This window comes from Xenopus tropicalis, chromosome 4 (genome assembly GCF_000004195.4).
Source record: "Xenopus tropicalis strain Nigerian chromosome 4, UCB_Xtro_10.0, whole genome shotgun sequence".
NCBI classification, from domain to species: Eukaryota; Metazoa; Chordata; class Amphibia; order Anura; family Pipidae; genus Xenopus; species Xenopus tropicalis.
Window position 1 is genome coordinate 37,748,761 of NC_030680.2, and position 144,179 is coordinate 37,892,939.

Sequence of the window (144,179 nt, forward strand, 5' to 3'; positions counted from 1 at the left end):
AAGACCCTCCAGTAATAATGGAAAATCATTCATTCCTGCATGTCCATACTGCATGTCCATACTGCATACACTAGGAATTGCCAACCTGTGGCTTAAAGACAACTCCCAGCATCCTTCACATCTATTTGTTGGTGGAGAGCCATTTATACCACCTTTTCCAGTCTGCAGGCTTGTTGGTGCAGTAAACATGGACAAAAGCGAAGTTAATGGGTGGGTGGGATTTTATGGAAAAAAAAAACAAGAGGTACTTAGGCAGAGGCTCTGTGCAGTATAAAATGGGCAGAGGGTAGGGTTGCCACCTGGCCGAAAAAAAATGATGCTTGATGCCAAAGTAATTAATAGGGAATATGCACAAAAATATGGAGGGCTGGTATTTTTTTCAGATAAGGTGGCAAAACTAGCAGAGGGTCAACTTTTTAACAAAGCCTTTGGCAACATAACAGGTACTGGCATATAGCTGTTGGCACTGGCAATTAAGCTGTTTTAACACTTAGCTCCTCTTTTAAGGTCCAAAATAATCCAACCAATTAGTAACTATCCTTTAACTTGCTACTACAAGTTAAAGCAGTGATGGATTGGTTGTTATGGGTAACTGCACTGAGGCAATTTAGTATCTCTGTTCATAAATAAGTCCTATGGTGTGCTGATAACATCCTACACAACATACCAAAAGGCCTTAATTATTCTTCTGTTGTGGTGGAAAGATGCATTTTCTTTAACTGCAGCTTTCAGAAAAATATCATACAACATTTTTTTATCACAGGAGTACAGTACAGACTGGTGTGCCGGTACCCAGGGCCTCTCACTGCAGTAACGTACATGGAGTACCGGTATCCACAGCTCTCACGTTATAAAATACTTTTTGTGTCAGGGCATTTCAATTCACAGTATAATGTGCCTGGAGTGCTAAACTCCACTGCTTCTCACTCACAATTTTAGGGTAATAGGCCATACACATTATAATTACACGACCATGGGTTGCAGGAAAGATTGTTCATTTTCTCTACTAATATTTAGAGCTGAACCGTCAGATATCAAAGGCTTTTGCCTTGGTGCGTGCATGGTCCCCTCTAATAATGTACACAGTGCAAGTAAAATAAATAATGTTTTTGGAGTGCTAATCCCACTGTCCTTGACAATACAATCAGTGTTCTTAGGATGCAAGTCCTGCTGTGTTCACCCTGTTATATGGAGAGGCCATTACCTATTTCTCTTACTATATAAGGTGCTGAAAATGTAAGTGTAATCGCTTACACTTTATAAGGCACTTTGAAAGCTATTACCTATTGCTCTCTTTGTATAATGAGCTTTGGATGCTTTTAACTATTGCTTTTATGGTAAAATGTGTTCTGGTCTTTTTTATTATGCTCACTATACAGTATTTAAATGCTATTACCTATTGTTCTCTCTATATAATGTGCTGTGAACAGCAACAGAATTACATCTAGTGCTGCCCTAGGTACAGCCCTGCCAGTTCTTATGCTTGTGTCCATCATCTAGGTGTGATACAACACCCCATCCCATCCCAACCCAGCAATACCTCCAGATTTAGAAAAAATTGTTTGTTGGGCAGATGGCACAACTGTGCCCGGGCCTGGCCATATTGTGAACATTACTCAAATTGCATAAGTTATGTACAAAGTTAAGTCAAAACATACACAATTTACATGTGCAAAAACTGCACTGCACTTATGTAACTTGCATATCAAGCTAAAGACAATGCAGAGATGCTTGGGGCAAACTCCATAGACCCCCTATGAATTAAACATTTTTAGGCAAATTCCACTGCCCCAATGAATTGATTCACTTATATTAACACTTTAATTATTTATTTTAACTATCTAGATGAACTGTTTATTATAGCGTAACATCTGCTATTTATATTGGGATCTATTTACTAAATTATATCTTCTACATTAAATTTCCAGCAGTGGAATGAATGATTATTGGAGCGGAGGCTTCAGTGGTGGCTAGTATTGTGCCGGAAAATAGCAAGTTGGTCTTTTTTTTTGTTCCCTGGCAAGAAGGAGCTCTAGAAGGCTTTAGTAGTAGCGGATATTGTTGGTAACCAGGAAAGGTTTCTCCTAAATAAGCCCATATTTTGTCACTGGACCAGATTTCAAAATGTCTTTTTATGAGTAAATGTGGGTGTGCTGGTGTGGTCTAACTCCATAAAACAGGGGAAACCCCTGCCACCACCAATCTCCACTGATGCCCTTTAAGGACACTGTTCCCTCTAAGCTGTGTGCTTGTGTGCATGTACACAAATTTTAAGACCAGCGCGCACAATAAATGGTGGTGTACACCATGTGTGTAAAAACACCCTTGTACTTATTCTAGTATACACACACACACCAGTTATCTTTAAAGTGCTGACATCGTTTTAAAAGAGTGTACAAAACTATTTTTTTTGCACACACAGCCAAGGAACATATACACTTCTGATTTAGGCCCTAAGTAAACAAAGAGTATGACTTTTGGTCAGTTTCATCCAGTCTTCTAAATAAGTCTTTGTTATATGCCTGAATTGTGAAAAAATATCTGCCACTTGTTTGCACAAAAATACTTAGACCCTCCAACGCCCCCATGAAAAAAACACCTATTTTTCTCCTAAATTACAGATTTTTGTCCCTAAACTGTAAAGTGGCCCCCTCATGGAACAAAAACCTAAAAAGATAAGTTAATTTCACCTGGCCCTAGTTTGAAAACCCTTTTCTTTTTTGGTCAAATTAGCAAGAGGCTCTGATAGCTGCAGATGGCTTCAGCAAACAGATAAATGTGTCATTTTCCCCCTCTTGGCACAAAGCGCAGCTCTAAGATGAATGAATAGTACTTTTGCATAAATATTGAGAGCAGAGGCTCTGGTGGTGGTTAAATAGGAATAGGAGACCAAATGCACAAATATTTTGGCTGGGAAGCATATCTCATTTATTCTGCCAGAAAAACCACACAACTTAACTTTTCAGGAGAGCGCTCCCTCCCTTCGTCAGGATTCGTGAATACCACTGGAACGTTGTGTGGATTTACTGGCAGAATGGGGTAAGGTCCTCAGCCAAAATCTTTGTCTCCACTTCCTATTCTACATGTGCTTTGGGATGTCACCGCATGTCTAAGGGACCAGGCACCACGGTACACCCTTGGACATGTTGTTTGTTGCCAGGCCAACATGTATGGTGAGGCCACAAAGGCCCAGGCCTAGGGCAGCATAAATTTAGGGGTGGCATGCCGCTCAGACACATGTAAATTTTGCTCGCATAAGAAGCGACATAAGAAGGGACACCAAGAAAACTTAAGCACATCCTGTCCCCAGTGATCCGTATGTAAGCTAAAAGAACGCGCACACATGCCATCTTGCGGAGAATGGAGGCAGCCTATGGGCGCCCACAACAGAAATCAGGCACAGTTTGTCTTTCTGGTGGTGGTGCCATTGCTGCAAAATAGAATTTTTTTTTTGCATTCCTCCTGGTACAAGTAGACACAAGCAAGAAACAAAAGACTCTATTGGGAAACTATTGGGAGCACAAGTTCCAGTTGTAGCTACTGGAGTTCGATTTTCGCCTACACTTATCAGGAAAAAACAAAGCGGGTCTTTTTAATCCCTGGCACAAATATGAGTTCTTTTGAGCAGAGAAAAAAAAAGAATTAGTAATGGGCACACTTTGAGATGTGGGGCTCTGGTGCCAGTGAGCATTGCTTGGAAGCACTGCGTAAAAAGACAAATGCTTTTTTTTTTCTCTGACAAACGCAGGAGCTGCAAACAGAGAAATATCATGACTGACACCCGGAACCGTCAGATAACCATATTGCTTGTATGATTGTTTAACGCTAGAGTACTCGGTCCTTCCTCTAGGCGGCGCAGTGCAATGTGAATCCGCCTGTAGTACTGTAGCTGTGACGTGCAGTCTCGCGAGATTACATTGCGGCGATATCTGTCAGGCACACAAGGAAGCGGGACGGACCTGCCGGCAGGGGGTTTAAACAGCGAAACGGGATTGCGCATTGGGTTAAGAAAATCGGGACCGACCCGCGGAAAACGGGACAGGTGGGCGCTATGTTTGAGGTGTCAGCTCTGGGAGACTGTAGGAAGATTTCTTAGTATTCTCAAAAGCACATACTGAGAAATGATTAGGGGCTCAATGGAGGTAGAAAAGAATCTGTTTAGGGAGTGAATCAGAAGTCCTATGTATGCGATTACTGAGCTGCAAGTGTTTCATAAACACTGGGCAATTCTGCACCTAGATAGTAACCTGCTAACTTTTTTTTAAACAAGGTTGAAGAGTAAGGGTGAAGGCACATGGAACTACTTAGTAGCAGCCACTTGTCACTGCTACTAAACGCCAGCAAATACCCTGCCATAGAAAATACCGAGAATTGCCTCTGCTAAAACACATGTAGAGACAGTTATCAGTAAATGATCAGCATTGTCTGTTTCTGTGGCCGTGACAAGTAGCTGCTACCAGCAGCTGGTGTGTTTTTCACCTTAAGGTGAAGACAAACGGGGCGGTTAGTCGCCGCAACTTTTAATTAAGACAGTTGCGACAACTAATAGTGGAGACTTGTATCCCATAGACCTTAATTGCTGTCGCAGCAACTAATCGCGTGCGCATTTTCGCAGCGCTGATTAGTTGCCACAACTTATCCAAAAGTCGCTGCAACTAATCTCCCTGTGTGCCCTAAAAGCTAAAATCTGGTTGCCAATGGGTTATTGCCTAGATGCTAATTAGCCCAGTGTTTTCAGAAGTAGATGATTTGGGCTGTCCTATGTGTATATAAGACAGTACTGGAAAATACTTTGAATTGAAAGTATATTTAGATTTTACTGTTCCAGTGTATGAGGTTGTCACAATGGCAGGTGCTGGGAATAGGGTGATTGATTATGTCTTGGAGTAGCCATTTAACTAATATTTCTTCCACTGCAGAAATTGCCAGCATGACTAATGAGCTAGATGTGTTTGTGGGTAACACCACACTAATAGACGAGGAAGTCTATCAACTCTGGCTGGATGGATATTCAGGTATAGTCTCAGTGTATTTTATTTTTTCTCCAAGGCACAGTCTTTTACTGTTTTATAAGGGATGAGGTCAGTGTCCCAGAGCGTGAAATAAATCTGCCAAGCCTATAATAACTTAGAAAGGGGCACAAATAGCTGTTTTTGTAGGTAAGACTATTGGAGGGCAGTGCAGTTAAGTATTCCCAAATATCGGCACTTGACAAGCTTATAAAGTGAAATATTTTGAGAAGGTAGAAAGCCATCTTGCTATAAAAGCGTCAAAATCCAAGAACAAACAGTAGTTATTTTTTTTTTTCATCATATTTGTGCGAGTTTTGAGAAATATGTAGAGTCTTACACTGTACAACAAGAGTTTAAGTAATCCCCTATGAGTGTTCTTGGTTGTTTTCTGAACCCTAACACTGTACAAATCTGCACAGCACAGTGACTGAGAGCCAACTCCAGTAATTGGCAGACGCCTATATCTGTGACTTCAATTTTGGAGAAGAAAAATATTAGGATAATGGGCACTGGACAAGTGTATTAATTGCCTCTGTCTGTGTGACTAATTGAATTTCAGTAAGTGATGCTGTTAACATTCGACTGAAAAGTGGAATTCTGGATCAGACTGGTGCAGGAGCTGATGTCTTGGAAAGTGACACAATGGATCATTACCGTACATTTCAAATGATTGAGAGGCTTCTTCATTATCCTCCAAAACTTGTGCAACAACTGCTTTTTCAGATACCTCCCTACAAACAAAGCATGTTAATTGAAAGGTAGGAAATTGAGAAAAATATTTTCCTCTATTTTGTTCTGTTACTCTACACAGTTGTTATCTATATGGTAAACATGTCTCTCATATAAACCATGTAATGTATATAACAATGTTTGCACACAATGGTTTATATACATATTTGTTATAATTGGTGATTTTACCCCAGGTTAATTTTATGAAAGCTAAAAAAAGTTCTTAACCTTTAGAACAGCTGTATCTAACCACAGAAAAATAACAAGAGTTTCAGAGATCAAAAAGATAAGTTGTGAGAAAAAATCCAGCTAAGTTCAATACAAGCGATACAGGCCAATGAATGCATTAAAGGGGCTGTGTACATATTTGTTTATTGTAAGCAAAGTTATTCGGACTTGGGTTAAAAATTCTGTTGCTGATCCTGACCGATCAGCGTTGTCTGACATAAATACTCATACAACCTTCTCGGGGCTAAAACTAAATTGGGCTAATATTTCATATTCCTGGTAGACCTAATACCACCAAAATCACCTGAGCAGATCCATGGCCTTGAGTGAGTAGACACTTTCAAATATCTGGGGTTTTAGACACATACAGACTTGAACAAATATACCAAGCTTAATATAAACCCAATTCTCAGGTACTTCAAAACCAGAATTGAAACTTGGGGACACCTCCCTCTGTTATTGACAGGGCACTAATCTATTTAAGATGGTGGTTATACCCAAGTTAACATATGTATTCAGACAAACTCAGGGTGTGACCCCTATTGTATTATTTAGCCACACAGCTGACAGTGGCGTGGAGATGGTCATCACCATCCCTGATCAATGCAGCTACACTTTTGGATGTTTAGGTATTGAGGTCTCTAGAAGAACTAAAAAATTTGCTAAACAGAGGTACAGCCCCTACTAAGAAAGCCACACCATTGATAAAAACTACAACTAGAGCGTGGAAAACTGCAATACAGCTTTATCCCAAACTACAGCATCACTGTTCTGTCTATACCCCATTATGGTCTAACCCTAACCTACAGCACTTAGCTAAAATTCCAGATACACAGGAGTGGGCAAAACATGGAATAAAATATATCTCTGATGTAATAGTGGAGGGTAAACTATTACCCTTGCGAGAATTAAAATAAATGTTTTCTCTCCCTAATAAAATGTTTTTTCGGTATCTACAGTTAAGACATGCAATAGCAGCTCAATTTTCCAAACAACTAATAAATACAACCCCAAGAAAAACCTCTCTCTCAATTTTATGCCAGTCTCATAAGTGCAACAGACACTCCCCTGAATAAATGATATAATAAATGACAGCAGAACCTCCCCCAACTGACATCAGATCAATGGGAGGATATACTGGAATCTTCTCAAGAGGGGGTCATAAATAAGTAGAAGGGATAGACTTATGCAATTAAAATACATCCTCCATACATATTTTTCTCCCCAAAGATTGGGTTAGATGAACTCATGTATAAGCCAAGAATGTCCTAGATGTCAACACTCACCTGCTGACTTTCTTTATATGGTGTGGACATGTTAAATGGTGCAACGGTTCTGGGGGAAGGTGGCTAGGAATATACAGGATAAGACAGATATAATTCTCTCACAAGACTAATTAGTTATACTTCTTAACCAGAAGAACAGTCGCTCAACAGAGCAAACAAAACTTGAATTCTTAATATTGAATTCCACTAAACTGGAAATCTACCAGGGGACCAGAAAAAGGAACATGGGAAGAGAAGATTAATAAAGCCATACCCCTATACAAGCTTACATATATGAGATGGGGCTGCCCCAAAAAATGTGATAAAGACTAGGAAGTATGGATGGACTCAGAATCACCTTGAAGTCTCATGACCCCCTAGTTATACCGATTTATGTCACTGAACACCCTCCCCTCCTAAAACTACCATGCATATATCTAGACCAACTGAGTTAATCATAATTACTAAATCATACTGTATAAACAAACTTCCACTGCTGACTTCTGTACAACTGATTATGCATAATAAAAGAATTATTAAAAATAAAAATGTACTCTGTAAAATGCTGATTTAAACCTCTGAACCTAGTACAACACTACACCTAGTAATTCTAATGCTGGACAAACCTGCACAAATTAGGTATTTCTGCTAAATATACCTGGTATGTTAAAGATTAACAGCCTTACTAAATTAAATATCCAAAAGTGCTTTAAGAATCTGACATTTTGTATACAATAAATAAGTATTTACTTAGTAAGTAATAAGTATGTTCTTAAAGGAAATAAGGCAGGGGTTTTAGCTGTATCATTGTGTTTCACGGTGGTGCCATATAGTGATTGTGCTGCCCTTGTCAAACATTTAGTAACATGTACTATTACAGGGCAATGCCGTGGTTCTTTTTATATTTTAATTTAAAAATGGAGTTTTAATAACTCAGTGCATATGTGTGCGTACATGTCATTATTTATTTTGGTCAGTTACTATAGACACACAGTTTGTAATCAACTAACCAAATCTGCCAGGCTTCTTGACATTCATTTTGCATGACAAAACCCCCATTGCCACCACTTATAAATGTTAAGTGAGCTAGAGCAGTATTTGTGCTGTATTTGGTGCTCATAGTAATTTTTTAATAACCCCCTTGGCTAAGAGGTACACAGACTGGCATGACATCATTTCAATATAATATGTCCTCAACATCTGATGTCAAATAATTTTCTCACTACATGGAAAGAATTGGACAGGCATGAATTTCTCATACGTCTTGCATTTCTTAGATATTATGCATTTGATGAGGCTTTTGTCAGAGAAGTCCTTGGTAAGAAACTCTCTAAAGGAACTAAGAAAGACCTTGAAGACATCAGTTCAAAGACTGGAGTAACCCTAAAAAGCTGCAGGAGGCAGGTAATAAGCCTTCAGGTGGTAATTGACTTTTAAGCCTTCTCTTTTTTTTGCATAATGTAGTGATACATTATGCAAAATAAGCCCATAATGTGTATTTAATTTGCAAAAGTATTGTGGCGTGCTGTAATATTCTTACAAAAAATGTTATGCACCATTACAGTTTGACAACTTCAAGCGAGTGTTTAAAGTGGTAGAGGAGATGAGAGGTGCTTTAGTGGAAAATATCCAGCAGAATTTCCTGTTATCAGATAAACTTGCAAGGTATGCATTGCATTAACTCTGCTTCCGTGATACATTTCTTTGATATAGATGGCACCTTTATGTGCCTGAAAATTTTCAGCACAGTTAACACTTAATATATATATATAGATATAACTCTTTTTAACTATTTTGATCTGTACAGTGTGTTGGGTATATTGATTTTGCAAACATCACTAAAAATATAGGTAATCTGCTTTGCTGTTACCTGTAATGTGCATGTTACAAATATGCCTCTTATTTACATCTCCTCTCATCTCATGTGTAGTTTTCTCTTGCAGGGATTATGCCGCTATAGTATTTTTTGCCAACAGTCGGTTTGAGACGGGGAAGAGAAAGCTCCAGTACTTGACATTCGAGGACTTTGCTACCTGTGCTGAACACCTCATTCAGAACTGGACACTTGGTGCAGTGGGTGTGTGTAGAAGAAATTACCTGTGTATATTTTGACAGTGCCTTGCAGAAGTATTCAGACCTTTTTCAGACTGTTTCATTTTATTGAATAATAAACCTTACACACACACACTTTATTTCTAAATTTTTTTTCTAAAAGTACTGAAAATCTAATTATTTCTTATTAAAAAAAAATATGTTGTTGGCAAAAGTATTCAGTCTAATCATTTAGAGGCACATTTTGCACCAATTATAGCTTTAATAGTCTAGTAGCATGTACTTGCTTTGCACATTGTTCAGCAGTGATTCGTACAATCTTCTAGCCATTCTACAAAAGTTTATCCCTTAGCACAGGGGTCCCCAAACTTTTATACCTGTGAGCAATATTCAAATGGAAAAAGTGTTAGGGAGCAACACAAGTATGAAAAAAGTTATGGGGTGCCAAATAAGAGCTATTATTGGCTTTTTGGCCCCTATGTGGACTGACAGCCTACAGGAGGCTCTGTTTGGCAGTACACCTGATTTTTATGCAACCAAAACCTGCCTCCAAGCCAGGAATTCAAAAATAAGCACCGTCTTTGAGGCCGCTGGAAGCAACATCCAAGGTGTTGGAGAGCAATATGTTGCTCGCGAGCCACTGGTTGGGGATCACTGCATGATCCCAAACAAAAGGCGAAAAGTGATTTTACACTATACCTTTAGTTTACTAATATATAATTTGGGCTTCTGCATGTTTTTATTTTCACCAAAATGTTTTATTTATCCATATGTTTTTCCTTCTTGTCATTCTGCCCTTATAATTGTGTTCCTCATGCTTGCAGATGTAGCAGATGACATGGATATGGATTTAGATAAAGAATTTCTCCAGGATTTAAAAGATCTGAAAATTCTGATAACAGACAAAGACCTTCTGGATCAGCATAAAAGGTGACAGTAAATGAAAAGCTGAGTGTCACCTTCACCCTGATGCAGATTAAGGAGCCTATTTACCAAGACTTGTGAAATTGTTATTTATGTGTATTTGGTAATTTATAGAGGTTTGTGTTTTTTTTATGCTGCCCCATATTTTATGCTGTTATTATACATCACTTCAGACCTTGCATAAGCCATTAGGCAATAAAATGGCGATGTGTTGATCATGATAAAAATGTCACTTGGAGAATGCTAGTGGGCCATATTTATTGTAGGGTGACATAAGTATTCATAACGAATTTTCAGACTGATTGCATGATTATGCTGGTATGAGTGAGGTAGGAATTGCTAGGACACTAACACAATTTGCAGCAAACTGAAATGAAAATTTTGACATATGCTCTCTTTCCTCCCTCAGTTTGGTGTGTACATCATTAAGAGGTAAAATTAGTGTCTTCCATGAAATGGACTCAAATTTTAAGGTAAGACAAATCATGTAATCATTGTCATATATATTTAAGTGTATATTTAAGCTCAGTTGTTGGGTTTAGGCTGTGTGTGTCCCAATTTTTTATTGCAGATTGGATACACATATATAAGGGCTGATGTATGTCTGCAAGTGCAGTTGAGGCCCCACAGTCATTTGGCGTAAAACCACGTTTACTAAAATTATTTGTGTCAATGCGCTCTTTGCACTTCCGTATAGCTGTGCTCTGTGCTACTCAATCCTTCCTGCCTTCTGTTTTAAATTGAGCGCTGCTGCACCTATTGACGCAAGGGAACCCTGGAGCTACTGCCACTTCAGACCAGGCCATAGCTCCAGGATTTCCTTGACACCCTGTGTTAATCACTGTAGTTGTTGTGCTGAATGAATTGGGCGCACACATCACTTTGCTGGGAGCACAGGAAATTATGCCAGGCAAACTTCAGAAATATTTGGCACAACTGCACCTGATTAGTGACAAAGAGCACTCCCAGTAGCATTAATTTTGGTAAATCAACTGCAATTGAAGTGGGCATAGCACATCAAGAGCACCGCCCATTTGCAACCACATTGATGCTGGAATTTTTTGATCACTGCACTTGCAGATGTGTGTGCCCTATAATATTGTTGATTCTTAAAATTCCTACATTTATAATATGTATGAAAATGCACTGTTTTATTCCTATCCTCTTACATTTCAGACACTCTCTCGTGCTCTTGTGAACATCGGCACAAGTCTAACCCATAATAAAGATGTACGGGATTTTTTTATTGACCTTGTAGAAAAGGTAGGTTCCTGTAAAATACTTTAACCGATATTTTTCTCCAAAGTGCTTTTAAAGATGTTTGCCCTTAGTGATTAGGACTAACTAATTTTTTCTTTCTCTCTGCCACTATCACTTTTAGTTTATAGAGCCCTGTAAAGCTGCTGGGTGGTCTTTCTCAGATGTCCAGCTTTTTCTTACACAGTACACAGCTTCAGCTCGTGCTCTGGATGCCTTCAAGTAAGTCCCTTCAACTTTTTGTATTATCTCTGGTTATGGTTGCCACCTCACACATTTAATACTAAATGCAAATAAAAGGCTCGATATTCATTGCTAATCTGCAATTAATTGAAGTGCATACTGCATGGCTGCACAACTGCATCCACTGCAGTTTGTAGCATGCAACTATATGAATTGCTAATTGACAATACAGATTACTTACTTGCATCGAGGTGAGATGCCATTTTGTCTTCACTAATTCTTTTCACCAGTCTGCGTTCATCCCTTTTTTGTTACAATCGCCTTTTTCTCCACTTATGTCTTTTCAACTAAGTATAAAAGGAATGGGTGATACTTTATTTTGGGACTCCATAATAATGTTCTTGTAAATGTACATAATAGTCTTACTGCAGAGATGGTATGTAGTACATGCATGTAAGGCAATCTATTGTGTGCTCACTATATAAATATTTTTACCACATCAATGTTTATATGTAATTAAATTCACTTGTGTAAGTACTTTGAGGCGCCTCAATAATTTCAAGGTGAGGCAGTCTGCATGAGTTGGATCTGACAAATAGAAAGTCTGCCTTCAGCAGTGATAGTGACATATTTTAGGACTTTAGAGTAATGTATCCATATCACTTTTAAAAGCTTTGTGAGGCAAGAGTTTGTGTTAAAACTAACTCCTGCCTCTTCCCCAGTCCTGTCACTTACCTGTGTTGGACCTGACACATCTTCAGCCTAAACTGTTGCTACAGTGATATTGGGCCTGGTCGTGGGGCTTCAGCAGGAGTTACTTAGTCTGTGGTTTGACACAGCCAAGAAACAGGGCTAGGCATATCAACAAGTTTGCTTTAACATATTAATTAGATGTCAGGAACCTTCCGTAAAGTGATACAGTGTACTGACCTTTTCCTGCAAAGAGTCAGTATCACTTTAACTCTGTAAGCTCCATCAGTGCTGCAGAGTAGATATAATATCGGTTTACTGGTAGTACTTGGCACTAGGTAAAGGCAGATGCTCTTCCATAGAGCCATATTATTAGGTCCAGCTCTTTCCCCCCCTTCCCTGAGAATCAGCATATGCACAATTCTGCTGTTCTGTCCTTGCGCTGATTGCTGAAGTAGAATGTACCCTCTCCTTAGTTCCTCCACTAGTTTTAGCATCAAGTATTAAAGCTGCTGCCCTTTGTACAGGCCCTTGACTTCCTGTACGGTAGATATGGCCCTGCTCTACTTTTAAGGTGAGTGCTACAGATATGGGGTTGAGTGTGTTTAATAAGTGACGTACATTTTTCTGCATAGAAAATGTCTATTGATGCATTAACCTAAATAAACAGAATTTTCATTAAAATACATATAATTATATATAAACACTGATTTGGTAAAATGTTAGTATATTTTTAGCACATAACCAAGGCCATTTAAGGATCCCTTACAAGTCTGGCTTTTCTTAGCAGTTTATTCAAGCGCAAATTGGGTCTTATGTTCAGATGTGTTTTTATATTAACCGACTTTATTTCTTACCTCTTAGGCAGCAGGCTCTTTGGGAAAGATACATGGGTACACTTCGGAGCTGTCTTCTAAAGATGTATCACAACTGATTACTATGGATTGCTTTTATCCCTGCACGATTGTACAATTCTGTAGTTCTTGAAGGACTGATTACTGTAAATAATAATAATATAGAGATATGTCAAGTATGCAAAGCAATATCTATAACAATTTATTTCTCCCTGTTTTATGGAATCTGTATACAAGTGTGTTTAACACACTATTACCTTACTTTGATTACATCTTATTTCTGTTATTTGATGTATGTATGTACATAACTATTTCTGTATGGCTTGTTTATATATAAATGAACAACCATGATGTTTTTTTTAATAAAATTATTTTTAAAAAAAAAAAATATCTCTTATAAAGGTTTTCAGATGGCTAATAAAACTGAATCTGTGCCTGTTGTTGCGCAAGTGTTTTAACAGATGTGTATTGAGTAATCCTTGGGGTGTCCAGTAAATACTGCTTGCTTATTGCACAGCACAGGATCAATAGATCATGAGAGAGATTTTTTTTCTGATGTATTTTTTTAGAGCAGTGTTCCCCCACCAATGAGCAATATGTTGCTTACCACCCCCTTTGATGTATCCTTAAAGAAGGTGCCATTTTTAAATTTCTGGCTTGGAGGCAAGTTTGGAAACACAGAGACACCGTTTTACTCCAAGCACTCTGCACTCCTGCAGGCCAGAAGTCATCCACACGGGGCTTCCAAATAGTCTCTCAGAGCCCTTATTTTACATCCTCGAGGAACTTTTTGCATACTTGGGTGGCTCACCAACACTTTACATCTGATTGTGGTTCACAAGTTAAAAAAAGGTTGGGTATCCCTGTTTTAGATTGTTTTTGTGCACAAAACTTTGGATCCTTTGTCCACAGATTTCAGTATTCCACAGGGTATGACCAAATGCAACAAAATAAATCCTGAGCGTTTTAAAAGGAGCTTCAATCTGCCCTTAGTTATCCCCAAAACTGTGCCTAACGATAAGACCAAATTGTGCTAATTGATGTAAAACAAGTCATCGGTGCATTTGTGGCAAAGGCCAAAATGTTTAGTGTACCAAGTGGTTTTCAAAGGTATTGAGCTGAATGCTACCATCGGTTTACCTCAAAATAACAATCCTCCTATCTTGCCAATTAGATTACATTGTTCCATAGTATAACAGAGTGACTCAGCAGTGCATGGTACCTAAGGGTGGTTTCAGTGGTTTTGAGCTTCAGCAAGCCATTTGTTTACTCCAAAATTCCTACCCATCTGACCAATCTGATTGTGCTGGTGTTTATTAGAGAACTACTCTGTGGGCATTGTAGCAAAAGACATAAGAACCAATGGGTTTTAAAAGGGTTACAAGTTATCTATTTACCCCAAAATACCCGGCTATATTCACCCAGGGGTTTTTAAAGGTCCTGAGCTTCAGGTTACTATCTTTTTACCCCCAAGTCACATATTTGCCAAATTTACCACTTAATCTGTTCAATTCCATAGTAACATAAGAATTATGCTGCAACACATTGTGCCAATGAAAACTGGTGCTTGGTGCAGAATGTGCATCCAAGTCCCCATACAGGCCCCCCTTCCTCTGGATTTGCACTATCCGGCCTGCAGACGTGTGTTTGCAAAGACTTATGCAGTGCTGCCCACGATAAGCCTTATAATGGCTCTGGCTGGCCCCAAGGGAGTGCAGGCCCAGGTGTGAACACCTAGTAGTTATGCCACTGCCAATAGAAAAGAACATTCATCTAAAAGGTTTTTAAAGTCTCTAAGCTTCAGTCTGGAATCCATTTACTCCAAAATCATACATCTGACCAAGAAACCCTTAGGGGCAGATTTATCAAAATGTGAATTTAGATTACATAAATACTCAACCACATTCAGTTCATTCCTATGACATTTATGAAGTTCATTCAGTAGGTTAAAGTTAGAACTCACCATTTGATAAATACACCTCTAAAAATCCAGTAGGAATAAATAGAATGTGGGTGAGTTTTAATGTATTTAGCTCTAAACTCATATTTTGATAAATTTGCCCCTTAGAGTCTGAAAATCTCACAGTGGGCTTATAATAGAGCCAAGATTGTAATTCTGTAATTCAAAGGAATGGTAGGTGGCAGTTCCACTTAATTTTTTGCATGTGATGAAAGTTTTTACAGGGCTCTTTACCCCCATCTGTTCACCCTTCTCTTTCTGTTACTTAGACAAACAGATTTTCACTTCTAACTAAGAATGCAATAATTGGTTTTATAGAGGTGGCAGCTGTTTCTTTTGATACGACCACCCACCAACATCCACTTTGTCACCTGCAGCTGCCAAACACACATCAGATGACCATTTGGCATACTTTGTTTATATTGCAATCCGCTTTAATGCATGTTTATTTGATCTTAATTCTGTTTTGATATGTTAGTGCCTGCCCAAATCACTAACCTAGCCTCTAACCTGACTTCTATGTTTATTTGACCTTAATTATGTTTTCTTGTCTAAGCTGTGCCTGCTGCTATATTGTATTAGTAAAGTATATTGTGTTTTCAATGTTGCAAATGGTGAGTAGTAAGGGAGACTGAATGTAAATTAAATTGTTTACAGAAAGGACCATTACAATATTTGGTCTGCAGTACTGTTGCTGGATTATAAAAGTGCACATCCTATATGTCTGCCTTCATCCTTGTGAAGATTGAGCCTTGTGAAATTTGTATGTAAGTGATTATTAACCATGTAATAATAATTTCTGCACCAGAAGTTTAGCCTGAATATACAGTGGCTTGCAAAAGTATTCGGCCCCCTTGAACTTTTCCACATTTTGTCACATTACAGCCACAAACATGAATCAATTTTATTGGAATTCCACGTGAAAGACCAATACAAAGTGGTGTACATGTGAGAAGTGGAACGAAAATCATACATGATTCCAAACATTTTTTACAAATAAATAACTGCAAAGTGGGGTGTGCGTAATTATTCAGCCCCCTGAGTCAATACTTTGTAGAACCACCTTTTGCTGCAATTCCAGCTGCCAGGCTTTTAGGGTATGTCTCTACCAGCTTTGCACATCTAGAGACTGAAATCCTTGCCCATTCTTCTTTGCAAAACAGCTCCAGCTCAGTCAGATTAGATGGACAGCGTTTGTCAACAGCAGTTTTCAGATCTTGCCACAGATTCTCGATTGGATTTAGATCTGGACTTTGACTGGGCCATTCTAACACATGGATATGTTTTGTTTTAAACCATTCCATTGTTGCCCTGGCTTTATGTTTAGGGTCGTTGTCCTGCTGGAAGGTGAACCTCCGCCCCAGTCTCAAGTCTTTTGCAGACTCCAAGAGGTTTTCTTCCAAGATTACCCTGTATTTGGCTCCATCCATCTTCCCATCAACTCTGACCAGCTTCCCTGTCCCTGCTGAAGAGAAGCACCCCCAGAGCATGATGCTGCCACCACCATATTTGACAGTGGGGATGGTGTGTTCAGAGTGATGTGCAGTGTTAGTTTTCCGCCACACATAGCGTTTTGCATTTTGGCCAAAAAGTTCCATTTTGTTCTCATCTGACCAGAGCACCTTCTTCCACATGTTTGCTGTGTCCCCCACATGGCTTGTGGCAAACTGCAAACGGGACTTCTTATGGTTTTCTGTTAACAATGGCTTTCTTCTTGCCACTCTTCCATAAAGGCCAACTTTGTGCAGTGCACGACTAATAGTTGCCCTATGGACAGATTCCCCCACCTGAGCTGTAGATCTCTGCAGCTCGTCCAGAGTCACCATGGGCCTCTTGGCTGCATTTCTGATCAGCGCTCTCCTTGTTCGGCCTGTGAGTTTAGGTGGACGGCCTTGTCTTGGTAGGTTTACAGTTGTGCCATACTCCTTCCATTTCTGAATGATCGCTTGAACAGTGCTCCGTGGGATGTTCAAGGCTTTGGAAATCTTTTTGTAGCCTAAGCCTGCTTTAAATTTCTCAATAACTTTATCCCTGACCTGTGTGTTCTTTGGACTTCATGGTGTTGTTGCTCCCAACCTCTGAGGCTGTCACAGAGCAGCTGTATTTGTACTGACATTAGATTACACACAGGTGCACTCTATTTAGTCATTAGCACTCATCAGGCAATGTCTATGGGCAACTGACTGCACTCAGACCAAAGGGGGCTGAATAATTACGCACACCCCACTTTGCAGTTATTTATTTGTAAAAAATGTTTGGAATCATGTATGATTTTCGTTCCACTTCTCACGTGTACACCACTTTGTATTGGTCTCTCACGTGGAATTCCAATAAAATTGATTCATGTTTTTGGCTGTAATGTGACAAAATGTGGAAAAGTTCAAGGGGGCCGAATACTTTTGCAAGCCACTGTAAATTAGTGCTAGAATTATAAATGAGACACAGTGGGTTTTTAAGAAAAATAACCTGTAACCACTGGCAATCTTGTTCTCTATCTACTTTTATGTACTGTATTTATATACAGTACATAAAAGTAGATAGAGAACAAGACTGCCAGTGGTTACAGGTTATCTTAAAAACCCACTGTGTCTCATTTATAATTCTAGCACTAATTTAGATTCAGGATAGTCATTTTTTTATAGTCCAAGTAGCTGGGATTTGTCTTAGGTACTACAAAATTTATGAAGATCTCACAGAGAAGTTGGTAAAACATTTTGCCATACAAGTTTCTTTATTTTTCTTTAAAGGACCTGTATTTTCCATTGCAGTTATAATTTGTGAAGCAATAAAATATCGGGTAACATAAAATTACATCTCAAGCTGGCCATGTATAGCCAGATTTTGTTGGACAGTTTGACCACTTTGCCTAGCAATCTGGTAGGCATAAATTGTATTAAAGAGTAATAGAGAGCTGATTGGACAAATACTTTGTGGGTTGGCGCCAAGTATACACTCCAGGCGTACTGTGACAAATACCAGAGGGGCTGCTGGAAGATACCAGACAGTCACTATTTATTGGGCCTGTAGGGGTTTTGGTGACCAGATGCAGAATAAATATTATGCATTTAAAACCTGCATCCACAGCAAATATGGTCCAAACCTAGAGGTCTTTTTCAGACTTTCACTTTAGGAAGTCATCATTTTGATCCCACACACTGGCCAATGAGCTGCCCTCTGCTCAAGAGTGTCAAGAGTGTCAGAACACAAAAGATCTGATTGGTTGCTATGGGCAACATCACCAGTGATGTTGGCTTACACACTTTAATAAATATGCCCCCCTCTGTACTAGTGATTCGGTCCCCCTTAGGACCTTATCCTACATGAAATATGTAAGTACAGTGGCGTAGCGAGGGGGGTGCCGAGGGTGCCATGGCCCCGGGCGGCGTATCAGAAGGGGCGGCGGCGGCTCCTTCTCTCTTACAGGCAACAGGCGCTTTTATAAGGTTGCGCCCGTGCGTATGACGTCACACGTCAGCGACGAGGCGCAACCTTATAGAAGCGCCTGTTGCCTGTAAGAGAGAAGGAGCCGCCGCCGATGGTCTGCTGGGGGTATGTACTATGGGGGAAATTGGGGGCACTGTGTGGGGGCTACTGTCTATGGGGAAATTGGGGCACTTTCCATGGGGGGGCCAGGTCTTTGTGGGGTATTGTGTATGGGGGCACTTCCTATTGGGGGCACTGTGTATGGGGCAATTGGGGCTCTGTGTATGAGGGCACTTTCTATTGGGGGGCAAGGTCTTTGGGGGGTATTGTCTATGGGGACACTGTGTATGGGGCAATTGGGGCACTGTGTATGGGGGCACTTCCTATTGGGGGCACTTTGTATGGGGCAATTGGGGGCACTGTTTATGGGGGCACTGTGTATGGGGGCACTTTCTATTGGGGGAACTGTGTATGGGGCAATTGGGGCACTGTGTATGGGGGCACTTTCTGTGGGGGGGGCAAGGTCTTTGGGGGGTACTGTCTATGGGGGAACTGTGTATGGGGAAATTGGGGCACTGTGTATGGGGGCACTTCCTATTAGGGGCACTGTCTAAGGGCAATTGGGGGCACTGTGTGGAGGGGGCTGTCTATGGGGACACTGTGTATGGGGCAATTGGAGGCACTGTCTATGGGGAAATTGGGGCACTTTCTATGGGCAATTGGAGGCAATGTGTGTGGGGGGCACTGTGTATGGGGCAATTGGGGGCACTGTGTATGGGGGTACTGTCTATGGGGCAGTTGTATGGGGGGACCGTGGCCAGAATAGCGTTAGGGGGGCCTGGCCAGCATAGTGTTAGGGGGCACTGTGGTAGGGTGACCCTAATACTTTTTATGTCTGTGTGTCCTGTACTGATGGGAGGGGCCCCGTGATTTCTGATGGCGGCCCTGCCACCATGGGCAGCCACGGACGCACAGCTGAATCCACTTTTGACAATTATGACATGCGCACCGCATTTCAAATTCAATAAAAAAAAAAAAAAAAATTTAATGCTGCTTTTTTTATTTTGTCTATTTTTTTTAAGAATAACTTAATAGAGGGGCAGCAAATTTCCGGTCGGCCCCAGGCGACGAAAGCCCACGCTACGCCACTGTGTAAGTATAGGGTATGCATGGGGGATGCAATCCCTGGAGTACCCCTGTCATTAGCCTGAGGTTGTTCTGTCAGGGGTGACATCCTACACCAAAAGAGTTGAACTGTTAATAAATTTCCTAGGCTCCATTGGAGGGTAAGTAATTTTTCCTAAGGGCTGTAAGAAGTAAGGTGTTCATGTTGTATCCTAGTGCCTTTGTCTTCTTCATAATATAATAAATATATTACACAGAAAGTTGGTCGATCTCTTGGAAAACCAAGAGCAGTATCGGACTGGCCCACCAGGATACCAGGAAAACTCCCGGGGGGCCCAGGTGTCAGTGGGCCCTCCAGTTCCTGACCATTTGGCCTGTTTCATGGTCATTCCTTATTTCTGAATAGAAAGAAAGAGGAGAAATAGATGGAAGAATAGATGCTAGCATGTACATAAAAGAGACTAGGAGAATAATAAGGTTGGGTGGAGAGGAAAAATAGTTTGGAAAGTGGGCCTAGGGTCTAAGGTTTTCTGGTGGGCCCCTGGGGTCCCAGTCCGACACTGACCAAGAGCCATAAAAATCTTTTGCTGGGCCATATCTGGTCTGTGGGTCTCCCATTAAATATCTATGGCCTAAGGCAGCAATGGGTAACATCCAAAATTTCAGGGGCCACCTTTTTTTTTTCTTTAAAATAATGCAGTAGTGCTAAAAGACACATCTAATAGCTTGTGGGTGCAGCCAGGCAGGAGAACATGGAATTAATTAGCTCAAACCAACATAGGGTTGCCACCTGTTGTCACCACCCCCCCGTCATTCAACCTGCCCCTGATGTCACTGTCCAGTCAGACAATAATGCAAAGGTGGCAACTCTAAGGGGTATATTTATAATACTGTGTAAAAAGTGAAGTGAAGCATTACCAGAGCAACCAATCAGCAATCAGATTCCAAACATTAGAAAAACAAAGCAAACCATCTTGCTTGGTTGTTATAAGCAACATCACTAGTAATGTTTTACTCCACTTTTTACACATTTATTTTACAATAAATGCACAAATACACACAAAAAAATACCATAACTATGTTTAAGGACTGTTTAGGAAATTTAAAAGCATGCCAATTTCTCGCCTATCTATTGTTGTATTGCATTTTGGCAACCAAAGCAAGGGTGCCAATCTGTGTGCCCTCCCACCACTTGCTGTAAGGCATGTTTAGTAGCAGACGTAGACCAGCTTACACAGGAAGGGAGAGGCAAGATCAAGAGTTGTTAATAAGACCTCATTAGATTTGGACAACAAATATGCAAAAATGCAATAAAAATGCATGATGTTGTTTACAAAAGGCAGAACTGTGCCCAAAAGGTAGCTTGTGGTCTACCAGTAGATCACTTTAAAGTTTCTGGTAGACCTCAAGGTGGAATACAGTGGGATGACATCCCGCCACTTTTCCCCCCCGAGCATACTGGAGCTTTTGAGTGCGGCTGCTCAAGCCATCCGTCTTTGTAGTTTCATCCCAGTATAGAAGATTGTCCCCACCGGGCCTCTGTATGTATTTGTTCCCACTTTATATATGTTTCTGTGTGCAGCCTACAAAGTGGGCCATGAAGAAGGGAAACTACTACAATCCTTTCACATTAAACTTGAAGTTGTCACTTGAATAATGTTATGTGGGCATTAAATGTGATTTTGGCACTGCAGTTATATATTGCAATGTGTATTTGTTACTTTTTATTGCTTATTGCGCCAAATGACAGACATCGCACTAATTTAACTGTGGGAGATCTCCAAGCAGAGGCCAGGTAGCAAGAGTAGATTACAGGGCACCCCTGCTTCCCATGCTCTGAACCCTGATAGGAAGGGGACCCCCAACAGAAAAGGAGGACTGTGTGTCCATTGTAAAGTTGTGCAGAGGCTTGGGGGTGACTGTATGAAGTGTAACAGAGGAGCCAGACCTTTGTGGTGTATATTATGGGGTAGGACTGATTAATAGGTAGGAGCTCATTTTTGGGTGAAAGGTATCATGTGAGTAGTAATGGGCTGCAGTACAGGGACTGGCTCCCCTGTGTGGGCAATGCAGTCTCTCTTGTGACAACAGTCACTGGGGGGTGTGAGGGGTGGGGTGTAAAGAGTGGGGGGAACAGCTGGACATGAAAGGGTTGTGTGTCTGTGTTTAAGTAAAACCAGGTGTGGAAGAATATTACTGGAAAATAGGGAGGGATTGGCAGGGGCTCAGGAATTCGAGAGAAAGAGAGAGAGGAGAGGATGCGAGAGTAGCGCTGGGAGGGAGCGCACAAGAGAGAGAGGAAGGTACCACGCAGGAAGCCTGGGGGAGTGCGGAGGGAGAGTGCGGCGGAGGAGCACTAGAGGGGAGTGGACTGTACATAGGCCGAAGGAAAGAGGCAAAAAGAAAACTTCGGAAAAGCGATACAAAGGGACCAAAAGAGCTTTGTCTTCTGTCCTGAGGGAAACATCGTAAGTAGCTGGTTCTTTCGTCTGGGAACTGGGTATCTGTGTCTCGCCACACTCAACTTTCTGTCTTTTTCTAAGTCAAAAGGGTTGAGGAGACCGCCTCTTTTTCTAAGTGACAGTCCATCGACCTGTGTCTGGATTAGCGCCAGTCTCTGTATGGGACTCTCTTTGCACTAAACATATCCAGGGCAAGTGAGCGGAACAGAGCCCGAATGAAAAAAGTCAGAACTTGTGGAAATATATTCGCCTAGAATTGGGAGAAAGGATTCAATTATGGGAATATAGTTCTGGCCTGTAAAGCAAACTGTATCAGTACAGTTTATTTATCTAGTTATCTCTATAGTAGCTATTATGTAACTTGCTTGTGGCTTTCTGTTTCTGTGTATTTTTCAGCATCTATCATCTATCTACCTTTCCATCATCTATGTATTTATCTATATTTTATCTATATTTATCTAAATATTTATCTTTATTATATATCATAATCATATCTAGCTGTGAATCTTCCTTTCTATCTGTTGCTTTTTACACTCTCCATTATCAATCAATAATTATCTATATGTCATATCTCTGTCTACATCTAGTTAGCTTGCAGATTTTATTGTGTTCATATTAATCTATGGTATCTATCTATCTATCATCTATCTATCATCTATCTATTATCTATCTATCTATCTATCTATCTATCTATCTATCTATCTATCTATCTATCTATCTATCATCTATCTATCTATCTATCTATCTATCTATCTATCTATCTATCTATCTATCTATCATCTATTGTCTGTCTGTCTGTCTGTCTCTATCTATCTATCTATCTATCTATCTATCATCTATCTATCTATCTATCTATCTATCTATCTATCGTCTGTCTGTCTGTCCCTATCTATCTATCTATCTATCTATCTATCTATCATCTATCTATCTATCTATCTATCATCTATTGTCTGTCTGTCCCTATCTATCTATTTATCTATCTATCATCTATCTATCTATCTATCTATCTATCTATCGTCTGTCTGTCTGTCCCTATCTATCTATCTATCTATCTATCTATCATCTATCTATCATCTATTGTCTGTCTGTCTGTCCCTATCTATCTATCATCTATCTATCATCTATCTATCATCGTCTGTCTGTCTGTCTGTCTGTCCCTATCTATCTATCTATCTGGCTGCAGTTTATACATATAGTTGCCCCTCAGGTTTTGAGAGGTGTGCTCTGTAGTAGCTTCAGTTTGTCCCCCTGTGATTATCTTTTGTGAGGCATGACACCAAACAGACACGCAAGCAAGTATATCATACCATATAGCAATAATTTCATTAGCCCATAAGGAGAAGCAAAAGGCAATAATGCTACATTATTTGTGATGAGCTAAATGTATTAGCAGATATGGATTTAAAGTGAAATTATTCATTTTGAAATTGACAAACATTTTCTCACAACTACTCTAGAAAGAGAAAAGTCGCTGCAAAAAAGTTGCAGTAAAAAAAACAGCCATTACTTTAAAGCATTTTTGTACATTTTCAATTTAGTGGATTTGTGGTTGTAACAAAGCACTGACTCTCCTAGTGGCAAATGTACAGGGACCCCTATATTTTTTCAAAATGATTAAATAAATTCTTATTGTCAAACGCAAATGAAGCCCACATTAAGGGCAAATGTCACAGACTGCAGAAGTGATGTTAGCTCAGCATGTCCTTGTGTTGAGTGACGGGTGAGTTACAAAAGGTGCGCATCTGTGCGTGCATGTTATGTGATTCCGTGTGGCTGTCGAGTTACTTGTGACACCTGGTGTGAGTGATGAGAGCAGAAGAGTGTGATTAAGAAATAATGAATGTTTCTTCCTTCACTGCAGATGCTGTTCCTCTCCTGTGTGTTATTCTTTCTCCTACTGGGTTCATCCAGAGAACAAGAAAGCGAGGAACCTAACAGCTACACGGTAACCTATTAGTGTTAAGGCAAAGGCGGTAGGCTTTTATTTGCAGACGCATGTAATTGTAGATCTGTGGCTGATGCCCACTGTAGCTCACATGCACCCTTGTGCTTGGGGAGTCATTTTGACAACATTTATATTGCATACACTTGTGACTGCTTTTGACATGACTGTTGATATGCAATGCAACTGAGTGTACATTTACTAAAAATTCACCCTAGAAAGAAAATGGTGGCATGTGGATGATTAGAGGATAATTGCAGAGCAATGAGGTGCATCTTGCCCCACAGAACAGAATGTGAGTGTGCCATCAAATGTAACAGAGTTGCAGCTGGAACACAAGATATGTTTAAAGGCTTGTAACTCCCTTAGGCTAATGCTACATGGGGCTTGATACTTGCGGATAAACACAGGCAAAGAATCAGCCCCTACACTGGCATCAGCATTTACCTGTGCCTGCAACTGGAGTCATTGCCTCAGCCTGGGTGCAGTGGCGTTCAGCCCCAGTATGCATACTCACACTTTTTGAGGCTGAAATCTGCTCTGAGTGCCTGCTTCTGGCCAAAGCAGTGGCTTCAGGAACAGGGAAAGGCTGATGCCAGCATAGGGGCTGATTCTCAACCTGCGTTTATTCGCAGGCTGAGAATTAGCTCTGTGTGGCATAAGCCATAGAAGTGAATGTAGAAACCTTTAATGCAACTAATCAGAGAGTGATCTCATTGTCATAAATCACTAAGACATCCTATTAAAAACACATATGCGCATTAAGCCATATATATGTGGGACATTCTTTTTCCTTTTGAAACAAGTGGTTCATCATGCATCTGATGAGCCAGATGAGAAAAAAAGGCATACTCAGTGGAGGAGGGTAAAAATGTTGTTTGGGGGCTTCCAATCAAATAAGTATTACTGGGGAAGCTTAGCCTTCCTAAATCGTCATTATTCTCCAGCTATGAGCATACCCTGAGCATATACATTTATACATATACATTTTATGAAGTATGACACAATCAGTTCTCTTTATCTCCGCATTGTAGGGGCATTTAGCTGTAATATAACAGTAATACCAAAACAGGGTGATGATTTTATGGCAATACGCTTAATTTTTTTCTGTTTTTGCCCTTTTTCCTTAATCTTCATTAAACGATTGATTTTTTCCCTTAGGAATGCACAGATGGTTATGAGTGGGATCGTGAGAGACAGCACTGCAGAGGTAACACTCATACTGTTCATGTGCACAGACTGGTATCAGGGGTCATTTAGATTGTTAACTCCATAGGCAGGGACATCCTTCCTACTGTGTCTCTTATCACATAACACTTAGGGGCCCATTTACTAAAGTTCATATTTTTTTCATTTTTTTGTGCTAAAATTTTTTGGGGGAAAAAAAACATTGAGGTCATAGGCGGAGGGTGACATTTTTGTTTGAGGAGGCTAAAGATGGGCCATACATAGACTGACCTAAAGCTAAGCCCTCCCAACTACCTCTTGCAGTTCCCACTGACTTCCGGGGATACTGTGCAAAAGTGCGGGTGGGAGGGCTTTTCTTTTTCTTTACCCTAAAATGCTTAGGATGTAAAAGTATCCATACGTGCACTTCTGTTAGGGGTTCTCCCTCCATTTGTGTTTGTGATCAGTTAACTTAAAGGGGTAGTTCACCTTTAAATTCACTTTTAATATAATGTGGACTGATATTCTGAGACAATTTGCAATTGATCATCTTTTATTTTTAATGGTTTTTCAGTTATTTAGCTTTGGTTCTTATTTACCCTAGCAACCAGGTAGTAGTTTAAACAAGAGATGGGAATATGAATAGTTAAGGGGCCTGCATGGAAAAATAAGTAATAAAAAATGACAATAATAATAAAAATAATTTTTGGCCCCCATTTGAAAGCTGGAAAGAGGCAGAAGAGAAAGGCAAATTATTCAAGAACTAAAAAAAAATTAAGGAAGACCAATTGCAAAGTTGCTAGGAATAGGCCATTCTATAACATGCTAAAAGTGAACCACCCCTTTAGATGTGTTTTAATTAGTTTTATAGAGAGAGAGGCAGTGGGTACTGACATCCCAGGCACATTATATACAGTGAGACACAGTCTGTATTTCCAAAACCAGCACATTATATCCAGTGAGATGCAGTGGGTACTGATGGCAGATACTCAGACCCTGGCACTATAACACTGGCACTGATACACAACATTGGCTCCACTGTAACTAGAAATGAACAAAACAATGACAAAAGTAAAAAAACAAAAAACAAAACAGTAAGTGCAAAAAACAACAACAACAAATATATAAAAGCACAATGAGCTTTTTCAGGGGGAAAGAGTTAACTTACCATCCATTTGTTAGGATAGGTGATAGGGATATTATAAATGTCAGGTCAGGCAAATAATTTAATTTCAACTACTGATTTAGCCTTTAGAACTGTATGGTACCTGTGTATATAGTACCTGCGGGAGTGGGATGAAATCTGCAGCAAAAGTTCAGAGTTGGTTCTTAGGTAAAATTTACAGTCTGCAGATTCTTCTTTTCAGTCTTCATTTCTGCACTGCTTTCAGTTTGTAATATCTCCCGAGCCCTGTCTGCATCTGTGCTTTGATTGGTCAATTTTACTGTCTGTCAAGAAAGCTGTGCTCTGATTGGAGAATCCACAAGAAGAAAGATCCAATTAGAGCACAGCAGAACCAGAGCTTGCAGGAACAGAAGATTTCCAGGACAGTGCAGAAATGGAGTGAGGTTTTTTTTTTGTTTTTTTTTTTAATGTGCCAAGCAGGTTTGGGGAGGCTTAGCATCCACTAGCCTTATGGAAAATCTGCCTATGGTTGAGGTCATGTAGAAGTCAATGGCAGTTGTCCTAGGTTTTTCTTTTTTTTTTCATTTGTAAACCTGTTTATTTGAGGTTTCCAAAACCTCTAAAACCAACGAAAATCATAATGCTGATAAATCTGTCTCTTAATATATATTTTTATATGTGTGTGCTTTTCTACATTGTAAGATTGTACTGCACTGGGTATCTACGTAGTGCTTTATAAATATATAAAATAATACATACATACATTTAGTGCATTTTGTATACTGAGTGTTGTCGATGTTGTAACATTTCCTGGCCATAATCTGAGTCATATTTGTGTGCAACCATCTCATTATGTCATTTCTCTCTGTAGACATCAATGAGTGTCAAACTATCCCTGATGCATGTAAGGGTGAGCTGAAATGCATTAATCATTATGGAGGTTATTTGTGCCTTCCCCCCTCTGCATCTGTGATAAGTGACTCTCACACTGACCATGGAACATCTGATTTTCAACCACCTGTGGATCATGGACTTGACCAGCGCCCCAACCCTTGCCCTAGTGGATACCAGCTTGACCCACATGGACAGGGCACCTGTGTGGGTGAGTTCGAAAAAACTTCATTTTATTTTTATGCAGTAATGCTATCGCAAACAATGCTATCGTAAGTGGGTGGGAGAATCCCAGGAACAAATGTAAAATTTGTATGTAAGTTCATGTGTTTACCTGGAGGGAAGATGTTTTTCACACAAATGTGATGCACTTAGGGAATGTGTGTTGCTTTTGTAAATGGCTAAAGTCTGTGCTGCTCTGTTTTTAGATTTTGATGAGTGTGAAAATGAGCGTCACGACTGCTTGCCAAGTCAGGAATGCGTTAATATGCTTGGTAGCTACCACTGCAAGTGTCCAGACGGCTACAGGAAGATTGGGAACGAGTGTGTAGGTGAGTTTAAAAACAAATAAGATAAACACCATCTGCTCTGTTCTAAAAAGATCAGTAACATCAAAATGTGATAATATGTAAAGGAGACATCCAGGACTTCCTCTAATAGGATATAGAGGATGGGGGAAGGGGTGATGGACTCTCTACTGGCAGGAGTCCGTAGGACAGGTATAACACTTACTCTGTCAGGCAGGGAAGGAGCAACTGAGCCCTTCTGGCAGACATGAAAACTTTACTTGTAAATAATGATAATAAAACAATAAAAAGATACTACAGTATCCAACATCCATTCCATTACTGTGCATAATTGGAATGTACATTTTTTTGTTAGCTAGCTGAGGCTGCCTATTTTAGCCTGGCAATAGATGACACTTGTCAACCCCAAAAACATTTGTTTGCCTAATAAAAGAAAACATAATTCTAAGCAACTTCAAAATTTATTAAAAATTATTAGTGAACTGAAAGTTATTTGTAAATGTAATTGCTGTAGAAAGCAGCATTTGCTGAACACTGGTTGTTACTTTTTAAACAATGTTGCAAGTACCAGGCTCCTCCAACAAGACAGGTCTGTAAAATCTGCTGCCTTTGTTGTTACATTGTTTCAAACGCCAGAGCCCCCAGGGCCGAGAAAAGAAAGGACAGGCAAATGCTGCTTTTAGTAGCAGTTATATATACACATAAAATACCATTACAAATATGTAATGAATGTAAATTGCAAAGTTTCTTACAATTAAGTTTTCTTTTAATAGACAAAACTTATTTTTGGGGTTGACATGTAGCAACAAAAAATTCCATTGATTTTTGTGAAAGAGGTAAATTATTAACCAGTGTTAATAAATTAGTACCAGTAAGTGTGCAGAGGATTCTTGTTTTAGACTGTTCCCATCTAAGCAATCTTAAAGTATTTAGGCCTTATTCATATGATAATAATCTAACAAATTAGTACCAGTAGTAGCCGACCAGCATTTAGCTTTGATAGTGTGGTACAGTTAAAAAAATGAGAGCAAATGTTTGTTTCAAATGAGACCAAGAGACCTCTTGCCTTCTGCTTCTCTTTTTCTCTCATATTATCTCTCCTAATTATTACCATCTCACCCTATAGACATAGATGAGTGCCGCTATCGATACTGCCAACATCGATGTGTTAACTACCCGGGTTCTTTTGCCTGTCAGTGTGAGCCTGGATTTCAGCTGGCAGCAAATAACCGCTCCTGTGTGGGTAAGTCATTTTTGGGTGTCCGTGCCCAGAAGTGTGTCACTGGCTCAGATTTACTACAGTGGTGGACACAGCTTAGTCCAACTCCTATTTTATGTTCCCTCTTCTGTCTACCCACTCGCTCATTTGCCACCCCAAATAAGTGAGTAGGTGGCAATATTTAATCTACAGCAGACCCCAGGGTCTGTGCCACCTTGCCCCACCCTCCGCAACAGCATTTGAGAATTTTGCTACAGCGTAGACATAAAATATATATCTTGAATACATATATATTGCAGTTGTTGAACTGATATGCTGGACAGTTTACTGCAGTTGTATATGAAAGTGATATTTTAATTTAATAGATGTAAAAAATAATTTACACATATTTATAAAATGCCAACATGTACCACAGTGCTGTACAATAAAACATCAAACATACAATTATGTACAACCAGTACAGGTATAGGACCCGTTATCCAGAATGCTCGGGACCAAGGGTATTCTGGTTCTGATTATTTATATCTTTGTTGGGATCAAATACTAGCTACTGTTTTATTACTACAGAGAAAAAGGAAATCAGTTTTAAAATTCTGAATTATTTGATTAAAATGGAGTCTATGGGAGACAGGCTTTCCGTAATTCAGAGCTTTCTGGATAACGGGTTTCTGGATAAGGGATCCCATACCTGTACTAGAGGTAAAGAGGGCACTGCTCATTTATCTTATAATCTAAAGAAAAATGATAACAATCTATTATTAAATAACCTGATACACCACTTATCTGTCTTCATCCCCACAGATGTTAATGAGTGCAACATGGGCACTCCATGCCAGCAAAGGTGTTATAATACCTATGGGACATTCCTGTGCCGGTGCAATCAGGGCTACGAACTGAGTCATGATGGATATACCTGCACTGGTAAGAACTCAATCTACACTACCTGGCATCAGTCAGAACATATAACAAGTTACAGTGTGAGAATTTTTTCCTTGACTTGTGTGCAGTACACCTAAAATGCAAAAAATGTAGCCATGACTGATCAAGGGAATCATTTCCATAATTTTGGTCTTTTCTGGTGAAATTCCCCATTTTCTTTCCTGTTTCCATTTAAGTATTAACTCTAATACCTTATTTTTATTTTCTAATTGAAGATTTTGGCTATAACAGACTTCAGTAAAATCTATTACTGTCGTTGGAAAATAATTTGTGCTTGGATCCATTTTACTAACACAAAAACATTTGCAGTCTCTCACACAAACACACTCCCATAATGCCTAGCCAGACACTCTCACTGTTCCTTTCCATCAGTTAGTAAAGTGGCTAAAAGAAAAAAAAAAATATATATATATACAGTTTATATATATATATGAATAGGTTTCATATTTCCAACTCTCATATTTACCAGTGGCAGCTCTGTAAGGCAGGCCACTTATGTTCTAAGGCTAATGCCAGACGGGGCTAATCTTGCCCTGTGGAAAAACACAGGCTGAGAATCAGGCCCTTCACTAGCCTCAGCTTTCTTCTTTGCCTGCACTAGGAACTACTGTGTCAACCCAAATGCAGGCACATGTGGCACAGATCTGCTCCAAATGTGTCTTAGGTTTCAGCTCTGATATCCACTGCGTGTGCTTGCACCCAGGCCATCAAAATGGTTCTGGCTGCAGGAGCAGGAAAAAAAGTAAACTGATAATAGCATAGGGGCTGAACATTTAGAACCTAATGTTCTAAAGTGATAAAAGTTGATACATTTCTTTTCACCATCAAAGAAACACTAGCAGTTGACACTGCTTTAAAATGTATAAATTTATTACACTAAAGCTGCCCATATGTTTGAGGATCTGCCTGCCCTACCCTGCCTGTGTGTGCCATACTCTGCCTGCCCTATGCTGCCTGTGTACACCATACTCTGCCTGCCCTATGCTGCCTGTGTGTGCCATACTTTGCCTGCCCTACCCTGCCTGTGTGTGCCATACTCTGTCTGCCCTACCATGCCTGTGTGTGCCATTCTCTGTCTGCCCGACCATGCCTGTGTGTGCCATACTCTGTCTGCCCTATGCTGCCTGTATGTATGGCACACACAGGCAGCATAGGGCAGGCAGAGTATGCACACACAGGCAGCATAGGGCAGGCAGAGTATGCACACACATGCAGCATAGGGCACGCAGAGTATGGCACACACAGGCAGGGTAGGGAAGGCAGAGTATGGCACACATGCAACATAGGGCAGGCAGAGTATGGCACACATGCAACATAGGGTAGGCAGAGTATGGAACACACAGGCAGGGTGTGTGTGCCATACTCTGTGATCCTCTTGCATATAGAGGACAGGGCCAGAATTGGCCATTTTTGTGCTGCTTATGAACCAGTCAGAAAGTCTGAGAGGACGCCTTGCTAGGTCAGGGAAGATGGGATAGCCCACCCTGCTGAAAACTATGCTGTATCAGTGCAGTTATCATGGATGGGGAGGGTTGACTGGGGGTGAGAAAGCCTAAAGTCTAATAAAATTTAGGCTGCACTACATTCAGTTTATCTGCTACTCTCTGCTGCTATAGCTGAAATGTGATATTTTACTGTTGCTGTGAAATCTTTTGATGTTTGTAATATGTATGTTGGACAGAGTCATTCTGTTAATATATCAGTGTAATACAATAAATCACTACTTTCTACTCTTCCCATTAGATATTGACGAGTGCAGTTATTCCAGTTACCTTTGCCAGTACCAGTGTGTGAATGAGCCCGGACGCTTCTCCTGTAGTTGCCCTGAAGGATACCAGCTTTTAGGCACCCGACTGTGCCAAGGTCAGACAATAAACTGCATTCAATGAGTAATAGCAGCACAAAACTACTTTTTGCATAAATATTTGCTTAATATGCTTAAACAAGGCTGTTCAGTTTTTTTGCTTCACAATAATCCAGTAAACCTGAAATTACTTCTTGTATTGCTACTGTACATAATGGAAGAGGGATGTGTGGCATATTTGTATCCTACTTGGTTTTGGGTTTTGTATCCTTTGGTATGGTAGTATCCCTTTAAGGATGACAGCACTAACAATAGGGATGCACCATATCCTGAATTGGGTTTGGGACTCGGCTGAATCCGAGCCTTTTTCAGCAGCATGTAGATTTGACTAAATCCATGATGAATGCAAATGAATCCAAACCCCTAAAATGGCGTGACTGTGGGTCACAAGATTTAGCAAAAACCCGTCCCCTTCCTTACACAAATTATGGTTTAGATTCCATTTGGGATTTGCTCACTTCCTTTATGAAATATTTAGAATTCAACTGAATGCCAAAAGAAAATGGATTTAGTTCATCCATAGTTAACAACAGCTAAAGTATATTTTGTTTTTGGGTGAAAGAGTGAATATTTCAGTTTGCCTGTATGTTAAACCCTAGCCCTATTGCTTTGTGATCCTTGCATCCTATGATGTAGAAGATATGTGCCCTACCCACCTACTTACCTAATGCTTTATGTATCGGCTCATTTGCAGTGGACAAATGGGGTCAGGTAACAAACAGGAGCTTTATGGATGGATCAGGGTCAGCAATTTATTATGTCATATACATGTGGCACCGCATTGCTTACATAATTCTGCAAGATGTTTTTTCAGCATTACTATGCCACCGGAAAGTCCATGTTCTGTTTTCAGTTACCAAAATACACTTAAAAAAAACAAACCCAGTACTTGAATAGGAGGGGAAGCGGCTATGACCCCAGTCTTCCCTCTCTCTATGCTTAATTATTTATCATAATATTATATTATTGGCACACTTTTGTTTGCAACAGGAGAGGGCTGTGATGTGACTGGATATACACAGAGATGTTGATTTGAATTCCTGTAAACTCATAGTGGGTTGCTATGTAAAACAATTACAGAAGTCTTGCACTTTTAGGGGCATATTTATTATAGTGTGTAAGCCAACATCCCCATCAATAAGATCTTTGCTTTTGTTTTCTAACTTGTAGGTGAACTCTAATTTCTGATCTGTTGCTATGGGCAACATCACTGCTGATGTTGTCTTACACGCTGTAATAAATATTGGATATCCTGTAGAACCTGTCCTCCATGTATGTAAACATGTTTGTAAACTAATTAAAATTATTTCCTTTTTCTTTGTAATAAAGTACCTTGTACTTGATCCTAACTAGGAAATAATCTTTATTGGTGGCAAAACAATTCTGTTGGGTTTATTTAACATTTAACTTATTTTTTTAGACTTAAGGTATGGAGATCCACAGTACAGAAACATCCTGTATCTGCAAAGCTCCAGGTCCCGAGCTTTCTGGGTAATAAGGTCCCATACCTGTATATACTGTATTAATATATCATTGTACAAAAGGAATGCATTGCATCCAAATTATCAGTTGAGGATTGGTGGGTGCCAGTTTAGATACATATGTATAAATATGTACAGTATATGTTTCAGTATATGTGGGCTTATAAACTAATACAAAACCAAAGACAGACATAGAAACAATCTTACTTTTACCACAACAAAAGGCTCAAAAAAATATACCTTTAATGGCTGAATGTAATTATGTTTGACTTTTCCTTTACTCTAGATATCAATGAGTGTGAACTTGGGACTCATAGCTGCTCAGAACAGCAGACCTGTGTCAACTTCCATGGGGGACACCAATGTGTGGAAAAGAATCGCTGCCAGGAGCCTTTTATCCAAGTGTCTGAAAAGTGGGTGTTGTGTGTAGCATACTAATTAGTCCTATGTCCATGACATTAATGAGAAGGGTCTAAAGATTAAACTGTAGTTAAAGGGCCATTATACATTCAGCATTTTCTTCCTTGGTACTGCAAAGGTGTTACTATCATTGGCAGGTCACTCTATAATTATTTTTATCTTGCTTTTTTTTCTTGGTACTGCAAAGGTGTTACTGTCATTGTCTTCACAACCTTCCTTATTAAATACAATAGCCCTACTGTATTGTTATGCCCTAGCCTTTTGGCACACAGCAATTGCAGCAGTCGCAATGCCCTTTCCTGTCTGAAGATACTTTCTATTGATTTGAATAAGAAACCTGCTGCCTATGGCTGTCAGGAAGGGGTCACCTAAAACAAGTGCTGCATAGAAAATCCTTGCCCTGCAGCACTAGTGTTTTTTGGGGTTTGGCTAGCTAAACATGATCCAGATGATGCCTAGGTTTATAATAGTCAGTACAGAGCGGTACCAAGCAGTATTCTGCAGGAAAATACTGATAAAGTAGAGAAAAGGTAAAAACTAAGTAAGCTTTATCAGAAAGGTCTATGTAAATACAGCCATAAGCACTTACAGAACTGCTGCTGGGTCCTTATTGAAAAGAAACACCACATTTCTTTTCCTTTCTCCATGTATACATGGTCTTCTGTGTCAGACTGCTCTCAGAAAATTCCTTTGGGGCAGGGCACGAATCTGCTCAGTTTGCTCCTCTCTCCCCCTCCCCTCTCCGCTGTGCAGTCTTAGTTTAGAGCTGTTCCCGAAGCAGTGTGCAGGCAGGGAAGTGAAGTCAGACCAAGCTAAAATGGCAGCTGCTATCTTGAAAAACAGAGGGAGCTTCTATTCTGCATTATTCTGCAGAATAAATATAGCTTTCTAGCTTGCACTATTGTGGCTAACCTATTGGCAATAAAATGCCAAAACTTCTTTATTTCTTCTTTAAAATCAAAATATATTCTATGATCATTTTTTGAAATATGACAAAATGCTGAATTTTAGAGAGAAGAGACAGTCACAGTCTAAAAATCCCAGTGTATATAATTGCAGCTTGTGTACAAGATCTGTTGATTGTTCCATGTACTTTGCTTGTATTTATTTTCCAGGACCTGAATCAAACCCTTCTCTATTTATCTAATAAAGTGTACCCTTTAGGGCACATGAAAAAGTTAGTTACCAGTTAACTCTGCACTTAGAATTCTTTTACTGAAGTCTTGAAAAAAAACCTTCCAATTTTCTGGTAGAATTAATTTACTGCAGAAGGACAGCAACTACAGCATGCAGAGTAGAAGAGACATATTCATACTAAATATCAATAAGTAACTCAGTTTCACTGTGCAAAAATGCAGAGCCTCTTAGAACATGATGTCCATATATTGTATGGAAATCTTCTTCCCCCCAGTGATTTAACTAGAAGTTTGCAGGTCCCATACCAAACATTTGTCCTGTTTCACAAACACAGTTAAACTGCACATTACTTCTGGCTCCCACAGCAGTTACAGGGACTGCGGCACCTAATGTTGCCACCGTGATACACAGCACATAAGTGAAAATATTTTGGAAGGAAGGCCCACCCTGTAGCCAGGGCACTGGCAGCAGAAATAAAAAGGGGCAAAGAGCACAATCAACACGCTTTTCTTCCCCCAGTTATGGGAGGCGGCCTTCCTGTCATTTGGAACTTTTTGCATAACTGGTTTCCAACCTGTATAAAAAATATCTGGCAATAGGTGCAGATTGCAGATACACTCACTATACCAGATGCCATCCTAACATTTCTTTCTGTCTTGCAGCCGCTGTATATGTCCTGGGACCAATCCCCTCTGCCATGATGAACCAGGCTCTGTGGTGTATAGATACATGAGCATCACATCAGACAGAAGCGTGCCCTCTGAAATATTCCAAATACAGGCAACCAGCGTGTACCCTGGGGCTTATAACACATTCCAGATCCGCTCAGGAAATGAGGAGGGAGAGTTCTTTATCAGGGTAGGTGCAAATTTCAAGAGTCAAAACCAGAGAACAGAATGAATAAAGAAATACTGCTCTCAGCCGAAAATACATTACAAATACATTTAAAACCACTGAAAATATTGAATGAAGTATACTGGAAAATTGCTTAGTATTATCTTTTATTATGCACAAAAACTGTTTTGGGGGCAATATCCACTTGAAATATTTCCATCCTCTTTAGTATTACTGAGTGGAAGTGTGAGGGGGGTTTGTATCCGATATTGGACAGTACATATTGTATCCTATACACATTAAAAAAGACTACAAAAAATACCCCATTTTCATGGTCAGAATTTCTCTCTAAGGTCCAGCGTTATTGATATTGAATGATATTTGCTGTCGCACACACTCCTGCATAGGGAGACACTGCCTTTTGGCTTATTCCAAGGGGGAAAGCCATTAAATTCAAAAGGCATTCATACACACCAAGTATGTTAAAACATGGAGAGGACAGTATAGAAATACTCATTGCACAGCAGGATCACATACAGATTAAAGCTGCAGTCATTTCAGTTCTTTTACTTGGACCTAGTAAAAACCTTTTCTTTTTGTTTATTGCAGCAAATCAACAACCTCACGGCTATGCTAGTCCTGGCCCGTCCTGTCATTGGCCCCAAAGAGTACGTACTGGATCTGGAAATGCTAACAAGCAACTCTCTGCTGAGTTACCGCTCCAGCTCTGTGCTCAGGCTCACCGTGTTCGTGGGAGCTCATTCCTTCTAGATCCATGTAAAATCACAACAGAATTACTATGTATAAACTGTGCCTTTTTTTTACTTATATGTATTTTTGTATACTTTATTTTATTTCAGAAAGAGATTATGCATGGTTTTAGTGTAAAGCTAAAATCCAGACATTCCTAGCAAAGAATATTCTGGCAATGCTTTTGCTTGAGGGGCTTAGCATTGTAGGTTAAATCTAAACCTAGCGACATCTTGCCGGCAATGGGATGACCATGCTGGATACAGAGTGTATTTAGCCCCACCTCATGCTAATTAGTATTAGGTGTAGCCTCAGTGAGTCCTAGGTTGGATCTCATGCAGAGCGACCTCTAACAGGGTTGAATTGCTTCAGTTTCAGGACAGCCTCGGACAGTGTTGGGTTTCTAACTATTGTATGATGACTTCCTGATAGAAGTACCTTCCGCTAAAAACCCAATAACAAGAATAGGTGACCCACAGCACTACCGTGTGTTGTAGAACTACACCTTCCAGCCACCAGTGTGGTGATGAAGGATCCCTATTCCTAAATATACCGTATATATTCTACAGCGAGAAGAGAAAGTGTATGCTAAACTTGCTCTTTGTGTATCCGTGACATATCCATAGTTGCCAAAAAAAATGCAACCTTGGTGCCGGTCACATTAAACTTTCTCTATAATGGAGAATGGCGTGCCACCCCATTCTAGACTTGCCAATTCGGCACTCTAATTATTTACATTCACATTTCATTTCAAGTGCCTATTGTTATTGACTTTATTAACTGAGAGAGACAAGGCATTGACAAATGCTTTTTTGGTCATACCAGTAAAACCCTTGCAGGAAGGTCATTTTTAATAATCTGTAAAATGTAAATGGATATAATTCCTGAGAAAGTCAAAACAAGTTCATTTTTGGGCAACTTTGGGCACCGCTGTCCTATGCTCCTCCTAAAGACAATGTTTATTGAATCATGTGGTGATTCTCCAGTTTGACTTATGTTGCCTATTGCATGTACTTAGCCGTAGGTTTACTTTGTGTGACAATCTTATTTCTACTGAATATACCAGAAATGTACAGAGGACGTGTGTTGTGTCTGTGTACAGTGTCCTCACTGTTTATTCTTACCTCAATAACACACTGATTTAGTGGTTGGGTTTCTGTTTATAATGGGTAAATGATGGGTTTCTGATGATTATGCAGACTGTGTCATGGTCAGATATTGCTGGGTGGTTTCCCTATTCATTTAGGGCAGTGTTGTCTAACATGTGAAGAGCCAGCTATTTGACTCTGCAAGTTCATGAGGGCAGGATTATAATTTAATAAAAGTAGTCTATGGAGCCCTGGAGCCAGCTGGAGGCCATAAAAATCCCTTGGAGGGCCATCTGGCACACGGGCCTCAAGTTGCACAGTGATTTTAGATAAGTTTGTACATTATTAGGGGCAGGTGAAAGTGTTGGTTAAGGATGGAATTATTTTACATTCAGAGTGAAAGAATACACAGCTGTTAATAATATGACTGAGGAATAATATTGTATGAATATGCTACAGCCACTTATTGCTATGTTATTTGTGTCCTTGTGAATTACTCCTCTTTGTAATATTCTTACCATTTGTTCTTTTACATCAATAAAGAGAAAAATGAGGGGCAAAAATAATGTGGTCCATTATGGGTAAATACATTCTTATACATTACATTATTCAAGTAATCCTATATCATTGTAAACCATTAGCTAAGGCTCATACTCCTAGACAGTGGTAAATAGGAAAGTGTGTTTAGCAACACTCTGCTCTGCTGCCAGCCAGTGTTATTCATCCTATTTAGGCACATGTAACCATGGCACATTTAGGCACGTAACCAGATATTCTAAGGAATAGTCAGAGCACTGCACTCCTACATTTCTCAAAGAGCATGGTGGGAAATAAACAGCTCAAGTAACCACTTTCTTGGGATACAACTGCAGTAGTCACAGTGCAACAAGCATTGCTTGTTTGCGTGACACAGTAATTGTGGAAAAAAACGTGGCGATTTTGCTCAATATTGTGTTTGCACATTGCTTCTAGGTAGGTGGTTGCACCCTATTGTGTTTATGCCTTTCTCTTTAATCTGTGCATAGGGGCTACTGCCACCTCCAAGAGTCCCACAGCAGCCTGCGCCAATCAACAAATAATGAATTACAAATATATTATCTGCAAAAATATGTTTTATATATGGTACAAAATAATACTAATTATGCACACCTGATACAATAATTAATCTTTAAGCTGTTCCCAGCTTTTACTGTCCTTGCAATGATTTCAGTGGATGAGAGATATGAAAAGATCAAGGTAATTCAGATTTTTTCAATGCTGAGTAGCCGTTTGATCTAAAATGTCATGATAAAGGTTCCTTTGTGCAGTACAGCTGAGATATAGTCTTGCTTAATACCGGGCCAAGGTTCCTGCAAGATTAAAACAAAATTAAGTTATATTATAGGACATAATAAGGTATAACGCAGCTACATATTTAAAAAAACAAAACAAAAAAAACTAGTAAAAAGCTAACTAAGTAAAAGCAGTTTTAATTAGTGTGAAATGAACTCTGCCTGTATAATATGTGCAAGTTCCTGTGCTGATGTGTGAGGCAGATCTTCCCTACTCACTACAAATCTTACTCAAGTATGCAGTTCATATGCATATATCAGTAAGATTTTGTAGAGCGAAGGGATGAATCCGCCCGCGTGGCAGTGAATGGTGAGGCATGAAAATAAATTAAGGTGATGCGGTAGGGTGTGCAGACATACTATAACCTTACAACTAGGTTACTTAATAAATAATCTCAAGATGCTGTCTGGCCCTTTGTTGGTGCTTGGCTGACTGAAGCACACCAGCTACTGTCACCAGTGATCCTTACTTGCTGATCCTGCAGCGACACTGGGCTCTGTATGTTTATTACTGGCTCTGCACATACCGCCAGAATAGCAGTGTGTTGCAGCCAAGCAGCTGGAACCTCCCAATGAGATCAACAATGACTTCTAGAGGGGCTTGCCCACTAACACAACCCCTAAACACACAGCTACTGACCACGGCTGAGCTGGCCACACCCAATGACTTCATCACCAGTGTGGCACAAGTCTATTAGTTCTGCAAAGCATGTTAGTTCCTTAGCAGAGACAGAATTTCAAACTAATATAAGTAGCTCTGCTACAAATAACAAATATAATGGAATAGTAAACATTTTGTGTGTGTGTGCAGCCATACTCACCGCTGCAGTTTCCCACACTTCACACTGGAAAGCAGTTTCTCCTTCTCTTCAGCAGAGGAGCAACTCTCGTAGGCTGACATGAGGCTTTAAATAGTAAAGACAATTAAAGAAACAGTAACACCAAAAAATGGAAATATTTTAATTAAATAACTAAAATGTACTATTACCCTGCACTGGTAAAAGTTTCATGTTTGATACTATAGTTTATATAAATAAGCTGCTGTGTAGCCATAGGGGCAGCCATTCAAGCTGCTAAAAGAAGAAAAGGCACAGGTTACGTAGCAGATAACCGAAACTCAGTAGAATACAATGGCAATCTGTGCAGCTTATCTGTTTTCTGCTATGTACCCTGTGCCTTTTCACAAAATAGTTTATCCCACAGGAAGTTGGGCACCTGACACAAGCCAAAATGAGCCTCCTGATGCAGTTTGCTGTGACATGGTAGCAAATTGCACTCATTATACTAAAAAGTTGAACTATGTCTTTAAAGAAAAATAAACCCCAATGAATACTACTTAACCATCATATTTCAGTTTGGTAAGACTTATATATATATATATATATATATATACACTCAGGGTAGGGTTGACAGCACACGCAGGGTTTTCATATGAAAACCCTGCGTGTGCTGTCAACCCTACCCTGAGTATCTATACCTCCTGCACGAGCACCCAGGTATTATCTTGTTCTTATGGTGTGCAGCTTTCCAGCAACTCGTTTCTATATATATATATATATATATATATATATATATATATTATATATATATATATATATATAGTCCCATTGTGTTCGTCCTGCCTCTTCTACTTAATCATGCACCTATTAACAGCCTTGGAGCTACCGCCATGTTCAGCATGGTGGCAGTTCCGTGACAGGAATTCCAGGCTCAATGGCAAGAATTTCGGAGTTCCCACAGCAAGTTGTGTAATTTGAAGAATCAAATGCTGATGCCTTTTAACACGGCACACTCTGACACTACATAAACTCACTTCAGCTTGCAGTACAGTAAATATATAATATATAACCCCACTTATATTAGATATGAGGCCCTGTTGGAGACTTTATCACTTTGCTATAGCTGAAAATTAGGCCCTAGCACAATGCACTGGTATAGGGGTCTGACCCTGTGCAATTAATTTTTTACATAGTAATACTGTGCATTCATATAGTCATATGGGAAGGATTTATAATATAAAGATTGCTAGAGATCCTGCCTTACAGCTCCCTGCTGGTGCTCTCACGTTTAACAGTAGGTTCCAACACTGCATGGGAAAAATGATAGGGAGCAGAAAATGATGCCAGCATTTAAACTCAGCAATAACAAGCACCAACAATGTTTGCTTTTATGTGGCTGATGAGAGATGCTGATTGCGGTTTGGCAACCCCATGGCTTTTTTTTTTTACCCATGTTAAACACAGTAGGCGCATGTTTAACCCATTGCTCAAATAAAGACACAATATACTAACATGACTGATTTTACTCTCTTATACGGATTTCTGCAGTGCTGGAATATAATTTGATTTGAAAATGTATATTTATAAATTCTTCCATACGGTCTCCCCACTCCATAATTACATATATGAGCATTTTATCTGCCTTCTCCCCACTCACATATATTAGCTTATTACCTGGCTGGGGTACTGTACATCTACAGGATAGCTGCTGCCTTCTCCCCACTGACATATATTAGCTTATTACCTGGCTGGGGTACTGTACTTCTCCAGGATAGCTCCTGCCTTCTCCCCACTCACATATATTAGCTTATTACCTGGCTGGGGTACTGTACTTCTCCAGGATAGCTCCTGCCTTCTCCCCACTCACATATATTAGCTTATTACCTGGCTGGGGTACTGTACTTCTCTAGGATAGCTCCTGCCTTCTCCCCAGCTACATATATTAGCTTATTACCTGGCTGGGGTACTGTACTTCTCCAGGATAGCTGCTGCCTTCTCCCCACTCACCCAAGCTACTTATTTTAGCTTATTACCTGGCTGGGGTACTGTACTTCTCCAGGATAGCTCCTGCCTTCTCCCCACTCACATATATTAGCTTATTACCTGGCTGGGGTACTGTACTTCTCTAGGATAGCTCCTGCCTTCTCCCCAGCTACATATATTAGCTTATTACCTGGCTGGGGTACTGTACTTCTCCAGGATAGCTGCTGCCTTCTCCCCACTCACCCAAGCTACTTATTTTAGCTTATTACCTGGCTGGGGTACTGTACTTCTCCAGGATAGCTCCTGCCTTCTCCCCACTCACCCAAGCTACTTATTTTAGCTTATTACCTGGCTGGGGTACTGTACTTCTCCAGGATAGCTCCTGCTTCTCCCCACTCACCCCAGCTACATATATTAGCTTATTACCTGGCTGGGGTACTGTACTTCTCCAGGATAGCTGCTGCCTTCTCCCCACTCACCCCGCTTATCTGCATCAACTGCCGTGCAAAAACTTCTTTTACGGTTTGAGCCTGCAGAGAAAAAACACTTTCACATATCACAGTGTATGAAGCTATTTAGGAAATGAAACAGTGTACGGAGAAGCTTATGTGAAACACCACTGTTAAATTAGAGTCAAATGGTGGGTGCCACAGCTGAACCCATCTGACTCCATTACATTACTTCCCTCATCCTCAAGAGATAAATCATCCTTTTTCACTCGTGAGCCACATGCAGATACAAAAAGTGTTGGTGAGCCACACAAGCATGAATATACTCCCTTGAGGATGCAAAAAAAATCTGTGATTTGTGGCTATTTGTAGCCCCATATGGACTGCTGGCCAGCAGGAGGCTCTGCTTGGAGTAAAATTGTGTCTCTGTGTTTCCAAAACCTGCCTCCCAGCCAGGAATGTAAAAATGGCACCTACTTAGAGGCCACTGGGAGCAACATCAAATGGGGTGGTGAGTAACGTTGTTCCCGAGCCACTGGTTGGAGATCACTGGTTTAGATTAAAAGGGGTTAAGTTAACTTTAAGTATAATGTAGAGAGTAATATTCTGACATTTTGCAGCTGGTTTTCATTTGTTACTGTTTGTGTTTTGTGAACTATTTACCTTTTTTTTTTAGCTCTCCAGTTTGAAATTTCAGCAGCTATCTGGTTGCTAGGGTCCAAATTACCTTAGCAACAAAAGAGTGGTTTAAATGAGAGACTGCTATATGAATAGAAGAGGCCTGAATAAAAAGATAAGTAATAAAATTAGCCTCACAAAGCAATAGATTTTTGGCTGCTGGGGTCAGTGACCCCCATTTGAAAGCTGGAAAGAGTCAGAAGAAGAAGGCAAATAATTTAAAAACTATAAATTATGAAGACCAATTGAAACGTTTCTTAGAACTGGCCATTCTATAATATACCAAAAGTTAATATTAAAGGGGGGGGGGGACACCTTTAAATTATCGTTACAGGTATGGTACCTATTTCCAGAATGCTCAAAACTGGGGATTTTCCGGATAAGGGATCTTTTCATAATTTGGATCACCATCCTTTAAATCTACCAAAAATCATGTAAACCATAAATTAACCGAATAGGTTTTCTTTTGCCTCAGGATTAATCATATCTTAGTTGGGACCAAGTACAAGGTTCTGTTTTATTATTACAGGGAGAAATGAAGCCATTTCTAAAATTTAAATCATTTGATTATGGGAGATGGCTTTCCTGTAATTTGGTGCTTTCTTGATAATGGGTTTCCAGATAACAGATTCTATTCCTGTCCTAAATTGTGTTTCAGTGAGTAAAAACATATTGCTTCAGAAAGCACAATCAGGCAGGGTCTCATTAAGCCACGGCCACTGCCCCTTGTGGTTCCCCATTGGAAGAAACCAAGAATGCCGAGCAGTGATCTGACTCAGAGAGAAAGTAACTCTACACCCTACTTTTACGCAGGACAGAGGGTTCCATCACAAATTCCACAACCCAAAAATCTATATATACATGTATATGTATCTGTGGGCAAAGGGTTTACAACCTTTTTAATGAAACAATTCTGCATAAAACTCAGGCTATTCTCAGAAGAACATATATATATATATAATGTCACCTTGTTTTTCATGGCACCCTCATTAAAATCTTTGAATTCCACAAGAATGCAGCTGCTGGCATCTGGGCGGAGTGATCGGTCACATTTCCACTCTTCTTCCTTGGTACAGCTAAGAAGAGACTTTCTCTGTAAGGGTAGATTTGTAATGTTATGTAATGAAGGAATACAGAAAGTATATAAAATCTGTGCAGTGGCTTATCCATAGAGGAAGCAGACCCCGTGAGCTCCAGACCCCCAGAGTCACAGGTGACCCTCAAAACATGCAAATCCGCATTTGAGTTTGATATGTTGTGTTTGGGGAGGGGGTGGGGTTGTGGTAGGGGAGCACAGACAAATGTCAATACATTTTTCTACATGAGCTTTAGTTTTGGGAGTGAGACCAGGGAATTAAGGTGTCTGTTACAGAAAGGACAGAGTATCCTTAAAATGTACACAGCAACGCATCACAACCTATCACACAAATGGGTTCAAATTCCCCATTTTATGGTTTGCCTGAATGAATATTTGTCCTAAATAAGAGTGGCACAAGTGAAATAACACTAGCAGAACTGCATATAGGGAACAATGCTTTAAACAAGCTCAGGCTTATTATGCAATTTATAACTCTGAGATTCAATTACAGGAGAAAGAAAGGTAAAATCACTGATGAGTTCCAAGGCACCACCCAGTGATTGTAGTTGGTCACTACCCTGGGCTGGACCTCCCTTCCTGCACCAGATACTGTTTCCTGAGTGCCGACAAATTTTTCACATCTCTCAGATCAGGTCAGGGATTGAAAATAGGCCCTGACATTTCATTTACAGAGGGGCCCAAACAGATTATCTATAGCATCGTACAGCAGCCTCTTTCGGATTTGCCAGAATTCACAGTTTGCCGGTCCAGGCTTGTTAAGGTGTCACCCATTGGGCCTGGGTGAGCACATACTCAGCATATAATTTTTTGTTCAAGATTTCTGTACTGTGCATGCGTCATGCATGTTCAACTAGAATTGGGGCAGGGGACACCTGGGAGAGTGAAGGAAAACTGCAGCACAATACAATTAAACAGTAACTGGAAGGCCTGTGGACTCCTCCAAATGTCAGACTGCTGTAAGATGCCATAGACAGTCACTATTTATTGGGCCTGTGGGGGTCTGTTTCAACCTCTATGTACTTGAAATTCAAGAATCCATTTTGAATCCCAGTCCAGGCCTGGTGGCAAGTATTAAGTTAGAATTACTGGCTTCCCCAATGTTTTTACCTCTCCTTTAAAGTATAAACTGTATAACTCTTACGGAGTAGATGCCTTGCAGATATCGAGTCATTATTGTCAGGTAGGCAGCAGATTCACGTACATCCTTGGTGCGCTTGATAAAAAATCCATCAACCACCTAAACAATTTAAAGCAGTTTTAAGTTCTTGCAGTCCATATCCATTTCAGTGAAATATTTGCATTATTATATTAGGACATGAAAATGAATATCCAGTTATTTATCTATAAAAATGAAACAAGCATAATATATGAACAAAACCTTAGTCTCACACCTTTATTAGAAGATGGAACTCTGTGTATTAAGCTCTCTGTGTGTTTAAAACAAATGAAATGCCTCCAGAGTATACCTTGTGGGTACAGACCTCCTGAAAGGAGAGGAAATTTGGGGGTCCTAATGTGGACAGGTACCATATTGGGCATTATGTTGTATATTTGCATTAAGAGTGAAAGCATGCCTGCACGTTTCTGTATAGCATAAACTGAAAGGTATATGTATTTTACCAAGGTATGTGAACAATGCATCACCTGTGTATTCACTATTGCTTGCTGTAACGTCGTTTCAGGAATACTCAGATGCTGGGCTGACCCGTGGTCCTCCACCAGATATATTGGGCGGCGTAACCCACACCTTTTTAAGCGGAACTGAAATAAGCAGATGTCAAAATATAAAGCTGATAGAATATACTACAACTGGTAAGAACAGATGTATAATGGCATTTTCTTTAAATACTGACTTAAATATCTTGAGACAGAAGTGTAATTCACAGAGAATATGAGACTGTTACTAACACCAATAGAAAGCAATTGCAGGTTTGGAAACTATTGTTTTCTTGTTTTAGCTGCTGGTAAACTTGACAAAGTTTGAGCAGCTCAGATTATCTGAGACAGCACAATAAACTACACTGACATATTCTCACTAAAACAGCACTGTTTTACTCCCTGCCCCTCACCTCTGCCCTTACCTAGTATGTCAGGCTTTTGTGCACCTGTAGGTGGAGGTGGTTTAAATGGCAGAAAGTGCTTGGAAGTGAGAATCATACCACTGACTCCATGACCCTCTGTACCCATCATGGTTGTTGAGTCTGCAGTATGGCAGTTATACCACTCACACCCCACAAATATATCAATTTCTTCATCTCCTCCCCACCCCACCTCTGCATCTTTCTTCCCCCCAGTTGTATTAATTAGAAATGGGAATCATGTTTGATTTGAAATATGCAACTATGAAGTTAAGTGGTAGTATGGGGTGTGTAGCACTCAGAGATGCTTTAACATTGTGTTTGTAACTACAATATATAAAGAGCTGGAATATAACCTGATTAGCAATAAACCTCACAAGTGAATCTGGCCACACAACTTAAGAAACTCCTCCAAATCTTTGTCCAATATTGACATAGTGCCCTGTGTCATTACGTTTACAGTAGGAAAGACATCTGGTATATATACAATATGCATCTGGTTGTCTAAAATAGCTCTGATGGACTGTAGTAGCTACAAGGGAATTACTTGATATAAACAGAACCCCATGACTGCCATTATATTTGCAGAATTACAATGTAAAGAGTACAGTTGCAATGTAGAAGTTAATTACTTGCCTTTTGCTCCCGGAAGCGGCCATCTATAATACTCCCACACAAATCATCCATCCTCTTCCTTTCCACCACATAATCTAATACCAGTTCCCGAGCCTGAGGGATCCGTAGTTGACCTGTGAGTCAAAATAAGTTATACACAGATGAAATATTCTTAAACTGAATGTTGAGGCTGTACCATTAAAGGGAAAATTATACCATAAGAATTAATACTTAACCAACAGATAATATATATCATATTATGTGGACTATTAAAAAATCTTACCATATCGGCATACACATATCAGTAAATATTGCCCTTTTACCCTGAACCACCTTTTTGTGATGGTCTGTTTGCTCCCTCAGAGATCACCTGACAGGAAATAATGCAGCTCTACTGTAATAGGAATAAGTGGGTAAAAACAGAGCTCTGTTCATTCATTGGCTGATGTAACCAAACATGTATGTGTGTCCTTGCTTTGTGTGTGAGCACTGTGACTCATATGAGCCAAGGGGGTGTTTGTTTTTTTAGATGAAGCAAGGTTTTATATATGAGCTGTTTTATGCAACATATTTTTATAGAGTCTTGCATTGTTAGGAGGTATAGTTTCCCTTTAAAAAAAAAAAAAAAAAGGAATTGCCATTTCTGCCTTTTCCAGTATTCAATTAAAAATTTTGTTTGATTGTTTAGGGGCTGACTGATCCCGGCAACCAAAAAACAGACTGACCATGAAGGTTCAGTGTAGGTGTTTTAATTACTTTAATTTCAGACCCAATATTTAAGATCTTCAATTTTAACTTCTAAACTGCTGGCCCGTTGCTAGGGTATTGTTAGCAACCAAACAGCAGATTCCAAGCTGGAGAGCTGTAGGGCAGAAAATATTATACTCCTTGTACGGGAAGTTTTTGTACCCTAATGGTTCAGCAAATTTACTCCAAATTCCTGTGTTATCCAGATACATTTTTATATGTTGGTATCTGCAACATTCCACATTCCTACAACTGAGCAGCCCTTCCTTTCAATATACCTACTATATCTAATCTAATCTTACTTTTAAGAAATAAACTGTTGTTACAATTTTCTATAGGGAACTGTGGAAATGAGCAAATTAAGCAGGTAAATTGGGAACAGAAGCACACACAGTACACACAGTAAATAGATGATTATGTGTACATTATAATGCCTTGTTTCTGGAGATAATAATGAACATCACTAAAACATAGCATTATGGGCAAGACTAACAATGCAAATTAGTTTAAAAAGGTGCTAGGAGGTAATTATACCTGTAAGTACTTACTACTGCCTTTATCATACTATGAACTTGTGTTTCATTTAACACTTACCAGGCACAGGCTGTACTTTTTCTTGTGCAATCCACAGGAAATCTCCAATGTGCAGTTTGCGCACATCAAAATTCACCCCATTCCTTCTAAGTTCTGTAACTAGTTCCTGCTTCCTGTGAGCAGCACCACTGCAAAGTCAATAGGATATGTGCTGAGATTTTGAATGAAAGTAGATTCAATATACAATCAATACAAGTTGTTATTTGTATATATAATTGCTATTAAAAGCAGTGTTTGTCTGTCCTTTTCTATTCTCTGCCCTGGTGGCTCTGGCATTTGAAACAATGTAACACAAGGCAGCAGACTGACAGACCTGTGTTGCTTGAGAAGACTGGCTTTTGCAACACTTTCATTAGGCAAAAAATTATATTTAGGGTTGAAGTCCTATAAAACTGGTAACAGGTAAAAAAAAAAAGGGGGGAGTTTGTATTCCCCCCTTTACCAGAGACCTCTAGAGGCTAAAGTCTAAAAACACTCCCAAATTATAAAGGATAATGTACCCACAACTAAATTTAAAAGGCTATAAAGTCACCTTGGAGATCTGTGACCTTTAGATGATATAGTTATTACATTTCAAGGGGGATAACAAGGTTATAAATAAAGTACAGCGTTTATAAAGTGCAAATGTGGCTGCAAGTCACCATGTTTTTTTATCACCAGAATACGGTGGTTTTTCATAATTTAAACTGCTGTCAATGCATCAAAACACATGCAACTGAACTTGCATTTTAATGGAACATAATTGCTCTGGATGGAGTAATTTTTGGTTGTCAGTAACAAAGTGACATATATATGGCGTCAAAAGGGTCTAATTAGTTTCCAAAAAAAGAATAATTCATTGGAATGGATGTGGGGCCTGCAATAAATCAGTCCAATTACTGTATGTAAACACACACACACACACTGAAAATATGCATTACCCTGTGGTTTCGATGAAGTCCACACAAAGAAGAATGTTGAAATCTCCAGGGTGCAGAGTAAACTCAGGCACGTGGTTGTACTGAACAGATGGGGGGTCAGAAGAAGTATTCTTAGCATTATGTGAATAAGCCAAATTAAGCTGCTGATCAGGACACTGAACTGGGTCAGCACTGTAAGAACGGAAGAAGGTGGTCACAAACAAGAACACAGCCAGGTGCAATTTGAAATAATAAAGTAAGTTACCAAGGGCTATAATAGGGAGCTCTTAATAAGCTTTAGGCACTTTAATGTATAGGAAACAAGTATGCATCATTACAAAAGCATGATTCCTGGATGCAAAAGCATGGCATTAATATTAAGTAAAGAGGGACTTGCTGTGGGTGGCTTCTTGTGGAAGGTAAATGCTTTTAACACAGTATACATAAAGAAAGCATTATCTATTGCATACAGCAGATAAATTCCTGGACACATGAAGATTAGTTGCTTACTAACTGTAACTGGCTGGAAAATGCATTAATTCTATCTATTGTGTTTTCCAACATAAAATTAGGAACATATTCTACCCAGCTTAAAATAGCAGTGCCTAATCTCTGTGTGGTACCGGGCGCTAAGCGATGATGTGAATTCACAATAAATGATTACATGCAGCAACACAGGAGAACTAAAGTGTTACCCAGGGAAGGTGTCCATTTACTTACTGTATATATGGGTTGGTTTCACTCTCTGCCTCCTCTTGCTCTTCTTCTTCATTGGACGAAGCCTGTACTTGCCTGGGAAATCCATCTGCCCTGCCTTGGTCTTCTGCTTCTTCCAGCCTCTGTGCCAATTCAAGGCCTTTCTCTGTTAGTGAGTACCTACAGAAGCACACAAACAGTGGTTCAGATACTAGTAATATAATCACTGGGCTATGGCCAAACAACAAGCCAAACTTTAGTAAATGCTTCATTTTTGTTGTTTTCTTTTATTGTTATACAACAAAACAAATATGAACCTAAACTGCTTATGGTACTGTTCTTGAATTAAATATTATAGACGTGTTAGCAAGTCAGCAGGTAGCATATACTGGTCTTATTGGTTGCTTTGGGTTACTGCTCCTGGACAAACTTAGTGCCTTTTATTACATATGGGGTTAGACCATAGATACAGTTTAGATCAATTTTTTTCTGAAAAACTTTATTTTGCATAACTTTCAATTAAAAAAGTACAACGACAGAAAGAAATAAGTAAGAGAGAAAAGAAAATGATAAGACCAGAGTTGTAGAACACCTGTCAATCCAAGCAAACAGAGTTCTGGGAAGGGAATATTTGGAAGAGCACGCTTCTCATTGAGAAATAGTAGAACCTCACCCCAAAATCTCTGAATTAAGGGGCAAAACCAGAAAACATGACACATACCGGCTATCTCTTCCCTGCATTTAGGGCAATGATTTGATACAGTATCATAGATTTTTTTTTCAGGCAGTAAGGGGTGAAATGTGATCTGTTTAGGAATTTTGTTTGTGTCTATCTGTCCCTCATAGAAATGGACAGCCTGGGACCAACTTGAGAGCATCAGTCAGCATCTCATAATCTCAGGAATGCCTCTCTGGCATTTTGTCCTGGCTTTTTTCTAGGGGAGAAGAGCCAGAGGAGGGTAGTATAATGTAACGCTAGGGAGGAGGTTTAGTCAGATCTTGTCTATAGAAGCACGTCTCAAGTGTTTTGATGTTGCATCAAATCTAGGCAGTCCATGCCAATTATTGTTTCCTAATGGGTCTGTGGTGTCCAAATGCCCTCAGCAATGAATGCAGTTTCAGTCTGAGACTGAATCACATAAAGCATCACAGTCTGCATCACATAAAGAAGCTAGAAGTACACCCATAATTTCAGTCATGAGAAAGACAGTGATGCCAGTAGTGTGAGGATCTCATGACATATGAATAAGGGGCTCTTATGGGGACTAAGGTCCAAAACAATCATGTTGAAGGATGTATTGAGCCACTGAGCAGCCAGTTAGACAGCTGTTAAGACATCTGTAAGCTTGAGAAGCTTTTTTATACTTGTCAAGTTTAACACCCTTAAATTAAAGGCTGCCCCAAATGGTACCCACATACTCAACTCTGGTGCCACTTGTTTGTTTTTTCATTTCCCTTCAGAATTAATCTTGGAGGTTGCCAGGTCTAACATTGCAAAAAAGTTTATAGCACATGCAAAATCTTGACAGATGAAGGTTAGCAGCACCCTATATTAATGCCAGAAAAGAATGAGTCCAGAAAATGCAGCCTATTTCTAAATTACACTGTTTACATAACAAATAATTCACTCTACCATTTAAAATTTTATTCTTGAACCAACAAATAGATTTTTTTAGCTGTAATATTGGTGTGTAGGTGCCATCTCAGTGCATTGTGTCTGAGTCTGAGCTTTCAGATGCAGGCAGCGCTACACATTAGAACTGCTTTCAGGTTACCTACAGTTTCTCCTACTCCCATGTAACTGGAGGAGTCCCAAGCCAGACTTGGATTTCTTACTATTGAGTGCTATTAAGTGGGAGCTGCTATCTTGCTACCTTTCCATTGTCCTGCTGATTGGCTGCTGGGGGGGAAAGGGAGGGGGTGATATCGCTCCAACTTGCAGCTCAGCAGTAAAGTATGACTGAAGTTTATCAGAGCACATGGCTGTGGTACCCTGGGAAATGAAGAATATGGCAAGTAACCCGCCCGCTCTCAACCTGAACTCTACCCGACCCGGCTTCCTCCCTCTATTTATAGACCTGCCCCGCAATGACATCACAAAAGGGGGCAGGGCGTGCCTATAAATTAGAGAGCTGGAAGAGGAAGCCGGCAGTGTAAGGTTGCGGGCGGAGAGGGTGAGTGGAAGCGTTCAATCCGAACCCGCCTGCAACCCGCAGTTGATTTGGCGTGGTCGGCCCGAACCTGCCTGACCCTGTGGGTGTTGGGCCGGCCCGTATATCACTAATGGCTAGCACCATGTCAAATTTCAAAATGAAATATTAAAAAATCAGTTTGCACTTGTGGTGCTGCCTTTTTAAAGGGTGAATTTAGCACTGATCCAGTCAGCATTGCCATTGTACAGACATGGAACCTGTTATCCAGAATACTCAGGACCTGGGGTTAACCATATAAGAGATCTTTCCATAATTTGGTTCTTCATGCTTTAAGTCTACTAAAAAATTATTTAAAAGAAAAGGAAAAAGTTATAATTGCTGGGGGTGCCAAATGTTAGACACCCTCCCCCCCGCCCCAGTGATTGTAATCACTTACCTGATACCCCAGGCTGGTGCTCCTGTTAGCGGAAAACTGCACTGGCTGGGGGTTTCTTGTTGAAGCTATTCACTCTACTGCACATCTGCAAGCGGTGCGAAGGCTGATGAAGGAAGAGGATCGCTTTGCCACAGGTACCCCAGCCCCGGTGCGGCTTTCTGCTAACAGGAGCGCCGGCCCAGGATATCAGGTAAGTGTTCACTGGGGGGTGCCTAACATTTTGGAATCTGTTTTTAAATTTTGAATTATTTGATTAAAATTAAGCCTATAACAGGTTCTGGATAATGGACTGGCACATTACTACATTATCACATATGTAAGAGTACAATAAACATGAAATACATTTTTCCCTTCCGAATTAAGACTTTCCCATAACTACTCTCAATATCGTTCTTGATGACTTTCTATAAAGTTTTAGTTCTTAGCTGTACGGTGTGATGAATGCTTTGCAATTGTGCTGCGGATGAAAGCCAAGCAATACGGGGGACACAAAACACTCAAAGCATATAAATATAAACAACCAAATGCTATTTTACAAATAGAAATATTAAGTTGTATTTTGCAAGAACTTATGATACCCTGAGGCAGCCCTTCCTGCCAACTAAAAATAGCACTTCTGACAGCTCTCTGGAGAACATAAAGGCCCATTTTGTTAGTAAAAAGAGATGAGGCAGCAGTTAAACTACATTAAGGGTCAAATGAAAGAAGACAGCAAGCCAGCAAAAAAAATAAAAAATCTTAAAGGGGATCTAGGCCCAAAAATTACTAAGGGTGTTTCTCTAAAGAGATTTGCAATTTACATTTATTTTACATTCTTAGTGGTTTCTGAGATATTTGCATTTTTACAATGCTAATAGTAGGCTTTCATTGTAGCTCAACTGAAAGTCACAAACCCAAACGTTGTTCACTTCCTTAATCCAGGAGGTGCATAGATAGTTCATAGACGGGGTTGGCAACACTCTAGGCCTTCACTTGAAATACAAAAAAAAAGTAAATTGCAAAGGTGTTCATAGGGCCACTTCGAATAAACGTTACACTAAGGGGCTGATTTACTTACCCACGAACGGGTCGAATGGAGTCCGATTGCGTTTTTTTCGTAATGATCGGTACTTTGCGATTTTTTCGTATGTTTTGCGATTTTTTCGGATTCTTTACGAATTTTTCGGATCCAATACGATTTTTGCGTAAAAACGCGAGTTTTCCTATCCATTACGAAAGTTGCGTAAAAAGTTGCGCATTTTGCGTAGCGTTAAAACTTACGCGAAAAATGCGCAACTTTTCGCGTAAGTTTTAACGCTACGAAAAATGCGCAACTTTTTACGCAACTTTCGTAATGGATACGAAAAACTCGCGTTTTTACGCAAAAATCGTATTGGTAACGAAAAATTCGTACAGAATCCGAAAAAATCGCAAAACATACGAAAAAGTCGCAAAATGTTCGTTTTCAAGTCGGAACTTTTCCAATTCGGGTCGGATTCGTGGGTTAGTAAATCAGCCCCTTAGGGGCAGATTTATCAAAATGTGAGTTTAGAATTTAATACATAAAAACTCGCCTATGTTCTGTTCATTCCTATGGGATTTTTAGAAGCATATTTATCGATGAGTGAAAGTTAGAACTAACAATTTGATAAATACCTGTTTAAAAATCCCATAGGAATGAATAGAACATAAGTGAGTTTTTATGTATTCACATTTTAATAAATCTGGCCCCAAATGTTTGGGGTTTGGATTAATTATCTCCAGAAAAAGAACTCAGATTCCCAGACAGAAAGTAACTAGTACAGTAATGGCCATCTCCCATAGACTCCATTATAAGCAAATAATTCTAATTTTTGAAAATAATTTTCTTTTTCTCTGTAATAATAAATCAGTACCTTGTACTTGATCCTAACTAGGATATAATTAACCCTTATTGGAGCCAAAACCATCCTATGGGGTTTATTCAATATTTAAATGATTTTTAGAAGACTTAAGATCCAAATTACGGAAAGATCCCTTATCCGGAAAACCCCAGGTCCTGAGTATTCTGGATAACAGGTCCCATACCTGTACAAAATGCCAGCCTATAGTGTTTCTTTCTATCAAATTAAAGATTCTGACTGCCACTGCCATCATGTGACGGCATAAATATGTGGGGTTTCATTTACTAACACTTACTTTTATTACATAAAATTGGCACAACTCACCATGTATTTTTCTTACATTGTAGCATTGCATCCAGTAATTCTAGTGCAATTGTGCCCAAATGCAGGCAGGGCTTGGGTGTCACTGATAGGCACCATTATTACCAGTAGGACTTCTGCAGTATTTATACAGAAATAATCTATTACCTTTATAGTCCTTCAGTTTCTTTTCAACTTATTCTGTGAACATAAATAGCTTTTCTGCTTTAGTGCTTAAGAAAACTGGGCCAGTGTCTGGCACTGACTGAGCTATGAATGAAAGCAGTCACTGGCCACTCATTCACACTGGTCTAGTTCTAGCATTAATCTAGTAGGAAAGTGTGAGACATAGGAGGTAAAAATGATGCCTTGCTTGGTGAGTGAACTGATGGTCATTTGCCATGTCATTCTATGCCAGCAAGTAACAGGAAGGGTGGAAGGTTTTTACAAAGCAAACACTGGATGCTAGATTAGCCACCCTCCCTGCCCATTCTTGGCTCCTCCCCCTGTAACGAACTGCTTGATGAAGGGTTTCATACAGATGCAGCAGGAGGTCTAATGAAAAGGCTCAGTGTTTCACCTTGCAGGGCTGTGGGTTTTGATGACCAATTCCTTCTGAATTAATGTGCTGACAGAAGTCCATGCTGTGTATTTACTGTTAGGATCTGTCTAAAAAGAAAGAAGAAAATATCCAGAGTAAGGAAACCCTTCATATCAGCCAATGCTGTTTAAATATTATAGTTATCAAAGCTGCTACAACATAAATATCAATAATTAGTGAGCTATTTGTGCTTTTATATCCTGCATGGTCATTCCTATTTGAATACAGCCAACAACTCTGCACCACCCAATATAACACACGTTTAAGTCTGATCTATATGTATTGGACATAAAGTGGTAAGATCATTAAAGGAGAACAAAAGGTTATTGTAATCACTTACCCAATACCCCAGGCCACTACAGTTTTATGCTAACAGGAGCACTGGCCCAGGGTATCAGGCAAGTGATTTTAATTACTGGATGGTGCCTAACATTTGTCACCCCTTAAGTAATTAAACCTTTCCTTCTCCTTTAAATAATTAAAGAAACATAAAGGAAAGTAACACCAAAAAATGAAAGTGTCAAAGTAATTCAAACTGAAATAGGGCTAAAATGGCAGAGGTTACATAGCAGATAACAGATAAGCTCTGTAAAACACCATTGTATTCTACAGAGCTTATCTGTTAAGTGCTATGTAACATCTGCCACTTCTTGGCTACATGGCTACACAGCAGCTTATTTATATAAACTATAGTAGCCTTTCTGAAGAAAACATACAACTTTAACCAGTGCAGGGCAGCAGTACATTATCTTTGAATTACTTTAAAATGCTTTCATTTTTTTTTTTTGTTTTGTTTTACTGTTTCTTTCATAAATAAGTAATATATGACTGCAATAAAGTTATTTAGTACTTATTTAACATTGTAACACATAGTTATGTGGAGATATGCACAAAATCAGTGGATTTATTTACCAAGGTAAAAGATTTGTCACATAAAGGTTGTGCTTCCTTCTGTAGTTCTGCCTTGGTCATATAACCTCGGGAACTTGGACTCTGGGGGGAATAAAAAAGAGAAAATTTAAGTTTATATTATTCAGAAGTCAACAGAGCTGGTTTCTCTGTTTTTCAGTTTTTCCTGTATTCTCCTTGGCCATTCAGCTCAAGTTGAGCTATTTATCACTAGGTGCTGTTAGAAATCTCTTTAGTTTTTTTTCTCCTGAGTCTATTGGGTTGATTTCCACAGTTTCTCTGGGGTACAATCATTTTGGCTGTACATGAAGTGCAACATTTCCAATCTGAGCTCACAGTTTTCCTGAACAGAAGTATCTGGCTTCTTATTATACAAACCCCATTTCATAGTCTACTTTAATTTAAATGCTTGTTAATCTTTAAATGATCTTTTATTATGTGGTTCAGCAGCTCCCAGTTTGGTATTTCAGCAGCTATATGGTTCCTAGGGCCTTATTTACCCCAGCAACCAGGCAGTGATTTTATTAAGAGACTAGTCTGTGAAAAGGAGAGGGACTGAATAGGAAGTTAAGTAAAAAAAAAAAGTAAGAATAACAATAAAACTGGTGCCTTGCAGAGCAATAGTTTCTGGCTGCCTGGGTCAGTGACCCCCGTTTGAAAGCTGTTGAAAGGAGCAGAAGAAAGAGATGAATATTTCAAGAACTATAAAAAAAAAAGTAAGTAGCAAAGCAAAGTTGCTAGGAATAGGATATTCTATAACACGCTAAATGCTAACTTAAGTGAACCACCCCTGTAACTGGCAAAAAGTAATTTGGAGGCTGCTATTCCTTTTGCTACCAATTAGGGCATCAGTCTTAATTTCTGTTCAGAATTCTTCAATAAACACGTTTGCAATTTACATTCAGTTGCCTTTCTTAGACTGCAAACGCCAGGCTTTTGACTCAACGGAGAGTCAGCAATAGTTAACTAAATACAGGAAGAGCATGGGCAGTTAGAAGCGCTGACACTTGTACTTTCAAAATGAGCTGGTGAGCCAAAAGCCCAATATTAGCCGTCTTCAACTGTTTATATTTCAGAAACTGAAGATAATAAAAATTTAATGGAAATAAAGTGCTCAGATGACCACTCTGAATTGGTTCCCCTTAAAGACAAACATTTTGACCAGGTTCAGCTTTCCTTTTGGTTTATCTGTGCAATGCCGATTGCGGAAAAGCATGAATGGAAAAACAAAAGAGTCTAAAGCTGGCCATACACGTGGCGATCCGACGATGTTTCGTACGACCATCGGTCGCACGAAACATCGTCAGATCCGCCACACACCATTCAGGGCTGAATCGGCAGGTAAGGAGGTAGAAACAATAGGATTTCTACCTCCTTCTGCCGATTCAGCTCTGAAGGGAGAATTTTGGTCAGGCGCCTTCTATGGCGCCCGATCAAAATTTTCTAACTTGGCCGATCAGCGAGCCGACCGATTTCAGCAGCTTCCTGCGATATCGGTCGGCTCGCTGACATGCCATACACGCACCGATGATCGTACGAAACGAGGTTTCGTACGATAATATCGGTGCGTGTATGGCCACCTTTAGGCTACTGCCAAAGCAGGCGGACGGATTCTCGTGCTGTAGATAAGGGCAGGCTGACAAGCAGTCATATGCTCAGCCTATGCTTGAGACTGCACCTGATGCAGATGTGAAAGCGCTGGTGCGGCTACAAGATGTGAAATTCTGTGACAAAATGCATAGTTAAGTGTTTTGCCGCTTAAATCCACTCCGTGTGCCTGCACCCAGGCCAACACAGTTTAAACTATGTCAGTAAATTCTCAGTGTCCCTCTATCTAACATTCTATGATCCAAAGTGTATTAATGTTGAACATGTAGGTAGAGATTAACTTAAAGGACGTCAAAACAAAAATAAGATTTTTGCCAAATGAAAGAAGAAATAATTCCAAGCAACTTTGCAATATACGTTTACTACACATTTGTAATGTTTTTTTAAGTTATTTGTATAATTAACTGCAATTAAAAGCAGTGTTTTTCCTTTTCTACTCCCTGTCCTGGTGACTAACAATATAACACAAGGCAGCAGACTGACAGACCTGTCTTGCTGGAGGAGACTGGCCTTTGCAACACTGTTTAAAAAACTAGGAGATAAGCAAATATTGCTTTCAATAGTAATTACACTTACAATTAACTTTTAACATTTGTAATTAATTCATTTTGGAAAGTTGCTTAGAATTATGTTTTCTTTTATTAGGTAAAAATTGTTTTTTGAGTTGACTTGTCCTTTGAACAAAAAAAAAAAAAAAAAGAACCAAAAGGCATCACCCCAATTCAGTCAGAAGGTTCAGACTTTACTATACCATGAAGCTATGTGAAACATGTTCCCCCTGACCCGCTGAGAGTACAGTGAAGGATCCCTGAATAAAAAATAGGCAAGATTGGAACCAAGAAATCCAGACTGAGGCTTCTAAGTACTCTAACTACTAGAGAAGGACCCAGGCCCACACTGTAATAACAGAAAGCTGCAGAGATTGATTTCAAGGCCTACGGCACAGTTATGATGACCCTTTTGAGGCAACGGTAACTAAGAAAAATATTGTGCTAATATACATGGGGCAACCCTGGGTTGTGCAGTGAGGTTTAAAAATATTTTAAAACCATCCCATACTTGACACCCATAAGCTTTCTAGTCCATAATGTGTATGTTTGTAGAAATTTACAGGCTGTATTCTGGGCTCAGCTAATGGCTAAATCTCTGCAATATCTCACAAACAACAACACACGGAACAGAGTGTGCATTGTGGCCGGCTTTTTCATTAGGAAAATGCTGCTGTCAAGTCCAGACTGGATTCAGAACAGGCCCTGGCATTTCGAGGACACAGAGGCCCAAACAGCCCTCCACCAGCCCAATAAATAGTGACTGTCTATGGCAGTTGTTCTCAACCTTCCTAATGCCGTGGCCCTTTAATACAGTTCCTCATGTTGTGGTGACCCCCAACCATAAAATTATTCCTAAGACCATCAGAAATATGTGTTTTCCGATGGTCTTAGGCGCCCCCCGTGAAAGGGTTGTTCGACCCCCAAAGGGGTCCCGACCCACAGGTTGAGAACCGCTGGTCTATGGCATCTTACAGCAGCCCCTCTGGCATTTGCCAGAAACCACAGATTGCCAGTCTGAGTCTGGTTGCTATACCATAATATTTTTGTTAATGTGCCACTCATACTGCACTGAACTAAGGCCAAGGCTTTGCCTGTTAGTATGTGACACCCTACTTTGTTTTTTATTTCAAAAGCCTGTGTCAAAACCAAGAGCCTTGTGTTGCCCTGTTGTGTGACTGTAATCACTTACTGCATCACCTCAGTGCAGAAATTACATCAATTCTGTTTCATCTCTGCTAATGTTAGTGTTTTGTGTTTAACAAAGAGCGTGATTCATGACTCACCTTAGTGTCTCTATAGAGGGTTAGCAAAACAGCATAGCCCCCTGACCGTCTCTGGGGAACATATTCACGCTGTTTTTTGCCACCAGTTTTCTTCTTTTTCTACCATGTCAAAAATAAAATACAGTAAATAACACTTGTTTACATTTTTGGAATTGCACTTTATTAACAAAAAACCCCATGCACTACCCAGTCTTGGCTGGTCCTCTGTACTGTTAAGCATATTGCACCTATATGTAGCTGGCTGCTTCAAAAAGACAGTAGAGGCACTTGTTTAGAGAAGGAGAATTGATGCCATAGAACAGATATATGATAAGAAAATTTGAGTGGTAATATCTTTATTATCATATGGCTGTGTACACTCAGGTATGTACAACAACCTTGTGACACATTGAAACTATAAACAAATAGTATGTTATGGTTTTTACAGCTCCCTTAAAGGGGCAGTGTACACCTAAAAACACATATGTAAAAATGATAGTGCTATAAATAGAACCTGTGTTGAAATTCTTTCTGGCTATATTTTTAATTTTTCTAAAAATATTTTTTTGCTATTATAAAGCACTAAGTTCAGAGTTGAGCTACTTTCACTAAACCTAACTTACCCCCTTAATTCTTTTATAAACAGGGCAATTTGTTCAGAGCTCCCTATTTACCTTGGAACAACAAACCCCTTCCTTCTCTAAGTAGCAGCCTTTGAGCAGCTCATTATCAGGGGCTTCTCAGTGAGCTGGTGAACCGGTAAATAGTTTTATCAGCTCCTCAAAAGTTCTGTGAAAGAAAGTGCAACTGGCATCAGCTCCTCTGTTGAGCTGGGGGACATGAAGTGCTAAAGTGAAACTGGCTTGATATTCTTGTGCAGTGCCAGGAATAACATGTTATAGCATATGGCTTATTCATTGCCTTCACGTTGAAAATGGTTGTAAACAGTCTCTCCCATTGGCTAAAATTTCAGATGTGTATCACAAACTCACCGAAGGAGACAGATCTTGGCTTTCTTGCTCAGGAGGTTCCAGTGCATGTGGAATAGATAAGGGTGATGGTGCTTTCGGTTGCCTTTGTGCCTTACGCAGTGTTGAGCTGGAACTTGGAACAGTGTGAATAGGTATATTGGGACCTGGCAAGAAGTATTAAGAGTAGTATTTATATTATACATATGGCTGTATCTCCCACTGGTTTCATACTGGAATCTTTAGGAATACTTAATATCAGAACAATGTACACACTTGCAAGTGTAATGACCAATGTTATTTGATTCTGATCAATATCGGATACAATTAATATTTGTGTGACTGTATATTACACTTGAAAGTGTGCATTATGCATATACAATAAAGTTCATTTTGTGTTGAACCAGTATTTTGGTTAGACAATCAGAAAAGGATCTGGTTTGGGCAACCAAAGCAATGGTGCAATAAAAAATTTACTTTTTTTTTTTTTAATTATAATGTGTTTGTTCACTTTTCAATAAATATGTTACAGATGGACTTATTCAGTGCAACTACTGAACTGGCCTGTGGAGTTTATTTATTTATTTTGTATTTATTAGCATTTCTAGACTGACAATTTCCTGCCTGCATCTGAAAATGTCATTTGTCATCAGGTCCACTGACCCTGGGATCCCAGTTCAGTTTATCAATTTTATTTGCTTATTTTTCTTTTTACACTCTTTCCTTCTGAACCTCCATTCTAATGTCCAAACTTGCCTGGATGCTAAAGTAACTAGGCCCTAGCAACCAGAAAGCAGCTGGAATAAAACCTTGACAAAAAAAAACCCTTAAAAAAAAAATCACAAAAAAATTCAATTGCAGTTTGTTTTAGAATACTGCTGATAAATAGTGAGCTTGTGTCACTACATTATAAGAACAATGCACAATTGTTTTACCTTAGATTTACCACAAGGTGGTGATAAGTTATCTATTAAATACTATAAAGCAAAAGTAACAAAGACGTGTTTCCAGTTCCTCAAAAGACCAAGGCCCCAGTACCTACAGCCATGTAGAACCAGCCTGTATTATATCAGTTATCCAGGGAGCAGAACTACATTCTGCGCACTGGCTACAAAGTCAATGTAAATCCCACAAGTCGCCAGATATGTTTTAAAAGAGAATAAAACTTTTATTTTGAGGTGGTATTGAGATTTAGATAACTGGGCAAATGACATGTGCCCTGGGTTTTAGGCCTGGCAGTGCCCTAGAAAATATGCAGTGATTTAGAAATCAACTGGTTTTAATATGTGAATTGCAAACCACATGTCTCCTAAATGAACCACAGCATCCTGTTACCCAAGTCAAAAGTGAAGTATTTCTAGAAGGAAGAGATTGTGTCCGGTTATGAACTACTGCTTCCTCTCAGATTTGCTGGAGCTATGGCTTGATATTCACGATACTCTTAAGCCCCATGTGGGAGGAAAGGTAAAAAAAAAAAAAGTAAGAAAAATTCTAGCGATTTTCCCAAAGAAGGTGACTTTTGCATTTCCACATGCTTGGACATGTAATATATGCAGTATAGCCCCCTCTGTTACATTCCAAGGTATACCAGTAAAAAAACGGGGCTGAAATTAAGAAGGGGAGGATGGGCCCCGTTCAGAGACAAAACTGTGAAGAATGTCTAAACTGATACATCATAATGTTGTTAAAGGGATTCTGTCATGATTTTTATGGTGTACTCTTCATTTGTAAATTACACCGTTTACATAGCAAATAATTCACTCTACCATTTAAAATGTTATTCTTGAACCAACAAATGTATTTTTTAGTTGTTATATTGGTGTGTAGGCGCCATCTCAGTGCATTGTGACTGAGTAAAGACAAGATGCAGGGTAGGACAGGGAGAGTTTTTGGCCTGCGCCACCTGCACTAGAGGGTTCTTAATGAAAAATAGTTCTTTAGAAAAATAATAACAGATATAATGTGTATAAATTACCAGATGTTTTCAGTATATACCACAGGTATGGTCAACTTGAGGCTCTCCAGGGTGGGCTCCAGGACTCCTTTAGCAATCGAACTCAAACCTGTGGCTCTCTAACTGATGTCGAACTAGAACTCCCAGGATCCAAATGTTGTTGGCTGTTGTGAGACTTGCAGTTCAGCATCACATGGCAAGCCACAGGTTACCCACCCCTACTAACAGCCCAATCACAAGATGATGCATTTAAGACAACCATATACTCACCACACTCTGCATAATGTTTTTCAAGTCTGTCATCTAACATCTTACAGATGCTATCACCAAAGTTTTGAAGAATTTTGGCCTCTTTTCCACTGTTTAGTGGAAGTGGATACTTCTTTAGGGAGCTGATTGCCTGGAGATAGAAGAAGTACGAGTGAAACATAATGTTACATTCCATTTATCATTTTTAAGTTTGTGACTTTGTTCTTTATGCCTTTGTATGACTGAAGCCAGGAGGAGGTCAACAACTACGTTTTGTTCTTATAATGGCTGGTCAATCTATCTGACCAATCAGATTTCAGCATATTATAGGGCAGGGGTATCTACCTGGAGGCCCACAGGTCAAATGTGGTCCTCCAAGGGATTTTATGGCCTCCAGTCTGCTTAAAGGCTCCACAGACTTCACTGTAAGACATCATCATTTTAATTTATCCCATAAAAATGTAAGGCAGAGTTAAGCTCAGGACCTTTTAAAACCCCCTAGGTACATGATTTGCTCCTACCCTATTGTATGCATTTATTTCACCAACTGGTCACCCATGTGACCAATAAGATTACACCATTCCATAGTAAAATACGATGCAATGAAGCAAAATTATACTTAGGGGCACATTCATTAAAGTACAAAAAATTTGTATTTTTTTTTTGCGTATTTTCTACAATATTTTCGTTAATTTGCGACAATTTGTGCGACAAAATCGTATTTGTCGCAACGAGTATGAAAGTTTTGGATTTATTCAAGCTTCGTTATCGTAACTTTCCTTGGGCCAGTTTGGAGCTGCAGAGTGCCATTGAGTCCTATGGGAGACTTTCCTTGGGCCAGGTTGGAGCTGCAGAGTGCCATTGAGTCCTATGGGAGGCTTTCCTTGGGCCAGGTTGGAGCTGCAGAGTGCCATTGAGCCCTATGGGAGACTTTCCTTGGGCCAGGTTGGAGCTGCAGAGTGCCATTGAGCCCTATGGGAGACTTTCCTTGGGCCGGGTTGGAGCTGCAGAGTGCCATTGAGCCCTATGGGAGACTTTCCTTGGGCCGGGTTGGAGCTGCAGAGTGCCATTGAGCCCTATGGGAGACTTTCCTTGGGCCAGGTTGGAGCTGCAGAGTGCCATTGAGCCCTATGGGAGGCTTTCCTTGGGCCAGTTTGGAGCTGCAGAGTGCCATTGAGCCCTATGGGAGACTTTCCTTGGGCCAGGTTGGAGCCGCAGAGTGCCATTGAGCCCTATGGGAGACTTTCCTTGGGCCAGGTTGGAGCTGCAGAGTGCCATTGAGCCCTATGGGAGGCTTTCCTTGGGCCAGGTTGGAGCTGCAGAGTGCCATTGAGCCCTATGGGAGACTTTTCTTGGGCCAGGTTGGAGCTGCAGAGTGCCATTGAGCCCTATGGGAGACTTTCCTTGGGCCAGGTTGGAGCTGCAGAGTGCCATTGAGCCCTATGGGAGACTTTCCTTGGGCCAGGTTGGAGCTGCAGAGTGCCATTGAGCCCTATGGGAGACTTTCCTTGGGCCAGGTTGGAGCTGCAGAGTGCCATTGAGCCCTATGGGAGACTTTCCTTGGGCCAGGTTGGAGCTGCAGAGTGCCATTGAGCCCTATGGGAGACTTTCCTTGGGCCAGGTTGGAGCTGCAGAGTGCCATTGAGTCCTATGGGAGACTTTCCTTGGGCCGGGTTGGAGCTGCAGAGTGCCATTGAGCCCTATGGGAGACTTTCCTTGGGCCAGGTTGGAGCTGCAGAGTGCCATTGAGTCCTATGGGAGACTTTCCTTGGGCCAGGTTGGAGCTGCAGAGTGCCATTGAGCCCTATGGGAGACTTTCCTTGGGCCGGGTTGGAGCTACAGAGTGCCATTGAGCCCTATGGGAGACTTTCCTTGGGCCAGGTTGGAGCTGCAGAGTGCCATTGAGCCCTATGGGAGACTTTCCTTGGGCCGGGTTGGAGCTACAGAGTGCCATTGAGCCCTATGGGAGACTTTCCTTGGGCCAGGTTGGAGCTGCAGAGTGCCATTGAGCCCTATGGGAGACTTTCCTTGGGCCAGGTTGGAGCTGCAGAGTGCCATTGAGTCCTATGGGAGGCTTCCAAAATCTTGCACTGAAGGTTCAAAGTCAGAAAGGTTTTCCCGCCGTTTACGATCATACGGATACGATAATTTCGTGACATTCGGGTCGCGAATCGTAAACTATCACTTCAATACGAAAATTTCAGAACTTTCGGAACGTAAGTATGAAATCTTCGTATTCAAGTGAACTGAATTTTCGTGACTTTTGCAATCATCAGAAATTATTGGATTTCGTTATTTGAGTTCGTACTTTAATGAATGTGCCCCTTAGAGAATTGTTTAGGGTGCTAAGTTGTGCAAAGCAGAGAACATTTATTTTTATTATTTTAAGGAGCGCTGGGAACCTCAGCTAGTAGTTATTATTATGGCACACATTTATTAAGATACAGTATATACCTGTATATATTTGCATCTGTAGACAAAGCTGTCTTTGCATATCTCAGCTCAGGGAAAAACCTCACACAGGATCATTACTAAGCAGTATTGGTTTATTTACTAATTTCCTATCAGCCAGCAGAAAAGTGGGCAATTTAAGAACAAAAAGCAGTGAGGGAGAGGTGAAGCCATGATATGGGCAGAAAAAGGGGTAGATATAGGGTAAATGGACTTCTGTTTTTGGAGTTTTGACCATTGTTATTATGCAGCAGACCTGGTAAATCAATTCAAATGAATGTTTTTCATTCTTTGTTGGTACTAGTATCCCCAGTATAGACAATAAACTTGCTGGCTGATAATATCCTGGCTGTGATCATATCTATTAGAGCAGCAACGGTCATGAAGTACTTGGGAGAAGCTTTAAAAAAAAAAAAAAAAACTACCATCAGATAGAGGAAATGGAGTTATGAAACAGGATATTGTGTAAGGATGAGAGACAAAGCTTATACATTCAAACAACTGTCCAAACACAACATGAGAGGAATCAGACTGGGAACAAAATCTTCATTAGCTCACTTTACAGATATTTATCAGTATCTGCCCCAGTGGAGCTTACCTTCCAAGGTTCCTACCATGTATACTAATACATGGATCAGTATAATCAGATGCCATTGTGTCCTTACCTCTCTGTTATTTGAGAGGTGTGAAGACACCTACACAGACTGTTAGAACAAACTAATTTAATCCAGATAGTGCCTCAGCTGGAATCAAACCCAGGACACCATCGCAGCAAACAAGCATTCCGAGCAGCACCATGCCGCAACAGGTTCTGTGGTTGATGAACTGCAAGCCTGACATCCGATCTAGGGACAGGGTAAAGTCTCTAAAAGCTAAATATCCAATGTATACAGGGATCCAGTCTTTTGGGTCTTTTCTCTGACTCTAAATCCAACATTACAGCAATAGAAAAAGGGCACCTTAAACAAGTAAAATACCGGGAACATGTCAGTTATCACTTAGTGCTATAGATGGTGCAACAAATGGAGTTAAAGGGGTTGTTCACCTTTAAGCTAACTTTTATGCTAGGCAACATTTTATTTTTTTTTATATAGTTTTTGAAATATTTTCCTTCTTCTTCCTCTTTCAGCTTTAAAATGGGGGTCAGCAGCCAAAAAACTATTGCTCTGTGAGGCTACAATGTCATTGTTTCTGCTACATTTTATTACTTCCCTCTCTATTCAGTCCCTCTCCTATTAATATTCCAGTCTCTAATTCTAATTACTACCTTGTTGCAAAAGTAATTTGAACCATAGCATCCAGATAGTTGCTGAAATTCCAAACAGGAGAGTTGCCACATTAAAAAAGGTAAATAATGAAAACAACACAAATAAAAAATGAAGGCTCTCTACATCACTCTCTACATCATACTAAAAGTTAAAGGCAACATTAGACACCAGGTAGCATGAGGAGTTCTGCCAAAACCATGGGACAGAAACCAGTTTCACAATCTATGTCAGAGAAGAGATGAAGTCACTAGGAACAAGTGGTAATATGTAGGGAGAGGAAGAGACTGCATTTCATAATGAAAGGCAACCCATTAAAGGTTGTGTCATCTAACACTTGCACACTAACACTCTACATCATACTGAAAGTTAATTATAAGGTGAACAACCCCTTTAACACACTAAAAGATCTGATGTAGCTGCAGGTTATTCTGTAGTCTAAATGAGGCACAACTAGGTATTATGCACTGCTGAAAAATCATTTATGGATCACCCATGCCCCTGATTCAGTGTACACATACTGATCCCAGCCTCCCAGCAGCCACTGTTGTGATTGCCCAACCTAAAGCTTATACATGAACAACATACACAGGAGTGGGGTTTTAAGTAAGAAACTTGTGTAATAATGGAGTGAAATGTTTATCTGGAAATCCATTATCCAGAAGGTTCTGAATTACAGAAAGGCCATCTCCCATAGACTCCATTATAAGCTAATTATTTCGCTTTTCTCTGTATTAATAAAACAGTAGTTTGTACTTGAACTATTATACAATTAGTCCTTACCAGAAGCAAAACATTTCCTACTGGGTTTTATTATTGTTAAAATGATTTTTCAGTAGACGAGGTATGGAGATCCAAATTATGGAAAGACCTCTTATTGAGGAAACCCCAGGACCCGAACATTCTGGATAACAGGTCCTATACCTGTATTAGAGTATATATTATACAGTAATTATATATATATATATATAACATCACAAACATATATATATATATATATACACAAAACCACTTGTAGATGTTAAGATTATGTGCCTTTATAATGTGGAATCTGCTCATCACCCAGTCTCACATTTCATGTCTTACTGTGATTCTGTTCCACAAGCCTAAAGTGGTGGCTTCCTGTCTGAAACGTGTTCTATGGACATTCTAAAGTGAGCAGTTTCTCTAAATGGGCCTGGGGCTGAAGTCCAGTTTTATACAGGTATGGGACCTGTTATCCAGAATGCTCGGGACCTGGGGTTTTCTGGATAAGGGATCTTTCCGTTATTTGGATCTCCTACCTAAAGTCTGCTAAAAAAAATCATTTAAATATTGAATAAACCCAATAGGATTGTTTTGCCTCCAATAAGGATTAATGATATCTTAATTGGGATCAAGTACAAGGTACTGTTCTATAATTACAGAGAAAAAGGAAATCATTTTCAACAATTAGAATTATTTGCATACAGTGTTGTCTATGGGAGACGGTCCTTCCGTAATTCGGAACTTTCTGGATAATGGGTTTCCGGATAACGGATACCATACCTGTACAATAGTGATGTTCATGCCAGCTTGAAAACCGTGCATGGGTGGGTTTGGTTTGGCTTAGCACACCTTTAGCGAGTGGTGGCTGCCCATGGCCTACACACCGCCTGCAATGTTACTGTGATGCAAAATGCCCCAACAGCCACCTGCTTATTTATATTCTCACGCCTGCCCCACCCTGCTACATCTGTTATCCAAAATGCTCGGTACCTGGGGTTTTCCATATAAGGGGTCTTTCCATAAACATAAAATTAAATAAACCCAGTAGGATTGTTTTGCTTCCAATAAGGATTAATTATATCTAAGCTGGGATCAGGTACATTGTTTTTATTATTACAAAGTCTATGGGAAATATCCTTTTTGAAATTCGAAACTTTCTGCATAACAGATTTCATGGTATGTTCAGAATGACTGGTTAAAAATAACAGCATTAGCCTATGGCTAAATTTCATATCCCTCAATTCCAAAGAGGCATCATCTGTCTAAAAGTCATCAAGCAGGTAATGATCCAGTCCTGGCATGTAGAGTCTTGCAAAGTAACTCCCTCATGGTATGTTTAGTGATGCCTTGGATTGTGCAATGCTTAGGGGAAACTATGAATTTGCTGTATACTGAAACTGGAAAAATAAAAGCTCATCTAAGCTGTCTTCTTTATGCAAAAATTGTAAATGCCTTTACCAACATGGAACAGAATGCAAATCCCATTCCGAATGAATGCGCATATAAAGATATCTAGTAAACAACGGTGGTCTGTACCCTAATATGTGCCTCCCAGCACTCCAAACAGTGCGCTTACATGGACACTATACACCTAAAAACATCTTTGCTAAAAATAAAGACAATTTATTGGACTTTTGTTGAAATTACACTATATTGTTTTAATTAAAAACTCAATATCAACCTATTTTTTGCCATTAAAAACCACAAAATTGAAAGAACAGGGCAATTTGTTCAGACTTCCCTATCTTACATACCTTTGAACAAATAAACCCCTCCCTTAGGCTGATGGCCCACACAGAGTAAGTTAGCCACCTGCAATAGATCTCTGCTACCACGGGCAAATAACTGCTCCGAAATGCCTTTCCACATGCTACAATAGGAGTCACTTTGGCAGAGATCTATTGCGGGCGACTAACTCGCTCTGTGTGCCATCAGCCTTAAGCAGCTCATTATCAGAGGATTCTCAGTGCACTGGTCATTAGTATTTTCAGCTTCCCTTAAGTACTGTGCAACCAGGAAGTGCTATAGTGCAACTGGCTTTATATTTTTGTTTAGTGCCAGAAATAACAGAAACCATAGATTGAATGAAAACAATAGGCAAAACGTATGTTCAGTACATGCCATATTCACTGAGCTCCTGTTGATAAGGGGAGTATACTGAAAGTACCATCCTCTTCTTTATCATTTCAGTCAGTGCAAGTTAAACACATTATTTGTGGAAATTAAGCTTCATCATGGGGAAATGTAAAAGAAGGCATTTTCCAGTTATTAAACTGGAAGTAAATCACATTACTCAGTTACTCAAATTGTCCCCAGTAATGTGATTTACTTGTTGAGATTCAAATGTCATTGAAAGGGGTGGTTATATTGGGAGATTTTTAGGCCACAGTAGTGCAGGTTTAACCACCTCTCCAGTTGTTTTTTTTTTAGCAATTATCTGGTTGCCACGGTCCAATTTACCATAGCAACCAAGCAATAGTTTGAATGCAAGACTGGATAGCTAAATAAGAGTAGGACTGAAGGAAAGATATGCTTAAAAAGTAGCAATAATGATAAAATTGTAGCCTCACATAGAAATAGCTCTTTGCCTGCCAGGGTCAGTAATCCCCCCCCCCAATGAAAAACTGAAAAGAGGCAGAAGCAAATAATTTTAAAACTAAAAAAAATAACAAATGGAGGCCAGTTGAAATGTTGTTTAGAATAGGCCCTTCCATATTATACTCAAAGTTAAAGCTTAAGGGTGAACAACGCCTTTAAAGGGGCAGAGTAACATAATAGCTTTTTATTTATGATTATAAAACATACATTTATTGAAGTAGGTAAATTCTGGGGAACAAATGATTAACCTTTATGATTATTATGTTTGTTACTAGATCTGGCATTTTAAGGCAGAACATGTGCATGTACATAACTGCATTTGGCAGTTAATATGAAAGCAAATGAACTAGTCTGTGTGAAGCCATTTAGCATGCATTTAAATGATCAACCATGAAATACGTGGAATTTATGTGTCTAATATTAAAGGGATCAAATCTCTGTGGACTGCTCCTTATGGAAACAAATGGCAATCTTTTCATGTAGCTATTTCCAGAAAATGTGTACCCCTTGCAGAATGGCAAATCAGAGATTCATTGTACTGGTTTCTAAGCGTATAGGTATGCCATTCAGAACTTTACCCACTATACCCATATTGGTATAACTTACAGTAGCTCATGTCCAGCAGAGATAACACAATGCAGCATGCAGAGAAAGTTACTCAAGCTCCATATACCTTTAAGAACAGCTGTTTTTTTTTTTTTTTCTTTTAAGGTTTTAGTCAATTAAAAAAGCTCCTCTCTGCCTGTTCAACAAATTGCATTGCACCTGTGTTAGGCGGTTCTGAGTGGCAAACATATAGCAAAGCATTGGCTGCCTTAACTCATCCATTTCCTTGTGGTGGAATACATGATGAAATGCTCCTGGGTAAGAAGCTTAAGACTGGCCCCAAATTTGCATGCATATGATTCAGGTCATAAGGCTAATGCCACATGAAGCGTATGGCGCATATTTTCGGCAAGCCGGAAAACGCTTGCAGAGAATATGCTCCATACGCTTGAAACTCCCCATACCTGTACTTGCACCCAAATGAATTGAATACGCTCTGGTGCCGGCACATGTAGCAGATATCCGCATAAAAACACAAGACTTTGCATTTTCCAGCGTTTTTAGGCGACTATTGGCTACATGTGCCTGCACCCAAGCTTATTCAATTCATTCGGGTGCAGGCACAGGTAGGAGCGTATTTTCGCCAAGCGTTTTTCAGCTTGCCGAAAATATGCGCCATACGTTATGTGTGGCATTAGCCTAAGGTTGATAATGATCTACTCTGTGCCTCTTTGAAAGCTTATGTTATTTTACTATTAAATTGTGAGTAGTTTAAGCTTAAAAGGCCCATGACTGGATCATTATTGCCCTCATGACATTGGAGGAAGAATTTACAAAAGTTGAGTTAGCTCAAAATAACTAAAATGAATTGAGATGTCATATTTCCCCACCTTTCACAAAAATATTTTTCTTTTTTAAATTCAAAAAGTCAAACAAATGTTTTTACCAAACATACAGCAAGTTCACATGGGCAGTTTTAAAAGCATTTCTGCAAAGAAGCAGGGTGTGGTCAAAGGCAATTATGTATTACGTGTGCTGCTAGGTCAGTGCTGTGGAGTAATTTACTGCCTATGTTAGTAAATCAGTCCTACAGTCAACTATTTATTGCAAATGTTTTTTTCACACTATTATTTACATAATCCCAACCTGACTGCACCTCTGCCTGCACTCAAATGAGTGTCAATAACTTTAGGCCTGCAAAACCACCACAGGTCTCCCTGCCATAAGGTTAATACCATGCTGTGTGTATATCAATAACAAATGCATTTATATGAAGTTGATGACACATTAGAGCACTGGTGGTGGACTATGCCCTTACGTTGAGATGGCCATGTTGTAAACTGTTACTACGTATCGATAAAATGATAAGTGGCACTCGTGCAAAATGTCATATCATGCTGCAAGAAAATATAGGAGACAAACTAAAAAGATACATTATAAAGGGCGGCATTATGTATTGTAAGTAGTGTTCTGGGGACTTACAAAAGTGTCATTTGACTTAACAATAATTAAATTGTTTAATTACATTAGAAAATCATTGAATACCTCACTCACAAATGAGCTGTCTCCTGGTAAAATTGACTCAGCTATGTGTGACCTATTATGTGGGACCTTAGAATGAAAGCTCTAAGCTCATCGGCAGGGACCGATGTAAAAGATGTATAATCTCTGCTTACATGTGTATTTTTTTTTATATATTTGAATAAAAACTTATACCAATTATAGATTTTTTTACACCACCTAATGCCAAATTATTCCTTTTATTATGATATTACAAATTTTAAGGGGGTATTTTATTGATGAAGACAGTAATAGTCTGAGACAATCTGCAGCAGCTCTCTAATTTAAAATTTCAGCAACTATTTGGTTGCCAGGTTCCAACTTACCATAGCAACCAGGCAGCAGTGTGAATGAAAGACTGACAAATAAGTAATACATAGTATAGATTGTAAGCTCTACGGGGCAGGAACCTCCATCATCTTGTGTTTCTGACTCTTATTGCAACTGTACCTTGTATTTATTTGTATTTATTGTTGTACTTTGGATTTATCCATTATCTTAATAACCCCCTGTTTTGTATAAATGTATTCTACTGTACAGCGCTGTATAAAGATATACATACATACATACATAAATTGTAGCTACACAATGCAGTAATTTTTTGGCTGCTGGGGTCAGTGACCCTGATTTGAAAGGCAGATAAATATTTCAAAAACTATGGAAAATAAAGACCAGTTGAAAAATTGCTATACCAATAGGACATTCTATTACAACCTAAAAGCTGAACGACCCCTTTAAGTAAATGTTTCTGAATCTGGTGTATTTAATAAAAAGAATTTAAATACCAGCAACCATAAACCAATCTTAAACTGTCATAAATTAACATTATACGATGGCAGCAAAAAACAAACAGCAAACCAAATGGCATGTTGTGGTGAATGACTGCATTGCTGAGTGCCAGCTTACTTCTGATATTGCACACATGTATTGATTATTGGGTAATGCGAGGCTTAGAGCTAACATCAGCTGTAAGCAGGCACCTCGCTCTCATTCCTGCAGTCGATGTGCAAGGACCATCGATTTTAGAACTGAGCTGCTGCCTGTTTTTATAGCTATGCTGGCAAAGCGAGAGAATCTCTTGGTGTAGATGTGCAATTGCCCCAGCTCACCTTCTGATAAACAAACTGAGTCTTCAGGTTTTTTTCAGCTGCGCTGTCCCTCCATTCGGTCAACCACTTCAGAAAAAGGGGGTTAGGGCAGGCAGGCAGTGGTCTTTTACGACCATAAGTGATCTCTCCTGGCATTTTTAGTCCGTTTCAGCGTTTGTTTATTAAATATTCATCATTCCGTACTCTGAAAAACAATTGATAACATTTGTATACATGAAAATAATCAACAAATACTTTGTAAACATTTAGAAACCATGGGACCCTGTTATCCAGAGAGCTGCGTGAAATGTGCAATCTCCTTTCCCATAGTTTCATATTAAAGCAATCTTGATGGATTTACTTTTTCTCTGTAGTAATAAGACAATACGTTGTACTGTACTTCATGTTAACAAAACTTTTTTAAGCCTTTGGGTAATACCGGCAGAATTCAGAAAATTCAGCTGAATGTTATATCCATGAGATAGAACTATGTTTTCAAAGAGAATGTAAGGATACAGCGGCCAAGTGACGCTAACAAGTCAGGGCGGGAATATGCAGCAGATTTCCTAAACTGCTTGTACAGGTGACCCAGGAGCCCTAAAAATGTGAAGATTTGGAAAAAATGCCTCAGGATACCAGGTACTAGTTTTATAACTGCACAAAAAAAGAAAAGAAATCCTTTTAGAATCCCTTAAAGGCATGCTGTTGCATGTTGTGGAAAGAACTCTATCTAGGAAACCCCACTCCCCTTTTTTAAACTGCACCCAATTCAAACCACAACCATGTCATAGCAAGAGCTTTTAAAGATCATACCCATATTAAAGGTGTTAGCACAGTAAAAACCCAAATGCTTGGTGCTCACTGCAGATATATCCCATCATTCATACAGTATGTGAAAGTAGTATATTTAGTCATATTAAGCCATATGCCTCCTTCCCTGTGGATAGCACAGCAAGCTCAGCACATAATTACACACCTTAGGGACCCCCTAACAGGCAAAGTATGGCAGACACAAGCCGCATAGGGCAGGCAGAGTATGGCACACACAGGCAGGGTAGGGCAGGCAGAGTATGGCACACACAGGCAGGGTAGGGCAGGCAGAGTATGGCACACACAGGCAGGGTAGGGCAGGCAGAGTATGGCACACACAGGCAGGGTAGGGCAGGCAGAGTATGGCACACGGACAGCATAGGGCAGGCAGAGTATGACACACACAGGCAGCATAATGCAGGCACACGCAGGTAGGCAAAGTATGGCACACACAAGCACGATACAGCAGGGCAGTAAGTGTATGGACCACAAAGGCAATGTAAGTAACTAATCATGACCACTCCAAGATGAACAATTCTGTAGAGTAAATACAGTGACACAATGCCAGCACTGTTCCTACAATCTGTCTGAGGTGTGACCAGGTGAACAATATAGGGTATTGCAGGTACAGAACAATGCAGGACCTTAATGGACATATAAAGCCTGCATTTACCTACAATGTATATCAGTTGGACAAGTCTCCCACACCCAAATGGCATCATGTGCACTGCATATATCCCCCTCCATTTGCCAGCACCATTACATTTTCCTAAAGCAAATAGCAGCTTTCACCCAGTGGCCATTTTTCCTCTGATACATAATCAGATACATATAAATCTGCAAACAGCATACACACCACAGACCCTTATTCAGCATACATTTCATCAAGAATACAGGCTCACACAGGCACAACTGTCTCTGATAAAAGTTCTGCTTTGTTTGAGCTGAGCTCAGGAGAGAAAGTTAGGAGATGAAAATTGAAGCAAACAGCTAGAGCTGTCAGTTTCTATGGGAATCAGCAATGCCATCTCTTCACTGGCTTCTAGACTGGGGGGCGTGTTTAGTAATCTGAGCTTAGAACAACTGAGCATGTCTGGCAAGCCCAGAATCAAAGCAAATTCCCGAGGGGTGGGGGGCACAAGTGGGTTATGGGAGGAGAAGGAAATCTACATGATTAAGGAGATGTTGCAGCCTTACTATTAACCTCTGGGCAACCAGTGTGGCAGGTATTGAAAGATTTCAAAGAGGCTGTTCAATGATTCATTTTTGTGTGTGGGATTTTCATGTCCTTTAAAGATGTGAACAATGCAGATTCTAACAGGTGTGTAAATAATGCAGGGGACAGTTAATTTCAGTACTAATATCATTAAAGCTTACACAAAGGTAAGCAGTCACAGCAGCCAGATAGATGGGGGGGGGGCACACAGGGGGGACCTCAGGCTGGATGCGGCCTGTGGGCTGCCAGTTGGACAGTACTGTTCTAGAAAATAGATCTCATGCCTGTATATACTTACAAGTGATACTTAACAAGTGTTCCTTTGCTCATAGACTTGAAACAGTAGTTGGTAGAATCACTTGTTTTTAACTTATTTGGTCATCCATTGTTCTGTGTGAGGCCAACAATTGTACTGACTGCTCGAAAAAAATATAGTCTGATGACTTACATCTATGCATATGGATGGGGTGTTCATAAGTCAAATAGGGCTGTGATCCTATAATTAATTCAGCAGACCAAATAATCACATTGTTCACAAATTATCTAAACTGAGAGTAATACAGCAAGTGTTAATTGCTTTATTTCTGTGGATTCTGCTGTTCCATCATAAACCACTAGATAAGGTTCAGTGAAAAGCTAACTAGAAAAAAAAATAAACCACACATGATTCATAATAACCACCATTCATGATGAAATGTGGTGTGTGCCCACGATGCACACTGCTTAGAAACTGCCAGTTTATTTTAATATAGGCCTGTGTCATACTGCATATTCCATACAATAAATGCCTGGGTAACACCATCTCCCAACAATTCCATTTAAGGCAAGAAGTCAATAAAATTTAGTCTGATTTATTTACTTGCTAGGAAGGCAGTGTGCAAAGTGCAAATAACAGGTGCAGTCCACCATATTTTTGTACTTTGCACACTGCATCCTAATCTTTTTAAATTGTTGCAGGCCTCCGCACTCCTTTTCTTGCTGTTGTGCTTCTGGTAATGGTAAATGACCCCCTCTGTTTCCATCATTTTATAGTAGGGATTCCAGTCTGTGTGTTCCAGTGCTGTGCAAGGGCACATAACCAAGGGTGCTGTGAACCTGCTACTCTGAATTTCCCCAGTGTAAAGGACAAAATTCAAAATAGGCCCTGGAATTTCACATAAACAGAGGCCCAAACAGCCCCCCAGTCAATGAAATCTTACAGCAGCCCCTCTGGCATTTGCCAGAACCCACAGTATGGGCCTGTATTTTCTGGCTGATGACCATACCAAAAACATTTACCCTACCAGTCAGTGAGTAGAAACTTAGAAGATAAATTGTGCATTTTGGGATCCCTAACGATTGTGACACATGGGGAGATTAGTCGAGCCTCTCAAGAGTCTCGGAGACTTCGGCAAATTGCAGCAACGCGTATGCCATCCCACCAGCGATTTACATTCTAGCCGGTGGAATGGCATTGCGGGGAGGTTAGTCGCCCTAACACCCATATATTCTTTGGTGGGGTATTCGATAAAGATTAAAGTTTATCTGCCAGCATCCTGTATCAAACACCAGATTGGTGATTAAATAGATGGAGATCATTTCTCAATATCCATATGCTTTAAAGCATGTATTTGACACTGCTGATACATCAATATACATCATTTTACTGATTTTATTCCTTTTTAAAACCAAACACATTTTCAGTGACCTGCATATTGATGCTGACAGAAAAGCAGGAAGCTGATTAGCGTCTAAGACGACACCCAGGATATAAATAGGCTGGTGATCAATGTACTTACAGTCCTCGTGACACAGACCTCCCTGTATTGTGTATTACACCTACTGAATTTACAGTGCTGCAGTACAATAAAGACATCCTGATTGTGAGCCTGGAAATGGGTTGCCCTTTCCTGTAGCCCACCAGTGTCCCCAGCACCACTGAGGATATCCTGCATAGCAGCTTCCTATTCCTCTATTTACAGAAGTACCTTCACTTACCATTTTAAAGACAAATCATTAAAAAAATTGCAAGTTAACTTTGCAGTTATGGATTAACCATTTTGGTGACATAGTTCTAAGAATCAACTTGCCAAGTTGGGTTCTTCTATGACTGGGCTTTGCACTTAAGTATGTATATTAAAAGTGTAATTTTAAATACAGGAATGGGATTCCTTATTTTAGAGATCTTTAAAAACCAGGGGATTTCAGTAATAAAAAGACAGTACATATACCTTGTATTTGACCCTAACTAAGTTGCATAAATCTATAAAGCTGGAAAAATAATCCTATGGGGTTTATTTAATGTTAAAATTTTTATTAATGACTTAAAGGGGTTGTTCACCTTAAATTAGTCTTCATCCTTAGTATGAATTAGAGTGTGATATTCTAAGACTATTTGCAATTGGTCTTCATTGTTTATTATTTGTACTTTTTGAATTATTTATTTATGAATGAGAGAGTGGACTATCAATAGAAGAGGTCTGAATAGAAAGATAAAGAATAAAAACTAAAAATAGCAATAAAATTGTATCTTCGCAGAACAACTGGCTTTTAGCTGCTGGGGTCAGTGACCCCTATTTAAAAGCAGGAAAGAATCCGCAGATGAAGGCAATTAGTTCCAAAACTATACAAAATATAACATGAAGATCATTTGAAAAGTTGCTAAGAATTGGGCGTTTTAGAAAATACTAAAAAGTTAACTACCCCTTTAAGGTATAGAGTTCCAAATAATGGAAAGTCCCTTATTCAGAAAGCCACAAGTCCCAACTATTCTGGACACACCTTCCTTTACGCTAATATGTCCCATTACAGTGGTGCACCACCAGTGAGTCATAGCCTGCACATTGTATTCTGCAAATCATCATATTCTCTGTTTAGAATGTCAAGAAAACACAGCATACCTTGTTTCAATACTTCTAGCAATGGCAGTTGAGTGATGATTTCAAAGTTCAAAAAAATGGTTCAGTTAAAGAAAATTTCCCCCCCAATTTATCTGAACAGTGGTTGGAAAAGTTGAAGCTGTAGAAATAGTTTTCAAGTCTCTTTGCAGGCAATTTGGCCAGTGGAGTGGGCAGAAACATTCACAGCCAGGGCTGGTGATCGGCGAGTGGCCAATTGTCCCCGCAGTCAAGGAGTCTTGTCTGGCTTTCCTTATTTGCATACCCAGGCAAAGGAAAATGTACTTCTCTGTGGGAGGCAGTTTCTAAGCCACCCTAGGGGGTACTTTTCTGAGGAATGTGGTGCCGCCATGTTTCTTAAGGTCCCAGGGGCACCTTGTGCAGACCTGGGCTAGGCACATTCATGTGTTAGGGTGTAAAGAGCCAAAGCTCTTGAAAGAAACACCTTTGAGCTGGGGAGAAATATGGTGCTGCTGCTGTCCCTTGCAAAGTACCCTTAAGAAATTGCCAGCCCCCAGCGAGGTTAACTTTCATTGTTGTTTGATTCTCCACAGGATGCAATGTATTATGTGTGCCAGTCTTCATAATACAGGCAAGTGACAGAAAGACATAATACATAGGTTACAATTTAAAAGATTGTTTTTTTTTAAATATATATATATACATGTAATATTTTGCTACAATGTGTGTGTTTGTAATAAGGCATTGGTTTGCTGTGAAGAATGCTTAACTGCTCCAACATTAAGATATATGAAGCATTTCTTGATAGGTGCTAAACACTTCTAATCTTTTGTCCTCCCAACCCTGAAAGTAAACAGTTTTTTTTTTTGTTTCTAGTTTCTATTAACTCCATTTTTCACCATTCCTATTTCAAATTATCTTTTTTTTTCATAAAGCTAAAGTTCAGTACATTAGCCTAGATTATTTTTGCTTCAGGGAATTACTTTTATTTGCAAACTTTTTTTAAATTCATATGAATTAGGGTATTTTTTGTCAGTGCAACATAGGCATACATAAAACATAAATGAATTTAGTACCACTCATGCTCAGCACAGCAAGCTGCAAACAGAAATCAGCAAATTCTACCAGCCTCGGCTTGATGCCAATATTATTAATAGTGAAGAAAGATAAAAATATAGGAAGGTCAGTATTTTGTTGTTAAAAAAAAGGTAACAACCCTAATTTCATTAGAGAGACAATGATCTAGCGTTCCAATTTTAAGTTTATTCCATATTACCATACTAACATTTGATACAGAATTGAAACACCTAGTGCTGTCTAACTATTTTGCATGTATTGGATGGAAACCATATGGCTGGAAGCCAGACTACAATTAAATCATGTTTAACAAAGAAATTATTGAAACCCTTCCAGAATAGGTAAACCCTTTTTTAAATTACTTTGTACAGCCCCCAGAATAACATACCTTTCTCCCTGCATCCAGATTTATTTTATTTCTCCATTACAGCCAGTTCAAATACAGCTTTTTTACAGACTTCCTTGTCTAGCATGAAGCTCTGCCCCTTTACTTTCAGAGCACTCCTTCTCTATCCCACTATGATCACCTCAAAAAGGTGTCTACTAAGTATACCTGATTGTTTTAATTGGAGCAGAGGCAGTGAGTATGCCCAGTAGGCACCTCTTTGAGGTCTCTCAGAAAGCAAAAGGGTGCGGAGCTTTATGCAAGACAAAAAAGTCAGTGAAAGAGCTGCAGTTCATCTGCTTCTGATAGCAATACACAATAAATCTGCAAGCAGGGACAAATATATGTTATTCTGGGGGCTGGTTAGAGTCATTTATGGGGATTTTAAAATAAAAGGCTTACTTATCCTGTCAGCCATAAACAGTCTTTCAAAAGTCCATGTCTAGCTGTGACCCTCCAGCTGGAAAACTCTTACCTACCTCATAACATAGAGTGGCCATACACGGGCATTTAAGCTGCCAATTCAGGACCTTCAGACCAATTTGGCAACTTATCTGGCAGTGAATGGGTCCCTCTGAAGGGCCTACCCAACTGAAATATGACCGAAGATCGAGGACCACATCGGTTCGCTGATGTGGCCCTCGTTCCAACATCTGTAGTCCCATCTTTGTAATTTAATCGTTTAGCCCTAGGAGCCAAACGTTCAAATTAGCCCAATATCTCCCACCATAGGTCGGCATATCGGGAGAGAGATCTCATTTAGCTGTTAGCTGTTTTCATAAAAATATTTTTGATTGTCATTAAAGTTTTCCAGACTATGATGTGAACTGCAGTCATTACCTTCATATAGTGCCACAAAGGAACTGTGAGTGTTTAGGGATTTTTGAAGTTCACCATGGAGAAGGCTGCCACTTTGCAGAAAACTGGGCAGCAAAATGAAAAATGAGGTTCAATGTTGAAAAGTGCAAAGTTATACACTTTAATAGAAATAATATAAATGTGAGTTATACACTAAATGACAGTGTGTTGGGGGATCCTTAATTGAGATGGATCCGGGGGGTTTGGTAGATTGCAAGTTATCTAATTTCAAGTAGTGTCATTCTGTGGCTACTAAAGCAAATAAAATGCTGTCTTGTATAAAAAAGGGTATTAAGTCAAGGGATGAAAACATAATTTTGCTACTTTATATGTCCCTGCAGTGCCATTTTGGGCTCCAGTCCTTAGGAAAAATATTAATGAGCTGGAGAGAGTGCAGACATTCAACAAAACTGGTAAGGGGGACAGAAGATTTAAGCTATGAGGTTAGACTGTCACAGTTATAGGTTGCTTTGTCCGGAAAAAAGGCGCTTGCGAGGGGACATTATTACTCTGTACAAGTACATTAGAGGGGATTATAGGCAGATGGGGGCGTTCTTTGTTCCCATCAAAACGATTAGTGCTCCAGAGGTCACCAGTTTTAGACACAGGACAGAACTTCAATTTTATGCAGTGTGGGTTTTTTTTCAAGGTGAAGGCAGTGAGTTTGGGGTGTGCCGTGATGGGTGATGTTGTAATGGCAGATTCTGTTCATGCCTTTAAGAGGGGCCTGGATGAGTTCTTGAACAAGCACAGTATCCAAGGCTATTGTGATAAAATCTAAGTATAGATATTGGTATCTATAGTTTATGTATGTGAGCATACAGATGGGTTGGTAAATCTATATATGCACTGGGGTTGGCATGGAAGGGTTAATCTTGATAAACTTTGTTCTTTTTTCAACCCAACTATATAACTATGCAACTATATGCTGGAGGGCTAAATTAACTGAGCAACCACATTATGATTAAAGTCTTACTAGAATAAAAAAATAATCTGTCATATACTGTAAAAAATCCAGTAAATACATAGAAAATAGGCTATCACATTAGGGATTGGAATGCCAAATTATCACTATGGGCAGGCTGTGACCTCTTTTATCTACCTCATCTATCTACCTCATCATTCTAGTCAAGAAAAAGGTTTAGATAAAAGATAAGATAAAAATCAGCACCATTGGCTTACTACAAGTAAGGGCTAGAATGTAAATCGCCGCTGGGATGGCATATGCAGCGCGGCAATTTGCCAAAATCACTGAAGTTGTCTTGAGAGGAAATTTCGGCAATTTCGGCGCTGCGTATGCTATTAGTCACCCACTACAAGGGAGATTTGTTGCATGGCGACTAATCTCCTCGTCTGTCACAGCCCTAAGAGCAGCAGCAGAAGAGCCTAGTTCATTCATTAGATAATTTGTACTACTGGCAGGAGGCCAGCATTCCACAGCTTGGGCAAGCGTGAAGTAGCTCCTACAAGGTATTAGTATATCAGTCCTCTTCTATTCTGCTCCCTCCTCATCTTCTCACTCCTCCCAAATCCAATCTCCACCCATTACATTATTATCATCACATATTTATATGTGTCATTATATTCTCTTTGTTATATATAAATACAGCAGCCATCTTTAATAGAGTATTTTTTCTTTTTCCCTGCATTAATAAAACAGAACCTTGTACTTGATGGTAACTAAGCTGCATAAATCCAGATTGGTGGAAAATCAATTGGTTCAGTTAAAGTTTAGATGATTTTTAGAAAATTTATGGGTTTATTTATCAATTTTTGACTTTGTGAATTTGAGTTTGTTTTCCTAAAATCAATAAACTGGCATATCGAATGCTTGCTTATTTATTAATAAGGAAAACTTGTGCGAATATCTCTACTTTTTTGAGTTTATGAGCTCTAAAAACTCAAAACATTCAACTTTGCAAATATGGCTTTACCTTGCTTGGAAAACTCCTATTGACTTCTATAGAAACTTGCAAGCTTTTTAGATGGTGAAGTTTTACATTTGAGTTTTCAGGGTTTTTGCACTTTATAAATACCATGAGCTTTCAAACTATAATTCGAGTTTGAGTTCTCTGAGCACAAAAAAACTTGAATCGCGAAAAAAAATCTAACGCGACCGTTGATAAATCACCCCCCTAAGGTATGGTGATCCAAACTATGGAAAAATCCGCTATTTGGAAAATTCTATGCATAATGCTGGCGAAACAGAATGCAGGGCAAAATTCTAGCGCGGATTCAAGAAAATGTATGCCAGTCAAAACTGCAAGATCCTAAGATACTTTAGCTCCTAAAATAGAAAATTATATTTAATTGCTTATACAAAATACATTTACAAAGTCTGGCAGTATGCCAGTTAAGTCTCATTTATGCCCAACATCTCAATATAATGAGATAACTTTTTCCTCCAGTTGTATTCTTTGCAGTAATTTGTCCTCTTCCATTGGAACCCTTAATAATTAATGATAGGCCAGTCTTCCTAGCAGGGTATTGTTTTCTACATCTGAGACTTTTTGTAAAGGTGGCCATACACGCACCGATAATATCGTACAAAACCTCGTTTCGTACGATATTCGGTGCGTGTATGGTATGTCTGATGCTGATATCGGCCGACTCGCCGATCGGACCAGTTGGAAAATTTTGATCAGGCGCCATAGAAGGCACCTGATCAAAATCTCCTTTCAGAGCTGAATCGGCAGAAGGAGGTAGAAATCCTATTTTTTCTACCTCCTTACCTGCCGATTCAGCCCTGAATGGTGTGTGGCACATCTGACGATGTTTCGCACGAAACATCGTCAGATCGCCACGTGTATGGCCACCTTTAGGGTAAATAAAGGGGGGGGGGGTATTATTCCTGGTTCCAATATATAAGGGTGGCATATACTGCCTAAGACTTAGGGGGTAGATTTATAAAAATGTGACATTTAAGCTCCCCACAGAAAAATTCACCCACTTTCTATTCATTCCTATGGGATTTATCAAAAGTATTTATAAAAGGTTGAAAGTTATAGTTCACTATTTGATAAATACACTTCTAAAATCCAATAGTAATGATTTTTGTGGGGGAGCTGATCTCACATTTAGATAAATCTGCCCGTATTATGAAGAATTGAGTAACACAGACATCTTCTGGCTGAACGGAATATGGCCCTAGAACAAACTTACAATATAATATTCACATGTGTCGCCAATACCAGTGTTCTTTAAGACAAGTCTCCATATGCAGCAGAGCTTTTAGAGAGTGCCTGAAGATAATCAGGAGGATTAGGAAACACAAGCAACTGACTCTTTCACTTCTTTTGTCTGACAGGAAATGTGAGTCAGGTAAAATGCAGCAAGTTATTTCCTAGTCTTACCCTCACATCCTGGAAAAGGACTTACTAAGGACATTTATTTCTGTAATGAAAAATAAAGAAAAAACTGAACATGTACAACATAAGAAATCATTATTTGCAGCCAAATGTTAAATAACATTAATTACATAATCCCTTTTAATTAAAAAATACTCAAATTCATAGAGTTCCACAAATTTAAAATTAGGTGACAGCAACCCATTGTTGTAAAAGAAGCAGTATGATATTAAAGCAGGAAGGAGCCCTGCACTTTGCTTAATGCTGAAAGTATGTATAAGATGTACAAAACCCTTGGCCCATTTGAAAGCACATACTGTTTTAGCAGCAGTGTCTAGGCCATAATTTTATGCCCCTCATTTTTGGCATAATAATAATTGGCATAATAATTGGAGTACAAAATTCAAAAATACTTGCTGCACAAAGACAAAAATAGCGATATAATGAATTCTGTATTACGGTACTCCCACCTAAAGTCTTTCAATGGCTAGGGCATTTTAGGTCCCTTTATTCACATTCAGTGCATGCATGGTTATTCATTTTTTGTGCTCACTGTAGCTTTTGCCTATAAATATGTACAGGGCCATCCTGTAAAATGCAGATTGTATAGACTTACAATGCAGCAGGCAAATGTCTTTGGCCTAGAGAGAGGAAAGATATTGCAGGAGCCTACAATACACAATTAAGCTTACTTAAGATAAGTCACAAAGGATCTTGGGGTTATGTTATAAAAGTTACAAAGTTTTCTATATGTCTATGGCAACAAATCAGCAGGTAACATTTCCTGGTCAACTATACAAAAGCAAACATGTTATTTGTTACCAGGGGTAGGAAGAATAGTTGCAGCTGCTTTCAGATGTCAAAAGCAGCCAAAAGAAATAGCAGACACTGTATACAGTCCAACAGAATCCCCTACAGGCCCAGGCTCAAGGACGTATTTATATACATGGGGTTTTTGCCTAGGGCAGCAGCTTTTGGAGGGCAGCCCTCAGGTGCCTATTAGTGATGTGCGAAAACCTCGACCCACTCCCGACCCTAACCCTACCAGACCCGGCTTCTTATAGGTGGGGCGTGTTGGGCACACACCTATAAATTCACAAGCCGGAAGAGGCAGATGTCAGTGTTAGGTTGCGGGCAGGGAGGGTGGGTGGAAGAGCTCAACCAAAACTCGCAAGCCCCGATACCCACGGGTATCGGGGCTGGCCTGCACATCACTAGTGGGATGAGGGGGTATGTGTGTCTGGGGGGAGGGGTGGGGGGGCACAGAGGTGACATTATGCACACACTGCGCACTAAGGGCCCATACAGCCTTCCCTGGGCTACCCATCTGTGGATTCTGGTAAATGCCACAGGGGCTGCTGTAAGATGCCAAAGACAGTCACTATTTATTGGGCCTGTGGGGGCTGCTTAGGCCTCTGTGTGCTTTAAATGCCAGGGCCTATTTTAAATACCACTTTGGGTCTGCTCCCCTGTATTGTACCATCCCATGAATTCATTACAGGGCTGTAAGAAATTATGATTAATTCATATTTAGTGGGAATTTAAAATGTTTCACAAGTTTATTCAAACCACAATGGGTACCCGCTTAGAGAAGTAAAACCCACTTCCCAACCACAGGGCAGAGCACTAATAGGCAATGAAAATACAAGAGCCTTAAGCTAGAGGCAGCAATTGTTCACTGGGGGTCATTTATAAAGTTTGCACAGCACAGAATTATTCACATAGTGAATATATTTGCCCTGTCCATGTTTATAATTATAAAGATTGGTGCATTTAATTTGCAAAATATAACTGCAACTTTTTTATTTGTTATGCCACAATTTTGGTGGAATAAAAAAATAACAGATTTCACGAATTGCAAATTTATATTTGCAAAGTAAAAAGTGGCGCACAACAAACACCCACAGTGCCCTTGCTCGTGCCAACCTAACCATTTGCAAATGTTTATGAGCAATGTGCATTTCATGGCAATTTGCAAAAGAGGAAAGAGGGGCACAGCAGTGCAAAACTAAACCTTTTAGGGGAAAACATGCACAAAACAACCATATGCTGAAAATAAATATGAGATGCGTGAACTTTATGAATGACCCTCACTGTGTTTTTAAAGTGATGCACAATGACAAATCGTTCACTATACACTTGTATGTAATTTCCACATAATTAATTCATGGAATATGGTTCATGACATCTGTCAGTTTGTTGCCAGTCCTTACCATTATAGAGGAGAGCACCAAGATGGTTAGATCGTGAATTTAAAGGTGTATTTAGTATGAGGAGAAAAGAAAATTGCCCACAATATCCTCTGACAACATCCTCTGTCAGGAAGACTATTCATACTTCCCAACTGTCCCGATACTCACAGCTCAGCCCGCAGTCCCAGATTCTTTCTGAAATTTCCCTTTGATCTCCTGCACTGACCGCTAAAAAAGATACAATGTTTCTTAAACTTAATTTAAAAAAGTAGCTTTTGGCAGAGAGCCCAGAAAAGTTAACAAGCAACACCTGCACTTTTGTAACTAATAAGCTAAACAGGTCTCTTGGGGGAACTGAGACTTGCAGCTTGAAGGGCAATTTCACCTTTTTAGCAAAACTGTAGTAACACATAAAAACAAGATCCCCAAACCCCTAGAAATATGTTCAAACTTTAAATAACCTGCCAAATTTTGTAAGATGGGAGTGGTATTTAGGGGGTCTGGTTGCAAAAATGAACATGGTCCAAAAAAAAAAATGTTGTTGCACTACGCATGCCATTTATTTTTGTCCCTCTTTGCATTTTTCAAATGTTGGGAGGTAGGGACTATTTATTTTTCAAATACTTAATTAGGAATGTCATACATCGCTACTTCAGACATGGGTTCAGCCACTGTCATTAAGATTGTTGCCCGATGTTTTTAAGTGATTGGTTGCTTTGCTGAATACTGTGGTGCAGTTACAGTACCATCTATTTGATTTACAGCACTGGTACTGCGTATAAGTGACTAGCAAGTGACACTCAGAAAGTGCTACCTGCAGAAATCCACCCTTTTAGCTGCAATACAGCTAATACTGTAAACTGTAAAATAATGGATTTTATTTTTTAAATACCTATAGATTTGTTTTGCAGGGCGTTGGTGGCATGTCATAAATATGTATAACACAATAGACCAGGCGGGGCTTTTCTTAGATAGCAGTATAACTACAGCCAAACAAAGCAGGGCTCAGAGCAAACACACTGTAATAAAAACCTACTTCTTCTGCTAAAAAAACAAAAATATTTTACAGTAATGAGACAAATGGTATTTTATTTTAAATTGATACATTTCATTTTGGGTGTTTCTGGTCCTTTAATCCTTTAATGTACAGCATTACATTAGGCTATTTTGATTTAAAATTCATATACCTTGAAACCTTAATTACATTCACACTAATGTTCAGCATACACATGTTCTAGAACACAAGCGCAAGAGCAATAGAGCGTGTAATATCGGGCCCTCTGGGCACAGCCACCCACTGTCTGTTTCTGTGATTTGTAGGCGGATTCTCTCCTATCTGCTCCTGTGTGTAGCTCCCAGAAAGGCACAGTGTCTGCCTGAGTTCAGCTACAGGAAGAAAAGATCAGCCCGAAAACTGCAACAGCTCACACTGTGCCTATCGGTGGAGCTACACACTGGAGCATATAGGAGGGAATCTGCTTTTCTCTGCCTGCAGACCATGTGCAACATGTGACTGTGTCTAAGTGCCCATGAACAGGGCACTTGCCAACTAGCCAATGACCGCACCAGATTAAAAATTTAAACATACGGTTCTCCTGTACATTTTGGGCCATACAGCAACCAATCAGCAGGTAACATCTGCATGTCATTCCATTTTAAAGCAAACATATTTTTGGTTGCTAGGGGCTTCTTCGCCTGGGACAAAAGTTGTCCCTTTAATTACATATTGGGGCATGTCTGAACTGAGATTTAAAATAGGCCAGTCTGGCCTGTATGGGGGCTATTGTCTCATTGGTGCTTTCTGTATATAGGGTACATAAACCTAGTGTAGAAGTATAACCGATATTCAAGTCAAAAAGTAAGCAAATACATATTGTTGACAGCTTGGCCTTCACTGGAATTTGTATGCTGTGGATGTGAATACTTTTCATAAATTCCTGACACACCTTGCGTTCCCCCTCCCACATTCATACTCTTCCCTTCCTCCACCTGTGAATCAGCGTAACAGTACAGGTACATGCATGAACAAGAGCAAAGGTTAGAAGTGTCAGTTTGCCCTTATCATAAATTACAGAATTCTGTTTTATGAAATCCACAAGGCTTTATAATAAAGAAAAAATAATAACCAGACTTCAGATCTGTAACTTGACTGTAATACATGGATGGGATCTCTCATCCAGAACCCAGATATTAAGAAAGCTCTAAACAACGGAGAGGTGATCTACTATGCAGTCTGTTTAAAGCTAATTTTATGCTTTCCATTTTCTATGTAATAATAAACCTGATTTGTTTTTTTAATATTTTCTTAGTAGCCTTAAAGGAGAAGGAAAGTCATTTTGGCATTTTACTGCCAATAGATTTGCCATATTAGTGCCACCTAGAACAATATATTTATTCTGCAGAAACCATTAACATACCTGAATAAACAGCATTAGAAGCTTTCTCCGTTTGCTTAATATAGCAGCTGCCATTTTAAGTAGCTTCCTTCCTGCAGTCTCTAGCCGTTATAGCTGAGATCACACATTCCTAAGGGAGGGGAAAGGGAGTTCTTAGCATTCTGGTGGGAGGGGGAGCAGGAGAGGGGAGAGAGGAGAGAACTGCACAGACTCTGGCCCTGGGAATTAAGGCTGTTTCTGAGAGAGGAAGTCAGACACTGGAACATCATGTTTACAAAAAAAGACAAGAAATCCTGTGTTTCTTTTGATATAGGACTCAGTGCTTAGGGCTGTATTTACATAGACCTTTCTGATAAAGCTTACCGTACTTAGTTTTTACCTTTCCTTCTCCTTTAAAGGAGAAGGAAAGGCTAAATCACTGGTGGGGGCCAAATGTTAGACCCCTCCCCCCTGGCAAGTGCCCCTAAAAGGAGCACCGGCCGGGGATTTCAGGTAAATGATTACAATCACTGGGGGGATAGGGGGGGTGCCTAACATTTTGGCACCCCCAGTGATTTAAACTTTCCTTCTCCTTTGAGGTATGGTTATCCAAATTACAGAAAAAAACTTTATCCAAGCAAAATAAATACATAATATCTAAGTAGCATGTTAGGACACACATGAATGCCCAATGAATGGCAAAAATAATGGTCTAATATTTGAAGCAGAAAGCAGTTTGTGTATTGATATCTTCCAATAATGTCTCTGGCTTTCCATTTCCCTATTTCAAACCATGTGAATCTATAATGAGAAAGAGGCATAGAATTAAATATTGTACTCAAGGGAGATATATTAAAAGATGATAGGAGTCACCGGTGGAAAGACTGTTCGCATTGCTTCAGTTTTCAGAAGCTGCGCAAAGTTGCTGCAGGAGGAAACATCAGCCTACTTCGGAATACAGAAGCGATGCAAAGGGCTTTCCACCGGCAACTCCTATTGTTGCCGGGGGAAAGCCATCAAGGAGCGGTTAGTAGCCCACAATAGCAGAAATCTATTGTGGGCGTCTGAACCGCTCAGTGGGTTCTTACCCTTAGGGAGCGGTGTCCAAAACAATATACAGAAGAAACAGTTTAGGGATAAAAGCAGAGATTAAATGAAGTCAGGGCTCTTGCTCTGTTACATTTCTGCCATATGTGTTACTGTATCAATGTGTTCAACAGACAGATGCTAATAGTAAATGTAAAATCTGGATCTCACTCCTGCTGTCTAATAGAATCAATTATCTGTCTATGCTTGAAAACAAGTAATTTGTTGCACATTCATTTAAATATATTATAATTCCTTAATAGTGTATATTGTACAATAAAATTAGCACCTTTTGCTATGTTCTTTATCTACTGGCCTAAGTCTGTTTGTTGCTGAAACCACCTAACAGTTCTGCAGCTATGTGAAAACAATAAAAGGCACTGCATGCTAGCGTTCCCAATATAGTTTCATATTTTGCAGCTTTCATAACAATATACCAGTAGCAACAAAGAGCTTTTTCCTTCCAGTTTAATTTTCCAGCTACCGCACAATGGCACACACATGCACTCAACCTCTTGGGCAGCCCCCTCCTCCCAGCTGAATCTTTTCAACTGTCATGGGATGGCTTGCCTTTAGATCAAGGCCGAGAAGGTTTCACTTGCTTCCAAAAAAGGAAGTCCCAGACGCCTTAACAACTCCCCCTCCCTCAACAGGCCAGGATGAAGCCTGGCCACGCCCACTGCAGCCTACATGTCCATATTAGGACATATAGGGCAATCCATGGTCTCAGCCCAAGCAAAAGCATAGCAGAAACCAGACAAAAAGAGAGAGAGAGGCCTTTTACAATCAGATATTTTGCTGCTTTTCTTACGCCTGATCTAAACAGCATGAACTCCCTCCTCCCCCCTCCCGCATGTGGCTGCTAAATAAGGCACCTGCTTCTTTCACTTAATATGGGTGCAGGGGCATGAAACATTCAGTTCTTGCAGGTTGCTACATACAATACTTTTATATTGCTGGAAAAAAAAGTCCATTGTGGTTGTTTGAATAGATATGGCTGAAAGCTTTTCTTTTTACATGCAGATATATTTATAGCCCAGAGGTCTCCAAACTTGTCCCCAGAACAGCAGAACAATTTATGCTTTTGAATTACCCATTAAGGGCTGTTGAGAAAAATATCGGACAAACGAAATCTAAAGGTGGGCACACATACTGACCATACTGTCCAATCGTCTGGGCATGTACATCACAGCTTTTAACAGGCAGCAAACAAAATGTATATACAATGCCTTTGGAATGCAGACTCGGCATGCTGAATGAACATGGACTGGAATTGTGAGCTTACACATACTTTATAGCTATGCGCTTTATAGGGAAAAATCAGAGGCGTAACTAACATACAGCAGACCCTGGAGGACAAGAGAGCCCGGAGGGTCGCAGGGTCTGCTGCACGGTTCCCCCGCCCCAGTCGCTTCCGTCTATTTAACCTTCCCTGCTGCAAACAAGCAAGAAAGAGCAGGGGAGGTGCACGTGCCTGAGGATTTTTTACAAAGCAGCACAGCTTCTGTTAAGGTGGCCATACACGTTAGAATAACGATCTTTCTTGCGACTATTGGTTGTTCGTCCACTGTTAAAAGGTGAATTGTTAGATATACAGGTAGAATTCTACCCATATATGATTATTCAGCATTAACCTACTGCTGATGTTCAGGCACCTTTAAAGGCACCCAGTCAAAATAATTCACCCTGGCCTATCGACAAGAAAACTGATATTCAAGGCTTTTGCTGACATCGGCCTTGTCAACACACCATACATGTACCGAATATTGTATGAAATCTCGTTTGTATGATAATAACGGTGCGTGTATGGGAACATTATGCCCCTGTAAAAAATATTGGGGGTGATGCAGTTTTATATGAATCAGTCGTATTTCACGGCATTTTTAAAACATTTAAACAATTAGTTTTATATAAAACTCCAAACTGTATTCTAAAAATCATTTAAACATTAAATAAATCCCAGTAGGATTGTTTTTGTCACCAATATGGATTCATGAAGTTTAGTTACCTTTCCTGTTAGATTGACATCTGGTCAGTTCTCGGCCAGATATCGGTCAGGCAGGCCCATCTGAGGGCTCCATACACGGTCCTATAAAAGCTGCCAACAGTCTAAGTCAGCTGTTTATTGGATTGTGTATGGCCATCTTAACTCTGTCTTGTTTCCTAACTAAAGAAGCACCCCAAATGTCAATTTCCTACCAACACTCAAAATACAGTTGTGGTCGTAGATACTGATAGGATAACTTAATTCAAATTGCACCCATGCTGTTTCAGTAGTGATCAGCAATTAGTTTTGATCAGTCTACTACAAATAACAAATGAAAGAGTATTGTGCAATGAATACTTCAACTGGCGAGTTATTTTAATTGTGTCTTAATGGTTAATTAATTAGAGAATTGCACATTTCCAGATAACCATGCAAGATTCTGTACTTTATCCTTGCATTTCACAATCTATTTAACCTTTTTAACTGCTGTCAATACTCTCTTAAGGTGGCCATACACGCACCGATATTATCGTACGAAACCTCGTTTCGTACGATAATCGGTGCGTGTATGGCATGTCAGCGAGCCGACCGATATCGCAGGAAGCTGCTGAAATCGGTCGGCTCGCCGATCGGCCAAGTTAGAAAATTTTGATCGGGCGCCATAGAAGGCGCCTGACCAAAATTCTCCCTTCAGAGCTGAATCGGCAGAAGGAGGTAGAAATCCTATTGTTTCTACCTCCTTACCTGCCGATTCAGCCCTGAATGGTGTGTGGCGGATCTGACGATGTTTCGTGCGACCGACGGTCGTACGAAACATCGTGAGATCGCCACGTGTATGGCCAGCTTTAAGGTGGCCATACATGGGTAGATTATTGCTGCCAATTCAAGACCAGTTTGGCAGCTTATCTGGACGTGTATGGGCACCCACGACAGGCCTCCCCGATTGACATCTGGCAGAAAATTGGCAGATGATATTTTCCCCTAGGGCCAAACAATCGAATTAGCCCAATATTGCCCATCCAAGGTGGACATCAGGGAAAAATTTGCTTGTTTAGCGAATAGACTCTACTATTTATCACTTTTAGTGTAGCCTAATGCATCATAACTACAATAATTACCTGTTTGCGTACGACAATAATTATTTTCTATGATTTACTGTAAAAGCATGGGGAATTTTAGAGCAACAGTGTATGTAAATATATATAGTTAAAAAAGGTTGCATTAAAGTGGCCATACACACTAAGATTTTCTCATTTGGCAAGGTCAACAAAATTTTCCGTCAACATGCCCACCTTGGGAGGGCGATATGGTGCTAATGCAATAGTTAGGCCCTAGGGCTAAACAACTGCATTACAATGAAGGGGATATGAATAGACGGAGCATCATTGAACCAATATGGTCCTCCCTCCGACTTCTCGTATCCCCTTTATTGTAATGCAATCCTTTGGTCCTAGGGCCCATGAGCCAATACGGTCCTTGATGCAACAGGAGAATTAATCCTGCCCCATTGACATCTTTTTGGCCAGAATCTGCAGCTTAAATGTGCCGTGTATCGCTACCTTTTGGCAGAGAAAACCTATTCTCAAACCATACAAGGTAAATTTAGAAAGCTCGCATTATATAAGACACATGTTATGATAAATTCAGTTACAACTAATGTGGACTATGAATCAATATTTATCAATATATATTCAGCATTTGATGACCAACCCATCAGAAAAAAACTACAAACGCAGGTGTTAAAATACCAAACATTGATAAAACATGTGTTCTACTTGTGCCCATGGTAACAATATGCAACCTCAAGAGCCAAATGTCCAAAATATGCCTTGCCCTTCGCTAACATTGGAATTTCTGCAAGTAAATTACACTATTCAAGGCAATTCAGCTTAACATAATTTAAAGCCCCAGTAGCCCATGTAATTTTATTTTCTATCTTGCCAGCTTTAAGCTTACTTTTTTCCCTAGTAATAACACTGAAATCCAATATCTGCAGCTCCTGCATAATATTGTGTAAAACAAGATGTGAAGCAATACTATTATAAAGAAAAATGAAAAAAAAAAAAAAAAACTGGTTATACTTGATCTTCACTTGGCAGTATAAAAAAGGCTATTTAGCGGAAATCATTTGACTTATGTAAACGTCCCTGCAGGCTAGACATCATTTAAGACAGCATTTAATTTTTTCAATAGTATTACACACATACGCTTGTATGCCAAACTTTAATTCTCTGTATAAAACACATGCATTCCTCTGTTCTTATTTCTACCAGGTAGCTTGTATAACTAAAGGGTGGGCATGAAAGAAAATATAGAAATATGAACCCTTAAATCGTTCTAGGTTTTTTTCTAAAGCGCTTCCTTCAAGCAGCAGAACAGAGGTCAGAGCCAACTTTAATGTTATGGTCACGGTATGTGACTTTCCACCAGTTGCAAAAACTTTGCAGTGATTTATATGGAGCAAGGAACCCGAGTAAGTGGCAGCTAAAACAATCACTCATAAATACTATAAGAAGCTTTAGTGTTAATTAAGAGATCCAGACAGTGACACATATCCTATAGACTTAATAGTCACACTGCCGTGAGAAGTAATGAATTGTTTGCCAACTTTGGATAAACACAATCATAATGAGACTATTGGGAATACATTAATGACATCACAGGGCTCATTTGCAGGCCCGGCCCCTGCCTCCTATTAACAGCAGACACAACATTTACTACGAGAATGCTTTAAGTTGTCATATAAGACTCTATATCAAGAGAGATATTTACAGGGCAACTAAAGCTTAATTAAAAAAAAAACATTTATTTTCTATACCATTTTAGAATGTGTTCACCAAGGGAGCCGTGAGCACATGCAGAGATTAATTGTCTGCATTAAATTTGCTCTACTGCAGACAACTAAATTCCTGGAGATGCTTTCCCATCATCAGGTCCAAGCTGGCAATCTGTGGATTCTGTCAAATGCCAGAAGGGCTGCTTTATGGTTCCATAGACAGTGATTATTTAGTGGGCTGATGGGCTTTTGGCCTTCTATGTACTTGAAAAACCAGGGTCTATTTTGAATCCCACCAGCGTTTTACTTCATTGTTAATTTGCCTCACGTGGAAACATCAGGCTACTTCTGAAAACTATTCTGACGCATGTTTTCCCACTGCAGATTTACATTACCACCAGTGGAAAAGCAGTTTCCTGTGGTAGACACTTGTACCATTTGAAGTGATATACAGAAGTGCTGTCCAACTGGCAGCCCGTGACCTCTGTGTGGCCCCCCCACCTGTCTGGCTGCTTTGATGGTTTACCTTTGTGTAAGCTTTAAATGGTATCATTACTCAGATTAACAGGCCACCTGCATGGTTCTCACCTCAGATTCAGGCTGTAATCCCTCTGTATTGTTTAAAAATGTAATCCCCTGTTTTGTTCACACCTTTTAGTTTCTGCATTGTTTACGCCCTGCAGTTTTCACACCTCAGGCTCAGGCTTTAATCACCCACATTGTTCACCTGTTCACACCTCATGTACTGCCTGGCCTATGCTGCCTGTGTGCTGCCAGGCAGCATAGGGTAGGCAGAGTATGGCACACACAGGCAGCAGAGGGCAGGGAGAGTATGGCACACACAGGCATGGTAGGGCAGGGAGGGTATGGCCCACACAGGCATGGTAGGGCAGGCAGAGTATGGCAAACACAGGCAGCATAGGGCAGGCAGAGTATGGCACACACAGGCAGCATAGGGCAGGCAGAGTATGGCACACATGGCACATATGAATAACGGTTGATATCCCCGTAGTGAAGACCAAGCATTTGGGTTTTTTGCTGCACTACCACCATTGTGATAAAATGGGTATGGTTTGAAGTGGGTGTGGTTTAAAAAGGGTGAGTGGCCAAAACTGGCTTCCATTAGTGGCCCTCCACCATGTATGCGAGAGAAATTCCAGCCCTCGGCACCGCAGAAGTTGGACAGCACTGATATACAGTATTTATATATAAAGATAACCTAGGGCCGCTGCCACATTGTTTTCACATTTTTTTTATTATTTTCATTTAGGGGAAAACATAACCTAAATCGCAGTCTAAAGGTGGCCATACACAGGCTGATTCTAGCTGCCGATATTGGTCCCTTAAACCGATAGGCCTGTGTATGCGCACTAACAACAGGCCTGCCCAACCGACATCTGGCCTGAAACCAGCAGGATCTCAATCCGGCAGGTTTGAAATTTTTCTTGTGGATATTGGATTATGTCCTATCGGATATTGGTCAAAAAAGCATTACTTTTGGTCCCATAACCATGCCAATAAGCTGTCTCTCTTACTTTAAAAGACAAGCAAAACACATCAGACTGCTCTCCTCACTATACCAGTGTGTTTTTATAATAAATAGTGGCTTTCAACATTTGTCTAAGCATATTCAAGCACGGGCCTTGCTTTCTTTATTGCTTTTCATAATGAAACATCTAAACTGGGAATACATGGACACTTCCAAACTGGAAGGTACTTCTTACACCAACAGCCAAATCGTCTGGCCATGGTCTGACATGAGATTGTTTTGTTTGCTCGTACAACACGACGTACTTTAATACAAATGGCAGTCACTTCAGACGGCTTCAATATGCTCCTTTGTGCCCCTAAACCATTTCATAGGGAGCCAAACAGGAGAACTGATTTGTGCACGTTACTGAGATGTTTGCTAATGTTCCATAAGGCTTGTAAGGGTACCTCCCTCAGAAACCCACCACTTTCCACACCCAGTGTGACATCCTAACAACCAACCCCTTTGCGTGTCATTGCTACAGCCGCCCGCAACTACAATGACCAACCCCTTGGACTACAAACCAATGCAGCTAAAGACTACGATACCCAGCAGCCCCCGCGTCCCCATACAGGAAGCAGGTCCCTCCCTCCTCATTGTACAACGCTTAAAGATAGCGGAAGGAGGCTTCTTTTCAGTGTGAGTCTGGGAGGCAGCGGCACGGCTTTTCATCGTACCTTGCTCAAGACACCGGCTGCCTTCGACCCTCTCTTGTACTTCACCTTTCTAAGCGCGGCCTATACCCTCTGTACAAAATGGTGAGTAGCATGTTGGGCGGGTGATAAATAGGGCTGGTTCTACACCAATCCTGGAGCAAGTAAGACAAGATGCCGGGAGCCGCTCCCTCCTGTCGCCATTTTTGCCCCCTTTTCAATGACTTTGTACGTGCAGAGGTAATGCTTAGAGGAGCCAGTTTTAATGGGCTGCCCGCCTAGTCGAATGTCCCAGTGCCGGGATTCCTTTACTACGCTTTCATGTGTAATATATGTTAGTACGGGCGCTCTACTTCCCCGGCTTCTCTGCTCGGATTCCATAGCATGAGGTAGAACAGAGTGTCCCAGCTTCTTACCTTAGCGATGGCATCTATTGGGTACCAATCGGGTACCGGTTTTTCCAGTTGGCGCCTATTCTGCAGAGATGCCTTGTGGGCGGGAGCGCGCCGATTGCGGCGTTCGCGCTGCGCGTAGCCGCGGCGGAAAAGGGGTCCTAGTTATATAGCTAGGTGAGCCGAGCGGGAGGCGCTGGCACGTTGCGCGCCATTGTACCGGGCAGTGGGACGGGAGGCCACGCCTACTGGGGGGGGCGCTAAAGCGGGGAGAAGGCTTTCGCTAAAATATCGGACTTCTTATCGAGGTTCGCCCCGGTCCTGCGTACGGCTTTCATTTATGTCCGTCATAGCGTCACGCTACTAATACAGCCGCGTGGGGGCTTCTCCGGCATTTTGAAAGGGAGCAGCTTCCCTCCGCCGGTTTCATAGTGGGAGGATCCCTGCCGTCTGTCAGATGTCCCTGCAGTGCCGCCCTGTCCCTCTCGGGCTGCTCATTGGCCTCGGCCGCTGCCAGCAGATTGCGCCTCAGGTTCCCTCCCTGTGCCGAGCTGGCCATGTAGGGAGTGTGAGCAACGTTTCCACACACCGTCACCCTGCAGAGTGCTGCCATTCCCCATAGGGTCTCTGATAGGGGGCTCCAGTTAAAGGGGTGCTTCGTCTTTCAATTCACTCTTGCTATACCTTACACGGTGACATTCTGAGACACTTGCAGTTCATCTTGACATCTTAATCTTTATGACTTATGAAGTATTTAGCTTGGTGTGCAGCAGCTCTCCCATCTGGATTTGTAGGAGCTGTCTTGTTGTCCTTTGTTCTCTGGCAACTAGGTGGTGGGGTTAAAGGAGACTGAAAAATGAATAGAGATGGAAGGGATACAAAGTAGTGATAATTATTACATTTTAGCGCCGCAGAGCAATAGCTTTGGGGGGTTATCTTATCTGAAAACTGATAGGAGGCAGATCAGAAAGATTACATTTAAGATTAAAATAACGAAGACCAGTTAAAAAAACAGTCTCCTGCAAGCAGCATGGCAACTCGGACTTTACCTGTTATTTGTTTGCTGGGCACGTGGTTTCGCTAAACCAGCCTCCATGTCATTGTTCCTGTCTATAGGAATAACTTGCAGTCTCTTTAGAAAGCAAGTGTAGGTAAGGCAAGATCCTCTCAGGGTGAAAATGGATTCATGTAGTATTCTGAAATATATACATTTGTAATGCAGATGTCGGTTTGCTCATTGACGGGGCCCATGTGGCCTTGTTGGCAAGTCCACTTCCTGTTTGTGAGTGGGACCAAAGAATAATGGCCATACATTGTGTGCCCCAACCATAGTATGCTTTCATTGGACCTGTGAGCCAATTAGCCTGCTAGTGTACAGGACTGGCCTAAAATGAGTTTTAAAGTATTTAAAATGTACTATTGTCATACACTGGTAAGATTTGTATGTTTGCTTAAGCAACACTACTATGATTTCTATAAATAAGCTGCTGTGTAGCCAAGGGGACAGCCATTGAAGCTGTCGATAAGGCACAGGTTACTCTGTGAAACCTTTGCATACAAAGCTTATCTGTTGACTGTGTAGCTCATGCCATTTAGGGTGATGGCACATGGTAAGACTTGTTGCCTGTAGTTAAATCTGCTACTCTTGGTGACAAATATTCCTGAAATACCATCCTGCTCCACTAACGTAGAATTGGCACAAGTAAATAACATTACCTGTTGCAATTAATAATAGAAAAATGTCACTTTCACATTTTCCTATGAATCTGATGTTGGCAACAGGGATGGCATTTTGGGAGATTTTGTGCCTGTGGTAGCACAGATTTAACAGTGGGTGTCGAATCATACCATGTACCATCGGCCATTAGCCCTGTTTAGTTTTAAATGGCTACCTAGAAGCTTGTTTATAAAAACCTATAGTATTGGTTTTAAAACGAATGCATAAATCATACAAGTGTATGGCAAGAACATGTTATATTTTAATTACTTTGATATACTTCTGTTTTCTTGGCTTCCATGTTCCTTTAAGTAGTGCTTTGAGAGCTCTTATTTAGATCTTGGCAAGGGCATTTTTTTTAAGTAAACCATCTAGCCCACTGAACAGTTGGCACAGTAATTGTGTGAGAAATGCACTGTATGGGGAGCATGATTTTATTACAAGACTATAGATGCAGTTGCTCACTGTAATGAGATTACAAGTGCAAACTAAGCCAGTGGCCCACTAATTGAATATGGATGCACCCAAGACAGTCTCTAACCTGCCCGGTCGGTACATCTGCTGATATTTTGCTCTACGGAGGCGGGGGGGTAAAGGATTTAAATGAAAAATACATAATTCTTTATAGTTTCACATATACAGTTATGTTTGTTTTTGGTAGAATCTGTGAATACACTAATATGGTTTGGGGAGCTTTGTGTTCTTCCCAGAGCTGCTATATAATACAGGCAGGAATTATCCTTTACTAAGGACAGCAGTAAGTATTGGGTCTGAGACTGTCCCTAAGGATGGCAGGCTTGATTTCCATGCATGGGACCAACGTGCTACCATTTAAGTCAGGGATGGCAAAGTCTGGCTACAATAACTGCCTGTTTATTGTCATTTTTATACTCTGATACCATTGAGGAACCCGCTCAAGGCAGCTGTTAATATTGCCTGTTGCATACTGGCATACATAAGGGCTGATCTGAACTGCTGGCAAACTAAAACCAGTCCTTTGTGCTACCCTGTCATTGCTGGGTGGTATGTGTATTTTTCATGCCTTTGGGCAGCCATATTCCTATAAAGCCATGTAAATCTGTACAGAGCACAAAGATCCTAATATGAGGGTGTGAGAGTAAAGGGCCATGTTGAAATGTAGAAGGGGGGGGGGGGGGGGGATATACATCAAAGGAACAGTGATTAAATAGTCATTTAAGAAAAAAAATAATTTCAAATTAGCTACCTGTAAAGTCTTTGCTGTGCCAGCCAGGGGACTTGTATTGCAGAGGCAGTGGCAGGCAGTGTTCACTACTGTGCTCACCCCTTCATTGACCTGATTGGGCAAATCACGTTAGCCAGTCATGACAGACATGCAAACAAACTGAGCATGTGCGAGCTATGCCTGCACTTCCTCAACTCCTTAATCTGCTTGTAACATTAATGTGGCAGGACCTTATACAGCCAGGGTATGGGCGAACCCTGTGGCTTGGGCAGAGAAGGGACCTAGAGATCTATGCAGCACTACTTTTACAGGTAGCTGTATTGTATTTTTTTTTTTTATGGTCAAATTCTGAATCCTCCACAAAAGACGGTAAAATAAAATTAGAACCTTCATTTGCATTATTCAGGCTTAAGAAAATGCAAACGTTTTTCTAAGTAGTCTAACCAGCTCGCTGTCTGACTTCAACCTTAGCAGCTTCTTTTTAAATTGACGTTTCCTGAAGAGAAGCTGGCAACGTCCACTTCACAGGCATATTGTGTTCTGCTATCCGTAAAGTCTGTTTTCCAGTGCTCCCGAGTCTTGTAGTGGTGGGCTTTACTCCTCACTTAGCTTTGGCATTATGCATATCCGAGGTAGTCCTTTTTGTGTGGCTGCTTTCCCATAAAAATCCATCTTTGGCAACGTATCTGTTACTTGCAGAGACTGTTCCTTATTTGAATTTTTTTTTTTTTTTTTTGAGGATGTGATAAGTGGATACATTTGCCTCTGTAGTATGTTTGTTTAATACACTACACCTTGGTGAGTTTTATACTTCCACTTCATCTCCTAACAAGTCTGTCCCTGATTTGCCAAACACCCTCCACAGTTGGCGGCTTATTGGCCTGTGTATATGATTCTACCCAACTGATATCTAACCAAAAATAGGGCAGGTTTGTAAATCCTGTTGAAGGAGCACATTTCTGTAGTCCTTGTCCTTAGGGTTTTCATAGGCCCCACCCATTTGGCCTGGCATGTGGGTGGCCAAATAGCCATGTAGTATAGTAGACTTGCAGTTCTACATTTGCAAGGAACTAAGATTACAATTTTGCAGTAGAATGTTTAAACAAAGCAAGTACTTGTGCCTATCTGCCAGTGGATGAGCCCTATTAATGTACTGTTAGGTTTTATTAAAGTTAAATATTCTATGCACAAATGGCAGCATCTGATTAGGGCAGTGGCGTTCCTGGTGAGAAATTAGGATCACAGTTGCAATTCCAGTGCTTCTCAATGCAAAGGGTGCAAAATGCAACAAAACATGTCTTTACTGTTACATAAGACTGTACATTAGCAGCACATGACTAAACTATTTTGTGGAACCAACAAACTTATAAACATGATACATCATGGCCATAATTTTACTGTATATTGTATCTTCAGACAGATGGGATATTTGGGCCTAATTACAGTAGCAACAAAACTTCAACACTGCCATCTAGTGTTGAAATGCAGAGCTAAATTATCTATAAAAATAGTTCAAGGCAGTGATCCCCTAGCATGTGGCTCGTGAGCAACCTGTGGCTCACCACCCTTTTTGATGATCTTGGTGTCCTCAAAGTGGGTGCTGTGTGTGACGCACAAGTGAAAAGGGTTGGGGAATCCCTCTTTTAAAACAATCTGGACCCATTGGCTTGAGCAGAAATAGAAAACCACACCTACATTCTTGTATCAGTCATTCAACAAAGAATATCTGGAATAGCTTGCAAAAGATTTATTTTAAACCACCAACATATGAGCAGCTAGCTGTAATAGTTAGTTAACTGAGCTTATATATAACAAGGATGTCCAGGAACAATTCGAAGAAAAGTAAACATACGTTCATTGTATTTTGACTCCTGGCCAAAAAAAAGTTCCTTTCATGACTTCCCTTTTTTTTTTTTTTTTTTTTTGCTTAATAGTGTTTACTGATAAGGCATACAATGTAGTCCGTACATCAATAATTAATACATTTGTTTAATCTGGTTTAGCGTTAAAAACACAAATATTTTTTTTGTTATGCAGTTTTTCCTTGGCCACGGTTTCCTTCTCTATACTAGATAGCATTGTTGCCCATTGAACTTTCGTATATGAAAATGCAACAGTGATTAAAGGGTAGATTTAGAGTTTATCTGTAAAAATCGTACCTGTTTTTTTTTTTTCTTAGGCTTCTGGTGTGATGGTCTCAGATGATGTCATTAAAGTATTTAATGACATGAAGGTGCGCCATCAACTCTCCCCAGAAGAAGCCAAAAAGCGTAAGAAGGCAGTTGTCTTCTGTCTAAGCGAGGACAAGAAAATGATCATCTTGGAACCAGGAAAGGAGATCTTGCAAGGAGATGTTGGCTGTAATGTTGATGACCCCTACAAGGCATTCGTGAAGATGCTGCCCCGAAATGACTGCCGTTATGCACTGTATGATGCACTATATGAGACAAAAGAAACAAAGAAAGAGGATCTTGTTTTTGTGTTCTGGTGAGAAGCTTACACAAACCTTTGTTTTGCATTCATGGGAATAAAGTGTCTGATGCTGACTTAGGGCTCTAGCACACGGGGAGATTAGTCGCCTGCGACAACTCCCTCTTCACGGGCGACTAATCTCCCCGAGTTGCCTTCACCTGCCATCCCACCAGCGAAAATGTAAGTCGCCGGTGGGATGGCACACGCGCAAAAGCCTCGCGAGGCAACTTCGTCGATTTGCGCGGAATCACGCTGCCGCGTGTGCCATCCCACCGGCAACTTACATTTTCGCCGGTGGGATGGCAGGTGAAGGTAACTCGGGGAGATTAGTCGCCCGCGAACAGGGAGTTTTATCGCGGGCGACTAATCTCCCCGTGTGCCAGAGCCCTTAGAGATTAATCTGAAATGTTATGTAGAGATGGTTGTAAATACCCCCCTCTGCTTGTCTGCCAAACAGCTGTTTTTTCTGTTATCCAAAGGATGTTGCTTTTGTCTCTAGTAAAGCCTTTAAATTGGTATAAATAAGGGGGCAGACTATGAGCATAGAGTTCAGTTTTCTGTATGTAAAAGGCATTCTCTCCCACTTTTGTGCTAAAATACAAGTGTGTGTCTGCACATAGGCTGACGCCATGCCTCGAGATGCAGGTCTGGCAGCAACCTAATAGTGGTTCATAGCCTCAAGGCTACAGTCAGGTGTGGCTGTGTTTTGGTCAGGCTATTTCTCAACCTGCATTTATATGTAGGTGGCAAAGCAGTCATGTCTGGCTTTAGCCTGAGGTGGTTATTTGCTAAACCTTCTGCTTGCCTAACTAATTGGGAACAATGTATACTTTAAATTTAACCTTGAGAAAACTTTACTATAATATGTAAACAAATGTATTTTAGTTTTGTATTAAAATGGATATTAAAAAATCCTTGACCTTGAGGTTAACACTGGTGCATTATTGGGGTCCTGAGTTTAAAGGAGACATACTATAAAAAAAAAAATATGAATGTACCAGTGAATTATACTACTAGATATAGGATTCCACTTCATGCTTTCTGGATGTGCAGGGGAGCCGGTGGCTCTCGGTACACTGCACTGTAGGATAGGAACCAATCGGCACCTAGGCTGACTGAAGTTCTGATAAAAACAGACAGTGTTCTTCTATACCAGTGTTCCTCGTCAGTGGTTCATGAGAAACGTGTTGCTCCCAGTGGCCTCAAAGTAGGTGATTATTTTTAAATTTCTGGCTTGGAGGCAAGTTTTGGTTGCATAAAACCCTAGTAAAATGCCAAACAGACTTCTGTAGGCTGCCAGTCCACATAGGGGCTAATGAGTAGCCAATTATAGCTCTTATTGGTACCCCCAGGAACATTTTTCATGCTTGTGTTGCTCCACAACACTTTTTCTATTTTAAATGTGGCTCACAGGTATGAAAGGTTGGGGATCCCTGTTCTATACTCATAGGGGTTTGTACACTCCCTTGGGCAACAAGTGATTTTTGTTTATTGGGTTTTTGTGTATTTTTTTTTCCTAAATGAATCTTTCTTGCTGTTTCAATAGGGCCCCTGAAGAAGCATCACTTAAAAGTAAAATGATCTACGCTAGCTCTAAAGATGCAATCAAGAAGAGATTTCCAGGTAAATTTCCTGCTCCTACCAAGTGGTCTCCAAAAGAGTTAATTTAAAAACAATAGTTTTGTGTGGGATTTTTTTATAATAGGAAAGTTTGAGTCTTGTGACATGATTAGAACATGAACCTGATCATAATTATAAGGATTATTTAAGTCACCAAGTAGTTTCTTGTCCATAACACAAGGCTTTTGTGTAGGTCATGAAACTTTAAAAGTGACTTCTAATATCCTCATTTTACAACAGGGGGTACTTTATTATAATACACATTTCATTAAGCCATACAACAGAAATGAAATCTTAAAGTACCATTATAACATCACTAAGCACTATTGTATAAGAATATAACTTACAGGACATTTATGGCACTTGTGTAGTATACAAGTCTATGAATGAAATCAAAAGCCCTGTGGTTACCCTTGAGCTGTTCTAATAAAGACACTGGTTCTCCTGATATTGATGGCCTGTATCAAGTCTGTTCATGCCTGTCTGGGCAGTAAGCATTGGGGATTGTCCACTGAATGCATTTTGCATTTAGATCAGTAATTGTGTTAAAATGTCCCAAGATCAAAGTACAGTATTGCAGAAATCTGGTAGCAGAGTCCTGGTGGCTCTGGCCCTTGAAACAATGTAACACAAGCAGCAGATTGACAGGCCTGACATGCTGGAGAAGACTGACCTTTGCAACATTGTTTGAAAAGTAGCAACCAGCAGTTCAGAAAATGCCGCTTTCAATAGCAATTACGTTTACACACCTTTTCAAAAGCACTAAAAATTTAGTAAATTCACATTGGAAAGTCAAAAATATTTTTGGGGTTGACTTGTCCTTTGAGCAAACCTAAAACACTTACAAATTTCATTTATCAGAGTGCCTAATCATAGGTATATATATATATATATATATATATATGTGTGTGTTCCCTATACTGTTCATGCGTTGGAATCAACATTAAAACTTGCCTTTTTTTTTTTTCCTTCAGGTATCAAACATGAGTGGCAAACAAACACTTTTGAAGATATAAATGATCCTTGTAACCTTGCTGAAAAACTAGGTGGCAGCACTGTAATTTCCCTTGAAGGAAAAACCCTGAAAAGTTGAGATCCCTTCCAATGCCAGTGTCTGTGCCACTTCTTTAAGGGGCTTCCATGTAACCATTATCCCAACAATGTCCCCTCTGCTACCTGAAAATCCCTCACTACTTTGAAGGACATGTTTCACTCTTCAGTCGGATATCATTTTAAAGGCATTCCCAGTGCAGACCAGCCTTGGGTTTTTCATTTTGTTTTAGTAGTCTTGTTTTTGGATACCTTCACGATCTTAGAGGAAGCTTTCCTTCCATCTACAAAGTAGATGCACTTATCTCAGATTGAGTTAATTTTGCCAAATATCTTCTGGCGTCTTACCCATCCCACTCGCCATATCTAAAGGGCCCTTAGGCCTCATGCATTCCCCCACCCCTTTTAAGACTGGCTTCTAACCATTCCTAGAATAAATTAAGATGGCTGCCTTTTATTCCTTTGATTTATTACATTTCCATGCTACTTCTGTAACATTCCGCTCAGCCCCTCTGGCATCTGCAGCGTTAGTTCAAGTTTGGGGCCCCCCAAAATCATATAGGCACTTTTTTTTTTCAGCATAATACTTCCCCTCCGTAGTGTTACTTCCATTTCACCCTTTAAACCCCCCTCTTAATTTAATATTACTGTTGGTGTTTGGGGCATGGCTTTAAAGCCAGGATGCCTCATTAATGGCCGCACATACATTTTGCCAATATTAATCTGCAAGTTTGTGACTTTAAATTTGTACATTATTTTGTACATTAGTTTTGGCGGATTGGGGGTCTCTGGGAGGGTGTTGAAACTCTTGTCTGAAGCACTTCACCTCTTCAGTCCCTTTCTTCCTAATCATTGTCATGTCATTTGCGGTCTCTACATCCTTATGTCTTGTGTTACTAATATGGAAGTCATACTGGCAGATCTGACATTAAAAAAACGTAAATTTAAAGAATTGGTCTTGGTTGTTGATTTAATGCGTTCTACTGAGGCAGTTTTACTGGATTATGAAACTGCGAGACATGATAAAGGGGAAGAAAACACAACTGCAATATTTTACATAATTAGAGCATGTGTAATTCTAAGCAAAAACTGCAAAGTTTAACTCTCATCTATTATGTAAATGTTGTATTTTGCTATAATACTCCTTTAACATCACCTACAGGGATCTTCAATAAAACATTGTCATATCTTTCATAGCATATAAAAGGTTTTCTTCCTTTAAATTTAGAGTCTGTGGAAGGGTTAAATACAGGTAGGGGATTCCTTATTTGAGAACCCCATTATCCAGAAAACTCCTAAGTTACAAGAAGGCAAACTCCCATAGAGCCTGTGTTTAGCAATAAGCAGTAAGTAATACCCCTTATCTGGAAAACCCCAGGTCCTGAGCATTCTGGAATATTGGTAATAAAGAAACATCTATAACAGATGAGTGTGCCCTTTATAATAGACTGATAGTAAAAAATAAATAAAATAAAAACCCAGTGATCACACACATAGTTGCGAGTTCACTAACAACTTACCTTTTGGTTGGTTGTCTATTTCTGTGGGGCTTTATTGAAACTACATCACACCCTGGAAATAAAAGCAAATTTTCAAGTTAATTATGTTGCAACGGTCTAGTCATGACTTCTCTGTGCAGAACATTAGGAAGAGTTTTATCATAAACAAATACTGTAAATTTGTTAACGTGACCGGTAGCTTTGACAAACTTTTGTGAGACCACGGAAGTCTCGAGTTTCACAAAGGTTGTAGAAAAGTATGACTTCATCACATAATCCCATGATTAGGTAGAACAAAGATGTTGGGCCCTCGTCCTTCAGTTATTTACCATGGGTATTATTCTTACATAATCATCTGTATAACTCTTTACTTGGAGTTCCCAGAAGGGGCAGTACCCTAGACTAGAGGAAGTGGGTTCTTACAAGTTGGTAAAGAAGTGATGAGGCAGGGGCATGTCTCTACAGATAACTGCTAAGGCTGATGTCAGACGTGGTGTATTCTCGGCAAGCCAAAAAACACGCCAAGAATATGCCCTGCTACTGTAAATGCGCACCTACCTGTGCCTGCACCCGAATGAATGAGATACGCTTGGGTGCAGGCACATGTAACTGAAATAAGCATAAAAACGCAAGACTTTGCATCCTTTTGCGTTTCTATGTATATTTCAGCTACTTTTGCCTGCACCCGAGTGTCTCATTCATTCGGGTGCAGGCACCGGTAGGACGCATTTACAGTAGTGGGGCGTATTCTCGTCAAACGTTTTCGGCTTGCCAAGAATACGCCACTTCTGTCATCAGCCTTAGTTTGGTTCATGACCTACTTACCTGCCAAAATTAATTTTATATTCGGTTATTCGAAATAACTCCTGTTGCTGCCTTAAAGGCTCTCTGAGTTGATGCCTACATTCAGCACTTTGTCTGGTAATATAACCACATAGCAGGCTTATTAAAGGAGAACTAAACCCTCAAGATGAATTTTATGTACTAAACTGACTGCACTAGCATTAAGCATCTCTATAGTGGTAGTTGTATAGGTCTTTACTGTTGTCCCAGGAGCTCCCCATCTTGGATTCTGTTAGAACTGTGCAGGACGCTCGCATGCTCAGTGGGCTCTGGGGCAGCTGTTGGGAAGCTGAGCTTTGTGGTCCTTGCAAATTATCAGAAAATGAGGCTGGTCTGTCATATAAATGTATGCTACAGGGCTGGTTATTACATTGTTATGCTAATTGCACTGGTTCAGAGCTGTCCTATGAATCTGAATGAATTACTAATCAACCTTATACTGTTAAATCTATATATACAGTATATTATGAACCAGTCCCTAAGCTCATTAGCACAGTGTGTGCAGTGAATCAGCAGAAAAGAAAATGGGGAGCTACTGGGGGCATCTTGGAGGTGCAAAAGGGCTGTGGTTGCCTTGAGCTGATACAAAAGCCCAAACCTAATGTGCAACATTTGTAGCCTATTTCTTTTGTTAAACATTAGTTTTCCTTCAAGGAGAATTTAGTACATACAGGGCCTTCTCAAAAAATTAACATATTGTGATAAAGTTCATCATTTTCTGTAATGTACTGATAAACATTAGACTTTCATATATTTTAGATTCATTACACACAACTGAAGTAGTTCAAGCCTTTTATTCTTTTAATATTGATTGTGGCATACAGCTCATGAAAACCCAAAATTCCTATCTCAAAAAATTAGCATATCATGAAATAGTTCTCTAAACGAGCTATTAACCTAATCATCTGAATCAACTAATTAACTCTAAACACCTGCAAAAGATTCCTGAGGCTTTTAAAAACTCCCAGCCTGGTTCATTACTCAAAACCGCAATCTTGGGTAAGACTGCCGACCTGACTGCTGTCCAGAGGGCCATCATTGACACCCTCAAGCAAGAGGGTAAGACACAGAAAGAAATTTCTGAACGAATAGGCTGTTCCCAGAGTGCTGTATCAAGGCACCTCAGTGGGAAGTCTGTGGGAAGGAAAAAGTGTGGCAGAAAACGCTGCACAACCAGAAGAGGTGACCGGGCCCTGAGGAAGGCTGTGGAGAAGGACCGATTCCAGACCTTGGGGGGCCTGCGGAACCAGTTGACTGAGTCTGGAGTAGAAACATCCAGAGCCACCGTGTACAGGCGCGTGCAGGAAATGGGCTACAGGTGCCGCATTCCCCAGGTCAAGCCACTTTTGAACCAGAAACAGCGGCAGAAGCGCCTGACCTGGGCTACAGAGAAGCAGCACTGGACTGTTGCTCAGTGGTCCAAATTACTTTTTTCGGATGAAAGCAACTTTTGCATGTCATTCGGAAATCAAGGTGCCAGAGTCTGGAGGAAGACTGGGGAGAGGGAAATGCCAAAATGCCTGAAGTCCAGTGTCAAGTACCCACAGTCAGTGATGGTCTGGGGTGCCATGTCAGCTGCTGGTGTTGGTCCACTGTGTTTTATCAAGGGCAGGGTCAATGCAGATTTTGGAGCACTTCATGCTTCCATCTGCTGAAAAGCTTTATGGAGATGAAGATTTCATTTTTCAGCACGACCTGGCACCTGCTCACAGTGCCAAATCCACTGGTAAATGGTTTACTGACCATGGTATTACTGTGCTCAATTGGCCTGCCAACTCTCCTGACCTGAACCCCATAGAGAATCTGTGGGATATTGTGAAGAGAAAGTTGAGAGACACAAGAGCCAACACTCTGGATGAGCTTAAGGCCGCTATTGAAGCATCCTGGGCCTCCATAACACCTGAGCAGTGCCACAGGCTGATTGCCTCCATGCCACGCCGCATTGAAGCAGTCATTTCTGCAAAAGGATTCCCGACCAAGTATTGAGTGCATAACTGAACATAATTATTTGAAGGTTGATTTTTTTAGTATTAAAAACACTTTTCTTTTATTGGTCGGATGAAATATGCTAATTTTTTGAGATAGGAATTTTGGGTTTTCATGAGCTGTATGCCAAAGTCATCAATATTAAAACAATAAAAGGCTTGAACTACTTCAGTTGTGTGTAATGAATCTAAAATATATGAAAGTCTAATGTTTATCAGTACATTACAGAAAATAATGAACTTTATCACAATATGCTAATTTTTTGAGAAGGACCTGTATATGCCCACAAAACAACCCACAGGCCCAATAAAAAGTGTCTATGGCATGTTACAGCAGTCCCTCTGGCACTTGCCAGAACCCTCAGATTGCTGGTCCGGGCACACCACTATGGACCACCAGTGCTGTTCTGTTTGCCTACCTGTTTCTGAAAAACAGTGTATCGCAGTATGGTTGGCAGGCGCATTTATTATCTTCTGACACAAGAACTGGGAAGAGAACATCAAGCACAGCAAGGAGGTTGACTCAGTGTTTGCCAGACCTCTTAATCTTTAAAGATTCTTTGATGTCTAGCATGGCACCAAGCGATTGTTGAATTGCTAATGTAACACTTTACTGTTAATACAGTTAACAGGCTATTCTTAGTAGTTCTAAGATGTTGGTAACTGCTGGCCAGTTCATTTTATGTTTAAGCTTTCAAATCTCAATACTATGGTGTTTCATACACAATACAGACAAATTCATCACAATACATCCCGACAATTTTCTTAGCAAGGTGATCAATCGTTTAGCTGATTGGACAGGTTAGAGCATTTCAATTTCATATGCTAGGGTGACCTACAATGATTTCCGGGACAAAACTTTTGCATGGCTCTTGTCTGGCAATTATTAATGGTCAGAACATTGAGTTATTTTTAGGACTAATTTAATTTACCAGTATTGGTCTTGAATATCCTCTTTGTACTTGAATAGCGAACTGGCTGCAAAACAGATTAAATAGTGATCAGACTGGCAAACCAGGACTTGGACTCCTGGTCTCAGACATCACTGAGCTCTACTATTCCTAACCATTTGGTCAATTTCATGGTCATTCCCTATTCTTATATGGGCACAAAAATGAGATGGAAGAATAGATTATAGTATGTAAACAAACGAGTCTAAGAAAAAAGCTGCAGTTGTTTTACAATTCACTGTTGAAAGGAAATTCACCTGTAGCAATTTTTATTCTTTAGTTATATCTCCCAACTAATTGAGGGGAGCCAAGCAAGTGTTGATTCCTTGGTTAGCACTTTGGATTCTGGGTGGAACCTGCCACCATTTTTCAGAGCCCAATGAACAGAGTTCAGCTCTGCCACAGCACATTGGTTTGTTAAGGAGCCAATGACCTTGCTGCAATAGCTTTATTAATGCTCAGCTTCAATCATATAGTGTGCAACCACCTGCTTTCAGGATTAGGATAAGGGAAGCACCATAGTAACCATAGTGGGAAAATGGCAGTTTCATCATCACAATATATAAATTGAAGAGTTTAGCGTGATGGACAGTTGTCGTCTTTCATCCCAAAATACTACATAAATATTTTTTTAATATATTTGCCAGGTCCTTTCCATATTTCTTGTAATTGTAGGAATCTAGACACTAGTCATTTCCCCTCAGGACCCCATGCTTGCCTAAGGATAAAGTATAGGACAAGGGAGGGAAGTTTTAAGGAACATATGGGGGTTAGTACCCAAGAAAACAGCTTGGAAGCTGTATTATTTAGTTGCACTCCACAATAAGGTTTTAAGAGGGGAAGATAGGTAGGGCTTGCACACTTATTGTTACTAATTCCCCCAGCCCAATATAAAGGCATTGGCTAGGGAGCAGCTGGGTTTTTGGAGCTGCTGCCCCCACCCAGCTCTGCACTTACCTCATCAGCATCAGATTGGGTCCAGGGGGGCCGCATTGCTAGTGCATAATAGCACTTAGTTATAAGAAATCCAAGTCCAGCTTGGGATTCCCCCAGTTACATGGGAGTAGGAGAAACAACAGCTTATCTGATAGCAATTCTAATGTGTAGTGTTGGCTATTTCTGAAATCCAAAACTCAGGCACAATGCATGCCATACTCTGCCTGCCCTATGCTGTCTCTGTGTGCCATACTCTGCCTGCTCTATGCTGGCTGTGTGTGCCATACTCTGCCTGGCCTATGCTGATTGTGTGTGCCATTCTCTGCCTGCCCTGTGCTGCCTCTATGTGCCATAGTCTACCTGCTGTATGCTGCCAGTGAGTTCCATACTCTGCCTGCCCTATGCTGCCTGTGTGTGCCATACTCTACCTGCTCTATGCTGCCTGTGTGTGCCATACTCTGCCTGACCTATGCTGCCTCTATGTGCCATAGTCTACCTGTTGTATGCTGCCTGTGAGTGCCATACTCTGCCTGTCCTATGCTCCCTGTGTGTGCCATACTCTGCCTGCCCTATGCTGCCTGTGTGTGCCATACTCTGCCTGCCCCAAGCGGCTGTGTGTGCCATACTCTGCCTGCCCTACCCTGCCTGTGTGTGCCATACTCTGCCTGCCCTACCGTGCCTGTGTGTGCCATACTCTGCCTGGCCTACCCTGCCTGTGTGTGTCATACCCTCCCTGCCCTATGCTGCCTGTGTGTGCCATACTGTGCCTGCCCTACCCTGCGTGTGTGTGCCATACTCTGCCTGCCCTACCCTGCCTGTGTGTGCCATACTCTGCCTACCCTACCCTGCCTGTGTGTGCCATACTCTGCCCTACCCTGGCTGTGTGTGGCATACTCTGCCTGCCCTACGCTGCCTGTGTGTGCCATACTCTGCCTGTGTGTGCCATACTCTGCCTGCCCTATGCTGCCTGTGTGTGCCATACTCTGCCTGCCCTATGCTGCCTATGTGGGCCATACTCTGCCTGCCCTATGCTGCCTATGTGGGCCATACTCTGCCTGCCCTATGCTGCCTGTGTGGGCCATACTCTGCCTGCCCTACACTGCCTGTGTGGGCCATACTGTGCCTGCCCTACTCTGCCTGTGTGTGCCATACTCTGCCTGCCCTATGCTGCCTGTGTGTGCCATACTCTGCCTGCTCTATGCTGCCTGTGTGTGCCATACTCTGCCTGACCTATGCTGCCTCTATGTGCCATAGTCTACCTGTTGTATGCTGCCTGTGAGTGCCATACTCTGCCTGCCCTATGCTCCCTGTGTGTGCCATACTCTGCCTGCCCTATGCTGCCTGTGTGTGCCATACTCTGCCTGCCCTAAGCTGCCTGTGTGTGCCATACTCTGCCTGCCCTACCCTGCCTGTGTGTGCCATACTCTGCCTGCCCTACCGTGCCTGTGTGTGCCATACTCTGCCTGGCCTACCCTGTCTGTGTGTGTCATACCCTCCCTGCCCTATGCTGCCTGTGTGTGCCATACTCTGCCTGCCCTACCCTGCGTGTGTGCCATACTCTGCCTGCCCTACCCTGTCTGTGTGTGCCATACTCTGCCTACCCTACCCTGCCTGTGTGTGCCATACTCTGCCCTACCCTGGCTGTGTGTGGCATACTTTGCCTGCCCTACACTGCCTGTGTGTGCCATACTCTGCCTGTGTGTGCCATACTCTGCCTGCCCTATGCTGCCTGTGTGTGCCATACTCTGCCTGTGTGTGCCATACTCTGCCTGCCCTATGCTGCCTGTGTGTGCCATACTCTGCCTGCCCTATGCTGCCTATGTGTGCCATACTCTGCCTGTGTGTGCCATACTCTGCCTGCCCTACGCTCCCTGTGTGTGCCATACTCTGCCTGTGTGTGCCATACTCTGCCTGCCCTATGCTGCCTGTGTGTGCCATACTCTGCCTGCCCTATGCTGCCTGTGTGTGGCATACTCTGCCTGCCCTATGCTGCCTGTGTGTGCCATACTCTGCCTGCCCTATGCTGCCTATGTGTGCCATACTCTGCCTGCCCTATGCTGCCTATGTGGGCCATACTCTGCCTGCCCTACACTGCCTGTGTGGGCCATACTGTGCCTGCCCTACTCTGCCTGTGTGTGCCATACTCTGCCTGCCCTATGCTGCCTGTGTGTGCCATACTCTGCCTGCCCAACCCTGCCTGTGTGTGCAGAGGTTTAGAGTCTGAATCTAAGTGGTGAACAATGCATGGGACCAGTTAATCACAGTACTGATACTATTTAAAGCTTACACAAAGGTAAGTCACAGCAGCCAGGTGGGAGGCCAGACAGAGGGGACCACATCCGCCAACGGGCCATCAGTTGGACAGCAGTGGGCCAAAGGATCGGATCAGCATGATTTGGCTCAGGAGATGGATAGCATCCACAATCACTTCTGTAGTTCTCTTTCACTTGAATAGGAAGCTCGCAGGACTGCAGGTGTGAGAACTTTTCAGTCTCAAAATGAGTGTTGTGTATATTTGCAGAAAATCCAAAAATCCATATTTTCTGAAATCCAAAACTCAGGCACAATGCATACAATGTGTGCCATACTCTGCCTGCCTGTGTACGCCATACTCTGCCTGCCATATGCTGCATCTGTGTTCCCTACTCTGCCTGCCCTATGCTGCCTGTGTGTGCCATACTCTCCTTTCCTTACCCTGCCTATGTGTGCCATACTATGCCTATCCTGCGGTCTGTGTGCCATAATCTGCCTGCCCTATGCTGTCTATATGTGCCATACTCTGCCTGTCCTATGCTGCCTGCCTGTGCCACAGGCAGCATAGGGTAGGCAGTACATACAGTGACAATGCTAGCACTGCTCCTACAGTCTGATGTGTGAATGATGTGGGGGCTTACAGTCTGAATCTGAGGTGTGAACAATGTAAAGAGTAAAAGGTGTGAACAGCTGAGGTGTGAACAATGCACGGGGCCAGTTAATCTCAGTACTGATATTATTTAAAGCTTACACAAAGGTAAGCAGTCACAGCAGCCAGGTGGGAGGCCAGACGGTGGGGCGCATCTGCCCGCGGGCGCCAGTTGGACAGCCGTGGGCCAAAGGATCGGATCAGCATGATTTGGCCCAGCAGTTGGATGGCATCCACAATCACTTTTTTAGCTCCCTTTCACTGGGATAGGTAGCTCGCAGGGCTGCAGTCTGAAAATGAGTGTTCTGTATATTTCAAGTGAGTCACAAAAAGTAATCACGGTTGCTGCATATGTAGCAGTTTGGGGTGTTTTGCCAGAATGGCAGGTGTGAATGGGAAGAATGGGAGTGTTGCAATTTTGATATATTGTCTGAAGGTATGTGGATGTGAACATATGATGCTGTGTGCACCCCTCTGATAAACAAGTGTGCTGGAAACCCATTGCATTTTGTTTTGCCAGAATGCTCAGAAATTCCTTTTGGTTAGTATCTGAAATGCACAAAATTACCAATACAGGGAAATTTCCAGTAATTATGTTTTTGTCAAACTCACCTAGGCTACAATGGGGACAATTTTGCTGTCTTAATGATGTGGTTTTAACGCGCATATGAAATGGGTCTATAGGCCCTTAACCTAGTAAGATCTCACATAAAACCAATGACATCAAATTTATATACAATCCATAAATGAATGTGCAGTTTGTATCTGTGTGGTGTGTATCTGTGTGGTGTGTATCTGTGTGGTGTGTATCTGTGACTACAAAAACAAAGGCTGCACCTCTGAGAAGCATGTTTTTAATCTGTAAAAATTGGGCTCCAGTAAAAAAAATATACATATTGAAATTTACTCAGTGCTAATTATAACAACTGGACCTAAGGATTCAGATAATAGGACCAGCCTGCAGCAGTGTAGTGACACTATTCTGCAGAACTACAGCTAACTTCTTGGAGGTTCGATTTAACAGGGGACTAGTAGGATGCTGGTCTTGAAGGTGGTGGAGTTGACTCTCCTGGCTGTCAGCAGTGAAACCACAATCCTCACAGACGTAGAGTTTGGTTCTGCGTTCCTTATAGGCATAATTCTGCTGCACGCCATGGATCTTCTTTAGGTGTGACTCCAGTGAGCAACGTTGCGTAAAGGCTTTTTCACAGAGGTGGCATTTGTATGGGCGAACACCTATGGAGGAGGAATTTGTTTAGGGCGCTTCTGTTGTTTTACATTTATTTGTAAATAGTCTCACCTATAGTTTGCTGAAGGCCCTTGGGGCTAGAAGATGGACATTGCTTCCCTTAGTCTAAGTAGCTGACAGATGATAATGGCAGACAGAGAGGTCTAACACTGTTATAAATATACTTTCTTTTATATAAAAGGATATTTATGTCACACTAACCCAATCACTTGATACACACTCTTACCAACATTGTCCTCTTCACATTGTCTGGAAACAGCTGAGGGAGGGGTTTGCATCTCATTTTAAAGGGAGATTTTACTGACTATGGATTCAAAAAATAAAAATATTTAGTATGGATTTATATTCTTACTAAGGGAGCCTACTATAACTTTTCATGACTCTTTTACAACTGGAGGCTACTGTTTCACTCTTGGTTTCAGTCTTTGATTGAAATAACCTCATGGATGCTTTTACTCACTCATATAATACAAATAACAGATACAGCTACTAATTTTGGTACCTATAAATTTGAGTTTTCTAGTTTTCCTCAAATTAGTCTGTGAGCTGGGTTTGTGACCCACAAATAGTGGTCTACAATTAATTGGCCCACTACAGGTAACAGTGGAGAGCACTGCGATAGCCTATTGCAGCAGGACATTTCACTAAACAGACCTATCTTGAAGGAGAAGAAATGGTTCCATCACTGGGAGCACTAAATGTTAGGCACCACCCAGCTCTAAGTCTGCTCTAAGGTGCAGATTTATCCAAGTGTGAAATTAGGAATCACCACAGAAAAATCCCCCCACTCTTTATTGATCCCTTTGGGAATTTTAGAAGCACGGATAAATAAAAATGTGGAATGAAAATGACAAGAACAAAAAAACCTTGAATTTTTTTGTTTTCATAACAATTTTCATGCACTTACAAATGAATAAACACCAGAAAACCTGTAACACCACAAAGGAAATAAAGATTGTTACAAACTGCCTAGGACGGCTCCCATTGGCTTTTAGGTGGCGTAGTTTTTTAAGTTTTCGTGTAAATAGCATAATCCACAATTAAGAACCACAATTCGTGAAATCAAAGGCCTAAAGTCTTATAGACTTGGCACCTATTTACGACTTATTTTGTACATATCAATAGGAGAAACAACCAGACTGTTTGCAAAGCAATAATTTGCCAGGTTCAAGCAGGTTATTTTAGAATGGCCTGTTGGGACATTTATGCACCCCCAGTCTGCAAAAGAGATTTATTGGCTTCTTTTGGTGAAGTTTGCTCAGGTTCAGTAACACACAGCAACCAATAAAAGTCTCGGGCTCTTTCACATGAGTATTTGCTTGCGGTGGAGTTTTCATGTGTTCCACTGGAGGGGAATGCATAAGTTAACACAGCCCTGTATTTCCTATTAGATTGTACTCACTGTGCGGCAGGTAAGGGCCAAACACAGCTGGAAGTTGCATTGCCTTTATTGCGACTGCATGCTGAGCAAAACGGATGGGCAGCTTGGTTGTCTTGCCCAGTTATATATTGATCCCTTTAATTCATAGTCATTCCAGCAAGTGACCTCTGTCTGTGCTCAAAGAAGAAGGAAAGTTACAATCACTGGTGGGTGCCAAAATGTTAGGCTCTCCCCAGTTATTGTAATCATTTACTGGAAACCCAGCCGGGGTGTATGCAAGTGAGCATTCCTCTTTCTTCTTTGGTCTTTGTGCATCAGCAGTAGAGTGAAAAGCCAAACTTTAATTAAAAAAAGCTGATTTTATGGCTCAGTTGTATGCGCCAGCCCCAGGATCGCTGCAAAAGGAGAAGGAAGGAAGAGGTTTGCTCACCTGCATTTACCCTGAGCTGGTGCAGTTTTCAGGTAAGCGATTACAATCACTGGGGGGTCGGGGGTGCTAACATTTGCCACCCCTAGTGATTTAGCCTTTCCTTCTCCTTTAATGCAGTGGTTGGAGCCGCTTAACTCCATCTAATTGCATTGCATGGAATGCTGTGTCTGCATAAAGTATCAATATAATCTTCATATGTACGTTGCTTTTATATTACTTTTATATATGGCTAATGTGATACGCATACTGCAGAGTGTGTGTCTGTACAAAAACAAGGCACTTCACAATGGCCAGTTCTTAGCAACTTTTTAGTTGGTCTTTATTTTTTCTCTTCTGACTCTTTCCAACTTTCAAATGGGGGTCACTGATCCTCTCCAGCAACCAAAAATCTGATCCTCTTTGAGGCTACAATTTCATTGTTTCTTTCTATCTTTCTATTCAGACCCTCTCCTATTCATATTCCAATTTCTTATTCAAACCACTGCATGGTTGCTTGGGTAATTTGGACCAAAAAATTCCAAACTGTAGAGTTGCTGAATGAAAAGCTTAATTCGTTCAAAATATTAAAAGATGAAGATCAGTTGCAAATTGTCTCAGAATAGTACTCTCTACAACATGCTAAAAGTTAATTTAAAGGTGAAGAACCCCTTTAACTCTACGTACATATCTGAGTACTTTTTGTTCTTTTATTGCTGGCATTGTATACAGCAGTGATCCCCAACCAGTGGCTCAGGGGCAACATGTTGCTCCCCAACCCCTTGGATGTTGCTCTCAGTGCCCCCAAACCAGGGAGTTATTTTTGAATTCCTGACTTGGGGGCAAGTTTTGGTTGAATAAAAACAAGACTTACTACCAAATAAAGCCCCCTGTAAGCTGATAGGGTGCATAGAGGCCCCTAATAGCCAATGTTCGCCCTTATTTGCACATGAACTTTTATGGTGCTTGTGTTGCTCTCCAAGTCTTTTTAAATTTGGCTGTGGCTCATGAATAAGAAAGGTTGGGGATCCCTGGTATACAGTCTTAAAGACAGAGGAAGGGCCCAGCACCATTCTAATTTAGATATCTGACATTTAGTTTCCTTTTTCTGAATCCTTTCCCCTTTGCAGTCCCCTCACCTGTATGGGTGCGTACATGCCTCTTCAGGTCAAACGTGTCGTTGAAACCTTTCCCACAATGCTCACACCGATGCCTCTTGACCTCACTGTGGCACTTCATGTGGCGGTTCAGCATGCGTTGAAATGAGAAGCTCTTTTCACACAAAGCACAGTGAAAGAGTAATCTTTGCTCGCCCTGCGAGAGACAGAAAAAACAATGAACTATACATACTAATAGATGCCTGAAAAGTAAGCAAAAGTGACATACCAAAACAAGCAGCCCAAAACAATAATAGTGATTCTGGTTTGTTTACATACATGTGGGAGTAAACAGAAGCATTAGAGAGAAAATGTTACTGGGGAGGAACTGTGGATACCATTTGCCTCCTGATTCCTGGGGAAGAATATTTTTCCTGACACTGCCCAAGGCAGATTACTTGCCAGCAGTGTTCTACGTCTGTCTCTAAACATGTAACTCATTCCAGGGGATAAAAGCTGAAGGAAGTGCCTGACATACCTGCTTATGCCGACATAGTTTTATGATATCACTGCAGGGGCTTTTAGCAAATTCAGTAGTGGCTACGTCTGTCTGACTCTCCGGGATCTTGCCATGAACCTTTCACAACTGTGCCACCTGTTAGCTTTTTGCAAGAGCATTATGGCACAATAATAAGAAGCCACACAGCATCTGAGGTAGAGGCGATCCTTATGTCCATTTCCAGCTACAGATTACTTGCTATTGGCATCCATACTAAGGGGCCAATTTAGCAAAGTGTGAAATTAGAGCTCACCACACTAAAATTTCCCCACTCTCAATTCATTCCTTTTGGAATTTTAGAGGCCTATAAAATGGTGAACTTTTACCCACTGATAAAAATACCTCTAAAAATCCTGTAGGAATGAAAGGAAAACTATCCCATGTAGAATGAATACTTAACCGACAGTGACCTATTAAAGAATATGAGCCACCATTTTGTGCAACCTCAGAGATCATATGACCAAAATGATGCAGCTCTAACGGTAACAGGAAGAAGTGTGGAAGCAAAAGGCAGAATTCTGACCATTCATTGGCTGATGTGGCCTAGCATGTATGTGTGCTTTGGCTTGTTTGTGTGCCCTTAATTCTTAAAATGGAAATATTCTATTTAGGAATAGCCAATGGCACATACTACAAAAATATATTTTATGAAAATGGTTTATTTAGATGAAGCAGGGTTTTACATATGTGCTGTTTTACATTGTAGGTGGTTTTTCACGGTGAGGGCAGTGAGGCTGTGGAATGCCCTTCCTAGTGATGTGGTAATGGCAGACTCTGTTAATGCCTTTAAGAGGGGCCTGGATGAGTTTTTGAACAAGCAGAATATCCAAGGCTATTGTGATACTAATATCTACAGTTAGTATTACTGGTTGTATATATAGTTTATGTATGTGAGTGTATAGATTGGTTAGTATAGGTTGTGTGCTGGGTTTACTCGGATGGGTTGAACTTGATGGACAATGGTCTTTTTTCAACCCTATGTAACTATGTAACTATGTAACTATTGTTCAGGGTTTAGTTTTCCTTGAATAGCGAGTGGGGGAATTGTGCTGCATTGAGCCCATTCACTTTGATAAATCTGCCCCTAGGTGCTGCTAGTCACCTCAAACCCACATTTATTGCTCAAAAACACATTGATGCACATTTCCATATAGTAATAAACATTGTAGGAGGCTTCATGGCACTTCCCATTGTCTTTATGGAAGAAATACATGGCAGATATTGGTATCTCCTGCAAGGTGAGCAAAGGTGGCCATACACGAGCCAATTGTAGCTGCCGATATCAGTCCCTTGGACCGATTCGGCAGCTTATCGGCCCGTTTAGGGGCAGGAACAACAGGCCTGCCCTACCGATATCTGGCCTGAAATTGGCCAGATATCGATCAGGCAGGTTCAAATATTTAGGTCCGCATCGGCTCGTTGATCTGGTCCCTGAACTGACTGTGCCCATTGCCACCGTTATAATTTGATTGTTTGACCCCAGGTCCAAACAAGCGAAATAGCCTACATTTGCCCGATATTGCCCACCCGTAGGTGGGGATATCGGGAGAAGATCTTCTCACTTGTCGGCCTCACCAAGCGAGCGGATCTTAACGTGTATGGCCACCTTAAGTAACTAACTGTTTAATGCTTTTCTAGTTAGGTGTGAATGTAATTGTTATTAGAAAGAGAATCTTGCTTTTCAGCAATGATGTTTTTGACCACAGAAACTGTCAGCTAATTAACAGACCTATGAAGTAGACCAATTACAGTAATGAATGGAGTTTTAAAACATTTTCTATCATTCTATCCCCCTCCCACCTGAATCATAGGAACTTTGTCTTGGGTTCCTGGTGCTTGTTCTTGCCTTCCTTCTGTCACTTGGCATGAAGGGGAATTTGACACACAGCGGAGGTGATGAAGTGACAGGTCAAGAGCCTCCTCATTGTCTAACTCGGGCTCTGCCTTCTGCTGAAGCACGTATCCTAGGCCCACTGTGGAACAAGAGAGGGATTAGATTTGTATATTAAGGATGTAGCTGAGCTGTGTGTTGGTGTACATGCCTGGACCCTATTGCATGCTTACAGTAATATAACAGCTCTGTTTGAAGTTTCAGAGCAGTCACACATATTCGTATTAATGTGCCATGTAATAACAACATGTAATACTTGATCAGTGAGATCAGATTTTGACGTTAACCAGCATAGTTAACTGCAATAACAAATTAAACTGGTGACCATTAATCATGACCTTGACTTTTCCCATGATTATTTGCATATATATGAAAAATCTCAAGTGGGTTGCTCACAGTAGGTCACAAATCACAGTAAAAAAAAATCACGTGCACAAAAATGACAAAATTAGGCATTAAAATGAGTAATATTGAACAATGATCTCCCATCTGTCTTTGTTATAATATGCAGATTCACAGGATTGGTTTTTCCATTAATGTTGTTCAGATTAACTTTTTATGTTCCACTAGATGGACCCAGAGGTTTAACCTGATTCACATGAAGAGGCAGTAAAGCGAGGACACTATGTACAGTACCAACACTGCAGTCAGTTGCTATCTCATCTTTTTGAGACTTGACACAGAAAACACAACGTAACTACAAAGGAAGTGGCTTATTTTCTAGAAACTGAAGAAGTTATGAAATTGTTATTATGTTAATTGTTATTGTTGTTTATGTTTTCAAACGATCAAAACTAACAGTTTTCATTGACAATTTCTAGGAAAATTATCCTGACTAGTGATGGGCGAATTTTTTTGCCAGAAATGGATTCACCGTGCAACAAAAAGTTGTCACCTGCGTAAAAAAAATGATGCACGTCTAAAAAAAATGTTTACTTTTTTTAGATGCGAAACGATTCGGCGTTTTGCGAATTTTTCACCATTTCACAAATCTTTTGACAGATTTGCGAATTTTCCGGTGAAGCGAAACAGCACAGATTCACTCATCACTAATCCTGACTTAAGAATTTTGAACAAACTGGACTGGAATGAATCCAAAAACTGTATATATGAACCATGAGTATATATTTTTACCAGTAAAATCTGCCCCTAAGCTCTTGATCCCACACCTCTGCCGTCTAAGTGGTGTAATGGGTCCATAGTATAGATGTACTAGATCCAGAAACTGGTTGTAGATTGTAAGCTCTTTTGGGCAGGGCCCTCTTCACCTCTTGTATCGGTAACTGATTGCTTTATATGTCACTCTGTATGTCCAATGTATGTAACCCACTTATTGTACAGCGCTGCGGAATATGTTGGCGCTTTATAAATAAATGTTAATGTAATGTAATGTAATGTTGTAGATTCTGCCAAATACCGAAAGAATTCTTACTGCAGAAATGAATCCAAAGTTGTGAGAGTTCAGAGCACAGATCTAAATATGCAATAAGCATTTGGATTATGTTTGGTCCGGTATTCAGCAAAATATTCTGTAGATGGTGTGATTTTTGTCCAGATCCAAAAATTGTGAATTGATACATGCAGATTTTAGGGATCCCAGCAAATTAGCTTCCAAACCCTAGAGAAGGGAACCCCTGAAGATCTTTCATTCCAAAGGTTGGAAGGGCCCAGCAGTGATTTTTTTTACTTCCTACTGCATGGATTTGCAGCGAAATTCCATATTTCGCCATCAGCAAAAATTTGTGGTTGTGTCTAAAAAGACGCTTTGCGTAAAAAAAGGGCATGGTCGTATCAAAAAAGTCGCTTGGTAGCCATGTTGAGACTTTTTCGCAGTTTCGAGAATCTTCCATTAAGTGAAACAAGACATCACTAGTTAAGAAGCAGGGAAATACATCTGGGAATCCAGTCAGTTATTTAAGAAATCATTGAGCAACATTTCAATTTGTCTACAGCAGATTCCAAGCCGAATCACTGGCTTTACCAGCTTGGGGTAGTGAATAAAACTTCCCACCCATTAGGAAATGTATTTTGCACTAAACTTTACATGATGTGAACCTAGATAATCTATGAACCTAAGAAATGGGTTGACTTGTCCTTTAAGCATGTAATATGGAATTTAAAGTATTTTCTGGGAATGAGGAAGTGCACATAAATGCTGCTTAGTTAGTATACAAAATGAATGTTCCTTTTCATGCATTATGTAGGCATCATTTAATACAGGTACAGAACCTGTTATCTAGAATACTCGGGACCTTGGGTTTTCTGGTTAAAGGATCTTTCTGTAACTTGGACTTCCATACTAAAAAATAATGTAAACATTAAATAAACCAAATAAGATTGTTTTGCCACCAATATGGATTCATTAAGCTTAGTTTAGATGAAGTACAGGTATGGGACCTGGGGTTTTCCAGATAAGGGATCTTTCCATAATTTGGATCTATGTACCTTTAGTCTCCTAAAAAATTATTTAAACATTAAACCCAATAGGATTGTTTTGCCTCCAATAAGGATTAATTATATCTTAGTTGGGATCAAGTACAAGGTTTTATTATTACAGAGAAAAAGGAAACCATTTTTAAAAAATTTAATTATTTACTTATAATGAGTCTATGGGAGATAGCCTTTCCGTAATTTGGAACTTTGTGGATAACGGGTTTCCGGATAACGGATCCCATACCCGTACAAAGTACTGTTTCATTATTACAGAGTTAAAGGGAAAAACTTGATTTATTTGTTTAAAATGAAGTCTATTGGAGATGGCCTTCCCATAATTCGGAGTTTTCTGGATAATGGACGCCATACCTATATTTAATTCTCTTTTCAAACTAAAGGTTTGCAATGACCTCCATCTCTGTTAAGTATCATATGTTTACGTTTTTGTGATTTCTGAATTATTGTTTCTATTTTGCTTCTCCTTCTCCAAAATATTATTGGCTGTGATGGTTACAGATGCCCCTAAAAACCAGAAACCAGAAAATGCTGGGGCTAGATTGGTGTTTTCAGTTTTTGAAAGTTATCTTTTCTATTTAGCCCTTAGATCAGTATCTGCATTTTAATAGTAATCATTCTATTTAGCCCCTAGTCATCTTCAAATTCTGCCTGGTTCCTAGTGTAACTAGGACCCTAGCAACCAGATAACAGTTTAAATGTCAAACAGGAGAACTGCAGAACAGAAAGTTAAATATTTTATTATCCACAAAGACAATATACTAAATGTATTTATTTATTTATGACTAGAATGAAATTATTTTCCCAGTGAATGGGCATGTTAAATTGCTAAAGTATATTAACAACTCAGGGTTTAGGACCTGACTTCTAGTAGCCTAAAAAAACAAGACATTATTACCTATAATAGGATATTATAAGACTTCAGCTACTAAGGGATGAACAAAGTTCTTAGAACTGAATCTTTCTAACTAGGGATTTTTTTAGCATGTTGTGCCTGTAACCATCCTATTATACCATTGTCTAGTATGATATTTTCAAAGACACATTTGTAGGATGTATGCACAATAACAAACGACATATCTCCGTTTCAGGATATGAAACTATAATAGCCAGGAAAAATCCATTGATAGCTGAATAGCTATAAACAGATGAATACACAACGACATACAAGGATTTATTCACCTGGCACATATACATCTCCTCTGTCCTCATCAGGCACCTCTCCCCACTTCTTCTTTGCTGAGTCCAAAAATGTTTTCTTCACCAGAAATGCCCTAGGCATCTTCTATCAGTTTAACTTCTCAGGTATCCGCCACAGTAACGGTGTGCTCTTTTACACAACTCCAAGCTCTATCTGTTCTGGATATCGGGGTAGTAGATAGGCCTATAAAGTGCACTATTTGCTTTGTCTTGTATAGTTACATATTTTACCTATATCAGTTAAAGTTAGAGTGACATACAGCTATGTTTAGTAGCATTCCAGCTATTATGCCCTCTGCTTTAAACCCACTGAGGATTAGAAAACAACATGCAAAATAACCAATTATCCAAAAACAAGGTCCAAGAGATAAGTTACTTCGGGTCCAGTATGAGGTAGAGTTAGGCAAATACTGTTCCAGAAGCCGATAAATTATCCATAATATAATGTATTTTCCTTTATTATGTTCAGTACAGGTTAGTTGTAAATTGAAATAATATTTTATATAGAATTTATAATATTTTCAGATAATTCCTGTTCCTGGTGCTCTGAAAGATAAGTCTCCTATGAATGTGGCAAAGTCTTTTTTTTATTATCCCCAGTTATGTAACTATTTCAGGGGGAAAAAAAGCAAGAATAGTTTCCTTGATTATATTCAGGATGATATGAAGGTGTGATATCAATTCCTAATATTTAGGAATAAAATTGGAAAAATACTTTGAAATATGTTCTGGTATCGTTATATCCTAACGTATAATGAATGTTCCGTTGGTTCTTAGCTCAGTTTTTCTTCCAGTCAATAGGAGATTTCATAAAAATCCAGTCTTGCCAAAAAAAAAAAAAAAAAAGAATTTGGGAAATGCCGGTTGATAGTCTGAGATGGTACTGACCTCTTTCCTTCTAATAAGCCCAAAGGCTGTTCTCATGCTCTGGTAAATCTAGATTGTATTTTCCAGTTATGTCAGTAAATGAATAGCGAATCTTCATCCAGAATAAAATAAGGTCATTGAGACAGGAAAGCCATTATCTTCAAGAAGTTGTTATTGAGCCTGGCCACTCAAAGATATTATTAGTTGTAGCCCAACAGCTGGAGGGCTGCAGCTAGCTCCCCCAACTCCAGGAATTGACCTTTCTGGTCCTGGATGAGCATTGATGAAGTCTCAAGTGCCTGCACTAAAGGAACAGGTTGTGAAATAACGGTGGTGGGAGGATCCACCAATGTACTTTTTTTTCCTCGTTGTCTTTCTTCCCCTGACCTGTTCAACCAGTTCCAAAACCGCTTGGAGTGAGTTGGAATTGCTTTAAGGGAGGAGATGAAGATTGGTGAGGTGGGGACATGGCTTCTGGGTGGGAGCCGAAAGGACCCACACCCTAACCCGCATACACATTGCCATATTAAACCTTGGTAGCAGAGGTAGGGTGTATGAGTCTGCCTGTTAGAAAAAGGGTGTGTATGTTATCTTGTGGTGTGAAAACAGTGACACACTGCTGCGTTTATTTGCTTTGAGAGAAATATGAAATATGTTACTTAATACTTCTAAATGTTACTTGTACAAACTATAGATTCATAAGATCTACAGTACTTCTTCCCTCTGTAAGTGCAAACTCTAGCACATAAACTACCCCCATTCTTAATTACATTACTGTAGTAGGGGTCTTTCACAAAATAACTGAGCCTCTTATTTTGTCCATATGGGCAATGATAGCTGCCTAGTATGCAGAATGTTGTGCAAAGTTCTCTTGTGATACATAATCAGAGAGAACAAACTATACACTTGGGCCATCTGCCCAAATAACCACTTACAGCATTATATATAATTCTAAATGGGGGACATACCCTGCGATCGTGGGGGGCCCAGACCACGGGACCGGTTTCTCTATAGCCACTAAATGATTGTGAGCCTGGTGTGGGTAGACAGGCACGGGCACTCCTTTGTACGCATGTCTGCCAACAGTAGGGGCAGGTAGGCTTTCGTGCGCCACTTGACAAAGTGCGCTCCCCCCATCACAATGTCATCTTGCATGTGGCTGTTTGTTCATAAACGTGAGAAAGCGGGGTGATGGGAGGAGGCGAGATGGCTGCCTAGGGTGCCCAATCAGCTTACTAAAGCAATGGTTAGCTGATATGATACATAAGCATAAGAGAGTAGTATGAGAGCAACTGGAGTTATAGACTCCCTGAGTAAGGCAAAGTGCATGGCACCAAATGTTAGTGATGTTAGTTAAAGGGATTCTATCATTATTCTTTTGGTATAGATTTTATTACTATATTACATTGTTCACATTGCAAATAATTGATTATACCATTTAAAATTGTATTCTTGAACCAACAAATGTATTTTTTTAGTTGTAATATTGGTGTGTAGGCGCCATCTCAGTGCATTGTGCCTGAGTCTGAGCTTTCAGAAGGAGCCAGCGCTACACATTAGAACTGCTTTCAGGTAACTTATTGTTTCTCCTACTCCCATGTAACTGGAGGAGTCATGAGATGGACATTGATTTTTTACTATTGAGTGCCATTCTCATAGGGAGCATTTTTAGCAATGCAGGTTGTTAGGGAGCTGTTACATTGCTACCTTCCAATTGCTTTGCTGAATGGCTGCTGGGAAGGAAAGGAAGGGGGGGGGATATCACTCCAACTTGCAGTGCCGCAGTAAAGTGTCACTGAAGTTTATCAGAGCACAAGTCACATGACTGAGGGCACAGGGGAAATTAAAAACTTGTCTAGCCCCATGTCAAATTTCAAAATAAAATATAAAAAAATTTGTTTTAGAAAAACAGATTTCAATGCAATATTATATTGGAGAAGCTCTATTAACTGGCGCGTTTCATAAAAAACATGTTTTTCCTTGACAGTATTCCTTTAATTTGAGGACAACTTACTTTTCTCCTAAGTCAGTTGCAGTTTTCCCCACAGACTAAAGTTTTCATTTGAAAATGTAATAAACAATGAGACGTTTTTCTCATTAAATTGAATATGGCTCAATTGGCAAACTGGAATTAGGAGATAAGCCTTTCTCATCAAATCAAATCTGGCCCATTGTGTTGGGGAGTCAATTGCTTTATCCATAAACACTGGCCAAAATGCTGATCTTTTAGCTTTTACTTCAAACTTCTAGCTGCCGCTAGCTACTAGCTCTAGTGCAAAGTGTGATGTTCCCGAAAGGAAAAACAAGATGTAACAGTGGAAGGTAAATGCACCCTAAATGATAAAGCCCACTGCAAAATCCATATATCAATTCTGAAAATGCTTACGGTACTAGGCAATATGACCTTAATGAGAGGTTATTATTCATGTAACTTTTGTAAATGAATTCTTAGCATATAGGGTGGATATCAAAACATCATGAGAAGGGCTGTAATAATTATAGGGTGGTGACAATTAATGGAGTAACTGGTTTTCAGTTTACTGCTCTTGTAACAACATGAAACTGGGAACAGTTATTAGCGCCTGTTATTGTTGCGGATAACAAGTCCCAGTTACTTGCACTCCTCCCTCATAAAACACTGATTAAGCCTACAGTTTTAATCCAAAAACCTTGGCAGTTTCCCACTTTTCAGTATCTTATTTCTATTTCCTTCTATGTATAATACATTCAAAAGAAGTATTTTTGTCAGTATAAGAGTTTTTAAACTAAAAACATAACCTAACAATAACTGATAGTTCCTATTTGTGTCAGGGATACATGCAGTGTACTATAGTTCTTTAAACATTTTAATAAAAAAAGAGTACATGAAAAAAACACGGTAAAGTGGGGGATGGGTGCACCACCTTCTTAACACTATTGGGCAGATTTATCAAAACTCACCCATGTTCTATTCATTTCTTTGGGATTTTTATAAACATATTTATCAATGGGTGAAAGTTAGAGTTATTTGTCTGTTACACATTTATATGAGATATATATGTTAATTCAGATTTATAATTGTAGCCCTTTTGGGCCCTTTTCAGCAAGCCATGGCCCAACTGGAACCTCTGCCTAGGTTTGTAAGAGCAGAGCATGTTTCAGCTGTTTAGAGCAAACAGGAGGGCTCATTTTTTGCCTGATGCTTTTACAATACCTATCTGATCCCCATGTTCCTCTATGAGGGGGCGGCCATATTTGTGCAGCAGTAGGCTGTTAGCATTAGAAGCTATAACTAACAGGCTGAGAAGGGACAGTCGGGTTGGCAAAACAGTCAGGTTTAGGGACTCCAAGTAACAATTACTTACAAAAGCAGCACTATCAGCGAAAAAAAGATCATGAGCATTAATATTTTAAAGAGTAATTTTTTAGTGCCAGTATCATTTTAATTCAGAAGGATTTGGGGATTTTTTTAGATAAAGTTGTGTAACTCTAGGTAGTATTACTCTAGTAATACTCTACTCTAGTACTCTAGGCAGTATTACTAAATCCAGCCATACACACACTGATAATATCGTACGAAATCTTAATTCGTATGATATTCGTTGTGCGTGTGGCGGCTCCTTGAGGCGACCGATACCGCAAAAGGCTGCGGATATTGGTCGACATGTCGATCGGGCAGGTTAAAAGATTTTAATCGGGCACCATTGAAGGCACCCAAGCAAAATCTACGTTCAGGGCTGGATCGGCAGGTGGAGGTAGAATTTCTATTGTTTCTACCTCCATATCTGACGATTCAGCCCTGACCAATGGCCGCACAAAAGATCGGAATTGCTATTACGCGTATGGCCTCCTTAAGTGGCTACTAAATAAAGTGCTGTCTTTCATAACAAAGGACATTAACAAAAGGATGATTATGCCCCTTTATAGGTCCCTGGTAAGGCCTCACCCTGAGTATGCAGTGCAGTTTTGGGCTCCAGTCCTTAAGAAGGATATTAATGAGCTGGAGAGAGTGCAGAGACTGCAACTTAAACTGGTAAAGGGGATAGTAGTTAGTTACATAGTAGTTAGTTACATAGGGTTGAAAAAAGACCTGTGTCCATCAAGTTCAACCCATCCAAGTAAACCCAGCACACCTAACCCACACCTACCAATCTATACTCACATACATAAACTATAAATACAACCACTAGTACTAACTGTAGATATTAGTATCACAATAGCCTTGGATATTCTGATTGATCAAGAACTCATCCAGGCCCCTCTTAAAGGCATTAACAGAATCTGCCATTACCACATCACTAGGAAGGGCATTCCATAACCTCACTGCCCTCACCGTGAAAAACCACCTACGCTGCTTCAAATGGAAGCTCCGTTCCTCTAATCTAAAGGGGTGACCTCTGGTGCGTTGATTGTTTTTATGGGAAAAAAGAACATCCCCCAACTGCCTATAATCCCCTCTAATGTACTTGTACAGAGTAATCATGTCCCCTCGCAAGCGCCTCTTTTCCAGAGAAAACAACCCCAACCTCGACAGTCTAACCTCATAGTTTAAATCTTCCATCCCCTTAACCAGTTTAGTTGCACGTCTCTGCACTCTCTCCAGCTCATTAATATCCTTCTTAAGGACTGGAGCCCAAAACTGCACTGCATACTCAAGGTGAGGCCTTACCAGGGACCTATAAAGGGGCAAAATTATGTTCTCATCCCTTGAGTCAATGCCCTTTTTTATACAAGACAGCACTTTATTTGCTTTAGTAGCCACAGAATGACACTGCCTGGAATTAGACAACTTGTTATCAACAAAAACCCCTAGATCCTTCTCCATTAAGGAAACCCCCAACACACTACCATTCAGTAGATAGTTTGCGTTTATATTATTTCTACCAAAGTGCATAACTTTGCACTTATCAACATTGAACCTCATTTTCCAGTTTGCTGCCCAGTTATCTAATTTTGTCAAATCGCTCTGCAAAGCGGCAGCATCCTGCATGGAACTTATAGTTTTGCACAATTTAGTGTCATCAGCAAAAATAGAAACAATACTGTCTATGCCCACCTCCAGGTCATTAATAAACAAGTTAAACAGCAAAGGCCCAAGGACTGACCCCTGCGGTACTCCACTAACCACACTGGTCCAATTAGAAAATGTTCCATTTACAACCACTCTTTGTACTCTATCCTTCAGCCAGTTCTCTATCCAATTACAAATATTATGTTCTAGGCCAATATTCCTTAATTTGATCATTAACCTTCTGTGAGGTACTGTATCAAACGCTTTAGCAAAGTCCAAGTAGATGACATCAACTGCCATTCCAGCATCAAGGTTCCTACTCACCTCCTCATAAAAGGCAACTAAATTAGTCTGGCAAGATCTGTTACGCATAAAACCATGCTGGCACAAACTAATAGTATTGTGAACTGCAATGTATTCAAGTACCCTATCCCTTATTACCCCTTCCAAAAGTTTTCCTACTACTGATGTCAGACTAACAGGCCTATAGTTTTCAGGCTGAGAACGGGATCCCTTTTTAAATAACGGCACCACATTAGCAATCCGCCAGTCTCTCGGCACCATGCCAGACCTCAATGAATCCTGAAAAATTAAGTGAAGAGGTTTGGCAATCACAGCGCTCAGCTCATTTAATACCCTGGGATGAATCCCATCCGGCCCTGGACCTTTGTTTACCTTTACATGTTCAAGTCTCTTTTGAATTTCCTCCCGAGTGACCCATGCGTCAGTAGCTAAATTACTAGAACTGGGCATATTACAAGGGAAGCCTTCATTATCTGGCTCCTCAGATGTATAGACAGATGAAAAATAAGAGTTCAAAATTTCAGCTTTTTCCCCGTTCTCATCAACCAACGTACCCCCCCGTGATAATAAAGTTCCCACCCCTTCTTGCTTCATTTTTTTACTATTCACATAATTAAAAAATAATTTTGGATTCTTTTTACTCCTAGCAGCAATATCCCTTTCCATCTCTATTTTAGCTTGCCTGATAGCTTTTTTGCATGCTTTATTTGCTTCCTTGTACCTGATGAAAGTTTCTGCTGTCCCAGCTAACTTGAATGCCCTAAAAGCACGTTTTTTCTTACCAACCTCGACAATAACACTTTTATTCAGCCATAAAGGTTTTGCTTTGCGATGCCTCTCCTTGCTTACTAGGGGGATATACTGTTGCGTATACCTACAAAGCAATGTTTTAAAGATGTTCCATTTTCCTTCTGTGTCTAACCCCATGAAAAGCCTTTCCCAGTTGACACATTGCAGAGATGCCCTTATACTGGCAAAGTCTGCACGTCTAAAATTGAGTGTTTTAGTTACTCCCTTATAGCGCTGTCTCTGCAGCATTATCTCAAAGGAGACCATGTTGTGATCACTGTTCCCCAAATGCTCACCCACACAAATGTTAGAGATAAGTTCATTATTATTAGAAATCACCAGGTCCAAAATAGCGTCATTCCTAGTGGGTTCTTGAACTGCCTGAAATAAAAAGTTGTCATTTAGCATATTTACAAACCTACTAGCTTTTTCTGACTTAGCCACCCCATTACTCCAGTCAATGTCCGGATAATTAAAGTCCCCCATAACAACAACTTGACCCAGTTTTGAAGCCTCCTCCATTTGCAACAATAGCTGGGCCTCATCCCCCTCATCTATACGGGGTGGTTTATAACATACACCAATGATCATTTTCTTTGTGACCTTCAGCCCTACTGAAATTTCTACCCAAAGAGATTCGACGTTTTCATTGGTAATGTCTTTATTACATGGCTTTAAGTCTGACTTTACGTAAAGACAAACCCCTCCACCCTTTTTAATCTCTCTGTCCCTCCTAAAAAGTGTATACCCATTTAAATTCACAGCCCAGTCGCATTTATCATCCCACCAGGTCTCAGTGATACCTATTAAATCATAATTTTCAATACATGCAATAGCTTGCAGCTCCCCTAATTTACCCGACAAGCTACGCGCATTAGCCAGCATGCAGCGGAGATTATTACTTCTCCCTCTGATGTTTACATTAGCTAAGGGAGAATTAGAGCTAAGGCAATTATGAGACTGCTTTCCTTGTAACGGAAGCTCCTTATCTGATAAACTATATGCCCCCCTCACTCCTCCCCCACAACCCTTTGCTAGTCCCCCTACCCCGTCTACACTAATTTTCCCATGGAATTCTAGCTCACCCACCCCCCCCTTGTCTAGTTTAAACACTCCTCCAACCTCTTAACCATTCTCTCCCCTAGCACAGCAGACCCCCTTCCATTGAGGTGCAATCCGTCAGGGCTGTATAGATTGTACCCCAAGGAAAAGTCAGCCCAGTGCTCTAGGAACCCAAACCCTTCCTTCCTACACCAAGACTTTAGCCACGCATTTAGCTCCCTAAGCTCCCGCTGTCTCCCTAAACTTGCACGCGGCACCGGCAAAATTTCCGAAAAAATGACATTGGAGGACCTTTGCCTAATCTTAGAGCCTAGATCCCTGAACTCACTCTTTAAAGTCCCCCACCTACCGTTCATTTTGTCGTTAGTACCGATATGTACCAAGACAGCCGGGTCTTGCCCAGCCCCTCCCAATAATGTGTCAACCCGATCAACCACATGCCGAACCCTGGCACCAGGAAGACAGCAAACTGTCCGGTTGAAGCGATCCGCTTGACAGATTACCCTGTCCACTTTCCTAATGATCGAATCCCCTATAACCACCATCTGTTTAGGCCTAGCTCTGCTCTCCTCCCCACCACTACTAGTGAAACTGGTCTCCCGGCTGTTAGAGAGATCAGCCTCACCTAGAACCGCCAATCCAGAGTTCACACTCCCAATGGATGGAAGATTTAAACTATGAGGTTGGACTGTGAAGGTTGGGTTTGTAATATCTGGGGTGAGGGGACATGATTACCCTTTACAAGTGTGTTAGAGGGCATTATAGATAGATAGCAGGGGATATTTTTAGATTTGGCCTTTTTAACAGGATTTGGATTCGCCCGAATCCACACCGAATGCATGTTTATTTGTCGCATAAACATGGAAGCTGAAAATCCCTTGCTGCGCGCACAGTGTCTTCGTTTGCATTTGCAAATTAGGATTCAGATTCAGTTCAGTATTCGCCCAAATCTTTCACAAAGGATTCGGGGTTCAGCCAAATCCCAAAATAGTGGATTCGGTGCATCCCTAGTTAAAATCCTACTTTGGAAGGAGAAAAAATGACTTTTTGAAAATGTAAAAGATACTCTAGTTCAGGGGTCCCCAACCTTTCTTATCTGTGAGCCACACTCAAATGTAAAAAGAGTTGGGGAGCAACACAAGCATGAGAAATGTTCCTGGGGGCACCAAATAAGGGCTGGGATTGGCTATTTGGTAGCCCCTATGTGGACTGGCAGCCAACAGGAGGCTCTGCTTGGCAGCACATCTGGTTTTTATGCAACTAAAACCTGCCTGCAAGCAAGGAATTCAAAAATAAGCACCTGCTTTGAGGCCACTGGGAGCAACATCCAAGGGGTCGGTGAGCAACATGTGGTACGGGAACCACTGGTTGGGGATCACTGCTTTAGTTTATTAAAAATTACCCAACATTTTCAGTTATGAATAAAAACTTTTAACATTTTGCACTGTACTTTTTGTTCTTTAAAGCAAAACTATACCTTCAGAATGAATACTCAACCAACAGGTAATGTAAATCATTAAAGGGATCTATTTTACATCTCTTTTACATTTTTTACCTAGAGCTATCTTTTCGTGATGGTCTGTGTACTCCCTCAGAGATCACCTGACAGGAAATAACACTACTCTAAAATAACAGGAAGAAGTATGGGAATAAAAGACAGAACGCTATCCATTCATTGGCTGATGTAACCTAGCATGCATTTGAGTCCTTGGTTTGTGTGTGAGCACTGTGAATTGTACAAGCCAGGGTTTGTCCCTTAGTACATGAAACAATTTTCTATTTAAAGGAACAGTTCAGTGTAAAAATGAAACTGGGTAAAATGAATAGACTGTGCAAAATAAAAAATATTTCTAATATAGTTAGTTAGGCAAAAATGTAATCTTTAAAGGCTGGAGTGAGCAGATGTCTAGCATAATAACCAAAACACTACTTCTGCGTTTAACTCTCTTACCTCTTAGTCAGTGATTAAGGGGGGGGGCACATGGGACATAACTGTTCAGTTAGTTTGTGAGCCTACAGGTCAGATTCAAATGCCATTATGTTAGACAGCTACCCACTCCAACCCTTATAGATTACATTTTTGGCTATAACTATCTATTTTACCCAGTTTGAATTTTCAGGGGTATGGTTTCCCTTTAATCTTCATCTCTGTACTAGTTCTTTTTAATTGCATTTAAAGTTATTGCATTTTGGCTACACTGATTCATACCAGCTCTTTTTGTTTTGCGACATGTTGGCTGGCAGTGATAAACCTGATTTATCAGGGAATTATGCAATGAATCAGTTACTGCTGTGGATATACACCTACAAGTATGGGGAAAAGGGAGGTGGCAGTTAGGCGGGGGTTTGGGGGTTGTGAGTGCCAGAGGGAGAAAAGGGTGTAGAGCGGAGAATTGAGCCAGAAATACCAGACCAGTGAAATACTGGGAAATATCAGTATAAACATAAAGAATACAGTGTAATCTGAAGAAAAAAAGATGAGGGCGCAGAGAAAATTCATAAGTAGGGACATTTCTGTAATGAACGTCTCACATTAGGTGGCGCTCTCTATGGAGATGACTGGCCTGTGGTGGCTAGCAGGTAAACCGTGAGCCGTCCAACACACCACATTGACAAAAACTCTGAAAAATGCTTGGCAGCATCTGGCTAATCCATGTTTTTACTACAGCCACCCTCTTCATTTACTCCCTCATGAACCCATGTGAGCAACCAATCAGATGTTCACTATAGAACAGTAAGGGCTCATATACAAACTCTGGGCAAATTTGCTTCTCAGCAATAACCTGTAGCAACCAATCAGTGATTAGCTTTTTTCAGCCAGTTGCTGGTAGAAAACTGAAAATAATTGATCACTATAAGTAACTGCCCAGTTGCAACATTGCCCAGTGTTTAGAAATGCCACTCCCCCAATTGACTAGTAATTACTATTTCCTTATATTGATACTTTGCCCCAGTTGTTTCAGTTTCCACTATGTCACTGAAATAACCCTTCTGCATATATTGTAATGTGACATGCAAGAACTGAGGGATATAGGCAGATATAGGTACAGGGATGAACAGCTAATACAAAATGTAGCCTAAACTGTGAGATGCCCAGGAATTTTGCACCCATTTGCACTAGGGAAAAACAACTTGTCCACTGTAATATGTCATTGTCACACATATGATATACGTTTTTTCTACTCCAAAATGTATTTTCCACTTCAAAAATTTAAACATAAATAAAAAGAACTGAAAGCTGGAGAAATCAGTAAAATGATAAATAAAAATATAGAAAGAAAATAAAAATGACACATATAGATTTGCAGACTGGAAAAATGGATTTGAAGTTAAGAAGACAATGAATGCTTATGGACACAATAAACTACGGGGCACATTTACTAATGCACGAATCCGAATCACGAATGGGAAAAAATCGTATTGGAAACGAAAATTTCGGAAGATCGCAAATATCACGAAAATGCTTACGAAAAAATCGTATTAGTCACGATAATATCGTATTGGCGATCCAAAAGTCACTAAATTTTCGTACCGAACAATTGTAAACAGCCGTAAAACCTTTTTGATTTTTTCGTGCAAACGTCCGAAAAAGTCGTGTGGCGTACGAAAAAGTCGTGCGACATACGAAAAAATCGGTGAAAATACACTCGGAGTTCGTGCTTTTGTAAATGTGCCCCTACATGTATAATAAAAATTATAATCAATTACCATTAGTGTACATACTTTTTGTAAGAATAATAAAGGACTTTCCCAGTTACTTACCTGGTTAATATGTTCATCTTCTTTTCTAGACGCTCCTTTTCATAAATATTTTCAAACACTGTAAGAAAATAGAGGATATTCATTTCTTAATGATTGTACAATAACTGTTGATAGCTGTATAATGTATTATATATAAGTTTGCAACAATAAAAGACAATTGGAATACAAAAATAAAGAAAGAATGCTTATGGAATATAATATATCTGTCTGTCACATCTTATTCTGAAAACAAGGATATTAATATGAAGTTGGTTTCTTGTACAGCAGCCTCTACTCTGCTCAGAAGGCTTTCCTCTATATTGGTGCATTGTTGGTTGAATTTACTGCCATTTAGCCACCAGAGCATTGATGAGATTGGACATTTATGTTGAGCGATCAGGCTTGGTTCTCACTCTGCATTATTTCTGTGTGAAATATGCCTTGAACTTGGGGTCATTATTGAAGTTTAAATGTTTCACTATTGCAGTAAGCAAGAAAGTGTCAATAATGTTATTGTACACTGTAACATTTGGGTTTGCTTTACTGGAACTGTAGCCTAAACCATGAACAACAGACATGTTGATTGGGAAGCACACATTTAGGGTTTTCCTTGCATCCATTAAATGGTTTGGTTTTTCTTAGGGCTGTTTGGGTCACAATTGTCTGTTCAGATTTCAGCCTTGTGAAAGCTGGCCAATCAAACAAAAAGAGGTAGTTGAACTAAAAGAATGTGCACAAGTTGAAAGCGACAAGTGGAAAACTTCCTCCACTGAAGCACCTAGTGAGTCAAGCTACGTAACAGAATTTTATATAAACTGTTACATCAGTTATACGCTATACAATGGTTTCAATCTGGAGTAGGTTGACTCACTAGGTGCTTTGGTGGAGGAAGTTTTCCACTTAGTGCACATTTTCTGACACATCATTTTGGTTCTCATTTAGGTTGGTGATTACGTCCTGTCACACTTTTATATAGTGTTTGGTGGCACTTCCTTCATCTGACAGTTACAGGTCTAGCTTTTGTAATAGCATCTTCTAGGAATGTGAGACAGTGAGGAATAGCAAGAGCAGCCTGTGCTCCAACAAGAATTGATAAATGGAGGTATCTCCCTTCTAGGCTCTGCTTGCCTAAGTAAAGGGACCACAGTACTGAAGAGGGATTTAGGTTATATTCATTTCCCAGATGCTGATTTCTGCCAAGTTCAAACTAGGGGTAGGCAGCAGAGACATATGCCTTTATGTGCAACAGTGTGTGTGTGTGTGGGGGGGGGGGGGTGTTGGGCATGTACCTTTTCTGCCTGCACTCCCCTAATTTCTGCCCTGAAGGATTTAAAACACTAACACTTTGAGCAGTCCCCTGAACTCACCAGCCCCTCCTCCCACTCGTCAGCGTGCGCATGCATGTTTGTGTACAGATGGGGGGCGGGGAGTGTGCAAAGGTTGCCCAGGGTGCCCATTTAACTTAGTCCTGATTTCGCCTGTGCGTGATCCAGACCACATTTGTTGTAAACCTTAAACCTACCAGGCCTTCTCCACAGGGTGTCACTGCCTATGTGTGATTGACTGCTCTTATTTCAACACCACCTCAGTTGGAGTATAATCCTGTGGTATTTCACAATAAAGTTGCTTTTGTTTGCAAGAACCTAAGGCATCCTCTACTTTTATTTTACATAATAGCAAGAAAGGTGTAGTTTCACAACGCCCTCACCATTCTCTTCCACTTAGCAAAGGCAGTTCTGGGGGAGAAGGTCCAGTGTGACCAATGTTCTACTGTTCACTAGCTTGGGATGGCCTGTTTTAGCCAAGATAGGGTTACTCATATATTGTATTGCTTCCTCTACATTATCCATCCTTTCTGCTGTAAGAACAGCTGCCCAGCTGGTAGAGTAAATAGGAACTTTGCAGCCAGATACAACGGCCAAGCACCCATCAGTTTTAAATTATACCCCCAAAGTTAAACTACTTCTTTAGACAGGGTGCACTGCATAGTGTAGACTTATTTCTATAATGTTTAAACATCTGCCTGCTGAAGTAAAAGTGAGACAACTGTAGAACTCATTAAATTATATACACTCCTATCAGCCCTAGGGTGCAAGCTGGGTTGATTATAATGTTGCTGTGGCGTGCAGTCAGGTGTAAAATAGTTCCCACTCCTTTCTGTAGCAACAAGGAACATAAAAACCAGCACAAAAACAAATCTGCATTGATAACATTTAAAGGGAACTCCGACTTTCAAAAATTTGTTAAAGAGTCCCACACAACACAGAAACTCACAATATACCTATCACTGTAATCTGTTCCTTCAAAGAGGGGAGAAGGCTAACCACCTAGAACTGGGGCCATGCCAAACCCAATGCATCAGGGCCACTCTGAACATAAGTAGCCATGTCTACTTATGTAACCTGCTTTTATTTCACTTTGTTATTCTTTTTATTTTATTGTTATAAATAAAAAAAATAAGCCTTTAAAAAAAGGGGGGGGGGAGAAGGGACTAAAACGCTCATGTTACAAATTGTAACAACTTCTCCACAGCTTAAGGTCCCCGTACACAGGCCGATTCTAGCTGCCGATATCGGTCCCTTAGAACAATTCGGCAGCTAATCGGCCCGTGTATGGGGACTGCCGACGGCCTGCCCGACCAATATCTGGCCTGAAATCGGCCAGAACTCGATCGGGCAGGTTAGAAAATCTAGTCGGATTGGGGACCGCATTGGCTCGTTGATGTGGTCCCCGAACCGACTGCCCCATTGCCGCCAATATAATGCGATCGGTTGGCCCCAGGGCCTACACGCTCCCCGATATCGCCCACCCGCAGGTGGGGATATCGGGGAGAGCAGAAAGAGCAGAAACTATCCATAAAGAGCAACAAAATTAGGGATGCGCCGAATCCAGGATTTGGTTAGGTATTCGGCTGTCAAACACCGTAACCCAGAACAAAAGCCAAGATCCCGGTCAGAGCTCACTCTTCAGCCTATAACAGCCACCTTTCACTTCCGGGGGGGGCCCTCCGCTACTCGGGTGCCACCAGGACTTATTGTGAGATAACCAGGCCAAATGTTCTGGGCAGGCTAGGGAACCTAGCGTTAAAGCGAAGTTAGGGAGAGGAGACGAAGGTGGAACAGGCCGAGGTCAAATCCATGCAGGCAACGAGGCACAGAGTCGAGATCCACAAGGCGTAATCAGGAAACAAGCAAAGGGTCAGTACAGGCAGCAAAGAGCGAAGTCAAGGGCAGGCAAGGGTCAAAACACAAAGTGGCAATCAGAATAGACAGAATCAGGAAATAGGAAGCTAAACCGAAGTTGGGCGACAAAATTATGCATTAAACATTAATTAAACCTGATTGGATTGTTTTGCCTCCAATAAAGATTCTTAGATATCTTAGTTGGGATCAACTACAATGTATTGTTTTATTATAACAAATACATAGGAATTCTTTTTTAAAAATGTTAATTATTAAACTGGAGTCTATGGGGGATGGCCTTCCTGTAATTGGAGCTTTCTGGACAATGGGTTTTTGGATAACGGATCTCATACCTGTACATTTAAGGTCACCTTATTTACTAAAATCAATTTTTTTTTCTTTGCCTTTTTAAAAATCCAGATATAAACACAATAGTTACAGTAAGGATTATTTTGGGCACATTTTTGGGCAGATATTGTCAAACACAAGAACTTGCAGGACAAATCCCATTAGTCAATGGTATTGTTTGGCACTGAGCATTTGAGCCAAGTGCCAAGTGGCCAGAATTGTCCTGTGTGCCAATACCATTACAGTTCTTTTATTATTGGTTATATTATTATTATGTTATAATCATATAAACAGACCTCCTTCACTTGTAAAACATCATAAACAGCATGCATGAAACACATGGATATGTTTACTCAAACATCTTGGAATTTCTCTGAAAGCAGGGCGCCAGGTGGGTTGATTAGAACATATTCCCCTACAGAACATCAGGGAATAGATTTACAAAAACAATTTATGTATATTTTGTCCTTGTTCTCTGCAGACCAGGAAACCATTGACAAGGAAAGAAGGTTTTATAAGGGCAACGATAAAAACCCCAAGCTGACTAAAACTTTTGGCAACTTCTTTCAGGCTTTCTTGGCATTCCTGTGCTGACTCTGTGTCAATTTTCTGGTGCCATCTTGGCAAGGGTCATGTAAAGGCAGGCCTGTGGGTAGGAGCACAGTTTGGCACCTAAACATAAACACATGAACAGTCCACGAGGTGCACATTCATTTTGGAGCAGCTGTCCTTTGGGTTGACCTCTGGGTAGGAAGGGTGGTGTCCAATGGGAGGCATTTATACCCAAGGCCCCTCCTTGGTGGCAAGTTTTGGTTGAATAAAAACAAGATTTACTACTATAAGCTGTGTGCATAGAGGCTCCCTAATAGCCAATCTTAGCCCTTATTCGGCACCTCCATTAACTAATTAGTGCAAAATGCAGTATTATCCCATGATAACATCACTTGTGATTGGGGCAGACTAAAGTGACACATACCATTGGTAATATGTGCACGGTGCAAGATATGAATTGGATATGCAATAGGTAGCACGGTGATGCTTGCAGTGCAACCAATAGAATGTAGTTAGATGCGATAGGTAATTAGCTTTGATCAGTCTCGTGCAGACAGAATAATGAGAGTAAATCTTAATTAGCTACTCTTAGTAACTACGCTTGTGCAAATTTGCAGCTTCCTGCATTCAGGTATTCACATATCTTTGTTTGATGATCAAGGATTGGCCAGATAAAAAAACATAAATTACTCAGTCTAGCGCACCAATTAGTGGGGAGCCCAAAATGTTAAAATCCTATTTGTCACATGATAGACCATCAGAGATATATTAGGATTTCCTTACCTAGACCTTTTCTTCTAGGACCCGTACTCTTTGTACAGACGTCTCTGGGTTAAATATGGACACCCATGATGTAAGGACAATAAGGACAAAACTCCAAACGGCTGACTCCACCCTTCCCCCCCTTCTTTCATAGCCCTAGCACTTCCTTCTTCTACAGTTGGTTTCAGTTTTTAATCCGTTCTTGTATAATAAATGCTGCCAGAAAAATAGACAGCAACAAAAAGAAAAAACTTGGTTTTATTCATACGTGCTTGCATTGCTGATTGTTGCTGACAGATACTGAGGCACATTTATCAAAGTACGATTGTTTCTGAATACAAAAAAATATTATTTTTTCTAAGTTTTCGTACTGTGCATATTTTTTGCGACTTTTTAGTTAATTTGCGCAACTTTTTCGTACTTTGCGACAATTTGCGCAACAATTTGTGTTCAACAAAATCGTATTTGTTGCTCCGAGTACGGATTCATTCAAGCTTCGGCATCGTGACTTTCCTTGGGCCAGGTTGGAGCTGCAGAGTGCCATTGAGCCCTATGGGAGACTTTCCTTGGGCCAGGTTGGAGCTGCAGAGTGCCATTGAGCCCTATGGGAGACTTCCCTTGGGCCAGGTTGGAGCTACAGAGTGCCATTGAGCCCTATGGGAGGCTTTCCTTGGGCCGGGTTGGAGCTGCAGAGTGCCATTGAGCCCTGTGGGAGACTTTCCTTGGGCCAGGTTGGAGCTGCAGAGTGCCATTGAGCCCTATGGGAGACTTTCCTTGGGCCAGGTTGGAGCTACAGAGTGCCATTGAGTCCTATGGGAGACTTTCCTTGGGCCAGGTTGGAGCTACAGAGTGCCATTGAGTCCTATGGGAGACTTCCCTTGGGCCAGGTTGGAGCTACAGAGTGCCATTGAGCCCTATGGGAGACTTTCCTTGGGCCAGGTTGGAGCTGCAGAGTGCCATTGAGCCCTATGGGAGACTTTCCTTGGGCCAGGTTGGAGCTGCAGAGTGCCATTGAGCCCTATGGGAGACTTCCCTTGGGCCAGGTTGGAGCTACAGAGTGCCATTGAGCCCTATGGGAGGCTTTCCTTGGGCCGGGTTGGAGCTGCAGAGTGCCATTGAGCCCTGTGGGAGACTTTCCTTGGGCCAGGTTGGAGCTGCAGAGTGCCATTGAGCCCTATGGGAGACTTTCCTTGGGCCAGGTTGGAGCTACAGAGTGCCATTGAGTCCTATGGGAGACTTTCCTTGGGCCAGGTTGGAGCTACAGAGTGCCATTGAGTCCTATGGGAGACTTCCCTTGGGCCAGGTTGGAGCTACAGAGTGCCATTGAGCCCTATGGGAGACTTTCCTTGGGCCAGGTTGGAGCTGCAGAGTGCCATTGAGCCCTATGGGAGACTTCCCTTGGGCCAGGTTGGAGCTGCAGAGTGCCATTGAGCCCTATGGGAGACTTTCCTTGGGCCGGGTTGGAGCTGCAGAGTGCCATTGAGTCCTATGGGAGACTTTCCTTGGGCCGGGTTGGAGCTGCAGAGTGCCATTGAGCCCTATGGGAGACTTCCCTTGGGCCGGGTTGGAGCTGCAGAGTGCCATTGAGCCCTATGGGAGACTTTCCTTGGGCCAGGTTGGAGCTGCAGAGTGCCATTGAGCCCTAGGGGAGACTTTCCTTGGGCCGGGTTGGAGCTGCAGAGTGCCATTGAGCCCTATGGGAGACTTTCCTTGGGCCAGGTTGGAGCTACAGAGTGCCATTGAGTCCTATGGGAGACTTCCCTTGGGCCAGGTTGGAGCTGCAGAGTGCCATTGAGCCCTATGGGAGACTTCCCTTGGGCCGGGTTGGAGCTGCAGAGTGCCATTGAGCCCTATGGGAGACTTTCCTTGGGCCGGGTTGGAGCTGCAGAGTGCCATTGAGCCCTATGGGAGACTTTCCTTGGGCCAGGTTGGAGCTGCAGAGTGCCATTGAGCCCTATGGGAGACTTTCCTTGGGCCAGGTTGGAGCTGCAGAGTGCCATTCAGCCCTATGGGAGACTTTCCTTGGGCCAGGTTGGAGCTGCAGAGTGCCATTGAGCCCTATGGGAGACTTTCCTTGGGCCAGGTTGGAGCTGCAGAGTGCCATTGAGCCCTATGGGAGACTTTCCTTGGGCCGGGTTGGAGCTGCAGAGTGCCATTGAGCCCTATGGGAGACTTTCCTTGGGCCGGGTTGGAGCTGCAGAGTGCCATTGAGCCCTATGGGAGACTTTCCTTGGGCCGGGTTGGAGCTGCAGAGTGCCATTGAGCCCTATGGGAGACTTTCCTTGGGCCAGGTTGGAGCTGCAGAGTGCCATTGAGCCCTATGGGAGGCTTTCCTTGGGCCAGGTTGGAGCTGCAGAGTGCCATTGAGCCCTATGGGAGACTTTCCTTGGGCCGGGTTGGAGCTGCAGAGTGCCATTGAGCCCTATGGGAGACTTTCCTTGGGCCAGGTTGGAGCTGCAGAGTGCCATTGAGCCCTATGGGAGACTTTCCTTGGGCCAGGTTGGAGCTGCAGAGTGCCATTGAGCCCTATGGGAGACTTTCCTTGGGCCAGGTTGGAGCTGCAGAGTGCCATTGAGCCCTATGGGAGACTTTCCTTGGGCCAGGTTGGAGCTACAGAGTGCCATTGAGCCCTATGGGAGACTTTCCTTGGGCCAGGTTGGAGCTACAGAGTACCATTGAGCCCTATGGGAGACTTTCCTTGGGCCAGGTTGGAGCTACAGAGTGCCATTGAGTCCTATGGGAGACTTTCCTTGGGCCGGGTTGGAGCTGCAGAGTGCCATTGAGCCCTATGGGAGGCTTCCAAAAACATGCACAGAAGGATCAAAGTCAGAAAGGTTTTCCCGCCATTTACAATCGTTTGGATATGAAAATTTTGTGACTTTCGGATCGCCAATACTATATTATCGTGACTATTACAATTTTTTCGTAAACCATATTTGTGATATTTCCGATCATCAGAAAGATCATCAGAAATTATAGTATCTAATCTGAATTTTACCCATTTCGGGTGTACTTTGATTCTGCCCCTGAGTGTTGTAGCTCATCACAACATAAAGGAAGTGAGCTGGCCCAATGTAAAAAATTCAGAAAAATAAAAGTAATTTATATTATTCTTACATGATTTCATTCTAAACAGAACTTCACCCAGTCTGACCTAACTTCTGTGACTTTAGCTCAACTGTAGGACCAGCCTCCCACCCCCTTTGCACACAATCCACTTTCAAATTTGTCATACATATTTGTTGCAAGTTAAGTTGTTGCCCTACAGTTTGCTAGAGTTAAAAGGAAACTCTGACTTCCGAAACCAAAATTCCGATACAACACAGAAACCCCTAATATACCTACCGGTATCACTGTAATCTGTTCCTTCAAAAAAGTATGAATAAATACCATATTTATATGCTGAAATCCAGCTGCAAACCAGTTTTTCTCTGTCTGCATCATTTGAAATCCCGGCAGGGGAGGAGGGACTAACACATTGATGTTGCCAATTGTAACTTCTCCACAGCATGCAGGAACTACATATTCCACAATGCATAGCACTTTGATGTTCCTTTCCTTATTGACATCACATGAGCAGGGAATTGTGGGATTTGGAGGATGCAGGCCAGTGGTATAACTAGTATGTGCTGGGCCCCCCCAGCAAAAAAATCTTGAAAGAGGCCTGGCGCACAGAGATCCCTACCAGGCCCCTCAACCAGCCACACCCACTCCCGCTGGTATCTTCCTCCCACTTCCCCTGCTTGTAATTAGGAGAGTGGCTGGGGAAAAGAGAGTTCTTCCCCTGCCCCCCCCCCCCATGCACAACCACGGGGTCTGCTTCCTCTATAGTTATGCCACTGATGCAGACTGAGGAAAGTCAACTACTGTTACTTTTTTGAAGTCTCAACGTATTCAGTCAGATCAGCCAAATCATATTATTACATTAAATATCATGAAATGCTGCATATTTTTTAACTCACGTATATTGCAAAGTTTCTTGAAATTATTCAAAATTACTTTTTAGAAAGCTTTAGTTGTGTGTTGAGTGGAGTTTCCCTTTAAAAA

The 144,179-nt window shown here is 40.7% G+C and overlaps 5 protein-coding genes across 12 annotated transcripts in view; 3 read left to right on the forward strand and 2 right to left on the reverse strand.

Annotated features, from left to right (window-relative positions):
- Positions 1-3,908: 3,908 nt before the first annotated feature.
- fibp (fibroblast growth factor (acidic) intracellular binding protein) lies at positions 3,909-13,570 on the forward strand. The gene is made up of 11 exons (XM_002939325.5): positions 3,909-4,042; positions 4,920-5,015; positions 5,572-5,770; positions 8,512-8,638; positions 8,799-8,899; positions 9,178-9,311; positions 10,111-10,216; positions 10,620-10,683; positions 11,387-11,473; positions 11,592-11,689; positions 13,205-13,570. Exons 2-11 carry the CDS (start codon positions 4,931-4,933, stop codon positions 13,272-13,274), a joined length of 1,071 nt encoding a protein of 356 aa, XP_002939371.1. The 5' UTR covers positions 3,909-4,042; positions 4,920-4,930; the 3' UTR covers positions 13,275-13,570.
- An 8,346-nt stretch (positions 13,571-21,916) lies between these two features.
- On the forward strand, positions 21,917-38,115 carry efemp2 (EGF containing fibulin extracellular matrix protein 2). Its single transcript, XM_002939330.5, has 11 exons — positions 21,917-22,170; positions 24,026-24,109; positions 25,268-25,316; positions 27,271-27,501; positions 27,719-27,841; positions 28,944-29,060; positions 29,838-29,957; positions 31,719-31,838; positions 33,607-33,733; positions 35,540-35,735; positions 36,321-38,115. Exons 2-11 carry the CDS (start codon positions 24,026-24,028, stop codon positions 36,480-36,482), a joined length of 1,329 nt encoding a protein of 442 aa, XP_002939376.2. The 5' UTR covers positions 21,917-22,170; the 3' UTR covers positions 36,483-38,115.
- A 528-nt stretch (positions 38,116-38,643) lies between these two features.
- On the reverse strand, positions 38,644-96,850 carry mus81 (MUS81 structure-specific endonuclease subunit). Of its 7 annotated transcripts, none has more exons than NM_001011004.1 (17): positions 96,152-96,234; positions 72,627-72,810; positions 62,372-62,501; positions 60,172-60,314; positions 59,201-59,299; positions 55,762-55,842; positions 54,829-54,917; positions 49,522-49,677; positions 48,823-48,993; positions 47,903-48,030; positions 46,583-46,695; positions 45,513-45,629; positions 45,010-45,105; positions 43,737-43,862; positions 42,069-42,172; positions 39,702-39,785; positions 38,644-38,898 (listed from the first exon to the last, which is right to left on the reverse strand). In NM_001011004.1, exons 2-17 carry the CDS (start codon positions 72,759-72,761, stop codon positions 38,832-38,834), a joined length of 1,839 nt encoding a protein of 612 aa, NP_001011004.1. In that variant the 5' UTR covers positions 72,762-72,810; positions 96,152-96,234; the 3' UTR covers positions 38,644-38,831. The 7 variants fall into 7 exon arrangements, with proteins under 7 accessions (NP_001011004.1, XP_031755905.1, XP_031755904.1 ...); XM_031900045.1 differs by lacking the exon at positions 96,152-96,234 and adding an exon at positions 89,946-90,019; XM_031900044.1 differs by lacking the exon at positions 96,152-96,234 and adding an exon at positions 77,511-77,582.
- On the forward strand, positions 95,728-105,139 carry cfl1 (cofilin 1 (non-muscle)). Its single transcript, NM_213713.1, is given in 4 exon segments — positions 95,728-95,840; positions 101,228-101,535; positions 103,067-103,143; positions 104,115-105,139. Coding segments are annotated over 4 exon segments (507 nt in total). The 5' UTR covers positions 95,728-95,837; the 3' UTR covers positions 104,234-105,139.
- Positions 105,140-114,143: 9,004 nt separating this feature from the next.
- The window catches only part of ovol1 (ovo like zinc finger 1), a 38,581-nt gene continuing 8,545 nt past the window's right edge, over positions 114,144-144,179 (reverse strand). The window contains exons 2-5 of one of the 2 annotated variants that reach the window (XM_012962399.3): positions 135,310-135,367; positions 119,798-119,970; positions 117,481-117,655; positions 114,144-114,541 (exon numbers count right to left, since the gene is read on the reverse strand). In XM_012962399.3, the coding sequence (XP_012817853.1) occupies positions 114,246-114,541; positions 117,481-117,655; positions 119,798-119,806 (480 nt within the window). In that variant the 5' untranslated portion in view covers positions 119,807-119,970; positions 135,310-135,367 and the 3' untranslated portion in view covers positions 114,144-114,245. Of the gene's footprint in view, positions 114,542-117,480; positions 117,656-119,797; positions 119,971-123,518; positions 125,295-135,309; positions 135,368-144,179 lie in introns of those variants that run through there. The other variant, XM_004913686.4, reaches the window with a different exon arrangement.

Coding starts and splice junctions, on each gene's coding strand:
- efemp2 (XM_002939330.5), top strand. CDS start 24,026: ATGCTGTTCCTCTCCTGTGTGTTATTCTTTCTCCTACTGGGTTCATCC. Junction 25,317..27,270: donor TGAGAGACAGCACTGCAGAG/GTAACACTCATA, acceptor TTCTCTCTGTAG/ACATCAATGAGTGTCAAACT. Junction 33,734..35,539: donor TTTATCCAAGTGTCTGAAAA/GTGGGTGTTGTG, acceptor TCTGTCTTGCAG/CCGCTGTATATGTCCTGGGA.
- mus81 (NM_001011004.1), bottom strand. CDS start 72,761: ATGCCAGGAGAGATCACTTATGGTCGTAAAAGACCACTGCCTGCCTGC. Junction 49,678..54,828: donor AAAACCCACAGCCCTGCAAG/GTGAAACACTGA, acceptor GTGCTTCTGTAG/GTACTCACTAACAGAGAAAG. Junction 45,630..46,582: donor GCCGCTTCCGGGAGCAAAAG/GCAAGTAATTAA, acceptor TGCTTATTTCAG/TTCCGCTTAAAAAGGTGTGG.
- fibp (XM_002939325.5), top strand. CDS start 4,931: ATGACTAATGAGCTAGATGTGTTTGTGGGTAACACCACACTAATAGAC. Junction 8,900..9,177: donor TTATCAGATAAACTTGCAAG/GTATGCATTGCA, acceptor TTTCTCTTGCAG/GGATTATGCCGCTATAGTAT. Junction 10,217..10,619: donor CTTCTGGATCAGCATAAAAG/GTGACAGTAAAT, acceptor TTCCTCCCTCAG/TTTGGTGTGTACATCATTAA.